Consider the following 124352-nt stretch of genomic DNA (forward strand, 5'->3'; position numbering starts at 1 on the left):
TGATGAAAAAGTCAAGCTGATAGCTCAACCGGTGTGGAGAATGGCATTTGGACTGTGGAAAAGTAGAAGCTAAAATCAGCCAGTTGATTGATCAGGACATTATTGAACCAGTTGAACATTCGACACCACGGGTGAGTCCAGTTGTGATTGTGCCGAAACCCAATGATGGCATCAGACTGTGCGTTGACATGAGGAAAGCTAATGAGGCAATAATCAGAGAAAGACACCCAATTCCTATGGTTGATGAGGTGTTACAAGAGTTATCAACCAGCAAAGTGTTTTCCAAAATTGATCTCGTGGGGATCACTAGGGGCGCTGCACTGGCAGCAGCCTCTACCTACAGCCTGTCTGTTATTTCTATCTTTTTTATTATTTTTAGTTAGTCTAAAGTCTTGTGTTGGGGAAACTTTTACTTTTCTATGTGGGGGAGGGGGGCAGGGTAAGGGGGAAACCGTTTCTCAGTCTCTTCCTGGCGGGGACGCGACTATTTCTCCGAGTCGTGTCCTCGCCCCCCCACCTCGCGGCCTACCAGCTGGAGCGGAGCGGCCTTTCCTGCCGGGGACCGGGAACCGGACCAGGGCTGCTACCGCGGCGGCGCAGCGCTGAAGTCTCCGCGGAGCGGGCAATACCTACCTGGGTCGCCGTTTGGAGCTCCGGACGTTGGGCCGTTGCTCCAACATCGTGGAGCTCTGGTGCGGAGAGCTTCCAACGCGGGCGGCGCTGAACGGCATCGTGGAGTCCTGGGGCGCCTTGCAGAGGGTCTCCAGCAGCAGTCTCCACCCGGCGCGGCCTGTGGACTTTGGAAGCCGCAGACTGCGGTAGGAGGGGGCCAACTCTGTGTCCACGCCGCTGAGGACGTCCCGCAGCCCCGACGTCGGACTTATAATACCCCGGTGAGCGGTCCTGGACATCGGGCCGCCCGTAGCGGCAATTTCGGAGGGCTTGGGGAGGCCCTGACCACGGGGAACAGTGGAGGAAGAAGACTGACTTTGGTGCCTTCCCACACAGTGGGGAACTTTGATTCTGCTGTGTGGGGATGTTTTATGTCAAACCCTATAGTGCGTTGTGTCCTGTTTATTTTTATTGTATGGCTGTATGGGAATTAATTTCACTGTGCCATCAGGCACATGTGACAATTAAAACTATCTTGAATCTTTTGAATCTTGAATATCATCAGTTGGAATTACATCCTGAGTCAAGAGTGGTGACGACATTCGTCACCCTCTGCGGATTATATCCATATAAAAGACTGATGTTTGGAATCAATGCTGCTCCCAAGATCTCTCAGTACGAAATCCACAGAGTGATTCAAGGTGTACCAGGAGTAGCAAACATATCAGTTGACATCATCGCCCATGCATCGTCAGGAAGAGCATGACAGGAGATTGAAGCTAGTGTTGACTAAACTTCAAGAAGCAGGTCTCCCTGTGAATGAAGACAAGTGTAAGTTTTGCGTCTCTGAGATGGATTTCATGGGACACAGACTCACAAGTGAAGGGCTGAACCCAGCCAAAACTAAAGTGAAAGCTGTTGCAGATGAACGTGAACCTCAGAATGCAACCGAGATGAGGAGTTTTCTAGGACTGTTCAATAATTGTGCAAAATGTATTCCAAATTTGCTACGCTGGCAGATCCGCTGAGAAAGTTGACCAGGAAAGACGTACCCTTCCAGTTTGGTAGTGAACAGAGACAGGCATTCAAATCACTGAAACAGAGTAATGAATGCAGAAACCCTTGGATATTATGATCTAGCTGCACCAACAAAAGTCATAGCAGATGCTAGTCCGGTCGGGTTAGGAGCAGTGTTGGTACAGACACATGCAGATAGACCAAGATTTGTTGCATATGCCAGTCGATCGTTAACCAGCATGGAGAGAAGGTATTTGCAAACAGAGAGAGAAGCACTGGGACTAGTGTGGGCCTGTGAAAGGTTCCATGCATACTTGTACGGCATTGAATTTGAACTTGTTACAGATCACAAGCCGCTGGAAATTACCTATTCAACAAGGTCTAAGCCATGTGCCAGAATAGAACGTTTGGTGCTGAGACTCCAACAGTGCAAGTACAAAGTAGTCCACATTGCCGGGAAAGCAAACATTGCAGACCCACTGTCGAAGGATGAACAGCTGGGAGAAACATCCACGCTAGAGATGATCACCCTGTTGAAGGATGAACAGCTGGGCAACATCCATGCTAGGGATGGAAGCAGAGAACTTTGTGAGATTCGTCACAATTCAGTCAATGCCAGGAGCCGTGACAACTAAGGAAATTGAAAGGGAATCAGAACATGATCCTGAACAAAGATATCAGAGAGCGTATTCACAGTGGACAATGGAATCAATGCCTTTACAAAGCATATGTTCCCATAAAAGATGAATTTTGTGTAATTGGTCAGTGTGGGCTGAGAGGAAGCAGATTGGTGATCCCGCATGCACTATGACCAAGGATCTTGTCATTAGCTCATGAAGGACATTTAGGCATCGTCTGTACTAAACAGAATTTACAGAGCAAAGAATGGTGGCAAGGTTGAAAGAAAGATGCTGGAAAATTTGTCAAGACATGTCACGGATGCCAAATCACAAGCAGGAGCAACCCACCAGAACCAATTAGAAGTACAAAGTTGCCAACAGGACCATGGGTTGACAGAGCTGTTGACTTTCTTGGACCACTTCCAACAGGTGAATCAATTATGGTGGTGGTAGACTACTATAGTAGGTACTATGAGTATCAGTGATGAAGTCAACTACAGTAGAAAAGACTGTACAGGCATTACAGAGATCTTCACCAGACACGGGTTGCCTGTTACATTGTATTCCGACAATGCACCACAGTTTGTTTCCGAGACGTTTGCTGAATACATGGGAATCACAGGTATCCATCATCACAAGGTAACTCCGAAATAGCATCAAGCTGATGGAGACTGGCAAAACCAGTCCATAGAGAAAAGAATACGAATCGCCCATGCCGAAGGGAAAAATTGGAAGGAGTCACTGTTAGCATACATAGCTGTATATTGGGTGAACACTCACTCAACGACAGGGAAATGTCCAGCAGAAGCTCGGAGACCACATCTTGAGAGCACAGAGAGATACGAGAATCAGATCACTTCCAAACTACCCACCGCAAGTTCTGTCAGCAACACTAAGTCCATCTATGGAAATGTCTACAGTTCCAACAGTGGCCGCATCATTGTGGCATCAGGCCATACTTGTTTGGGAGTAATTGTTAAAAATATGTGTATGCTCAGCCACAGCTGTAACCACACAATAGTTGTGCTCATCTCTTTCACTGATCGTGCTATGGGGTGCTTCAGTTCATGATAGCCACAGTAGAGGTGACCAATGCACCACCACATAATGTCAAAATCACTTCTTCACACGGAGGACACCTTCACATGTCCTCTTCACATGGAGGACACCTTCCATTGCATAGACTCCGAATGGATCTGACTGTTGAAAATTGGGCATCTATGAAGTGCCGAAGACTACTAACAGCAGAAATGTATACCATCGCAATTTGTAAGATTATCACCTGGTCAAGGACAATTAGGAGGGAAATAATTGCAGGCTTTGCAGGTGGCAACAATCCGAATAAATGAATAAAAATACATAATATCTTTTCCACTCAGCCCTCCCCCTCCCAAAACACCCTCAACATCTATTGCAACCCTCCAATCCCTGTCCCAAAAATGCCCTCTCCTCAATCTCAACCCTTGCCCCTCAAAACATCTTTTCAACTCCTCAAAATCAAATCCATACCACTCAAGACATCCTCCCCCTCAAAGCCCATTCCCCATCCCACAACACATCTTCACTACCTTCATCCCAAATTCCCACTGCTCAGTGCACATAACCGCTCAATATATCTTCTCCAGTCAAATTGTAAATTGCCCCTCAACAATTTCCTTCCAAAGCACAACTTTCTACACTTGATATACCCTCCCCATCCCAAATCTGTATCGACACCTCTAAACCATACCCAGGCTCAGCATGGGGACTGAAGTCTCCATGCTGCAGACTCTCACACCATGGGGTCTGACTGTGCTGGGTCCTGGTGCTCCCCCCCCCCAATCCCCAGCCCTGCACGGCCCGATTTTACCTTCTCCCCAAAATCCACATACCTGACTGTCCTGGCAGACCCATTGTTTCTGCTTGTTCTTGTCCCACCAAACTTATTTCCACATACCTCGACTCCATCCTATCCCTCCTGGTCAAATCCCTCCCTACCTATGTCCAAGACACCTCACACGCTCTTCGTCTCCTCCATGACTTCCATTTTCCAGGCCCCCACTCCCTTCACCATGGATGTCCAGTCATTCTACACCTCCATCCCCCACCAGGAGGGTCTTAAAGCCCTCCGTTTCTTTCTCGACCGCAGAACGAACCAATCCCCGTCTGCCCATACTCTCCTCCATCTAGCGGAGCTGATCCTTACCCTCAACAACTTTTCCTTTGACTCCTCCCATTTCCTCCAAATCCAAGGCGTAGCTATGGGCACGCGCATGGGCCCAGCTATGCCTGCCTGTTTGTAGGGTACGTTGAACAATCCTTGTTCGAGGGGTACCGAGAACCTATCCCCGAACTGTACCTCCACTACATTGACGACTGCATTGGTGCTACCTCCTGCACCCATGCAGAACTCACTGACCATACATTTCATCACTAACTTCCATCCGGCACTCAAATTCACCTGGATCATTTCCTACATCTCCCTACCATTTCTAGACCTCACTATCTCCATCGCAGGTAACAGACTACTGATCGACATCTACTACAAATCCACTGACTCCCATGGCTACCTGGCCAACACTTCTTCCCACCCTGCTTCCTGTGAGGACTCTATCCCCTACTCCCAATTCCTCCGTCTAAGCCGCATCTGCACCCATGACGAGGTGTTCCACACCAGGGCATTGGAGATGTCCTCATTCTTCAGTGAATGGGGGTTCCCCTCTTCAACTATAGATGAAGCTCACCAGGGTATCCTCTATATCCCGTAGCTCTGCTCTCACTCCCCATCCCCCACTCGTAACAAGAACAGAGTCTCCCTTGTCCTCACCTTCCACCCTACCAGCCATCACATACAACAGATAATCCTCCGACATTGACCCCACCACTTGCCACATCTTCCCATCTCCACCCCTGTCGGCTTTCCGCAAAGACCGCTCCCTCCGTAACTGCCTGGTCAATTTGTCCCTCTCCACCCAAACCATCCTCACCCCTGGCACTTTCCCTTGCAACCGCAGGAAATGCTACACTTGCTGCTTTACCTCCCCCCTCGACTCCATCCAAGGACCCAAGCAGTCTTTCCTGGTGAGGCAGAGGTTCACCTGCACCTCCTCCAACCTCATCTATTGCATTCTCCGTTCTAGGTGCCAACTGCTCTACATCAGTGAGACCAAGCGCAGGCTTGGCAATCGCTTCGCCCAACACCTCCGCTCAGTTTGCGTTAACCAACCTGATCTCCCGGTGGCTCAGGACTTGAACTCCCCCTCCCATTCTGAATCCAACCTTTCTGTCCAGGGCCTCCTCCATGGCCAGAGTGAGTCCCATCACAAATTGATTAAGCAGCACCTCATATTTTGCTTGGGTAGTTTACACCTCAGCGGTATGACCATTAACTTCTCCAATTTCAGGTAGTCCTTGCTTTCTCCTTCCTTCCCCTCACCTTCCCAGCTCTCCCACAGCCCACTGTCTCCACCTCTTCCTTTCTTCTTCCCGGCCCCCACACCAGTCTGAAGAAGGGACTCGACCCGAAATGTCACCTATTCCTTCGCTCCATAGATGCTGCCTCACCTGCTGAGTTTCTTCAGCATTTTTGTCTACCTTCTAAACCATCCTTACTCCTTGCCACACCTACCCCATCTCAAAGCCTCAAATCCACTCCATTTCTGAAAATAACCTGATTTCTCTTCAACACTAGACCATCCCCTGAATATGCTCATCCAACTCAAAACCCCCACTCTCCAATGTTCAATAAACCCCACTTTTCATCCTGTCCCATCTCCCTGAAATCCCATTCTTGATTCCTCAAAACCCGTTCACATCCTACCACTCAATACAAGCTCTCTATCTCCATAAAATAAATCTCTTACCCCAAAACTTGCCACATTTCAATACAACCACCCTGCTACAATGCAGCTCTCCACTGCAAAACCACAGTCTCTGTCCTAAACTGTCTCCCAAACCGTCAACACAGGCTCGCTTTTCCCATACATATCTTGCCATCCCCTTCATACCCACCTAATTCAAAAACATATCTTCCCCCCAACTCACCACCAAACCAGTAATATTCCATCCCCAACAAAGCCTCCAAACAGCCAACAGTACTCCTACACCCTCACCAGAGCTCATTACACCCACCTATCTCCTAAATCCTGTTCCCTGGACTTCCATATGCCATCTCGATTCCCCCCAAAAAACATTCCTTCACAGCACGTTCTATTTTCCCAAAGGCCATTCCCAATCTCCAAAGCCACAACCATTTTGCCAGTTCCTAAAACCCCCTAAACCCCACAATACAAATCAGCACTCATTAATTGCCCAAAATCCTCTTCTCCAACCTCAACACATTCTATGTGAATAAAAAAAACCACACCATTCTCATCTTCAATGCATGTCTCCTGTCCTTTAGTGCATTCTTTCTGACCACAAAACCCAATCCTATCCCCAGCTCTCAACACCTATTCCTCATTCCTCATCACAATATCCTGCCATGCTGGAGTCCATCTCCATACTGCTCAACACTACCTCCCCATACGAGATAAAAAATATTCCACTCCTAAGAAAATGCTACCCACTTCTCCAACAGGATCCACCTTACCTAAAAATAATTTTCACACCCTCTGTTGCAAGTATAGATTTCCCATATAGGGAGACAACATTCCAGGTGCAGTTTTACTAGGTTGCTTTGTTTTGCTTGCCAGCTTTTGGTGATGAATAAGTCACTGAATTTGTTCAAGGTAAGAATTATATATTTTGAAAATTAAAGTTATTGCAGGAATTATTGCAGTGCCATTTTCCTGCACTCTCCTTTATTTTGCTGAGATAAAGGATCAGCAATGATCTTCCTGAATGACCTGGCAACAGCAGTATTGTTGAAAAATAGCAGATATGGATCTGCCTTTTGTTAATGACTGCAAAGCAATTAGGAATGCAGTTGGTATCTTGACCTTTATTGAAAGAAGATTTGGGTACAAGAACCATAATAGAATTATTTGGGACCTGGTGAGACTGCTTCTGAAAAATGGTCACTCTACCCAAAGAAGGACACACTTGCAATAAAGGCAAGATTACCCACACCTATTCATGGGATGTTAAAAGTTACAAATGACTGAGGAGAGGAGTTTGTGCAGATTGTGCCAGTACTGCTGAGGATAAGAGGTGATCTCATTGAATCACATATAAATTCTTATGGGACTTGACATGACATTGTGGATGGTACACAAAATTGCTGGAGAAACTCAGCGGGTGCAGCAGCATCTATGGAGCAAAGGAAATAGGCGATGTTTCGGGCCGAAACCCTACTTCAGACTGATGGGGGGGTCCAGGTGCGACAAAGGTTCACCTGTATCTCCTCCAACCTCATCCACTGCATCAGCTGCTCTAGATGTCAGCTGATTTACATCGGGGAGACTAAGCGCAGGTTGGGCGATCGTTTCGCCGAACACCTCCGCTCAGTCCGCAATAACCTACCCGAACTCCCGGTGGCTCAGCACTTCAACTCCCCCTCCCATTCCCAATCCGACCTCTCTGTCCTGGGTCTCCTCCATTGCCAGAGTGAGCAACACCAGAAATTGGAGGAACAGCACCTCATATTCCGCCAGGGTAGCTTGCGTCCTGATGGCATGAACGTTGAATTCTCCCAATTTTGCTAGCCCTTGCTGTCTCCTCCCCTCCTTAACCTTCGAGCTGTCTCCTCCCATCCCCCCATCCTCGGGCTCCTCCTCCTCCCTTTTTCCTTCCTTCTCCCCCTAGTCTGAAGAAGGGGTTTGGCCCGAAACATCGCCTATTTCCTTCGCTCCATAGATGCTGCTGCACCCGCTGAGTTTCTCCAGCAATTTTGTGTACCTTCGATCTTCCAGCATCTGCAGTTCCTTCTTGATGACATTGTGAATGATGCTTCTCCTTTCTCTGATGTATGGATCCCTTTATATCATCACTGCAGTTTATTTCTATATACTTGCCTTAGGGTTTTCAAATGCAGAAGTACAACGATGCAAAAAGTAATCTTAATTAGAAACGTTTCATACCCCAAGTCAAACCAGTTTATGATACCTGAGGAAGCCCTTTTCAGGTGGTGGGATGTGGGACGTGAAAGAAGAGTAAGTAAGAAATATCCCACTGGTGTAAAACATATTCAATTTCTCTCATTGTCAAATTATATTACTTCTGCTTCTTGGATAGAAGGGTTGGAACAGAAGCAAGCATAACGCTTTGGCTAGGGACGTGGCCACAATGACTCAGGACTTATTAATCTATATAAAGATAATCTGTTTGTAAAAGGTGGTTGAGGCAGACTTTAAAAAAATTATGTCTGTTGGAGGAGAAATGCTATCCAAGCTCACAGAATCACACAATATCTCTTATCATGGTGTCACAGTCAATTTAACCGAAAGTGATACATACCGAGCAAGATGCTGGTAAATGTGTAAATGTTCTGCATCTCATGCGGTGGACTAAAATGCATGAAATTATTCAGCTGAATTCCACTATTATTCAGCCTATTCACTAAAGAAATCCTGAACCTACTTCAGATTAAATTATCCAGATTTGATCTGTAGTTTGTGGTATGTTAAATAATCTCACAATGTGGAGTGAACAAATATTTAGTGGCTTTTATTCAAACTATATTGGAACAATTGTTGAGAATAATAGTTTTTACTGTGAGATAAGAAGCACATATATAAAGCACGCCAGGAGTATTGTAAAAAAAAAATAATGACATTTAAAATTCAGACACAAGTAGATGAGGCACAAGAGTGGTCAATGCAGTAGGTTTTTAGCAGGTTTTCAAAGAAGGTCTTAAAGCATATTAATGTAGACAAATCCCTGAAACCCAACCAAGTGTATCCACCTAGAAAGGTATAATAAACTGGCTTGAGTTAGTGTTTGAAACTTCTCTAATTAATATTACTTTCTGCATCGTTGTACCACTACATTTGAAAAACCTAAGGCAAGTATATAGAAATAAATTGCAATGATTATATAAATGGAGATGTAAGAAGCTATGGAAGAATAGTTGCAGGAAGGAACTGCAGATGCTGGTTTAAAATAAAGATAGACACAAAATGCTGGAGTAACTCAGTGGGGAGGCAACATCTCAGGGTAGAAGGAATGGGTGACATTTCGGGTCGTGACAATTCTTCAGACTGAAAAGGGTTTTGACCAGAAACGTCACCCATTCCTTTCCAGAGATACTTCCTGTCCCGCTGAGTTACTCCAGCATGTTGTGTCAAAGCTAGGGAAGAAATTGGAAGACCCCTGGCAGAAACATTGACCTCATCTTTAGTCACAGGCAAGGTACCGGGAAACTGGAGGGTGGCTGATGTGCCTTTCTTTTAATAGGCTGTAGGTACTACCCAGGGGACTACAGTGAGATGAACATCAGTGGTGGGAAAGTTACTGCAGGGATTCTGAGGAATAGGATCTACCAACATTTGGTAGGCAAAGACTGATAAGAGATAGTCAGTATGGTTTTGTGCATCAGAATTGTGTTGCACAAATTTAGTTCCGTTTTTTGAAGGGATCTAGTTTAGTTTAGAGATAAAGCACGGAAACAGGCCCTTCAACCCATCGAGCCCACACCGACCAGCGATCCCTGCTGATGATGAAAAGATTTGAAGAAAGCAGGCCCTTTTGACCAGATAATAGACTAGTCTGTAAGTTTAGATCACATTGAATGTCGGGTGAGCTAGTCAATTGGATGCACAATTGACTTGGTGGAACTAGTCAGAGGGTGATAATGGGGGTTGTTTTTCTAATTGGAGGCCTATGACCAGTGAGACTTTTTCCATGGAATGTAGGAGGCTGAGAGGTGACTCTACATAAATTTCTAAAATAATGAGGGGCGCAGATAAGGTAAATAGTCACAGTATTTTTTCCTTGGGCAGAGAATCTAAAACCAGATGTTTCAATTCATGTGAAAAATCCAAAAGAAACCTGAGGGACAACAGTTATATTTAGGATGGTGGGAAAGTGTTGGAAGGAACTGCAGATGGTGGTTTATACCAAAGATAGACACAAAATGCTGGAGTAACTCAGTGGGACAGGCAGCATCTCTGGATAGAAGGAATGGGTGAGGTTTCCGGTTGTGACCCTTCTTCAGAAGAATCTCGACCCGAAACGTCAACATTCCTTCTATCCAGAGATACTACCTGCCCCGTTGATTTACTCCAGCATTTTGTGTCCATCTAGGATGGTGGGAATGTGGAACAAGCTGCGAGAGAGAGTGGTGTGGCAAGTACAATTACAATATTTAAAAGACATTTCACCAGATACATGGATAGAAAAAGTTTTAAATTAAAAGCAATTAAATTCGACCGGCTCAGATAGGCAGCTTGGTCGTCTTGAATACCATATTTCCACGGAAAGCCAAAAGTATTTATATTGATAAACAATAATCTGAAGAATGTATTAGGTAACCCAAGAATCATCATGCTACATCTATTAAATTCATTTTCACTTTGCAGTGATACAAATTTATTTTTAATATAATCTACCATTTCCCCTTAATCTGTGGGATAAAGTGCATTCATATTAGTGTTGTTAAAGTTTTCCTAGTCACAAAGCACATGAAGAATGGACAAGGACATGACTCCTTTATTTCTTATTTTATGCAGAAAACCAGTCGACTTCAACATTTAGATTGAAATCTGACTCAGTGGAACAAGGCAGAAAAGGAAATATTGTAAGTCTTAAAAAAAAGACTTTAAATTATTTTATGTTAAATGTATTTTTATGATGATGGCTGGACCTTTTATATAATGTTTGCCTTGATTAATTATTTATTGAAGAGAACATTCTATTTCTCTAAGATTATTTGGCTAATTTGGAATAGCATGATTTGCATCACATTCCAATAAATGATTATCATTAATATTAATTGGTTCAAATCAAATATCAGTTGTTACATCACATTTGTCACAATAGTTGAATCATTTCCATTTTACTCAATAGCTATTTTTTCTCTTCAGTGCTTCCCTAAAAATATTCTTAAAAGAATCCTTAAAGAAAAATACTAAATATCAATTGCCCAAGTTTTTAAAGTTCTGTTACACATTACATATGCTTTGGCTGCATAATTAAATTACCATAGACTTTGCAGGTACAGGTAGTTTAATTCAGCTGTAAACAAAAGTAACAGCTTCCACTTAGATTTCATTTTTGTTACAGTCAGATAACCCAGGATGCATCAGATGAGGATTTAAAAACACAAATTTGATTTGAAGGCACACATAAAATTAAATAATTAAAACAATAACTGGGCAGCATATTGGCACAGCTTGTGGAACTGCTGCATTCAAGTGACAAGTCAAGTCAAGTTTATTTGTCACATACACGTACGAGATGTGCAGTGAAATGAAAGTGGCAATGCTCGCGGACTTTTGTGCAAAAGACAAACAACAAAACAACCAAACAAATTATAAACACAATCATAACACACATATTCTTTTACATAATAAATAATGGAAGGAAAAACGTTCTGTAGAGTTAGTCCCTGGTGAGATAGGCGTTTACAGTCCGAATTGCCTCTGGGAAGAAACTCCTTCTCAACCTCTCCATTCTCACCGCATGGCAACGGAGGCGTTTGCCTGACCGTAGCAGCTGGAACAGTCCACAGTGGGTTCAGACGTGGGTTCAGATCTGACCTCCATTGCTGTGACTTGAGTGGGTTTCATTGAGATGCTCCACTTTCCTCCCACATCCAATGCCATGTGGGCTGGTAGATTAATCGATCACTGTAAGTTGCCTCCAGTGCATATGGATGGTAGAATGGATGGGAATGTGGTAGAATAGAGAAAGATACTTGGGGAATAGGACTGCTCTGAAACTTGATGGAGCTAATAACCTCCTCCTGTATTGTAAAGAAATATGGAAAAGGGACACTAAGGCAGGTGTTGCCGGGTTTTAATGAAAATGCTGTTGAATGAGAGAAAATGTGTAATGAAGGGAAATTTGGTGGAAATGTCTGTGTTCAGATACAAGGCAAAATAAGACTTGGTCTTTAATGGTGGAGTACTTAAAATCAGAAATGTGCCAGGGATTAGATGTAGCAGGAAGCAGGAATTCCAATGGTTGTAGAGCCAGTGGTAGCAAAGGGTGAGCCCAAAAAGAGAGTTAGAAACAGGATAAAAAAAGAACATTGAGGCATTGAAAGAGGATGGTGTGCAATCAAAAGCTGCAACAAGGGTGGCTAATTTACTAAGATTTGAATGTAATAGTTACTGTGCTAACATTTTGAACACATGAAATTTTAAATAAAATGGATGTCTGATATGCATCTTAACGACAAATGAATAAACCTGTTCCTGATCCAAAGTTTTCAGTAACGCATTTGAAAAAGCAAACGCACCCCCGAGCATAATTTCACAATGCATATAGATAGTTATAGATTAGAAAATCTGAAGCATGTTTGAAAGATCATAGTTTTTCAAAATTAGCTTTATGGAGGTAATAACGTCAGTCCAGTGGTTTTTTACTCTGTGCAATAAAGGTTGTAAGGAGACACTCATGTCTTATCATTATTAATAAAAACAAAATTCACATTTTGACTCAGCAAAAATAAACTTGTCCTTTCACCCATTATCAAGAAATGCCAAACCCAGGGTGTGAAGCAATTTGGCAAGAAGCCATTTCTTGTTAAACTGGAAACTTTTACAGAATCTTGGAAAGCATTTTTGGGTGTGTGCATATCTTGATGAATGTCATTCTGTTCTTGTTTAACGCTTGAAACAAGTTTGTTAGCAATTGAGTCATGAAGTCACGTAGCACAGAAGCAGACACATTTGGCCCATGAAACCCGCCCTACCGCCAAACACCCATTTACACTAAACCCACGTCAATCCCAGTTTTTTTGTTCTCCCCACATTTTCGTCAACTCTCCCAGATTCTACAGCTGACCTATATACTGGGGGCTCAGCGGACAGGCAGCATCTCTGGTGAGAAGGAATGCGTGACGTTTCGGGTCGAGACCCTTCTTCAGACTACCTTTGATTTCAACCAGCATCTGCACTTCTTTCCTACACATATATACTCGGGGCAATATGCTCACTGACATGTGATCATTTTCATGTCTTTCGAATGTGGCAAACCAGTGCATTTGGTGGAAATCCACATTGTTACAAAGCGAAAACACAAGCTCAACACATACAGAACCTGAGAACAGGATCGAACACATTTGCTGGATCTAGGTTGACACAAAATGCTGGAGTAACTCAGTGGGACAGGCAGCATCTCTGGAGAGAAGGAAAGGGTGACTTGTCATGTTGACACTCTTCTTCAGACTGATGTCAGGGGAAAGGGAGATACATAGATAAGGAAGTTTACGGTGAGAAAGCAGGACAAAGGGAATAGAGTTCAAGGAAAATGTAGAATAGATCATTGTTAGTTTGGAAAAGGTAACAACAAAGCAAACAGAGATAAAATGTTACACAAAAAAGCTGGAGAAACTCAGTGGGTGCAGCAGCATCTATGGAGTGAAGGAAATAGGCAACGTTTCGGGCCGAAACCCTTCTTCAGTCTGAAGAAGGGTTTCGGCCCGAAACGTTGCCTATTTCCTTCGCTCCATAGATGCTGCTGCACCTGCTGAGTTTCTCCAGCATTTTTGTGTAACCTTCGATTCTCCAGCATCTGCAGTTCCCTCTTAAACAGAGATAAAATGTAGTCAGAGACAATAAGGCTGGTTGGAGAACTGGGAAGGGGGGGGGATGGAAAGAGAGGGAAAGCAAGGATTACTTGAATTAGAGAAGTCAATGTTCATACCCAAGCTGCCCAAGCCAAATATGAGGTGCTGTTCCTCCAATTTGTGCTGGGCCTCACTCTGACAATGGAGGAGGCCCAGGACAGAAACGTCAGTGTGGGATTGGGAGGGGGGAGTTAAAGTGTTTAGGATCTAGATGGCAGTCTTCTTCTTCTTGCGTATGGCATGCACAGCCTAAAGTTGTAGGTCAACTTGTTCTATTTGATCTATTTGTTTGTGCACGTTGGGTTGATTGCATTAGTCAAACCAGGTTAGACAACATGAAGGTTGCAATCTCCCACCCCTAGATGGCAGTTGCTCTAGCAGATGTGCCCCTAAATTAAGGACACATTATAAATCAAGGATTATTATAAAATAATGATATTGGTGTTGAGGGTTATTGCAACAATGATATTGCAGCACCCCAGCGCTGATGAAAATAGCACCAGCGCCTCATGTTGGTGTTACTTGTAGCTTGCCTGCTCCCGCTGGTGGTGCCTGCAGCTTGCTGGCGCTGGACTGCAGGTGCAGTACCCCTCACTGCCGCTGGGGGGTGATCGTGCGGGCCGTCGGGCTGGAGCTGTCATTCCTTCCACAGCTCCGCCGCCCCACCGGAGGAAATCGGGAGCTGCCGGACTGACGTCATCGGCGCGCCTGCCGACGGCCAGCACGTTGACGTCATCAGGGTGCGTCGGCCTCAGCGCGGCCCCATCTCTGCTGACGGCCAGCACGCTGACGTCATCAGGGCACGCCATCCACAGCGCGTCGGCGCGCCTCCCGAGGGCCCTGAGGTCGGCAAACGAGGCGTCTGTGAGCTGCAGACAAATATAGGCCGGCAGCAGATGCAGGTAGGTGTACTCGAACAACAGGCACGGCGTGTGCCCATCCAGTAGAGCCACCATCTCCTTTAGGAGGCTAGATGGCCGTCGGTCGCCTAGGCCCTCCATATGCAGGATCCTAGCAGTACGCTCCATCCTGCTTAGGCCATAAATCTGGTTCAGGAGCTCCTTAAGGCCGAGATACTTATCAGTGTCTGGGGGGGGCTGCGAGGAAGTCCGTGACCTCTTCAACTGTGTCCTGGTCGAGGGCCCCCACCAGGTAATAGAAGCGGGTGGCATCGACCGTGATGCCCTGCAGGTTGAACTGGGCCTCTGCCTGCTGGAACCAGATGAGCGGCCAGGTGGTCCAGAAGTTGGGCAGTTTCACCGAAACCGCGTCCAGAGACAGGGCCGGGCCAGCCTGTGAGGAGGTAGGGCTTTCTCTTCTCTCCATCATGACGCCAATGGAGCGTCGGGGGTCACCAATGTAGTGCGTGGGTCTCAAAAGGAAGCACGAAGTCCAGTGTTTTGAGAGGCACCTTTTATTATGTTCCTCCCGGTTGTAGGGAAGACCAAACAAGAGAAAGATGGCACCCAAACCCCTGCCTTTAAACCCTCTGGCTAAGGGCCGCCTCCGGACTGAACCACTCCCATGCCGAGGGGTTCGACAGTATGATGGCACGACCCTTGGGAGCCGCCACAACATATTGATGAAAATCATATCTGCGAATAATTTTTTTAATGATTTAATTGTTTCTGCATATTACAGCTAACTCAGCCAGTAAGGCTTCTACTTGAGCCAAAATGTCTAATTACTGAGAGAGTAGAAACATAGAAAATAGGTGCAGGAGTAGGCCATTAGCCCTTTGAGCCAGCGCCACCATTTAATATGATCATGGCTGATCATCCAGATTTCTGCTTGCTCCCCATATCCCTTGATTCTGTTAGCCCTAAAAGCTACTGTATATGCAACTCTCTCATTAATACATACAGTGAATTGGCCTCCACTGCCTTCTGTTGCAGAGAATTCCACAGATTCACAACTCTCTGGGTGAAAATGTTTTTCCTCATCTCAGTCCTAAATGGCCTACACTTAACTATTCTTAAACTAGATAACCCCTGGTTCTGGATTCACCCAACATCCGAAACATTTTTCTTGCATCCAGTCTGCCCAATTCCTTAAGAATTGTATATGTTTCTATAAGATTCCCTCTCACCCTTCTAAGTTTCAGTGAATATGAGCCCAGTCGACCCATACTTTCATCATATGTCAGTCCCACCATCCTGGGAATTTACTTGGTGAACCTACGCTGCACTCCCTTATTTGTAAGAATGTCCTTCCTCAAATTAGGAGACCAAAATTGCACACACTCCAGCTGTGGTCTCACTAGGGCCCTGTACAACTGCAGTAGGACCATGCTCCTATACACAAATCCTCTTGCTATGAAGGCCAACATGCCATTTGCTTTCTGCACTGCCTGCTGTACCTGCATGCTTACTTCCAGTGACTGATGTACAATGACATCCAGGTTTTGTTGCACCTCCTCTTTTCCTAATCTGCTACCATTCAGATAATAATCTGCCTTCTTGTTCTTACCACCAAAGTGGATAACCTCACATTTATCCACATTGTACTGCATCTGCCATGCATCTGCCCACTCACCAACCTATCCTAATCACCCTGCAGCCTCATAGCATCCTCCTCGCAGCTCACACTACCACTCAGCTTTATGTCATCTGCAAACTTGGAGATGTTACATTTAATTCCTTTGTCTTAAGTCGTTAATATACAGTGTATTGTAAATGACTGGGGTCCCAGCACTGAGCCTTGTGGCACTCCACTAGTCACATCCTGCCATTCTGAAATGGACCCATTAATTCCTACTTTTTGCTTCCTGTCTGCCAACCAGTTCTCTACCCACGTCAATACCCTACCCCCAATACCATGTGCTCTCATTTTGCACACTAATCTCGTGTGTGGGACCTTGTCAAAGTCTCTTTGAAAGTCCAAATACACCACATCCACTGACTCTCTCTTATCCATTCTATTTGTTACATCCTCAAAAAAAATCCAGGAAATTAGTCAAGCATAAATCCATGCTGATCCTGTCACTGCCTTCCAAATGCACTGCTATTACATAATCATTGCTGAAGATATATACAAAGTCAGGGGTCAGGCTGTACCCTTGCATCCCCTCTCTCTCCGTCCATCCCCACCCTAGTCATACTAGTTTTACTGTTATCCTGTTGAGTTTCTGTCTGCATAACTTGTTATCACCTATCCCACAGCCAACAGTTGCCTATTATGCATTTACTTGATTTTCCATGATTTTCATTGCATTTGGCATGTCTTCCATTCATTTGTCCTAGGTGCTGTCTATATCTCTCGTTCCCCTTTCCTCTGACTCTCAGTCTGAAGAAGGGTCTTGACCCAAAACGTAACCTATTTCCTTATCTCCGGAGATGCTGCCTGACCTGCTGAGTGAAGGGCCTGTACCACTTTCACAACTTAATTCACAACCTTTTTTACTCGTGGACATTTTTCATCATGTTGAAAAAACGCCCCGACCTACTTGATGCCACGAGTACCTACGACTAACATCACGACCTGCTACGATCTACCTATGACCTCCTATGACCTACCTATGACCTCCTATGACCTTGTGACGACCAGTATACCCTTGTGGGTATGAGTCAAAGGCAAACTCAGCAGAGGTCGTGAGTTAGGTTGTGAAATTGGGACAGGCCCTTTACTCAAGTTTTTTGTGCCTGTCCTCAGTATCAGTATCATCTCTTACAGCAAAAGCAGTTAAAGGCCTATCAGGGCAATTCATTTTCACTCAGCTGTCTGTGATCTAGTTCTTGTTCCACTTCCTGGAACAACTGAGCTAACAACAACAAGAGCTTAGCAAATCACATGTCTGCAAAATGGTAATACAACCATGGTAGAGTGGAGGAAGAAAATGTTGACTGTTACCTGAGGGCCGGTTGAACATACTTTTGTTTATTGCACTCTGACCTTTTTATTAGTGCTACAGTTCCTTGGCGGTGGTGGTGGAGCCTCGCGGCGGTGAAGCCTCACGATCTGCGGTCGATGAGAGCTTGAGGGGTCCGCAGTGAGGGGGAGGGAAGAACAATGGACAAAGGAAGACCCGGCGTGGGGGGGCCGCAGTGTGAGGAGGGGGGGGGGGGGGGGGGGGGGGGGGGGGGGAGGGAGGTACAAAGGAGGAGCCAGCATACTTTGTAACTTTATCTGTGCCATAGGAGGCCGCTATTAATATACCTTAGGTATGCAAGCAACAAAGGTCACTGTGCCTTGTCACATGTGACAGTAAAGTATTCCATTCCATTCCATTCAAGGTGGAGATATAAAAAAGAAGAAAGATGCAATCACAGCACTAATTATAGGCATAATATTGCCTTCCTTGTTAAACCAATTTTTTAAGTGTCAGCAGTGAAAAAGCAGAAAAATGTATCGGCTGGAATTGTGATGCAGATTGTACAGCACAGAAATGGGCCTTTCAGCTGACCACATCCACCTGACGTTTTTGCCATTCTACATTAATTCTATTTGTCCACGAGATCCATACCCGTTTATGTTTTGCTTATTTGAGTGACTGTCCAAATAAAACACAGTGATTCTTTCTGATTCATAAGGTGCCCCATCTGAACTGGTCCCATTTGCCCATGTTTAGTGCATATCCTTCTAAACCTTTCCGCTCCATATACTTGTCCAAATATATTTTACATGTTGTTATTGTACCTGGCTCAACTACTTCATCTGGCAGCTTGTTCCATATGCCCAGCACCATCTGTGAAATAGTTACCCCTCAGACTCCTATTAAATCTTTTCCCTTTCACTTTAAACCTGTCCTCTCATTCCTAATTTCCCAACCCTGGGAAAAAGCCTCTGGGCATTTAATCCTTCTATCCCCCTCATGATTTTACACATCTCTAACATTACCCATATGCCTCCTACACTCCAAGGGAAAAAAAACAGCCTGCCAAACTCTCCCTTTATGTCAGGCCCTCAAGTCTTGGCAACATCCTCTTAAATCTTCACTGCAGTCTTTTCAGCTTAATGATATTTTTCCAATAGCAGGGTGACCAAAAACTGAACATAGTACTACAAGTTCAGCCTCACCAACGTCTTGTACAACTGTAACATAAGGTCCCAATTTCTATACTCAAATCCCTGAATGATGAAGCCCAGTGAGCCAAAACCCTTCGTCACCACCACCTGTACTGTCACTTTCAGGGATCTATGTACTCCTCTAATACTTATGTTCAACAACATTCCCCAGAGCTCTACCATTCCCTGTGAAGGTCCTGCTCTGGTTTGACTTCCCAAGACGCAACACCTTCTACCTATCTGCATTAAACTCCAATTGCCATTTAACGGCCCTGTTGGGCAGCTGAAGTTCTTGGTAACCAATCTTCACTATCTATGTTACAATCTATTTTAGGGTCATCTGCAAATGTTCTAAAGCTTTGTACATTCTCATCCAAATCCTTAATATACATGTCAAACACCTACAGGCCCAGCACCAAACCCTGAGGCACGCCTCTAGTCACAGGTCTCCAGTCTGAAAACAGCCTTTCACCACCACCCTCTGCATCCTATCATGAAGTCAATTATGCATCCAATTAGTTAGCTCTCCCTGTGACCCGTGTGATCTACCCTTCCAATTTTGTTTAGTTTGTTTTGTCACGTATACCAAGGTACAGTGAAAAGCTTCTCAAAAATGTTGGTGAAGTCCATACAGATTATGCTTATGGTCCCGCTCTCCTCATCCTCGTTGGTTACTTCTTCAAAGAACTATATCAGATTCATGAGGTCTCCCATGCACAAACCCCAGCTGACTATCCCTAATCAATCCTTGTATTTCCAAATGCATGTATATCTTATCCCTCACAATTCTCCCCGGTAACATTCCTACCACAGACATTAGGCTTATCAACCACTAGCCGTGTAAAGAATTTCCCCTCAAATCCCGTTTAAACTCCTTCTTCTCACTTTAAACTTGTAAACTCACAATTTGATACCTCTACCATAGAATAAAGACTATGACCACCTACTTATCTATTCCCCTTATAATTTTATATATCTCAAACCCTTGGCCTTAACTTCAGAGAAAACAAGCCCAGCCTATCCAACCCCAACTCATAACTAAAGTCTTTCAATCCAGGCAACATTCTGGTGAATCTCTTCTGCACTCTCTCCAGTGTATCCGTAGTCTATGCCAGTTACCATAGTGTGGCAACTGGGACCACACATAATACTCCAAGTATACTCACAAAATTCCAAGATGTCACCAACTTGAAACTTTTTAACTCTGTTTCTCACTCCACAATTCTGCTTAAACAACTGAACATTTCCATTTTATATTTATGATCATCAGGTTTATAGAAACATAGAAACATAGAAAATAGGTGCAGGAGTACGCCATTCGGCCCTTCAAGCCTGCACCGCCATTCAATATGATCATGGCTGATTATCCAACTCAGTTTATGGATGTTTAATGGGAATACAAGAAACATAAACTGCATCAATTTTCAGTGTTTAGGGATGGATTGTGCTTCTTGTACAATAATTATTTGAAGGTGTAATATGCTCAATAGGTGGGAATGGGTGTAGTGTTCCAGGTTCTTGGTTCTTCTTGGTTTCTTGGTCCTCCAAAAATATTCCAAATGGAATTTAAACTGGAGGTGGTGAAGGGAGGGCTTAAGCCAGAAAGGGTTATTGGGAAGAAAGAGCTACTTTAAATTTAGTTGCATCTGGTTGGGTAACTATAGTTGGGTGGAGATTATTCCATGCTTTAATTGTGTGGGGGAAGAACAAATTGCTGTATAAATCTGCCTTTGTAGCTGGGATCACAAATTGGATTGAATGCCCTTGTCTGCTCCTAATTGGTTTGGGTTTGGTGTAAGTCTTGTAATCTATGTCGAGCTGACCATTTAACATTTTGTAAAAACAGGTCAAACGGTGAGCTTCACGTCTGTCTTGGAGAGGGTTTCACCCCAGAGAATTCAGAAGTTTGGTGATACACTAATAGAAAAGCAGATCCTAACAAATATTAAAGGAATCCATCTAAGTTTATTTGAATGCTAAGAACAATGGGGAAAAAAAGCTACACTTGAGACCCTTGCAACACAGGTGAAGCATGATATGATGGGACCATCAGAAACATGGTTAAACCAGAGGATGGTCATTTACGTTTTGTGAAATTAGACATCAATGTCAGCTGAGGCTCGGTTGGTAGCAGTCTCAATTTGTTGTTAATGAGACCATGGAAAGCCATGGGCCACTTCCCATGCCTAGGTCCCACCTCTTGGTGCCAATGATTAATTTTACCACCACTGTCAATTCATCACACAGCATTCCACCAGGTAAAGCAGAATATAATTGATCATCAAAAGCTCAAACCTGGCACAAAATCCCATGGCCCACCAGGCAACAGAAATTCATCTACTCCAATAATCTTTGTCATAAAGTTTTACAGGGTGGAAACAGGCCCTTCGGCCCACTTGCCCACACTGGCCAACATGTCCCATCTACACTAGTCGCACCTGGCTGCATTGGGCCCATATCCCTCTAAACTTGGCCTATCCATGTACCTGTCTAAATGTTTTAAAGGTTGTGAAAGTACCTGCCTCAACTACCTCCTCCGGCAGCTCATTCCATACACCTACCACACGGGCTGCTCAACACCCGACTTAGGAGATCTAACTATTCCTTTGGTTTATTTATGTTTCATTCGCAAGAAGACTTTGTGTGAAAAGGTTACCCCTCAGGTTCCTATTAAATCTTTCCCCCCACACCTTGAACCTATGTCCTCTGATTCTCGATTATCCTACTCTGGGCAAGAGACTCTGTGCGTCTACCTGATCTACTTCTCTCATGACTTTGAACACCTCAATAAGATCACCACTCATCTTCTGAGATCTGTATTACCTACTGCAGTAACTCAATGTATTGGAAAAATGCTACCAATGCTGTTTCTGCAAAATCCTCCAAATCCACTGTAAATCAATACCTTGTACTCTCCAAGCTACACATCCACAACATCGAGGCACTAATTACAGATATTTGGCTCCCCTAGGAAGACACATCATTTGTTTGTCTGACATCAGACTCTGAGATATTATTCCTACCTCCGTCATAGCAAGAGATTATGAGGCAGACAGAGGAAAAGATTCAGGGTCGGTTTCAAAGTTTCCTTGAAAAAAAATGCATATGCCTGCTGATTCCTGTGAATTCCTGTGAATCTGCATAAAGGAACATTCAGTATGCCACGAGAGACATTAAGTTGATGAGTTGGAACACACAGAGACCCAATGTAAATACCACTTTGTAACTTACATGCTCGCCTGTACTACATAGAAAAAATCAAGGTTCCCGTATTGGTCTCATTAATCATGTTAGAATTCACAAAATTAGGCAAACTGCCTAAGACGGAAGCACATGCTAATCTTCAAACTAGGAATTTAGTGCTCAAGGCCCATTCCAGAGATTTGTACACAGCAATTTAGGCTTGCACTGGTGGAGACCCTCACTTTGTTGTCTTATGGATGAAATGTTTAATCATGGCTCCATCAGTCCCTTCAAAAGGGTCAAAACAGTAGCACTGAATGTTTTGAACTTTGGTTTAACGTGAAATTGTATTTTTATGCTGATCTTCGCGAATTTTCTGTGTTTACTTAAAATGTGCTGAGGAGATAATGTAAGTGCTGATGCCTTTTAGTTATATCCATCCTGACATTGCTACTTTAGCTGAGAACATTTTGAAGAACAGCAGGGAAGTTTTCTGCAGTGACCAAGTTAATCTTTACAGCCACTCCTTATAACTAAAACTGTATATCCTGACTCTCAGAATCCCCACCATTAACTTTCCCACCACCAGTCAGACTCACAGAGTTGCAGTTCCCAGTCTTTTCCTTGCAGCCTTTCTTAAATAGGGGCACAACATAAGCCCATGTTATGACTCCAGTCTTATGAAACCTTTCCTTTGACTGCTGATGATACAAATACCTCTGCCAGAGGCCTTGCAGTTTCTTCCCCAGCTTGCCACAATGTCAAAGGATATACGTGAGCAGTTCTCAGGGATTTATCCAACTTTAAGCATTGTAAACCTCCAGCACCTCCTCTCCTGTAATGCAGATTCTCTTCAAGACATCACTATTAACTTACCCAAGAGCCCCAGCATCCATATCTTTGTCCACGATAAATATAACTTTGAAATATTAATTTAACATTAATTTAAATATCCATCTCCTATAGTTCCTTAGTAACCTCTCTCACTTGCTCCCCTTCCTGCCTTCCTGGTCAACTTTCTAATTTCTCTCTGTACCTGTGGCCTGACCAGCTTGCTAAACATATGATCTCTGACATATTTCACATGTTTCATCTGGTACTTCCTTGTATCTCTGCAAACCTTTATATCTCTGCAAACCTTGCCCAGCTTACTTTATCACCCGGTTTTGAACCAGGAATGTGACAAAATAGAAAATGCTGGAAAAACTCAACAAACCAAGCAGCATCTGTGGAAAAAGAAACCATGTTTTGGAACTGTGACCTTTTGTCGGAGATGGGAAAAGAGTGAGTTGCAAGTAGGTTTTCAGTGGGAGGGAAGGTGGAGAACAAAGGAAGTGCCTGACAGGATGAATCTCAATGGCTTAATAGGCGTGGTTATCACTATATTGAGCTACTTGGCCTGTGTGTGATGTTGGGACTTGCTCATCAGGCTAGATTTATCCATGTAAAACATTTAAAAACACAAAAAACAAAAAACATCGGAAAAACGAAGCAGTTTGGTTCTTTTTATCTCAGTGATCATCATAAATTGAGAATAGCTGAGAACATAGGACATTTTCTCTGCCCTGTGACTTCTCATTACCTGCAACTCTGGAAAAAAAAAGGCTTGTTTACTCCTTTTCTCTGTTTGCTGACCTTATATCAATATCCTCCCCAAATTTTGTAGTTGCAGCCAAACTGTGAGACTTCATTTTATGCAAGATATTTACCGACTAGTTAATGTTGGGGAAACATCAACAGACTCCAGCAGAGTAGGTGCATTCATTTTGACAGATGAATAGACTTGTTTGTATTGGCCTCAGCAAAAAGAGACTGACTGGAAAAAAATGGGGGTATTTTTTATGAATATGCCTCAAACAGCAGGAAAATAATGAGCTTTGGCAAAATGTTCATCAAAAAGTGTTCAAATGCTTAATCTGCTATGTAATATTGAATGAGTAAATCAACAACAGATTAGTCTTATTGAATGCAGCATGTTCCACACTAGATATATGATCGATATGTAGGAACCACATGCCTCAAGGTAAGTTGAACATTTATAAGAATGTGAAGTGCAGAGTTGAATACAACTGGCAGCCACACCTTACACATATTTTAAGAGATGCTGACCATTCAATCCCGACTCCTAACCACTTGAAGTTTTAAATAGTAAATAATTTAAAAAGATAGATATGGTGATTTTTCTGTTTCTACATTTTGATAGTTATGAGTAATTAGTTTATGAGCAAGTTATAATGTTTCTACTCATGGTAATTTAATGTTAAGTGTACATCAATTTCTTATACCTGTGATTTAAATGTTGTAGATTTTGCTGTAAAGCATAAAAAGGAAAAAGGGTGCAAATCATGTTAATAATTTTTAAAGGTAAATTTGACCATTTTCATGATTATTTGCGCACTTCTTGATTCGATACACCAAAAAATGAGTGCATTCCAGTTTCTAGGCATTGATTTCTCAACATCAATTTTATCTTTTAAAGAATTATTATCAACCTTTTTAAAAAGCTGATTTTCACTTTGTATCCTCTCATCGAGCTTTCCTTTTCTATGACTCAATCTTGCTTAGCTCCTTGTACACCACATTTCCCTAATGATTTTAAATCGATTCTAGAGTCTGCACTTGAAGCTGTTTTAATGCTCTTACTTTCAGAGTTCCCTGGATTCTTCTTGTTGGATTAAATCGGAATCAGATGTAGAAAATATCGGGCCCACCTTTGTCAGATTACATGGGCTGAGATGATTCTAACTTTGGATTGTAGAAAAGAACAGTCACAGACAGGACATATTCCATTTAGAAGAATGATGTGTGTGAACTCATGAAAGTGAATACTTCCTTGGTGCAAATGAAATAGGTTTATCTTGGCTATTTCCATCGTGACAATGTTTCTAAAGTTATTTGAGCGTTAAAATAAATTCACATGTCCTCACATGCCTTCAATTTGGAACTGATTCTTTGTTAAAAAATGATAATACTTCAGTCTTCAATGACTAAAGATTTAATACTCTTCCAATCTTATCAAAATGTCTTTCAATGATATGTCCTTCACTTTCAGAGTTGAAAAGATTGCCGTTTCTCTCTTGCCCTTCCTGGTTTTGGACTATGTCATCAGAAACTCCATGTTTACAGCTGAAAAGAATTGCACCAATGTGTGCACCATACAAGCCATGTGCTTTCTGGCCTCCATACCATCCTTTCACAAAATCAATTCCAGACTCCAGGTAAAAATATTTTCTTCATATACTAAGTTTTCTCACCACAATTAAACTTCCCTTCAGCTTCTTCTGTCCCATAGAAGTTTGGTCTACACGTCCAAACTACTCCAATTTTCCAGTCCTGACAACATACTGTACTTGGTGACCGTTTGGCCAAACACTTGCGCTCTGCCAGCCAGGTCGTGCTGGAGTTCCTGGGTGCTAAACATTTTAGCCCACTTCCCATTCCGATATGAGCTTTTCATCACTGGACTCCTCCACTCCCTGAGTGAGACCACACATCCTTAAATTTATTACCTCGCGTTTCTCCAGGTTAAATTCACATTCCAGCCATTTGACTGAAAATATGTCCATTTATATGTCATCTGGAATTTTTCTCATCATGTCCCCTGGTTATATTAAATTACTAGACCAAGTGCAGACCCGTTGGGTCTGTTCCCCCAACGTGCGGTTGTTGGGGGGGGGGGAGGCGGCATGCACCCCCCTCCCCTCTCCCCCGCACTCACGGTAATTACCCCCTTGATATTATATTAATATTATTAATTTGCTCCTTTTACCCCATAACCACCCTATCTACTGACGCATAGCCCCCAACCCCCAACTCGCAGTCACATCTAGAGCGGGGGTGGGGGGGGGGGGGGGGGGGGGGGTGGGAGGGGGTAGAGAGGAGGGCAGAGAGAGAAGGGGCAGAGACAGAGAGAGAGAGACAGAGACACAGAGAGGGGCAGAGAGGGGGATAGGGGGGTGGAGGTGTGAGGGGGGGGGTGAGGAGGGGGAGGAGGGGAGGGAGGGGGTTAGGGGACAGGTTGAAAGGGGGGGGGTGGGGGATGAGAGGGGAGAGAGAGGGTGGGACAGGAGAGAAGGGGAGAGAGAGAGAGGGGGAGAGAGAGAGGGAGGGTGAGGGGGAGAGGTGGGGAGAGGGGGAGGGGAGGGTGGAGGGAGAGAGGGGAGGGGGTGTGAGAGGAGAGGGGGGGGGGGGGAGGAGGGAGGAGAGGGGGGTGGGGGAGGGGGAGAGGGGGGAGTGGAGGAGAGGAGGGGGGGGAGGAGGGGGGGGGGGGGGGGAGGGGGAGGGGGGGGGGGGGGGGGGGGGGGAGAGAGGGGAGAGGAGGGGGGGGGGGGGGAGGGGAGGAGGGGGGGGGGGAGAGGGGAGAGGAGAGGGGGGGAGAGGGGGAGGGGAGAGAGGGGAGGGGGAGAGGGAGGGGGAGAGAGGGGGAGGGAGGAGGAGGGGAGAGAGAGAGAGGTGGGGAGGGAGGAGAGGGGGGGAGGAGAGGAGAGGAGAGAGGGGGAGAGAGAGGGGTTGTGCTGAGAGGATGAGAGGAGGAATCATGTCAAAAGCCATAGAGATGGGCTGAGGATAGGGTGCCTTTTACTTTTTTCTAACCAAACAACCATTTGCAGGCAGTGCTTTGTGCTAACCATACAGGAACCACATTTGTTAATTCAGAGCTCTGATTGCACACCACTTACAGAGTGATTGAGGCACACCACTTTCAGAGACTGATTGAGGCACACCACTTCCAGGTTTTATAGTCCCTCCCCCTCCCTCCAGCAGGGGCAGCAGAGAGAATGGGGAATTTTGTAAAAACATTAATATCTCTGTCATTTTGCATCGACGGGAAAGATCCTCGGCACACGTGCGGTGGAGGGGGGCTCTGAGCGAGGTGGCCAAAAATGACGGCCGTAGATGGCGGCATTCTCTCGTAAATCGCAGCACAGAAGGCCAAAAGTGGTCAAGAACAGAGATTTAGTAATATAGATATTAATATAATTTATATGAATTATAAATGCTAGGTATAAAGTACTGAGCCAGATATAACTTCATTGGCAATAATCCAGTTATATAATTAGTCATCAACCATAATGTTTTGTTTCCTGCTACTGAGACAATGTTGGATCCAATTTTTTGTCAGTTTCTTTTGGATCCCATATTTCTTTGGACCAGCCTGCCTTGTGCGATCTAGTCAAAAGTCTTATAAATACCTTGTGGACAATGTGAAACGAACTGTTCAATGAAAAATTCAATCATCTTACCGGATACTATCTTCCCTTAGTAAAACGCTGTTTTTTGCCCGTAATAAATCTGTAACTTTCTAAATGAAACTGTATATTGCTGCTCAAATTTGATTCCAATAATTTACCTTCAGGGCAACTATATAACCTTCAGCCTGAAACCAATTTTGGGAAGGGAATGTACCACCATCAGGACAATGGCCCTTTATGGTCAAGTTCAGACTCCACCATTTTTTAACAATTCTGAACACGCAGGGTAAATGGCGGCGCAAAAAATGTGGCAACTCTTGCATACTGCCTCAGTGTAAAATAACTGTGTAATCTACCATTGTACTCTTGTACTCTTGTACTTAAGTATAATTTACCTATGTACAGTAAGATTTGTATTGAACTGCATACAAAAAAAATGTTGCTATGTAAGTCAATGGTAGAACCATAAGGGCCAGTGGAGAGAAGATGGGTCGTGATAATGCACATGCAGAAATGTGATCCATTTTATCAGCAACTCACAGCGAAGGTCAGCATGTATAAAATGGGATCCAATGGTATAATATGGGATCCAATGATAGATCCTTCCAAGTATGAAAATAGTAATATGGAAGCAGGAAAATGAGATTTTGATGGAGATATTCCAGCATCGGCCTAATAAGAAAGAATGAGAGTATGATATGCAAACTCGCTGTTTGACCAAGCAGTGAGATAAATAAGAATGGCTGAGGATAGCAACACTGGATGTTAATTTTCTGACTGCATTTGTGAAGGGTCTAATTTAAGCTTTGGTTTGAAATTTTAAATGCTGGTATGACCTCAACATTGACCTTGTTGTTGAAAGAAAACCATGTTTGCTCTGACTACATCACTATAAAAGGATGAGAAACAATGAAATAATTCTCCAGTGGATAACCATGTAAAATGGAGGGAGAACCTTCTTCTGGTTACTGCATCTGCCTTCTACTGACTGCTTGTCAGTAACATGAAGCAAGGATGTAACTAGAGCATATTTTGAACAGTAAAAGCCCTAAACGTTTTTAGCTTATTAGCAGTTGATACTGTTCAATGTCCCCAAGCAGTAGATAAATATTGCATGGAATGTTCTGAATGTAATCTGAAAGCTTTGTTTGTGCAGACATTGACTGTTGGAAAGAAAACAGGCTCTGACTCCAAGGTGAAGACATCACCTTGGTGCCACAGCCCACGTGACCTTAATCTCCAAAAAGTCAATGCTTATGTTTGACATAAGAACAAAAGAGTGGAATTGGTAGAAGTTTGAAATAAAATCAGAAGTGCAGAAATATCTAAAAGACCAATCCAATCCCAAAGATAGAAAAGCCAGAAGTTTTGCAGTTCAACCTGAATTAGTTTCAATCAGTCGTCGCGAAGAAATCACATAAGAAATCAGATCCTGTTTATTCATATTTTGGCTGGGTAGCTATGTAACAAGCCAGTTTGACGTATTTACAGTGTACTGGATTATTCACTGGAAAGCTGTGGCTTAAATCTAATTATCCATGCATTTAGCTTTGCAACTACAAACATGCAAGTACATCTAGCATTGAAAACAGAAAATGCTGGTAATACTCAACATTTGTGAGACGTTTCACTAGAACTTTGTATTGATGTAGAAGGTTACTTTTGTGGATGCCAGTGTCAAATTGACCCTCTTTTATCATGTGTTGGTGAAGGTAGAGACAGTATTAACCTAATTAAAAAGAAATTCAGCAGTTGTGCTCTATTTACGAATTAGTGGACAAAAACTCAATCAATATCAAAACCTATTCCTGTATCATGAAATCGTCTCTCCAGCCCTGTATGGCTGGGTTTTACCTTCTCCCCACAATCTATGAACACAATTGCTCTGGCAGACCCATTGTTACTGCTGGCTCCTGCCCCACTGAAATAATTTCCATGTACTGGTCCCCCCTGGTCCAGCCCTCCCGACCTATCTCCAAGATACCTCACACGCCCTTCGTCTCTTTAATGACTTCCGCTTTCTGAGCCCCCACTCCCTCATCTTTACTTTGGACTTCAGTCACTCTCCATCTCCACCCCCACTAGGAGAGCCTCAAAGCCCTCTGTTTCTTCCTCGATCACCGAACCACCTAACTTCACTCTGCAAACACTCTCCTCCACCTAGCGGAGCTGGTCCTCACTCTCAACAACTTTTCCTTCGACTCCTCCCCCTTACTCCAAATCAAGGTGTACCCATGGGCACTCGCATGAACCCTAGCTATACCTTCCCCTATAGGGTACGTCGAACAATCCCTGTTCCATGCGTTCACCAGCCCTATCCCCAAACTCTATATCCTCTACATTGGCGACTCCATCGGGGCTACCTCCTGCACCAATACAGAACTAATGGACTTCATTAACTTCACTACCAATTTCCAACCTGCACTCAAATTCATTTGGAATCTCCGATACCTCCCGCCCCTTTCTTGATCTCACCGTCTCCATCACAGGAGATAGACTATCGATTGGCATCTACCTACTGACTCCCACAACAATCTACACTACACTTCTTCCCACCCTATCTTCAGCAAGGACACTATCCCCTACTCTCAATCACTCCATCAACGCCGCATCAGCGCCCAAGATGAGGAGTTCCATACCAGGATATCCGAGATGTCCTCATTCTTTAGGGAATGGGGATTCTCCTCTTCTATGATAAAGGCCCTCACATGTGGCTCCTTTGGCACCACACAGCTCCACTCTTGCTCTTCCTCTCCCCAGTCGCAACAGAGACAGCGTCCCCCTAGTCCTCACCTTTCACCCCATCAACCGTCGCAAACAACATAATTTTCAGATATTTTCGCCAGCACCAATGGGATCCCACCACTTCCCATCTCCCATCTCCACTCTCCACTCCTTTCATCAGTATGAGTATATATGTGTGCGTGAGTGTGTATGCGTGTGTGTGTGTGTGTGTGTGTGAGTGTATGTGTGTGTGTGAGTGTATGTGTGTGTGAGTTTGTATGTGTGTGTGAGTGTATGTGTGTGTGTGTGTGAGTGTGTGTGTGTGTGTGTGTGTGAGTGTATGTGTGTGTGTGTGAGTGTGTGTGTGTCTGTGTGTGTGTGAGTGTGTGTGAGTCTGTGTGAGTGTGAGTATGAGTGTGTATGTGAGCATGAGTGTTTATGTGTGTGTGTGAGTGTATGTGTGAGTCTGTGTGTGAGTGTGTGTGAGTCTGTGTGTGTGTGTATGTGTGTGTGAGTATGTGTGTGTGTGAGCATGAGTGTGTATGTGAGCGTGAATGTGTATGTGAGTGTGTGCGTGTGTATGTACGTATATGTGTGTGTGAGGCTGTGTGTAAGTGTATATGTGTGTGTGAATGTATGTGTGTGTGAGTGTGTGTGTGTGAGTATGAGTGTGTATGTGAGCATGAGTGTATGTGTGAGTGTGTATGTGAGTGTGTGAGTGTGTTTGTGTGTGAGTGTATGTGCGTGTTTGTGTGTGTGTGAGTGTGTGTGTTAGTGTACGTGTGCGTGTGATTGTATGTGTGTGTGAGTCTGGGTATGTGTGTGAGTGTGTGTGAGTGTATGTGTGTGTGTGAGTGTGTGTATGTGTGTGTGTGTGAGTGTATGTGTGTGTGAGTTTGTGTGTGTGTGTGTGTGTGTGTGTGTGTGTGTGTGAGTGAGTGTGTGAATGGGTGTGTGAGTGTGTCTGAGTGTATGTGTGTGTGAGTTTTGTGTGTGTGTGAGTGTGCGTGCTTGTGAGTGTGTGTGTGTGAGTGTGTGTGAGTGTATGTGTGTGTGAGTTTGTGTGTGTGTAAGTGCATGTGTGTGTGAGTGTATGTGTGTGAGTGTGTGAATGTGTGTGAGTGGGTGTGTGAGTGTTTGAGTGTGTGTGTGTGTGAGTGTATGAGCCTGTGTGTGAGTGTGTGTGAGTGAGTGTGTGTGTGAGAGTATGTGTGAGTGTGTGAATGTGTGAGTGGGTGTGTGAGTGTTTGAGTGTGTGTATGTGTGAGTGTATGAGCCTGTGTGTGAGTGTGTGAGTGAGTGAGTGTGTGTGTGAGTGTATGTGTGAGTGTGAGTGTGAGTGTGGCTGTATGTATGTGTGTGAGTGTATGTGTCTGTGAGTTTGTGTGTGTGTGGGAGTGTATGTGTGTTTGTGAGTGTGTGTGGCTGTGAGTGAGTGTATGTGTGTGAGTGTGTGTGTGTGTGAGGTGGAGGGTGTGATTGTGAGTGTGTGTGTGTGTATGTGTGTGTGTCTGTGTGTCTGTGTGTGTGTGTATATTGGAATTGGTGGAGAGGTGGAATATTGCGTTGGGGGACCAGCCCCCCATGTGAAGCTGTGATTAAAAAATCTTTAATAGAATTGGAAAAAATTCAGATAAGATTTCAAAAGGAATGGAGCAAAGGCACACAGAATACTGAGAGATGACGGTTAAATGGGAAACAGAATATGTTTAATGCTGAGGTGCTGTATAAGAAGGGACAGAGCCGTCTGTGCTATTTGAGGAAGCTGCTCTTTCAACGTCTGAAGTAGGATGCTGCAGAAGTCCTATCAATCGGTGGTGGCCAGTGCCACCTTCTTCTTCGCTGTTGTGTGCTGGGGCAGCAGGGCGAAGGCCACGGACGTCAACAGAATTAACAAGCTCATCAGGAAGGCTGTCTCCATCCTCGGGGTGGAGTTGGATTCATTGGAGGTGGTCTTGGGGGGGAGGATGCGCCTCAAACTGCAGAGCATCTTGGACAATACAGCTCAACCCCTCCATGACACACTGGTCAACCTGAGGAGTACCTTCAGCAACAGTGGTTCCACCAAGATGCAGCACAGAACGCCACAGGAGATCCTTTTTCCCTGTGGCTATCAAACTGTACAACCCCTCCCCCTATCGTGGGGTAGACTGACTCACCTTCCCCCTCGCCCCCTCCCCTCCTCACCCCTCCCCAATCTTTGCACATCCCCAATCCCAGACTTTCCACTCTTCACTTTAAATTCATGTATCTTGTCGTGTTTTATGACTGTTGGCAGACCAATTTCCCTCCTGTGGTAAATAAAGTTCTATCTCATCGTATCGTATATGGTTGAAGTAAAAGAACAGAGGTTTCAGATGAATTCAAATGTTCAGCACCATGTGAAACATTGACTGGAATTGTATAAGGTAGCGTTACTTCTGAAATATAGTAGAATAGAATAAGCTCAGAGACTGTACAGCAAGGTTAATAATATTTTCAGCAATTTTTATTTTATCAGAAATATAATTGTATTTGTCATAGAGTTGGACAGCACAGAAACTGACCCTTTAGCCCACCACTTCCATGTCAATTCATGCTCATCATATCAGTTTGTCTGCATTAGGACCATATCCAACTATCCTTCACCTAAGTGCCTCTTAAATGTAGTAATTGTATTTGATTCCACCACTTCCTCTGGCAACATATTCCAGTTATCAAACACTCTCTGTAAAAACAAACCACTCAAATTTATTTTAAGATTCTTTCCTTTCAGATTCAACCATATAACAATTACAGCACGGAAACAGGCCATCTCGGCCCTACAAGTCCGTGCCGAACAATTATTTTCCCCTAGTCCCATCTACCTGCACTCAGACCATAACACTCCATTCCTTTCCCATCCATATACCTATCCACTTTATTTTTAAATGATAAAATCAAACTTGCCTCCACCACTTCCACTGGAAGCTCATTCCACACAGCTACCACTCTCTGAATAAAGAAGATCCCCCTCATGTTACCCCTAAATTTCTGTCCCTTAATTCTGAAGTCATGTCCTCTTGTTTGAATCTTCCCTACTCTCAATGGGAAAAGCTTGTCCACATCAACTCTGTCTATCCCTCTCATCATTTTAAAGACCTCTATCAAGTCCCCCCTTAACCTTCTGCGCTCCAGAGAATAAAGACCTAACTTATTCAACCTTTCTTTGTAACTTAGTTGCTGAAACCCAGGCAACATTCTAGTAAATCTCCTCTGTACTCTCTCTATTTTGTTGACATCTTTCCTATAATTGGGCAACCAAAATTGTACACCATACACCAGAATTGGTCTCACCAATGCCTTGCACAATTTTAACATTACATCCCAACTTCTATACTCAATGCTCTGATTTATAAAGGCTAGCATACCAAAAGCTTTCTTTACCACCCTATCTACATGAGATTCCACCTTCAGGGAACTATGCACAGTTATTCCTAGATCCCTCTGTTCAACTGCATTCCTCAATTCGCTACCATTTACCATGTACGTCCTATTTTGAGTTGTCCTGCCAAGATGTAGCACCTCACACTTATCAGCATTAAACTCCACCTGCCATCTTTCAGCCCAACCTTAAGCATCTTGTTTTTGATACCCCTACTATAGGAAATAGTTTGACCATATGGAGTTCAAACGTTTTCCCTGTGATCAAGTGGGTTTCCTTTGGATGCTCCAGTTTCCTCCTACATCCCAAAGATGTGTGGCTTTGTAGGGTAATTGACCTCTCTAAATATTTCCGAATGGGTAGGCAGTGGATGCAAATGTTGATAACAAATAACTGGCAAGAACAGGTGGTTGATGGTCAGTGTGGATTCAATTGGCCGAACGGCCTGTTTCCTTGCTCCATCTTTCCATAAATCAATCCTATCTATGCCTCTCATAATTTAATGTACATCCATCAGGTCATTTTGCAGCCTTCTTCACTTGATGGAAAACAAGCACAGCCTATCCAATCTCTCCTCATAACTAAAGTCCTCCAATCCAGCCAATATGTTGGTGAATCTTCTCGACATTCTCTCCAGTGGCAGTACATCCTTCCTGTAGTTTGTTGACCAAATTGCACAAAATACCCCAAGTACGGCCAATCAGTATTTTGTAAAGTTGTAGCATAATGTCCCAACTTTTATATTCTTGATCCCAACCTATGAAGGCATGCATGCCATATACCTCTTTCACCTTCCTATTAAACTGTGTTGTCACTTTCAAGGAACCATGGACTTGAACCCCCTATGTCTCTTTGTTCATTAACTTTCCTCAGTGCCTTTCCACATCCTATAAATGTCCTATTTCTATTTCATTTCTTGAAATGTGTCACCTTGCAATTGATGGCATTAAATTCTTAATTTCCAATGCTCTGCCCACCTTCCCATCTGGTATTCAACCAGTGGAAACTGATGGGCAGCCATAATGTACATCTCCTCTTTGCACATTGCTTTCTTTCTCCACGTAAAAATGTCAAGAACTTGAGAAATCATCAACTGAACATTTATCTTGTGTCGCTCTGAATGTGTTCCTCCCACAGACCACACACACACACATGCTCCCTAGTTCCCAAAGATTTAAGGACTGTAATTATCTGTCAATCTTGTTTTCGTGTACTGACCCCTACTTTAAATATGCACTGTAAGAGAAATTATCTGTACTTCAGGGAGAGCAATGGTCAGACATTTCCGCTGAAAATACCAGCTTCAGATTTTTTAATTAGGTAGCGAGCCTAAAATGATACCTTTTGATCTACTTTAGTTTAACTGATTTGTTACTTAACCTGTAGCATTTTTCTTGCTTAAAGCTCTGACCCACTGTACGAGTCCGTTCAAGAGCACTCCTGAGTAAAAAAAAATCAAACTCGTGGAAGCACGTAGAATGTACGTAGCGGATACGTCGGAGCGCGGGACTTCTCTTAGCGGCTCGTAACGCTAATGGCAGGTACTCGGGAAACCACTTTTATGTAGTTGTGTACTTTGTTGCTTTTTTTTAGTATGGCTGTATGGTAATTCGTATATCACTGTACCTTAATTGGTACACGTGACAATAAAAGTCCTTTGAAACCTTTGACTTACATTGATTACTGAGTACCTATTCGTTAAATTTGGTTTCAAATCCCTGAGTAGTTTCACCATCCTCATTTCTGTAATTTTTCAAAGTGATCTGAGTACCTCACTTATGACCTGTGTCTCACTTATGACCTCAGTCTGAAGAAGGGTCTCGACCCGAAACGTTGCCTAATTCCTTCATTCCATAGATGCTGCTCACCAGCATTTTTGTCTACCTTCACTTATGACATGCATTTAATGACTCCACTACTGGGGGCCCTACCTTCAACAGGTAAATCTACAAGTTGTGGAATTTATCCCTTAAATTCTTCAACTTTCTCTCTTTCTTTCTCTCCTTTTTTATGATTCTCCTTTCGCTCACCTCTTGGACCCATGTACAGGTCATGTACGTTAGTCTATGTCTTTCTATCACAATCTATGATAGAAGTGTGAAAACACGCACCATCAGATTCAGGGACAGTTTCTTCCAGCTATTATCAGGCAACTGAGCCATCCTACCACAACCAGAGAGCAGTGCTGAACTACTATCTGCCTCTCCCTATCGGGCTATCCTTGATCGGACTTTGCTGGCATTACCTTGGACTAAACGTTATTCCCTTATCATGTTATTCCCAACATACTGTAAACGGATTGATTGTAATCATGTATTGTCTTTCTGCTGACTGGATAGCACGCTACAAGCTTTTCACTGTCCCTCTGTACACATGACAATAAACTAAACTGAACTGAATTAGTATTTTAGTATTTAAGTTGTAGTCAAATTTTATGTGATAACATTGCTATATTATGAGAAGTTAAGTAAATAGAAATATTTTTTACTGCTGATATAAAATGTAATTGCTTTTAGGCTTCAACAGATTTTTAATCAGTTATGGGTGTTGTTTTCAAAATAAACTACTTCAGTTTAAACCAGCATCTGCAGTTCTTTCCTACACATTTTGTCCTATCCAAATGTTTAGTTTAGTTTTGAGATACAGAGTGGAAACAGGCCCTTTGGCCGACCGAGTCCACGCCGACCATCTATCACCCGTATTCAAGAAGGAACTGCAGATGCTGGAAGATCGAGGGTACACAAAAATGCTGGAGAAACTCAGCGGGTGCAGCAGCATCTATGGAGCGAAGGAAATAGGTGACGTTTCGGGCCGAAAATGGTCCGAAAACTGGTGATAGATTCTATGTAATCCCACTTTTGAATCCCACGCAGTAGGGGTGATTTACAGAGGCCAATTAACCAACAAATCCTTACGTCTTGGGAATATATATTTCGTATCTTTCCCTCTAATAGCACTAATTTCCCTCTAATAGCACTCATTGTCCTCATATTTTCCTTTCTGACTTCCTTGCTCTCCTTAGTCTCTTTTCGTCTCTGTCCAGTTTCCTTGCTAAGAGACTTACATTTTGAAAACCTACAAAGAGACATGGCAAGGTAGATAAAAATGCTGGAGAAATTCAGCGGGTGAGGCAGCATCTATGGAGCGAAGGAATAGGTGATGTTTTGGGTCAAGACCCCTCTTCAGACCTCTTCAGATTTTTCCAGCATCTACACCTTCTTAAACAAGAGACATGGCAATGTGCTTTCAGTAGGTTTTATGTTTTTTTTGGAGGTTTCATCATACAGTATATGTTTGACAAGGAAATCATGCCACATTCATAGCAGGAAGAGCCTGATCAAAATTCCAGGGTATTGTGAAATGTAGCAGGCGCCTTTTCAATTGCTTAATTGCATAAAGAAATAAACATTTGACAATTTAAGTAACCTAAGACAATAATTGTCTTAAACATCCCTTTGAATTTCTTTCCTGAATGTATTGTGAAACCTTGCCATGGAAGTCACCAGCCTTTTTACATCAAGGAAAGCTGGTCTGTTCACAATGTCTCAATTGAACTCAAGCATTGGACATTTGGGGTGTCATGATCAAACAAAGAGCTAAGGGTTTTCATGCAAATATTTTTATTACAATTGTTTGTGCAAATTAAATTATTTTTCCGAATAATCACATTTGGTAAACCTTGAAATGAACACATGGCGAGCATAATGAAGGACGACCAGGAGAATGCAATTAACTAAATGCCTCCGATGTTGTAATCCAAACAATTACTCTTGAAATAAATGATAGAGTAACTTCAGGCTCCGGAGTCTTTGGACTGTCTCCAATCACCTGCTTTTTGTTGCTGTTTAATTTTGACCCACATTGGTCACCTTGGGATCAATAAAGAGACAGTATTCTTTGCATTGGATATTCCCTCGTCAGGAAGACATGAAAGTCGCAGCAAATGGCAGGTGGGGCAATGAGGACCAGCATCGTCCTTACTCAAAACATTTGGCAGTCACTACAGAAAGCTTGAATATAATCTGGGTGTGCAACTGAATAAATAAAACTTGTAGATGCAAGAGAATAGAATCAATCCTGACTTACAGATTCAACATGCCCCATCCTGCACAAATTCCATTTAGACCAACCATTCCTGACAATTTATTTCAGTGTTTTTTAAAAAAAATCATCTGCAAAAAACAAAGTGCGAAAAGTCATCTGTCCATCTCTCTCCACAGATGCTGCCTGGCCCACAGATTCCGTCCAGCACTTTGTTGTTTGGTCAAGATTCCAACGTCAGCAGTTTGTTGTGCCTCTATTCTTTGGATCTCTTACCGTGTTTAAATAGGAACTGCAATAATTAATGGCCCTGTCCCACTGTATGAGTTCATTCAAGAGTTCTCCCGAGTTTGCCCTGATTCGAACTCGGAGATTTACGGTAATGGCCGCTCGTAGGTACTCGGGGCTCTGGTGGATATTTTTCAATATGTTGAAAAATCTTCACGAGTCTTCCAGAGCTTACCGTGTTCCATGAACATCCACAACAGCGGATTCCCCACATTCCTCACTGTGATCCAACCTTCTTCCTCTCTCCACGATCAAAGCTCCCGCAGCCAGCAGTCGAAGCCTCCGCGTCGGGGCGGTTGAAGCTTCTGTGGCTTGGAGCTCCCGAAGTCGGTCTCTAATCAGAGACTGCGAGCTCCACGATGGTAAAGTCCGCAGGCTCCTGCAGTTGGAGCTCCTGGTCGATCGCCAGTAGAGGACGCAAACTCCTTGATGTTAAGCCGCAGTACGGATGGTGATTCAATACAGCAAAAAAATCCACACCAGCAGATTCAGGGTCAGTGATCATCAGTGCTGAATAAGAATTGGTTTGGGACATGGGCAGTGGGATCTGGATGAATTTAGTTTTATGGCAGGTGGGAGATGTGAGATCCACCTGGAATATATTGCAGTGCCCAAGTTTAGGAGTGACAAAGCTGTGAATGAGGGTTTCAAATGAGATTGAACTGCACAGGAGCAGGAAGTTGGGTGATTTACAAGCGTGGAAATAGATGGTTGAGTGATTGCACAGATGCATGGACAAGAACTAATCTCAAAGTCAAAATGTCACTAAAGCATTAAATAAAACACCAAGTGCTGAGGAACTCAGCCAATAGGGCAGCATCTGTAATAGGAACTGGGCAAATGATGTTCAGGTTGGGATCCTTCTTCAGGCTGATGGCGATTCCTGACTCGAAGTGTTGTCTGTCAGTTCATTGACGCTGTCTAAACCGTTGAGTTCCATCAGCAGTTTGTATTTTGCTCAAGATTCCTGCATCTGCAGTCTCTTGTATGAACATTTTTAAACAGCTGCCAGAGAGAGAAATAGAATCGACATCGAGAGCAAGGGCTCCCAATCTGGGGTAAATTTACTCCCAGAGGGTAAAGTTTGCCTGCTCAGGGGGGGTAAATTTGTTGATCCTGGATTTGAACATATTTTTTCTCATTGACTGACTGTGTTTGGTTCTGGTTTACTGGTATCTGTTCATCATTAGTTGTTCATAAATAAGTGAAATAATATTGTTATGTGCTATTAAAGTTGCCGGGTAAACAGGACGAAAAAGGTTGGGAACTCCTGATCTAGAGAAAGGGGCACGTCACCGATGAAATTGACTTCAACTTGACCAATATTTAATCCAAAGAAATTTCTGCTCATTCAGTTCTGAATGGTGATTTAAACAGGAAATGTGGAGGCAAGGTGGAGTTGAGTGATGTCAGGAAATATATAAAACTTGAAGCTCTTGAACCACCTGCACACGCTTAATTCTAGAATACTACAGTCCACTTTTTGTTTTGTTTTTAAATTGCATTTTGCACCAATTTTTGTCAGTCTATTTGCCTGTGATACTGCTGCAACAAGATTTTCATTGTACATTTACATCACCATACTAGTGCATATGACAATTAACTAATAAACTCAACTTTTGATTTGACTTGACTTGGGTTTTCAGATGTATGGCAGCTTGCAGATGAAAAATAGCATGAAACCAAGGATATGCTATAGTAAGGGTAACATGTTTGCCAACAATAATCTATTTAAGGTGGGAACACCTTGTCAGAAAAATAGTGGACCTTGAGCAATAGTGAGAAAAGCAAATGGGAAGAAGTTGCTTGAAACAAGACAAAATAGTCTTCAGTAACTAGTAGTAGAAAACATACTTAAACCATTACCACAATGAACAACTACTGGAAAAGTCATGTAAATTAATATAATTGAATAATAAATTGAGGAATTCTCACAGGCATACAATTTAATCATATTTAAATGAATCATATTTAATGTGCCTTTGGATTTCAATAGCTCAGCTACAGGTCAATGGAAGTCTTTTGTGCTGTTTAATAAGAAACAATTATACATCTTGGAATCTGACTAACTTAAACCTTAAGCACTTTTTTGAATGCTGAGCATGAACAAGGAGCTATTAAGTCAACAAATTCCTCACAGATGAACAGAGAGAACTAGGAGACGTGTGCCAAGTTTATTTTGCATTAACTGAATACTAGAAACAAGTCTCTCACTCATGACACAGGTATAAGTGCTGATGTTTGCAAATTAGATTGTTAATATTTTCTTAAGAAGCTGGCAGGTCCACCTTAACATGAGCATTAAAGGTTTTCAAGAGTTCAAGCTGTTAGCTGATTATACAAGTGCACATGTAGCCCTTTTTGCCTTTGGTCCTCACACAGATTAAGCTTTGTTTTGTGCATTAATATACATCAGATTAACTAGCTACAATTTTGCACCATTGTTTGTATTTGTTAGGGGTAGGTGAATATGCAGCCTGGAAATTGCCTTTCAGTTTACAATTTAGTTTATTATCACATGTACCAAGGTACAGTGAAAAGCTTTTGTTGTGTGCTATCCAGTCAGCGGAAAGACAATAGAGAGTCATACAACCTAGCCATTTACAGTGTATTGATACATGATAAGTGAAGAATGTTTATGCAAGGTAAAGCCAGTAAAGTCCGATCAAGGGAGTTCCTGTTTCTATGCAACAAATTGAAAAGTAAAATTTAATAAATTGTTAAGTTGAGAGGACTTGTTGGAGGCTAATCTGGATAGTCCTGGGAAACAGGTAGTGCAATGATGATGATCGCCTTAGTCTGCGCTTGGTCTTGCCGGTATGCAGGAGTCCACAACTGGAACAGCGGATACAGTAGATGAGGTTGGAGGAGGTGCAAGTGAACCTCTGCCTCTCCTGAAAGGAGTCAAGAAAGGAAGTATAGGGAGGGACAAGTATTGCATCTCCTGCAGTTGCAAAAGAATGTACCTGGGGAAGAGGTGGTTTGGGTGGGAAGGGATGAGTTAAGGGGCTGTCCCATTTGGGCGACTTAATCCACGAGTTAAGAAGAGTGTCTTCGACCTTCAAGCTCGAGTGCACTCGCCTGGAAAGCCTCGAGCTGGATCGACCCTCCGCGTTGAAACTGCGAGCTGGATCGGCCGACCGCACACACACACATCGCAAAGGCGGGGGCCAGGGAAAGCAGGGGAGCACTGTCTGAAATTCACACCCACGATGAAGAGGAAGGTAAAAGATGACTGCAAGACGACGAATGGTAAGTCCTTTAGAGAGCGTGGGGGTGGGGGGGGGTGAAGGGGGGTGAAGAGGGGGAGAAGGGGAGAGAGGGGGGAGAGAAGGAGAGAGAAGAGAGAGAGAAGGGGGAGAGAAGGGGGGGGGGAGATGTGGGGGGAGAAGGAGTGGAGACAGTTTTTAAGAAGTACTAGACCAAGTGCAGATCCGTTGGGTCTGTTTCCCCAACGACGTTTGGGGGGGGGGGGGGGGGGGCGGGGGGGCTGCGGCATCACACTCACATTAACCACCCCCCAAACACACAGGTGGGGGGAGGGGGTGAGAAGAGGGGAGGGAGGGGAGAGGAGGAGCAGGAAATGGGACAAATTTGGAAAGGAAAGGAGAGCGGGGTAGGGGGTGAGAGGGGGGGGAGAGAGAGATGTGGGGAGGGGGAGGTTGGGGAGGAGGGAGGAAGGGGAGAGGGGGGGGGGAGAGGGGAAAGAGTGGGGAGGGAGAGTGGAGGGGGAAGGGCGAGAGGTGGAAGAGTGGGGGGGAGGAGGAGAGGGGTAGGGGGAGTGATGGAAGAGGGACAGAGGGGTAGGAGGAAGGGGGCGGGTGGAGAGAGGGAAGGGGGTGAGGGAGAGAGGGAAAGGGGTGAGGGAGAGAGGGAAAGGGGTGAGGAGAGGGAGCGGGGTGAGGAGAGGGAAACATAGAAATTAAGTGCAGGAGTAGGCCATTCGGCCCTTCGAGCCTGCACCACCATTCAATATGATCGTGGCTGATCATCCAACTCAGTATCCTGTACCTGCCTTCTCTCCATACCCGCTGATCCCTTTAGCCACAAGGGCCACATCTAACTCCCTCTTAAATATAGCCAATGAACTGGCATCAACTACCTTCTGTGGCAGAGAAATCCAGAGATTCACCACTCTGTGTGAAAAATGTTTTTCTCATCTCTGTCCTAAAGGATTTCCCCCTTATCTTTAAAATGTGACCCCTTGTTCTGGACTTCCCCAACATCTGGAACAATCTTCCTGCATTTAGCCTGTCCAACCCCTTAAGAATTTTGTACGTTTATATAAGATCCGCCCTCAATCTTCTAAATTCTAGCGTGTACATAGAAACATAGAAATTAGGTGCAGGAGTAGGCCATTCGGCCCTTTGAGCCTGCACCGCCATTCAATATGATCATGGCTGATCATCCAATTCAGTATCCCGTACCTGCCTTCTCTCCATACCCTCTGATCCCCTTAGCCACAAGGGCCACATCTAACTCCCTCTTAAATATAGCCAATGAACTGGCCTCGACTACCCTCTGTGGCAGAGAGTTCCAGAGATTCACCACTCTCTGTGTGAAAAAAGGTTCTTCTCATCTCGGTTTTAAAGGATTTCCCCCTTATCCTTAAGCTGTGACCCCTTGTCCTGGACTTCCCCAACATCGGGAGCATTCTTCCTGCATCTAGCCTGTCCAACCCCTTAAGAATTTTGTAAGTTTCTATAAGATCCCCTCTCAATCTCATAAATTTTAGAGAGTATAAAGCAAGTCTATCCAGTCTTTCTTCATAAGACAGTCCTGACATCCCAGGAATCAGTCTGGTGAACCTTCTCTGCACTCCCTCTATGGCAATGATGTCCTTCCTCAGATTTGGAGACCAAAACTGTACGCAATACTCCAGGTGTGGCCTCACCAAGACCCTGTACAACTGCAGTAGAACCTCCCTGCTCCTATACTCAAATCCTTTTGCTATGAAAGCTAACATACCATTCACTTTCTTCACTGCCTGCTGCACCTGCATGCCTACTTTCAATGACTGGTGTACCATGACACCCAGGTCTCGCTGTATCTCCCCTTTTCCTAGTCAGACACCATTTCGATAATAGTCTGCTTTCTGTTTTTGCCACCAAAATGGATAACCTCACATTTATCCACATTATACTGCATCTGCCAAACATTTGCCCACTCACCCAGCCTATCCAAGTCACCTTGCAGTCTCCTAGCATCCTCCTCACAGCTAACACTGCCCCCCAGCTTAGTGTCATCCGCAAACTTGGAGATATTGCCTTCAATTCCCTCATCCAGATCATTAATATATATTGTAAATAGCTGGAGTCCCAGCACTGAGCCTTGCGGTACCCCACTAGTCACTGCCTGCCATTGTGAAAAGGACCCGTTTACTCCTACTCTTTGCGACTTCACTGGCTTCCCATCTCCCACCGGATCACCTACAAAATCCTGGTCCTCACATACAAAGCCCTCCATCATCTGTCCCCCCCCCTTATCTCACTGACCTCCTCTCCCCTACCAACCCTCACGGTCCCTCAGATCCACATCAGCTGGTCACCTCTCCATCCACAAGTCCAACCTCCGCAGTTTTGGGGACAGAGCCTTCTCCAGGGCAGCTCCCAGGCTCTGGAACTCCCTCCCCCAACTGATCCGCAATTCAGTGTCCCTCACCATCTTCCAGTCCCACCTTAAGACCCATCTCTTCACCTCTGCCTATCCTTAGCCCCACGTCCCCCTCCCTTTTCATCTGTGCATGAATTGCCTCATATTGTGTTTTGAATTGAATTCTGTCTTTAATTTGTGTACTAGTCATGTCTCTACTATTTATTTCATTCCCCTTACATGTTTTTCCTCTACCTGCTAAATTTTTGTAAGGTGTCCTTGAGACTCTTGAAAGGCGCCCATAAATAAAATGTATTATTATTATTATTAGAGAGGGGGAGCGAGGGGGAGAGAGAGAGAGGGTGAGAGAGAGAAGAGGGGGAGAGAGAGAAGAAAGAGAGGGGGAGAGAGAGAGGGGGAGAGAGAGTTAGGGGAAAGAGAGGGGAGAGAGAGTTAGGGGAAAGAGAGGGGGGAGAGAGAGTTAGGGGAAAGAAGGGGGGAGAGAGAACAAGAGAGGGGGAGAGGAGGGAAGAGAGACAGGAGAGAGGGGACGAGATAGAGGGGGGAGAGTGAGGTGGGAGGGAGGGGGAAGAGTGGGAGAGAGTGGGGAGAGAGGGGAGAGAGGGGAAGAGAGAGAGAGAGAGAGAGAGAGAGAGGGGGAGAGAGAGAGAGGGGGGGAGGGGAGAGAGAGAGAGAGATAGAGAGAGAGAGAGCGGAGGGAGAGGGGGAGAGAGAGCAAGAGAGAGGAGAGAGAGAGAGATGAGAGAGAGAGGGGGAGGGAGAGAGGGAGGGGAGAGAAGAGAGAGGAAAGAGAGAGAGAGAGGGGAGAGAGAGAGGGGGAGAGAGAGGGACAGAGAGGGAGAGAGAGAGAGGGGGAGAGAGAGGGAGAGAGAGAGAGGGAAAGAGAGAGAGGGGGATAGAGAGGGGGATAGAGAGGCAGGGCTGCCAACTCCCATGCATTGAGTGTGAGAGTCATGCATTTTACTAAATTCTCATGCTGATCACAAATTTCTCTCGCTCTGTTGTGAAAAATTCTGTGATCAACGAAAATTTCAAAACGCATATCAACTGCATGGGCTGCGGGTGTTGGAAGCAGAAGCAGAGGCGGGGACAGATGCGGACGGGGAGCAGGGCTGGCGAGTGTTTGCCGGGCTGGCGAGTCGCTCACTGCAGTTCCGGCCATGGAGCAGCCTCAGTGCAAAAGTCCCGGGCCGTCGGAGGCGTCGAAGCGTTGCGCCGCTGCCGTGAGAGTATCTGTGCCAAATTCGCCCAGGTGACCGGCATGGATCAGACTGCGGCTCGGTGCATCCTAGAGGACAACCAGTGGCTGGTGGAAATAAGTACCAAGCACTGGGTAGAAACGGTGGAAGATAGTGGACTTCAAACGGGGGTGGTTGGAGAAAGCATCCTGATTGCCTTCTAGATTTTCACTTACTGTAACTGCAGGAAAAATGTTCCCGAAGTTGGGGGCGTTCAGAACCATGGGTCACTGTTTAAGAATAAAGGGGGGGCCAGTTAGGACTGAGATGAGAAAAAAAACTTTCTTCACGCAGAAAGTTGTGAATCTGTGGAATTCTCTGCCACAGAAGGCAGTGCAGGCCAATTCACTGAATGTTTTCAAGAAAGAGTTACATTTAGTTCTTGAGGCTAACGGCATCAAGGGATATGTGGAAAAAACAAAAGAGGTACTGATTTTAGATGAATAGCCATGATCATATTGAATGGCAGTGCTGGCTCAAAGGGCCGATGGCCTATTCCTGCACCTATTTTCTATGTTTCTATGCTTGAGTGTATGGCAATAAAACTCGATCACTTGATTTTGAAGCATTCATGCATGGTGGAGGTATAATGTAGTCATAGCGTGATACAGTGTGGAAACAGGCCCTTCGGCGCAACTTGCCCACACCTGCCAACATGTCCCAGCTACACTACCTGCTTTTGGTCCATACCTCCAAACCTGTCCTATCCATGTATCAGTCTACCTTTTTCTTAAATGTTGGGATGGTCCCTGCCTCAACTACCTCCTCTGGCAGCTTGTTCCGTACACCCATCACTCTTTGTGTAGATAAAGTTACCCCTTAAAAAGTTACCTCTTAAAAATACTTCATACAAAAAACATTGAAATCATACTTCTACAGTGCACTAAAACATGATGTTAATACATCAAATTTCAAAAAGTTCCTACCCTGGGAGGGGGGGCACCCTTCTTCCACACCCTCTCCCCACTCGGTTGCTCCACTCCCTCACCGGGTACCCCCAAGACCAGTGATCAGTGATCGCAAAGCGTCCCCCCTTTCAAAAACGCTCCAATCCAATTTAAAGCATATATATTGCATTCAAGTGTAGCGAGTTAAAAGACTCGCTACAGTATGCACCATATTGCACAATTTCAAGCTGTAAAATGCAAATGTTCCGTACCAATGGGAGGGGGGGGGACACCCTTCCCACCCCCCCCACCCCCTGCAGTGTGGAAACAGGCCCTTCAGCCCAACTTACCCACAACGACCAACATGTCCCATCTAAACTAGTCCCACTCACACGCGTTTGGTCTATAACATCTAAATCTATCCTATCCATGTACGTGTCCAAATGTCTCTTAAACATTAGGATAGTCCCAGTCTTAACTACCTCCTTTGGGAGCTCGTTCCATACACCCAGCACCCTTTGTGTGAAAAAGCTACCTCTCAGATTCCTGTTAATTTCTGAAATATTGGTCATAAATTTGGTGCAAAAATGCTTCAAAATAAGGCTCAGAATGCATCAGAGAGCATCTAAAACCCCAGAGCTTCCAGGGCCCTTAAGCGGGCCCTGGACCCTGGCATCGAGGGACTTCACACTTCGCCCTCTTGATGAGCACAGCACGTACATTATTTCACATTAACGATTCTGTAATCCCGTCATGTCACCCCCCTTTTTGGAAAGCTTCGTATGGGCCTGATAAAATACCTCCACAAACTCCATATTGCAGTAGGGTGCTGTAAATTGTGAAGCAAGATTAATGTCTCCTGCACCTGTCTGAGTAGACCTGTTGGCATAGAAGATGACAGCCATTGTCACCAATGGTAATATAGACCTTGCTTTGCTCTATTCTTGCCGCCTGTGTCATATTTTTGTCAGCGCTTTCTTGAAGAAGCGGTCCCACCTGAAGCATTGCTCATGACTGAAGCACATGGGTGGCATGTTGGCACAGCGGTAGAGCTACTGTCTTACAGCACCAGAGACCTGGGTTTGATCCTGATTACCGATGCTTGTCTGTACGGAGTTTGTACGTTCACTCCATGATCTGCGTGGGTTTTCTCAGAGATCTTCGGTTTCCTCCCACACTCCAAAGACGTACAGGTTTGTAGGTTAATTGGCTTGGTATAAATATTTTAAAAAAAGTCCCTAGTGTGTGTCTAGGTCAGTGTTAGCATGCGGGGATCGCTGGTCAGTGCAGATGCAGTGGTCCGAAGGGCCTGTTTCTATGCTGTATCTCTAAACTAAACTAAACTAAACTAAACTAAACTAAACGACATACCTGAACACCCTCTGAGAATGAGCTCCCTTGCAGAGCGCTCTCCTATCGTTCCTCCTCCTCCTCCTTCCTCCTCCTCCTCCTCCTCCTCCTCTCTCAGCAAGTAGCGCAGCGCTTTATGCTCTCCCTTCACTTTCCCTATTAATGTCAAAGATTGTGATGAATAACCTTTAACCTCTCACCTGATAACACAGAATCTGGCCAAAATTCTCGATACAATCCCAACTTTTCGCATACCATCCCTGTATCTTCATAAATGATGAAAATTCTCATTCAAATCAATCAAAAATTGATCTACAGATATGATTGATTCCTTTAACTAGCACATGTGTGCACAGTGGGGATGTGGATGAGAGGGATACATCACACCCGTTCTGAATGCAATATGTGTTGGGAACTACATACATTCAGTCTGAAGCAAGGAACTGACCCAAAACTTCACCTATCCTTTTTCTCCAGAGATGCTGAGTTACTCCAGCAGTTTGTGTCTATGCCAGCATTGGATGTCATGGGCCCTATTGTCCTAGATGGCCTATTCATTCTCAAGAAACTCCAACTGAATTGGCACTCATAACATCGATTCATCCAATTTCAGAATCCAGGTGTGGATTTCCACCCAGTGACAGGTTTGCAGACTGCTATAGAAACTATCTAATTTATTTTCTATTTAGAGTTATAGTCATAGTGCCATACAGCGCAGAAATAGGCTCTTCAGCCAAACTTGCCCATACTGACCAAGATACCCATATCCCTCTAAAACGTTCCTATCCATGTACCTGCCCAAATATTTGTTAAATCTTGTTGTAGTACCCACCAACAACCACCTCCTCTGGTAGCTCGTTCCATATATCTTCCACTATCTGGGTGAAAGAGTTGCCAGGTTGCTATTAAATTTTTCCCTTTCATCTTAAACTTATGTCCTCTGGTTCTTCTCCTAACCTGGGTAAAAGACTGTGCATTCATCTTCATGATCATATACACCTCTAAAACGTCACCCTTAAGAGTCTTGAAATAAAATCCCAGCCTGCCCAATCTCTCCCTATAATTCAAGTCATGCAACATCCTCTTAAATCTTCTCTGCACTCTTTCCAGCTCTATGATATCCTTCCCATAGCATGATGACCAAAACTGAACACAGTACTCCAAATGCAGCCTCACCAATATCTTGTGCAACTGTAACATAACAGCCCAACTTCTATACTCAATACCGTGACCAATGAAGGCCAATGTACCAGTCATTCCTGACCACCTTATCTACTTGTGACACCACTTTCACAGGGAACTAGGTACCTGCACTCCTAGATTACTGCTCTACAACACTCCCCAGGGCCCTGCCATTCACTTTGAAGTTATGAAAGTATAAATCCATCGTACTTATTTTAATGTAATGAATTTATAAACCAACTTTAGAATGTGTTGTGAATTTCTTGGAAGTCTTTTATCCCGAGAAAGAAAGCAGAGACCATGAGATGCATGCTCAGTCTGAAGAAGTGTCTCGACCCAAAACGTCACCCATCCCTTCTCTCCAGCGATGATGCCTGCCCCGCTGAGTTACTCCAGCTTTTTGTGTCTACTTTCATGAGATGCATGTGCTATATTTATTGTGAGGGTGCATTGGTTAAATTTGAAGAACAATCCAATCTGAGATGTATGCAAACAACAAAGCTGGAGTTTGATCTGGCTTCCCTGTCGTTAAAGGGTCATAACTAGCATATGTCATACCTTGTAGGGTATGGTTCTATATTTACATTATGTGGTAATGATGGAGTTAATGTAATAGTGCAGCAGATTTGCTTTCAAATTCCAGGTAGCTCAGAGACCAAGGCAATTATTAATGAATCCCGAGGGACATCGCATGAAGCATTTAACAAGGTCACCTTTGTTGTTCCTGCACTATGAATAGAGAAATTATTTTTCAGCATTGTAATATTGGTCTATTTATTTGACATTCTCATTTTGTGACATGCCTTTGACCTTTTTGATAAAAGATTGAACTTGCATTTATATAAAACCTTCTGACCTTCAAGTTGTTCGAATACTTAATATTTTTTGAAATACAGTCTTTTGTTGTTAAAGGGCCTGTCCCACTGTACGAGGTACTTCAAGAGTTCTCCCGAGTGTTCCCCTGATTCGAGCTCGTGTAATTTACATAGCGGGTACGTAGCGGCTCGTATGAGTAAAAAGTAACAATTTTTTTCATCGTGAGTATTTTTTTACTCGTGGACATTTTTCACAGTGTTGAAAAAACGTCATGAGTTTACCGGATTTCCCGAGTACCTACCGTTACTCGTACGAGTCGCTACGTGACATCCACGAGCTCCTATGTACCTGCTACGTACATTACACAAGCTTGAATCCGGGGAGAATTCGGGAGAACTCTTGAATTACCTCGTACAGTGGGACAGGCCCTTAAGTGGGTGAATGTTACAAATAACATGGGCCGGTTGAGGTCACACAGCTGCCACTGATACAGAAAAATACTTAATCTGCTGTTAATTTGTACTGTTTTGGCAGGTAATGTTGACCAGTGAACTAGGAGAACTATTCTACCTCAAATAGTGTCATTACAGACCTCACCTGAAAAGTCAGATGGGGTCATAGTTTACAATCTCATCTACGATACAGAACCATAAACAATATGGATCCCCATAAGTATGTAAGTTCTGTAATGAATTTCACTGCACAGAAATGAGAATATAATGACCTGTACTGAGCTATTCTGGAAATTAATTTCTGCAACAGATCTCTCAAACATCATTAAGAGGAGCTTAACTTTAATGTAACCAGCTTTTCTAGGGCTGCTGCCAGTCACTTAATGTTAAAGTGACCAAGCGAGAAAACGTCTGTGGAAATTCACCTTTAGTATCTCCCTGATAGATTGGATCACTGTCCATATGTGTATTGGCTTTCTTTTTGGCTGCATTGGGAATTAGATGTCATCATGCAATAAGAATAGCTCAAAATGGAAGGTGGAATTGTTATACAACTAAACTCTGTTAAGTTGCAACGTGATTTAATACTCACTATCCAATCAGCATTGATGAAATTAGGGGGTGGAACACTAATTGTCCTTTAAACTGTTCTCCAAGTTCATGCCTCTTTTGTGTGATTAGATTAGTTATAGTATTCTGGCATTCTAATTATTTGCAATTGCCTGAATGAACAGCTGAGTATGCGGAGAGCAATGTGATGATCTTTCTGCACAAAGACAGCAATATTTTGCCATAAATCACACATTACCTCTACGTGTGAATCTCCTGTCTGCACGAGCCATCAAATTTGTTCTGTATTTTTGATACTCACAGGTACACTGATTCCTTGTTTTATATTAAATAGCTCTCCCTGGATTTAGAAATTTGCTAGTTGGCCATGTATTACTGGGAATGCCAATAAATAAAAGCTAAAGAACATAAGAAAATAGGAGGAGTAGGGTCCTCACCTACACCACCATTCAATAGGATAATGGCTAACCTGTCCCACATCTCAGCACCTCTTCTGTGCCAGTTCCCGATAATCTTCCATTCCCTGTCCTTCCAAAATTGTATCTACATCCTCCTTAAGCCCTCCTGCTGACTGCTGCCCAATGATTCATGTTGTACATAAAACAGTGCAGGGCAATCCCTTTGACCCAAGATACCTGTGCCAAACATATTGCTAAAATGATAAAATCCCTTCTGCCTACACATGATCCATCTCCCCCCTGCCCCCCCTCATTCCCTGCATATCCATCTGCCTATCTAAAAGTCTCTTTCATGCCACTATTTGTATCTGCTCACAGAGCATCCCAGGTACCTTCTATTCTCTGTGTAATAAACTTACCTTGAACCTTTCCTGCAAACCCCACTCACTACCCCCCATCTCCACCCCCCCCCCACACCTCACATATGTCCGGATTAAACTCCATTTCACATTTCTCCACCTATATTTGTAACTGATCTATATTTTGGCACTTCCTTTGATATAGTTCGCTAGTCTTCACAACTCCACCAATTTTTGTGTTGAGATTCTCTCAAGACTTGGGGACTTATCTAACTTAATGCTCTTCAGGAGACCTAAATCCAACTCCATTTTGATTTGAACATGTCTTGGCTTACTAGTATACCCTACACTGATCTCACTATCACCCTCCATGTCCTTTCCTTGGTGAATACTGATGCAAATAACTTGTTTAGTACCTTGCCTGCATCCTCTGACACCAAGCATAAATTCCCTGCTTTATCCATGTGTGATCCTGCCCTCACTCTCGTATTTTTAATGTATGTATAAAAAACCTTAGGATTCTCTTTGCCAAATACACTTCTGATCTGATTTTCCAAACATTCTTCATGGCCCCTTCTGATTTCATCTTCTTAAACCTTACACACGCTTCTTTTTTGTTTTTGACCAAATTTACAACCTCTCTTGTCATTTAAAGCTCTCTTATTTTGGCATTCCTTACTGAAACATGCCGGTCCTGAACTCTGATCAGCAGGTCTTTAAGTGACTCCCACGTGTCAGATGTGGACTTACCCCAAAACAACTGCCTTCAAATTACTTTTCCCAGCTCTTGCATACGAATGTCATAATTTGTTTTCATCCATTTTTGTACTTTCCCCCAAGGTCCAGACAAACTTATTCATAACTATCTTAAAACCTAAGTTGTGATCACTATTCCAAACATGCTCTCCCATCGAAAATGCCAGTCACTTGGCCAAGCTTGTTTCCCTGTACAAAGTCCAGTATGGTCCCTCTTCTAGTTGGACTATCCACATATTGTGTCAAGAAATCCTCTTGGATAAAATTAACAAATTCTGCCCTTCTGTTATTGAGATATTTGCATTGAGGAAGTCCCATCAATATTGGGGGAGTTAAAGTCACCCACTATGACAACCATGTTGCATTTAAGCCTTTCCATAATCTGTCTTCATATCTGTTTTTCTATCTCTCACTAACTATTGGGAAATGAATAGTATAATCCCATCAGAGTAATTACAACTTTGATTTTATTTGAGCTCTGTCTATATGGGCGCAACGGATGATCCCTCTAGTATAACCTCTCTGAATGTAGCTGTGACATTGTCCCTGATTAGTAATACATTGCCACCATCTCATTTATATCCCTCTCAATCACATCTGAAATGGAAACGCGGGAATATCGAGTGTCCTGTCCTCTCCATGCTCTTGTAATGACCACAGTATTATAGTTCCATGTACTGTGCCAGGCTTTATCTGCTTTATCAAGATATTCCTTGTATTGAAATAAACACCCTTCATCCCATCCATCTCACTATGTTCATTAACCTGACCCTGCCCCTCCTTCCTTTCAGACTTGCGGGTCATAACCTCTACCTTCCCATCAGTCCCTCCACTTACTGACCTGACCTATCATCAGAGAGACAACACACCATCCTGGAGATTGACAAAAATGCTGGAGAAACTCAGTGGGTGAGGCAGCATCTATGGAGCGAAGGAAACAGGCGACCCTTCTTCAGTGGAGTGTCACTTGCCGCCACAGAAACTACCCCTGACAATTAAGATCCCTATAACTATTGCTTGCCTTGACTTAGCCGTACCCTGATGTTCATCAGAGGCAGACATGGTGCCACTGTTCCGGCTGCTGCTGCCACATGCTCCTTCCCAACGGTATACAAAATGGTATACTTGGTTGAGAGGGAGGTAGCTGCAGAAGACTTCTGCTCTACCTGCCTGCGTCTCCTGGCAATCACCCATCTATCAGACTGAACCTGTGGTGTGGTTGCCTCACTTGAAATTACCGTTTATAATGCTCTCTGTATTTTGTGTGTTCTAACTGCTGCTCCAACAGATGTATGTAGTTTGAGAGGAGCTACAGCTGGACGGACACACTTCCTGCAGGCATAGTCACCAGGGACATAGGACTGCTCCTTGGTTTCCCACATTTGACAGGAAATCCCATAACTGTTCATTGTATTGAACTTCATGTTCTTACGGAAACTGTTTGAATCTCTTGTGGCTTCACTCCCAGAGCCTGGAAATATTAGAAAATGTCTTGCATCGAAAAAAACAAATGTACTTTCACCTGTAGTATCTTTGAGTAGGAAGTCAATGACTCCTCTCAGATCTCCCTCTCTCTGAACTATAAAGTCACACATTCAAGTCCCACTCTGGAGACCTGTGCACATTATCTTGGTTAGCCCTTCAGTGTAATACTGAAATTCAGAGAAAATGTTTTCAAAAATACTTAATTCTAAACTGTTTTATAAAAGTAAAATGCTCTCTGATTCTTTATGTTCAAGAAGGAACTGCAGATGCTGGAAAATCGAAGGTAGACAAAATTGCTGGAGAAACTCAGCGGGTGCGGCAGCATCTATGCAGCGAAGGAAATAGGCAAAGTTTCGGGCTGCAGAGTTTCTCCAGCATTTTTGTCTATCTCTGATTCTCTAGGTCACTAATGCAGGAAGTACAAAGGAGCCATTCTAGTAATGGAAAGTTGCATAAATCTTACTGTGCCTCACAGGAACTATCCTTGACTTCACTAGAAGATTCTGCACAGGCGATAGCTAAATCCTTGTATATCTATAAAAAATAAAACTGTTTCAAGGTTTTAATAACAGACTAAATGGCGGTGATTCAAATAATATTTATTCCCTTTCATAAAATATAGAAGAAGCTAATAAAAAATAAATGTACATGTTTTATCAATTTATATTGCATTCAAAATCGCATGTGGTTCATTTTGTTCAATTGAAAATTGCATATGTCAAATTCCGATGATGAGTTCTATTTTGAAATCGAAGATCGACACTAAATGCTGGAGTAACTCAGCTGGGCAGGCAGCATCTCTGGAGAGACGGAATGGGTGAAGTTTCATGTCGAGATCCTAATTTGAAATTATCCTGTATGTGGCCATGTAATGGTGTTTCCAACAATAATTCAGTCATCCCGTTGCACAGCAAGAGCCAGGATTTGCAATGAGCTCACCATTATTAGAGACAAGGTGGAACCGTTGAACACAGAAGCCATAACACTGTTGCCAAAGTTTCTCTGTTCCAACAGTGTTTCACTAGATACCTCAATAGGAAAGGGGTGAATATACCCCACCGATATGATGCTAGAACTAGGTTCTAAAAGCCTGGAACAAAAATAGAATGTGTTCATATTTATATAAAGGGGCTGTCCCACTGCGGCGACCTAATCTGCGAGCTCAGAAGAGTGTCATCGACCTTCAAGGTCGAGGGTACTCGCCTGAAAAACCTCGAGCTGGATCGACTGTCAGCGATGAAACCGTGAGCTGGATCGGCCGACCGCACACACACACACACACACACACACACACACACACACACACACACACACACACACACACACACACACACACAGAAGAGAGAAGGGGAGAGAAGGTGGGAGAAGGTGGGGAGAAGGGGGTGAGAAGCAGTGAAGACACTTTTAAGAAGTATAATAAAGTTTACCGTGCATTTAACCTAACGGTCGGTTTTCCTTGTTTCTGAAAACTCCAATGAGCCAATCAAAATGCCCTGTCAGCGAAGGAGATTGCCTACGGCTGTCATCGACTGCCTGTAACTAAATAGCGACCCCACTCCACTGCACTACGAGTTCAAAAGAACCATGCCGACCAAATTTTAGTAGCGGAAAAATTTTCAACATGCTGAAAATCTTTCCGCAACCTAACTGAGGCCGCGAGTATGCTGGAACTTCCCTCAAGCATGAAGGAGAGTTCCAGTGACCTCATAGGACCGCCTAGGACCACGTGTTGACCATGCTGCGAGTTTGAGTCGAGGGCAAACTCTTCTAAACTCGCAGATTGGGTCGCCGCAGTGGGACAGCCCCTTAAGAAAAACCCTTCTATCCTGTGCACAATCCTTTCGTCCACATTCCCACTCACTCAGTTTCGTTCTCCTCCTCCTTCCACTCATCTCCTACCCCACCTTCCTCGGTTCCCTCCTTCTTCTCTTTATCCCTTTATTTCCATTCCTCCTGCTCCCTTCCACCCACCATCCCTCTGTTTTCCGTTTCACTCCTCCTCCTCCTTCCTTATCTGATTTCACATCTGCACTCTTTCGTTTCAACTCTACCTCTAACTTTTGTTACAATCTCCACCTATCACCCCTCCTCATCTACACTTGTCAGTTATTGCCCCCCTCTCCCTACCTCTTAGCTCTCTATACCAGCTTTGCCCCTGCTACACTATCAGTCTGAAGTATGCTCCCAACCTGAAACATGGTCCCTCCATTTCCCTCCACAGATGCTGCCTGACCCGCTGAATTCCTCCAACACTTTGTTTTTTTCTCAACGTTCCAGCATCTGCAGTGTATTTTGCCTCTAATTTATTCAGCGCCTCTGCCCGTACATGGTTGTGAAAGTTTCAACCTAGTCTTTAAAACTACTTGCATTGAAGATGCGGATATTTGATGGTGGTTCTCCTCCTCCTATTAGTTGTTTAATTAGTCACCACCATTCAACGTCAGATGGAGTTGGACTTCAGCCCTATCTGTTGACTCTGATTTTCTTTATCTCTTTTTAATGCATGCAGTTTTTTTGCTGTGTCAAGAGTGTATCGTGATAAGAAATGAACCTTTCCTTTCTGTACGGAGTTTGTATGTTCTCTGCGTGACTTGCATGCGTTTTCCCCCTCTACCCTCAAGCTCTATGCCGAAAAACTGGCACCAGTCTACACAGATATTTTCAACCAGTCCCTGCAAATCTGTACTATCCCTGCCTGCTTCAAAGTCTCCACTATTGTTCCCGTACCCAAAAAGCAAAGGATTACTGGTCTTAATGACTACAGGCCTAACGCACTGACCTCTGTAATCATGAAGACCCTTGAAAGACTTGTGCTGGCCGACGTGAAAAATATCACAAACCCCCTGCTGGACCCCCTGCAGTTTGCATACTGGGCAAATAGATCAGTGGAGGACGCAGTCATTCTACGCCTACACTTCATCCTGCAGCACCTCGACCGCCAGGGGACCTATGCAAGGATTTTCTTTATGGATTTTAGTTTTGCATTCAACACCATTGTGACAGAGTTACTACACTCCAAACTCTCCCAGTTGACTGTGCCTGAACCCATCTGTCAGTGGATCACCAACTTCCTGACAGACAGGAAGTAGCATGTGAGGCTGGAAAAGCACATCTCGGACCCGCAGACCCTCAGCATAGGATCACCGCAAGGCTGGGTACTCTCTCCTCTCCATTACTCTCTCTAGAACAATGACTTCACCTCCGCAGATTCCTCTGTCAAGCTCCTCAAGTTTGCGGATGACACAACCCTGATTGGACTGATCCAGGATGGGGAGGAATCTGGTAACAGGTAAGCTGATTCAGTGTGATGCTTGCAGGATGAGGGAGGTCATGGACACTGCTGGTGCCTCTGGCTGCTACAACTGTGGAAAGTGTATCCAGGTTCAGCTCCTGAAGGACCGTGTTGGGGCACTGGAGAGGCAACTGGATGACCTCAGGATCAACCGGGAAACGAGAGTTTCCTGGACAGGACCTACAGCGAGATTGTTACACCGAAGATACCGGAAGAGAGAAGGTGGGTGACGATGAGGAAGGGAAGGAAGCGTGGAGTACAGGAGACCCCAGGGGATGTACTTCTTGAAAACAGGTTCACCCTCTTGGAAGCTGTCGGGACAGAAGACACTGCTAGTCTGAGCGGCGGACAGGTCTGCGAGGCAAAACGTGGCGCTGAAGCAAAGCCGAAGAATCAGACATCAGGAAGAGTCGTGGTAGTCGGGGACCATTGTGAGAGGTACAGACAGGGGTTTCTGCGGGATTCAAGGATGGTGTGTTGCCTCTCTAGTGCCAGGATCCTGGACGTCACGGACCGATTGCAGGGCATCCTCAAGTGTGAAGGTTGACTGCTGGAAGTGGTCGTGCATGTTGGCACAAATGACATCGGGAAGAAGAGGAAAGAGATTCTGCAGCGTGACTTCAGAGAGCTCGGAAGGCGGCTGAAAAGCAGGACCTCCAGGGTGGTTATCTCATGCTGGTGAGGGCAGGAACAGGAAGATAGGGGATCTGAATGTGTGGCTGAGGAACTGGTGCAGGGGGCAAGGATTTAGATTCTCAGACCACTGGGATCTGTTTGGGGTAATAGTGAACTGTTGCTAAGGAATTAAATTCAGTCCCTTGCGAGGGGTGACATAGAATCAGAATATGTAGAGTCAATATCGATACAACTGAGGAATTGTAAGGGTAAAAAGATCCTAATGGGAGACCCGAATGCCCCCAAACAGTAGCCTGGATATAGGGTGCAAGTTGAATCAAAAGTTAAAATTGGCATGTCACAAAGGTAATGTCACAAATTTCAACATGCAGGTAGACTGGGAAAATCAGGCTGGTACTGGACCCCAAGAAAAGGAGTTTGTGGAGTGCCTCCAAGATGGATTCTTAGAGCAGCTTGTACTGGAGCCCACTAGGGAGAAGGCAATACTAGATTTAGTGTTGTGTAATGAACCCGATTTGATAACGGAACTCAAGGTAAAGGAGCTATTAGGAGGTAGTGACCATAATATGATGTTTTAATTTACAAATTGAGAGGGAGAAGGGACAATTGAGTGTTTCAGTATTACAGTTGGGCGAAGGGGACTGTGGAGCCATGAGGGAGGAGCTGGCCAAATGTGACTGGAAGGAGATCCTAGCTGTGATGACAGTGGAGCAACAATGGCAGGTATTTCTGGGAATAATACAGAAGGTGCAGGATCAGTTCATTCCAAAGAGGAAGAAAGATTCCAAGGGGAGTAAGGGGCGATAGTGGCTGACAATGGAAGTCAAGGACAGTATAAAAATAAAAGAGAAGAGGTATAACATAGCAAAGATGAGCAGGAAGCAAGAGGATTGGGAAACTTTTAAAGAGTAACAGAAGATAATTAAAAAAGGCAATGCGGGGAGAAAAGATGAGGTACGAAGGTAAACTAGCCAAGAATATAAAGGAGGATAGTAAAAGCTTCATTAGGTATGTGAAGAGGAAGAAATTAGTTAAGACCAAAGTTGGACCCTTGAAGACTGAAACAGGTGAATTTATTATGGTGAACCAGGAAATGGCAGATTAGTTGAACAGGTACTTTGGATCCGATCTCGCTAAGGAAAACAAAAACAATCTCCCAGATGTACCAGTGACAGAGGAACTGAAGGAAATCCACATTAGGCAGGAAATGATGGGACTGAAGGCTGATAAATCCCCAGGGCCTGGTGGTCTGCATCCCAGGGTAGTTAAGGAAGTGGCTCTAGAAATCGTGGACGCGTTGGTCATCATTTTCCAATGTTCTATAGATTCAGGATCAGTTCCTGTGAATTGGAGGGTAGCTAATGTTATCCCACTTTTTAAGAAAGGAGGGAGAGAGAAAACAGAATTATAGACTTGTTAGCTTCACATCGGTGGGGAGGAAGATGCTGGAGTCAATTATAAAAGATGAAATAGCGGCACGTTTGGATAGCAGTAACAGGATGGGTCCGAGTCAGCATGGATTTATGAAGGGGAAATCATGCTTGACTAATCTTCTGGAATTTTTTGAGGACGTAACTAGGAAAATGGACAAGGGAGAGCCAGTGGATGTGGTATACCTGGACTTTCAGAATGCCTTTGATAAGGTCTCACATAGGAGATTAGTAAGTAAAATTAGAGCACATGGTATTGGGGGGTGGAGTGCTGACATGGATAGAGAAGTGGTTGGCAGATAGGAAACAAAGAGTAGGGATTAACAGGTCCCTTTCACAATGGCAGGTAGTGAATAGTGGGGTACTGCAAGGCTCGGTGTTGGGACCGCAACTATTTACAATATACATTAATGGTTTAGATGAAGGGATTAAAGTAACATTAGCAAATTTGCAGATGACACAAAGCTGGGTGGCAGTGTGAACTGGAGGAGAATGTTATGAGGATGCAAGGTGACTTGGACAGGTTGGGTGAATGGGCAGATGCATGTCAGATGCAGTTTAATGTGGATAAATGTGAGGTTATCCACTTTGGTGGCAAGAACAGGAAGGCAGATTATTTTCTGAATCGTGTCAAGTTAGGAAAAGGGGAAGTACAACAAGATCTGGGTGTCCTTCTTCATCAGTTATTGAAAGTAAGCATGAGGGTACAGCAGGCTGTGAATAGAGCTAATGGCATGTTGGCCTTCATACAAGAGGAGTTGAGTATAGGAGCAGAGGTCCTTCTGCAGTTGTACAGAGCCCTAGTGAGACCACACCTGGGGCATTGTGTGCAGTAGAGGCAGGAAACATGTTCCCTGTGTTGGGGTAGTCCAGAACCAGGGGCCACAGTTTAAGAATGAGGAAAAACTTTTTCACCCAGAGAGTTGTGAATCTGTGCAATTCTCTGCCTCAGAAGGCAGTGGCGGCCAATTTTCTGGATGCTTTCAAGAGATAGTCAGAACTCTTAAAGATAGCAGAGTCAAGGGATATGGGGTGAAGGTAGGAACAGGGTACTGATTGTGGGATGAGCAGCCATGATCACAGTGAATGGCGGTGCTGGCTCGACTACTCCTGCTCCCGAGCGTGTGTAGGATAGTGTCAGTGTGCGGGGATTGCTGGTTGGAGTGGACTCAGTAGGCCAAAAGGCCTGTTTCCGCACTGTAGCTCTAAACTTAGAACTATATTGCCACGCAATACACAGGAAATATTAACAGATTGAAAATAGATTTTACTTTTAACAATGTCCTCAACAGTGTTCTCCAAATATGTAAATCAAACAATTTTGTTGTAAAATACTTTTTAAAAATTATGTTTATTCATTTATTGTCTAATGTACATCAAGAGAGGGTGTTATAATGCAAAACACATTTTCAGAGGTGGAAAGGTTTGTCAGTTTTACATAAGCTCAGTTATATATAACTTTACATTGAAAAAAAAAAATCAAATTGTATGCTTCAAGGAAACATCTGGAATATTTAAACAACCAAATGTCACCGAGAAGCATGTGTGTTTATGAGATACAAGGCATTTTTACTTTTAATTTTGCATCCAGGACTAATCACAGCTTGCATCGACCTATGCAGTTTCTATAACTACTAACAGAACTACTCTCAAACTGGATGGTGAGTCACAAAGTTGTTTGCATAATTTTAAAGAAATATTTAAAAAATAAATTCTGCCTGCAATTACTGATAAACAAAAATTACAACTTGTTTGTGTTCTGAGAGGTGGGAAGTCAGTAAAACCAAATACCACTTTAAGGCATGCAATCAGATTAATTTGTTTAAACGGTTGAAATTTATTCTGACGTTATTCACCTGAAGTTTGAGACACCTTTGGTTTGACTCAATTTGGTTGGAAAATATATATATTTTTAAATCTTCATTGGCAGAGATGATGGTTGACAAGTCAGAAATGGAGAGAATGCCAATGGTGAACATCATTTTGTTATCCATTGACCTCACCATCACGGTTCTTGGATAGAAACACATAAGATTGGCACTATCTGTACCTGCAACTAACCATCCGAGCAGAGTGGAACTGTTACCTCTGTCATTCCTAAACAGTCAGCATCACAGAAGTGGAGAATGATACAAAAATGACAAAAGATAGACCCAGGAGAAAGAAGAATAAAAATAATTCTATTCTTTATTTTCATTCCATAGTCACAGAGGCCCACTCTGAGAAATCACAACCAAAATCATTCACTCGTGATCTGCACTGAGAGAGGTAATAAATGGCAGACCTTGTTTCAGAGAGCTAGCCATGTACGCAGTGCAGTAACCTCTCGGTCCAAAGGGACAAGCAGAAAGTAGAGAACATAAAGCCAAGGTGATTACTTTCAATTTTTCAGTTCAGTGCGGCCAACTTTCTGTTTTAGTACCTGGAAAAAAATCAGTTTAAATCATGTCTTATTTTGCTACAACTATTCATTTTGGTCATTATTTTTAATTTGCACACCAAACTACTGATGGTGGTATTGCAATTCAATAAGTCATTGTGACTTGAAATATAAAAAACAAAGTAAAGGAAGATGCCATAATTTTAGTGTGTGTTTTAGTATATCTATATAATTCTAAAACTCTGATCTTGGATATGTGTGTGTGTCTGAAAGAACTTAGAAAAAAAACCGCCTTGCTTTTGCTGATGACGTGATGACGTCACAATGGATCTGCGTCGCACAGCCTGCGCTATGTTCCACGTGCTGCGAGTGACGTCAACCTCCCCCCGACCACTCCCCCCCCCCATGTACTCGGGCCCTGGAGCCTGAAGCCTGCAGCCAGGAACCGCGAGGGAGTATTGCGTTCGTGAACCAGCCCTCCCATGTGACGACCCCTCCCTCCCCGGGCTCTGGATTGAAGCCGCTGAACACGCAGTCCTTTGGTTAACGCGGGACCCGCTGCCTGCTCCCCACCCCTTCCTCCTCCTCTCCCCATCCTCCTCTCCCCCTTCCTCCTCTCCCCCCTCCTCCTCTCTCCCCTCCTCCTCTCCCCCCTCCTCCTCCTCCCTCCTCCTCCTCCTCCTCCTCCTCTCCCCCTCTTCCTCCCTCTTTCTCTCCCCCCCCCCCCATCCCCCCTTTTCCCCCCTCCCCCTCTTTCCGCCCTCTTCCCCCCCCCTCTCTTTCCCCCCTACTCTTTCCCCCCACTCTCTCTCCCCCCACTCTCTCCCCCCCCCATTTTCCCCCCCCATTTCCTCCCACCCCTGTGCCCCCCCCCCTTCCCTCTCCCCCTCTTTCCCCCCCCCCTCTCCCCCTCTCTGTGTCTCTGCCCCCTCTCTCTCTACCCCTCCCCTCTCTAGACACGCCTGGGGGGGGGGGGGGGGGTATGCGTCAGTGGATAGGGTGAGGATGGGGGTAAAAGGACTGAATGAATAATATTAATATAATATCAAGGGGGGTGGTTAGTGTGTGTGTGATGCTGCAACGCGCGTTCCCCCCGCAACTGTGCGTTGAAGGGACGGGACCCAACGGGTCCCCCTTGGTCTAGTGTAATATAAATCCACTGTACCTTTAATTATCTTTGCAGACGTTTTCTCTTTCTTTCCCTTCTTCCTCGTCACCTGATTTACAGATTCCATGTTAGCCCATGAATGAAACGAGGATGATAATTACCCATTTACCATGTCAATTCAGGGAGCAATAAAAATGTTGCTTCCTTTAACTTTTTAAAGGCCAATTCATGCTAATCCAATGGACTTACAGGGAAACATACAAACACTGCACAGACAACGCCCAAGTTCATAGAACAGAAAACAGTACAGCCCACAATGTTTGTGCCAAACACGATGCATAGCTGAACTGATCTCATCTGCCTGCAAGTGATCCATATCCTTCCATTCCCTGCATATCCCTGTGCCTATCTAAAAGCTTCTTAAACAACACTATTGCATCTGCCTCCACCACCATCCCTGACAAGCGTTCCAGGCCTCCACCACGCTCTGTGTATAAAACTTGCCCCGCACATCTCCATTATATTTCCCCCCTCTCATTTTATAGCTATGCCCTCTAATGTTGGACATTTCCAACCTGGGAAAAAGGGTCTGACTGTCTATCCCATCTATGCCTCATAATATAGACATCTATCCAGTCTCCCCGCAACCTCCGACCTACCAAACAATCCAAGTCTATTCGACCTCTCCCTGTAGCGGAAATCCTCTAATCCAGGCAACTTTCTGGTAATCCTCCTCTGCACTCTATGCACCCAAAGCTACCGTGTCTTTCCTGTAATGAGGCAACCAGAACTGCATGCAATACCCCAAATGTGGCCTAACCCCTGTAGGGCTGCATCAAGACTTCCTGACTCTTATATTCAATGCCCCCAGCAACGATCTTGGGCTCCAAGGTCCCTCTGCACATCAATGTTATCAAGGGTCTTGCCATTAACTGTATACACTCTCATTACATTCAACCTCCCAACATACAACACCTCAAGATCACACCTGATTCTTTGGAGCTGTGAGGCAGCTGCTCTACCTGTTGCACTGTGCCACCCCTGAAATTTCACAAGCATTGCGTGACATTGCATTGCTAAAGTTTAACGTTAATACCCAAATATTTCTCTGTAATCTCCTCTGACTATAACTCCTCTGAATTTAATTACTCATGGTTGATCATGTGTTCAGCTGTCAAAACACCAAGCTTTGAACTATTTTCCCAGATCTCGCAGCCTTTCTTCCTCACTTTCCTATTTAACAAAGCTTTTGGTAAGCTTGGTCATTCTCATCTACCCTGATGTTCATTTATTTTGTTTGATAACGAAGCACCTTTGTTACGTTTGCTAAATTTGAGTTGATATTTAAATGGAAGTTGCTTTTGTTTGTCACCACATGAATGATATTGTTCTTTCCTCCAAATGTTTTAGTAACTTTTTTTTAAAACATTTTGTCAATATTGCAGCAAAAAGGTTTGAAAAAGGGGCCAAGCTAATCAATGTGGTATTAAGTTTTAAAAGTTTTGGTTGCATATCTGCCAGAAACACGACCATAGCAGATGAGATAATTAGAGACAATAAAAGGATATGAGGATTTTCCACTGCATGGATAACAGCGAATATTCAGGGGAAAACCTTTATCATCTTTGCTGCCTGAGATTTCTATTTACAAGATGCAATCCTAACATAGTGTGCCTATTGACAGCACTGTGGCAAAGAGTTGCATGGAAGACAGGACTTAGGGCAAACTGATTAATATAGTTTACAGCAAACAAAGTGGGCAGCAAAACAAAATCAACTTACAAGCTTGCAGACTTCTATTTGCAAAGAACTTTGTGTATTGCTGCAAACGGAATTGATGTGTAAGCAAAATTGCAGTAACTGGAACAAGTGCATGAAAGACACAAAAAGCTGGAGTAACTCAGTGGGTCAGCCAGCATCTCTGGAGAAAAGGAATAGATGATGTTTTGGGTTAAGACCCTTCTCGACCCGAAATGTCACCTATTCCTTTTCTCCAGAGATGCTATCTGACCCGCTGAGTTACTCCAACTTTTTGTGTCTATCTTCAATTTAAACCAGCATCTGCAGTTCCTTGCTACACGTGGATGAAAGGTCCACACAGAGGTGAGGTGCATAACATCATTTATAACAGTCTTATCACCAGACAGGTTTGATGTACATTCCCTTCTTATCTGGATCCTGGTCTGGCTTGATGGTGTCATTTTATCCAATTATAAGAAACCATTGGGGCCTGCAAATACTAAAATTGAACCAATTTATCCTCTGTCAATTACACACGGCCTTTAAACCTGTGTAATCTCTTTAATTTAGTTCAGTTTAGTTTAGAAATACAGCATGGAAACAGGCCCATTGACCCACCAAGTTGACCATCAAACACCTGTACACTAGTTCTATGTTATCCAAATTTCACATCGTTCACACTAGGGACAATTTACAGAAACCAATTAACCTACAAACCTGTACATCTTTGGAATGTGAGAGAAAACCGGAGCACCTGGGGACAACCCACGTGGTCACAGAGAGAATGTACAAATTCCGTACAGAGAGTACCCCTAGTCAGAATCGAACACGGGTCTCTGGCACTGTATGTGAGCAACTCTACCACTGCGCCACTGTGCCACTGTTCTTATTAATGTGTGTGCATGCAATATACTTAAGTATGCATCAACATTAATTTTGTGGAAGTTCTGTATGTGTTTTCACTAACTTGTTTTGAATTTCTCTTCCATGAAGTTTTTCTTGAATCCAGTTTCTTGAGTGATCCAAGGTACCTGGAGGGTTAAACCAAACATTAAACTAATAAGTGACAGCTTTGTTAGCTTGGACCAGATTAGTACATCATCAGTACATTCCATAATGCCCTGTAAAGTTCACAACTTGAAAATTTGCCACTGAATTCCAGTTTGCCCGGCAAATCTGGTTCTGCTAGCACTGCTTTTTTGCAATTTCAGCACGCATATTGAAATTCCAAAATGTACGTCAGACCATACTGTATTTAGGCATTTATTTCATATTGATCTCAATATACAGCATTGCATTAATATTCAGAGGTTTATGGGTGTAAAAACGCAGGGATGATTCACCACACTGGGCTATATTTTGGGGGGAATGTTCAATGTTGGTATTTGTTGGAAAAATCAGGTAACATCTGTGAGATGTGAAACAGAGTCAGCGTTTCAGGCTGAAGACACTGATTCTCTTTCCACAGATGCTGCCTAGCCGGCTGAGTGTTTCCAATACTGTTTTTATTTCAGATATCATTCTGCTGCTGTTTAAAAAAAGAATATTCACAAACTTAGTCTTTGCATAAAAGGAGAAGAACAGACATAAAGGATTATGGTAAGTAATTTTAGAGTTTAAAAGATTATCTGCATTTATTTTGATGTTTTAAGGCTGCTTGGCTGTTCCTGAAAACCGATTGCCATCCCACTGATCCTGAATATAACAACATCTGGATGTGGAGAATTTTAAGGCCATTATCAGTGAACTAGTGGAAATAGAAAGTTAAGGACAAATTATGGAGCCCATGGAAGACCATGCATCATTTTGAATTTATCGCAAGTACATCTGTAAACTGAAAAGTTGGTCAATGGTCGGACAATGGTTTAAAACTTGCATCCCATGCTCTAAGGTACCGCCTAGAGGTTTCTTCCTTTATATAAATTATTGGATTATACCCAGACTAATTCATTTCACAGGAGACACTGTATCAACCACATTGTGCATTCCCCATCCATATTCTGATAGTCCTTAAACAGTTAAGGGTTTAAGATTGCTTTGATTATCATAAATGCTCCGTGGATGAAATAAGCTCCTGATTGTTTCCCTTTGACTTTTGTTCAGATGTGCATTGTATGGTCATGAATTAAGAAGCACTGTTTATTGTGCTCCAACATGTCAGTGCAAGCACTTTCTAAATCCACACAAGCATAGGATTTGAATGAAATACGTGAGAGCAAGTGATGCAGTTCTCACAGGAAAAGGGTAGACCTAAATATTTGACCAAAGAATACCTTCTATGAATACTTTAACTAGTATGCTCCACTTCACAACCTGCATGCTGATTAATGCATTACTTTCCTGAAATTACAATGATCACTTACAATTCTTACTTAAACAGAATGGAAGGTTTCATATGTTAAGTACAATTGTGGCTGACATTCTCACATATGTTTGATGCTGACAATCAACCCAAAGCCAACATTTCTCTCCATAAGGTTTTTCACATAGAAATAGATAACAAAAATGAAATTAGCCACTCATTATTAAATCATTCTTAAATCAGCTTCCACATTATTAAACCCACCTTGGAACAATGTGATCACAAAGCATGATGAAAATGTTTCTCTTCCAACCACGTGAGAAGGGGTTTGTTCTATCTTCTGTTTTATTGTACTATCAGAAAGAGGATTGAATTGAATTGAATTGAATCAAATTGAATTGAATTGAATTGAATCGAAAGACACAGCATAGAACCAGGCCCTTGGACCCACCAAATCCATGCCAATCATCCATTCACACCAGTTCTATGTTATTCCACTTTTGCATCCGCTCTCTACACACTAGTGGCAACTTACACCGTCCAATTAACCTACAAACCCACACACCTTTGGGCTGTGGGAGGAAACCAGAGCACCGGGAAGAAACCCGGGGAGAACGTGCAAACTCCAAACAGACAGCGCCTGAGGTCAGGATCACATGCAGGTCTCTGGTGCTGTGAGACTGCAGCTCTTAATATGTACCAGCTGCACCACTGTGTCACCCTGAGATATATTTGTCCTGTAAGATAGAATTAATTTACAATAAAATGTTCATGAAACCATTGGCTTTCTGGGTCACTGGTGTGCAGACACTTTCAAGATGTTTGCCCCATTGTCAGCTTGATTGTGGAGAATATATTGAGGAGATATTTATCCCAAATGCCCTTAGCAAACCATCTTTCACTGGTGAACGCAGCAGTTATGCCAACCACCCATGAAATTATTCCACTGCCAACATTCAATGCTAGAACTAGCAACAATTAAGATGCCTGTACCATCTAGGTAGCTCCCAACTGACTGAACTAAATTAATATGTCATTTATGGGATACTATAATTGAACTGTGAACAAAAATATCCATCGATATTTATAGTACAGGAGTATTTGTCCTGTTATACTGCTAGAATATTGAAACCCCACACAGTCCAGCACTCCCCTTCTATTCTGTATCCATAAGACAGCTTTGGATTTTTTTTCCAACTTTTACTTTCATTTGAGCAATGGCTTTATGTTATTTTTAGTTTGAGGCAAAATAACTATTTCAGCTTAGTTGCTAGAGGTTTAGAATGGATTTTATTTGCTCAAGTCAAGGGAATGGAAGACTGAGAAATATTTACTGACCTGCCATTTCAACTCCAGTACTCTGCAGTTCTACAATCCTCTGCATAAACACATTTCCTCTACTCTCCCCATCCTCATTGGCAGTTTTAAATTGCTCATTCATTAACATAAAATAAAACTAAATTCTGCTTACTCTATTAAAGCACTGGATAATTTGAAACTACTTAGTTTTGGTTCTTCGACATGATTAATGAAATGTGCTTTACATCACCAGCACTGTTTATCACCAATTTTACTTCGGAGTCACATGAGTGATTCCGTGAAGAAGTCCCGCCTGTGCGCATGTGCGTCATTACGTCTGACGCATTGGTGCACGGACCAGTAGGAGGACACAGCTCCTCCAGCGGTAAGTACTTTAAAACCCAGTTAAGTTGGAAAAACTTAGCTGGATGCTGGAGTCGTTTGCTGTGGTGCCGTGCTCTTTTCTGTTTTTCTAGGAAGCACCATGGAGAAAATGACCAAGGGGAGGAGACGAGCCGCAGGTAAATCTATGGAGAGCCGCGAGAGTGCGGTCATTGAGCGGCTGCCTGGTACCCCTGCACAGTCGCCGGCCGGGAGCGGGGTGACTGCAGACTTGGTGCTGGAAAGCACAGAGCCAACGCCAGTTGGGCGTAAGGCCACGGAGAAGTCTGCGAGGCCCTCGGACTCAATTGAGTCGGGCCGGGAGCAGTCCCTTATGAGGAGGGATACCGTTGCTGAACGGATATCCCAAATGGAGCACCTTATTCAGAGGTTGCTCCAGCAAGGCACACTCCGTGGGGAGGAGTTGTGTGGGCGCCAGGCTGCAGAAAATGCCATGCCGGCAGCACCTAGTAGAGGGCTGCTAAATAGCACCCTCATGGAAGAGGTGAGTGCAGAGGGTCAGCAGAATTCTAACCCTGACTATGACGGTTAATTCGACCCTAGCGAAGAACGGCCGTGTCAGAGATCCCATCTCTGGCAGCACGATTCGCTGTCCCGTCAGAGTCAGGAGAGCCACTGGGAGACGAGCTGGCCTCCACGATTAACTATTTGGTCTCCCATCAGCTGCAGGAGCTCACTATAGATAAGACCACAAACAGGCACGAGACCCCGGTGAACTGGGGGCTGCTGAAGGTACCAGCCGTGAACAGGGTAATATGGGGCCAGGTGGGCATGGGCATGCATGCCCAGGAGTTGAAGCTGCAGTGGATCCTGAAACTCCTTGGCTCGGGAATCACGGGGTTCGCGAGAATGCTGGATGGAGAGCATCTGTCGGATACGTAGCGCGAGGTGCAAGGGTTGCTTTGTAGCGCCCATTTTGAGATAAATTGTCTCAGAAAAAGAGCCATTCGGCCAACTATCATTCCGAAGTTTGCCGCCCTCTGCCAGCCCAGCAACATACAACCGGCCAATCTACTCTTCGGAGAGGACCTCGCCAAGCATATCAAGGAGATGGATGACGAGGCAAAGACTGTGGGCTTGATCAAGCAACCGGTGGTCGGCAAGTTCCCAAAGAGGAAGTACCCCTACAAACGAGGGACAGATTTTGGGTCTGGACCAGGGACAAGTCGGCAGCCAATGCAGATGCGTAGTTGGCGTTCTGCAGCGGGAACACGGTCAAACGTGGGGCTTCCCGCCGGGGGCCGGGTACAACAGGATCCACCAGGTACCAAGGAGGTAAGTGATCCTGGTTCTCATGTGCACATATCAAATGTGACACAACTAAGAGTTGGGGGTAGATTACATTTGTTCCTGGAGGAATGGAAGCAAATTATCTCAGATCTGTTTATACTGAGTGTTATTGAAGGGTATCGAATTGAGTTTAATCAGAATTGCGATTTGTCCATCCAGCATGTTCCTGGGAGAACTTTTCAGTTTTCATTAACAGAACAGATGGAGGTTCAGGCTGAGCTTGAAAGCTTATGTGATAAAGGTGTAATTGAAAAGTCGGTTCACCAACTCCATCAATTTGTGTCTAATATTTTTCCCAGGCTAAAAAAAGATGGGGGATGCAGAATTATTCTGGATCTGACAAGTCTTAACCCTTTTGTACAGTATAGATATTTTAAGATGGAAACGTTTGTCACTGCCAAGCAGCTGGTTTCCAGAGGATGCTATATGGCAACTATAGATCTTAAAGATGCGTATTACTCTGTGGCTGTTTATTTGCAGGATAGAAGATATTTGAAATTCACCTGGATGGATCAACTATGGCAATACAAGGCACTGCCTAATGATTTATCTTCAGCTCCTAGAGTATTTACAAAGTTGTTAAAACCTATACTAGGCATGCTGAGAGGCCAGGATCATGTGCTCATGGCTTTTCTCGATGATATCTTGATTGCAGGGCAGCTGAAGCATCGGTGGCAGTTGTTCAATCCACTTTTGAAAGATTGGGCTTTATTATCCATCCAGAGAAATCCAAATTGACACCTGTTACAATAATTGACTATTTGGGATTCACAATTGGTAGTGACTCTGCCGAGGGAGAAAAGGGTGCAGCTAGTTGACAGCTGCATCAAGCTAATTGACGAGCAACAGCCTTCAATTAGACAGGCAAATCTGCTTGGAAAATTAGTGGCAGCATTTCCGGCAGTCCGATATGGGCCTTTGCACTACCAACAGTTACAGAGGGCAAAGGAACAGGCACTCAGGATACATCCGGGTCATTATAATAGACCCATGCAGTTATAACCATATAACCATATAACAATTACAGCACGGAAACAAGCCACCTCGGCCCTTCTAGTCCGTGCCGAACACTTATTCTCCCCTAGTCCCATCTACCTGCACTCAGACCATAACCCTCCATTCCTTTGCCGTCCATATAACTAACCTTCTGCGCTCCAAAGAATAAAGACCTAACTTGTTCAACCTTTCTCTGTAACTTAGTTGCTGAAACCCAGCAGAGGCTGTTGCTGATTTGCAATGGTGGATTCAGCATGTGTCCAGTAGTTCGAGCAAAGTAGTGCTTGAGCAGCCTTCCATGATCTTGCAGACGGATGTCAGTGCACTCGGCTGGGGTGCCACAGATACGAATTCCAGCTGTGGAGGCCGATGGACTGAGCAAGAGACACCGCTTCTGCAGACATGGGGAATTAACTACTTAGAGCTTTTAGGAGCTTTTCATGGACTTAAGGCTTATTGCTCTAACAAAGGTAACCTGCATGTCCAGCTTCAGATTGACAACACTACGGCAGTGGTGTATATTAATCACATGGGTGGAATAGATTAGATTAGATTAGATTAGATTCGTTTATTGTCATTCAGACCATTCGGTCTGAACGAAATTCTGTTTCCCTGCAGTCATACATATAATTTTAAAAAAAAATGACAAAACACATAGTCAACACAAATTTAACATCCACCGCAGTGAGTTCACCAAACACCTCCTCACTGTGGTGGAAGGCAAAAACTTAAAGTTAACGTCTCTGGCTCTTCCCTCTATGTTCTCCCTCTGCGCCGAGGCGACGGTTCGAACTCCGCGGGTGGTCGCTGCCTCGCCACAGCCCAGAGGCCGAGCCAGGTCTCCGCTGCCGCCGGCGCCGCCAAAGCCTCGGTGCTGAGCCAGGTCTCCGCTGCTGCTGCCGCTGCCGCCGCGTGCACCACAGCTCCAGCCGGGTCAGGTCTCCGCCGCCGCTGCTGCTGCTGCCGCCACAGCTCCAACCGGGTCAGGTCTCCGCCGCCGCTGCCGCCGCCTGCACCACAGCTCCAGCCCGGTCAGGTCTCCAATTTGTCACAGGAATCAAGTTGGTATCCTGTGACAAATTGGCTAATCAAATTTGGGCCTGGTGTATTGATAAAGATATTGGATTTCAGCCATTTATCTACCAGGTAGATTCAACGTTGTAGCAGACGCCAGGTCACGAAAGTTCCAGGACAACATAGAATGGATGTTGAACCAGGAGGTATTCAATCATATAGTAGTTACATATGGAATGCCAGATATCAATTGGTTTGCATCCAGGCTTAACCACCAGCTGCCTAAATATGTTTCATGGGAACCAGACCCGGGCTCAGTTGCAGTTGATGCTTTCTCGATACATTGAAGTGGTATGTTTTTATATGTTTTTCCAACATTCTGCCTCATAGGTCGGTGTCTGCAAAAAATCAAGCAGGATGCTGCATCGGGGGTGCTGGTAATACCTAATTGGCCGACTCAAGCGTGGTTCCCTTTGATGTTACAGTTAGCGATCAAACCTCCTTTGGTGGTTCCCAAGCGAAGGAATCTACTGGTGCAACTGGTAACAGGGGAAAGTCATCCGTTATGTGACCGTATTGATTTGTTAATTTGCAGGGTTTAAGAAGGCCATACCTAGGGCGAGGACTGTCTGGGCGAACTGTGGGCATGCTCACTGCAGCCTGGAGAAAGAGTACTCAAAAGCAGTATATTACATATGTAAAAAATGGGAGCAATATTGTGTACAAAATAATATTGACTATTGTACTGCAGGTATTGTGGATGTTTTAGTGTTCCTGTCGACACTCTACTATGATGAGGGCCTCAGTTATAGTGCCATTAATACAGCTAGAAGTGCTTTGCCTCGTATCTTTTGGTGGGGTCAGGGAACGATCCTATTGGTTCTCATCCTCTCATAGCTCGATTGGTGTGAAAGGAATCCAACTCCAATCCTCCTAAACCCAGGTATATGGCGATCTGGGATGTAAGTGTAGTCCTCAAGATGCTTCGTCAGTGGGTTCATTTTACGTCTCTGACTTTGGCCAAACTCACCATGAAGTTGGTCATGATCATGGCATTGGTATCAGCACAGAGAGTGCAGACTTTGCAAAAGCTTCAGCTAGACAGGATGGAAGTGGCTGAAGAAAATGTTATCTTCTATATTTATGATCTGCTCAAACAGAGCAGGCCAGGTGTAACAATTTCGAAATTGTATTTTCAGCATATCCTACTGATCCATGTTTATGTGTAAGGACACATTTATTACATTATATTGAAGCTACAAGGGCCTTAAGAAATGTGGAAACAGGATTGTTTATCAGTTACAAGAAACCACACATGAGAGGTTCAGTGCAGACTATCTCAAGGTGGTTAAAGCAATTGTTGATTCAGGCAGGTATTAACACTGACGTGTTTACATCTCATTCCACTAGGGCAGCAGCAATGTCGGCGGCCAAGGCGATGGACGTTCCCATCGACCATATTCTCGCAGCCGCTGGATGGTCAAATGAATTGTTTTTTCAACATTTTTACCATCAGCCGATTGCCGATCGGGGGCTGTTTGCTAATTCTATATTAAGTTCTGTTTAAGTTTCCACCTGGGATAGAGGGGTTACTGTTTGTTTTTGATTATTCAAATAAATTGTTACTGCATTATATTCAATTTTGTGCTTACCGCATTATTGACATTTCTCATCTGGAGTCAATCCATGCAGTGAGAAGCCGAGATTTGAATCTGCGGCAAGAAATCACAGAGCTTTGAACTCTTCACAGAATCACTCACGTGACTCAGAAGTAAAATAGTAAGATTAAATGAGAACTTACCAGTTTGAAGTTTGATCTTTATTTTATGAGGAGTTACGTTGGTGATTACGTGCCCACCCCGCCCAACCCTCTCTTGCATAAAGGTCATATGGTAGTTCTCATGTTGCTGATCTTACTATGTTACTTCACACATTTTGTTATCTGTGATTTCATACCAGTGCTTTGAAGATTGACGCACATGCGCACAGGCAGGACTTCTTCACGTAATCACCAACGTAACTCCTCATAAAATAAAGATCAAACTTCAAACTGGTAAGTTCTCGTTTAATCTTACTATTATATTACCTTCAAGATGGCAGTGCTGGTGGGCTGAGGAGAGGGTTTGTGCTGGTGAGCAGGCTGTGGGCTTGCCTCCTGCACCCTCAGAGGCAATTTGGGGGTTCTGAGGTCAGCTGTGGGGGGCACCCCAGTACATGGAGGCTGAGCAGTGTCTGCAGGAAGCAATGGATGGTGCGTTTCACAGGTCGATGTACTGTTGGAGGCCTTGCAGCAGCTTGGGGATTACGTGAATCGAACGCCGCCTTCACCAGCGAAGAACGGTGGAGCAGTGGTGGAGGACATCAACAAAATCACCAGGGTAAACCGGCCCCTGCAAATCTGACCCAGTGTTGCCAACTAGCCTTTATGGCCAATATAAGGTTTTGTTTTAAGAACTTGAAACTTGAAGGGTACAAGACTGTGCTGGAACTATGGCAACTCTTTGCATACCGTGTCAATGAAGTCTACTATTCTTACACTACAGTTGTTGCACTTTTGTACATATTCATGTTTGTGCTTATGGATAGTATGATTTTACTGAGTTGTATATAAAATAACACCTTTGACAATACCAATAAAGTACCAGTGCACCATTGGTGAAAGACAGACGTCCATTGTAGCTCTTTGGAGGTAAAGACAACCTTCACCATCATGGGCACGCTCAGTAATGCTCAGGAACAGGAACACCATGTGTTTAATTGTTTGAATACAGCTATGATTTTGATGATTGATGAAGCAAGCTTCAAGAATCAGATGGATTGTTCTTGATATAAATAATCCCATTAGCAACTCCATCTCCAACTCCATATGCGCTGGCCTGGTTACAGGTTTACACATCATAGACTATCAACAAATTCCAGGCCCAAATAGTACCCATTTTATGTGGAATATATTTCAGAGGGTAATCTCATAATTAAAACAGGTCCAGTGCAGATTTTTCAAATAAAATACAAGTGAATAAAGTAGAAAATGTCACTTCATGGCCAGCTCTATATTACTTTTGTATAAATTATTTTGTTTCTATCATCTCTGGAAAAATGACACATTTTTATTTCAAGTTTTACCTGTTCAGACATAGTTACTCCCAAGACCATGTATTCAGTATGAGCTCCAAACAGGAAAAGCACTGGGAAGAGGAACATAGCAATCGGAGCCAGAACAATATAACTGAGAGATCATTTTAAGGAAAACATTAGATGGACAACACTTTAATCAATGGATGATGTTTTGCAGTATTGACCAGCATTGGTCTACCGGCCATTGTATACCCAAAATAACATTCTGTGTGCTTTGTTCAAATTACACCAAAGGTTCTCTATTTGTTTTGTGACTCAAAAATTGGAATAAAAATAATCTCCCAAAGAAACTGACTGAATTTCTATTCCTCCGTCTTGGGGTGGGATCGAGGATATGGAGCAATTCTTTCTGTTCATTCAGGGATCTGGATATTGCTGTCCATGCCAATATCTATTATCCATCCCAAGTTTCTCTGGAACGGCAGGAACAGTGTGGATCTGAAGTTATACACAGGTCAGTCTGGGTGAAGATGGCAGATTTCCATCTCTAAGGGTGGGTTTTGTAAAATAACTAATTTCACTACTACTGTTGCTGAGACAACGCCTATTAAAATCTAACATTTATTTAATTATTCAAATATAGTCAAGACATAAGGGCATCAGAGATTACGGAGAGAATGCATGAGAATAGGGTTGAGAGGGAAAAGTAGATCAGCCATGATCAAATGGCACAGCAGATGTGATGGGCCAGGTGGCCTAATTCTATTCCAGTGTCCTATGGTGATCTTGATGAATGGTGCTGCAGGCACAGAGTGCCAAATGTCCTCATTCTGCTCCTAATTCTCACACTATTTTGTTTATTTCTTTGACAGGGTTCAGCGAGAGTGAATATTTGGCAGTTTTATATTTGGCAAGATAATGGACAGCTATGACTTCATTTTAGTCTTATGCACTTGAAAAATGTCCTTTGTGTGACTGAGAAGATTCCCTTTTGTGACTTTGAGAAGAAACGTTTGCCGATTTCTTCAGTGACGCTGACCTTCCAGTGGGCAGCGATACTGTGCAAGGGGAATCATGCGAGAATCCCTCTTCTTTTCTCATCCTCTAACAAACCATAACAGTCCCAGCTCTGGGTCAGAAGGAAAGGATACGTAACACTCTTCTCCATCGTCATCGGCTCATTGTAGTTGATTATAAGGTACATGATACAGGAGCCCAAAATAGTCAACATGTAAACAGCAAGAAAGAAGACAAAGAAGAAAAAGAAGCGGTAATTCCTTCTCCCAACACAGTTATTCACCCATTTACAATGGTGGTCAAAATCCTGGAATAAGAAAGAGCATCTTTCAGCTTGGATTACTATGCTTTTCTTTATATGACATTAAGGTAGAAAGATCCACCACTGGTTATCTATAATAATATAGTTATCCAATTAGTTGCTCAAATCCTGGGATATGAATTCTAATCAGAGCAGAATGAGTGCATTGCATTCATCATGGTCTCGATGCATAGTGGAGCAGGCCTGAAATGAAGAATTAGCTCATTGCATCTGGGCCAACTAAATGGCACCGTTACTGGTTAAGGTTGAAGGATTGCTCCTGACTGTTGTACACTGATCTATGCTGAACATAGAACGCTACAAAACAGGAACAGGCCCTTTGGCCCACAGTGTCTGTGCCAAACATGATGCCAAATTGGCACATAGTCAATAATCCATTCCCTGCCTGTTTAACGGCCTGTATAAAAACCTCTTAAACCTAGTAATCATATCTGTGTCCACCACTGCCCTGTCAGTGTGATCCAACACTTACCCACTCCCTGCTTAAAGAAGTTGGCTCCAAAATTTCCGTTAAACTTTTCCCCTCTCACATTAAGGCTATGTCTGCTGGTATTTGACATCACCTCCCTCGGATGAAGACTATTTCTATCTTCCCTGTCCATCCCTCTGACTTTTATATATTTCTATCAGATTGCTTCTCCACCTCCGATGCTCCACAGAAAACAATCCAAGTTTGTCTTAACCTCTCGTTATTGCTACTACACTCTAATCCAGGCAACATCCCATAAACCTGCATTCTCTCCAAAGGTGCCCCATTCTTCCTGTAATTCGGCAACCAGAACCGCACACCATATTCCCAATGGTGCCTAAGATTAGATTAGATTAGATTAGATTCCTTTATTGTCATTCAGACCTTTCGGTCTGAACGAAATTATGTTGCCTGCAGTCATACACAGAACCAATAATAACAAAACATACAATAAACACAAATTAAACATCCACCACAGTGAGTTCACCAAGCACATCCTCATTGTGATGGAGGCAAAGTCTTTATATACCAGCAATATGACTTCCCTACATTTGTACTCAATGCCCAAAATGATGATGGCATGCATAACACATGCCCTTTTTCACTCTCTACCTACTAATGTTGCAGGGAGGTGCACCCCAAAATCCCTCTGCATATAAATGCTTCCAAGGGACCTAACATTAACTATATACTTTCCTCTTAAATTTGACCTCCCAAATGCAATATCACACAATTGCCCAAATTAAACATCATCTGCCATTTCTCCATCCATATTTCCAACAGATCTGTGCCCTGCAGTATCCTTTGACAATCTTCTGCATGATCTCGAACTCCACCAATTCTTGTGCTGTTTGCAAACCTTTTAATTAACCCACCTACTGTACATCTTTGTCCAAATTATATATTGTAACTCAGCGGGACAGGCAGCATCTCTGGGATAGACACAAAGTACTGGAGTAACTCAGTGGGACAGGCAGCATCTCTGGAGAGAGTAATGGTGATGTTTTGGGTCGAGACCCTTGTGTGTGTGTGTGTTCTTATGTGTGTGTGTGTGTGTGTGTGTGTGTGTGTGTGTACTATATATATATATATATATATATATATATATATATATATATATATCACAAACAATTGATATCCCAGCACTGACCTCTATAGAATACCACTAGTCACAGACCTCCAGTCAGAATAACACCCCTCCATCGCTACCCTCGGTCATCCTCAGCCAATCCGACTTTTCATCCAATCTACGCAATCACTGTAGATCCCATGTACCATAATCTTCTGGTGCAACCTAGCATAAGGGGCCTGGTCAATAGCTTTACTAAAGACATGTAGACAACATCCCCTGTCCTATTCTCATGAATCATACTTATCACCCCCTCAAGTAACTCAATCAGTTTTATAAAACATGACTTCCCCCGCGGAGTGTACAGTTGACTAACCTGGTTAAATCCATGCTTTTCCACATGCGAGTGAATCCTATGCCTTTGAATCTTCTCCAATAATTCCACTAACACCGAGGTAAGAGTAATTGGTTATAATTTACTGGATTATCCCATTTGCCCTTCTTAAATAAAGGAACAATATGGGTTATTTTCCAGTCCTCTGGGAGCTCATCTGGTGGTAAAGTGGACACAAGGACCTCTGTCAAGGCCCCAGTGATCTACTTTCTTGACTCCCTCAAGGGATCCAATCGGGCACTGTGGTCTTCTCTACCATAATGGTTTACAAGAGCCACAACATTACATCCTTCTTCATACCATCCTGGAATATCAACATTCCTCTTCCTGATCTCACTATCCTCTATGTTTCTTCTCCCTGAGCTCATTATACCGTAGGCTTGATGTGTCATTGGAGATTGTTGTGTGTGGGGGTAGTCTAAACTTGTGTGTGTGTTGGACCCTTTACTACATTAAAACATTGTTGTGTTTCACACGAATGTCAAATTAGAGCCCACACAAATAAAAATTACAAAATTGTACAGAAACAACTGTGCAAAAGCATTAGTGTGTTCTATGTGCAGATGGAAGGATTAAAATGCATTTACCTGAGTCTCCATGGAACCCAACTTAATTCAGCACAGTTACCGTGCAGTGCTTTAGAAAATATTGTCAGCTCTTAAAGCCACAATCTCCACCACATCCAGATGATAGCAACAAATAAGCTTCCTGAAGTGGAGGTCTTTCCAAATGTGTTTTAGTGTTCTGGAGAAACAGGCTCTTTAGCCCATCAATTCTACACTATCCATCAATTACCCATTCGCATTAATCCTACTTTTTCTCACCACATCTTAACTAAACCGACCGCACTCTAGCTGATTCCACCGTCACGTACAAGGGCAATATACAACGGCCCAATTTCCATTCCATGCTCCCATGTTTTTGGGACGTAGGAGGAAAATGGAGCCCCAGGAGGAAATTCACACAGTCACAGGGCGAATATACAAACTCCATACAGAATGCACCCAGGTTCAGGATCAAACCTATCTCTCTGGTTTTGAGTCATAGAGTCATTGAGTGATTCAGTGTGGGAACATGCTCTTCAGCCCAACTTGCCCACACCAGCCAACGTCCCAGCTACACTAGTCCCACTTGCCTGCGCTTAGTCCATATCCCACCAAACCTGTCCTATCCATGTACCTGTCTAACTGTTTCTTAAACATTGGGATAGTCCCAGCCTCAACTACCTCCTCTGGCAGCTTGTTCCATGCACCCACCACCCTTTGTGTGAAAAAGGTACCCCTCAGATTCCTCTTAAATCTTTTCCCCTTCACCTTAAACCTATGTCCTTGGGTTCTCGATTCACCTACTCTGGGCAAGAGACTCTGTGCATCTACCCAATCTATTCCTCTCATGATTTTATACACCTCTATGAGATCACCCCTCATCCTCCTGCGCTCCAAGGAATAGAGTCCTAGCCTACTCAAACTCTCCCTTTTGCTCAGACCCTCTAGTCCTGGCAACATCCTTGTAAATCTTCTCTTTACCCTTTCCAGCTTGAAAACATCTTTCTTATAAGAAAGATGAACACAACACAATCTGGCGCTGTGGTGCAGCAGGTCTACTCGCTTGTCTACTATACTGCCTCTGATGTGCCTCCTTTCCCAGGGAATCCCCTGAAGTTACCAGCCTCTCCGAGAGCCAGGCTTATGATGCCTCTGTGTCAAAGTCAAAGTCAAAGTCAATTTTATTTGTCACATACACCCGAAGGTGCAGTTAAATGAATTTGCCAGCAGCGATACAATTAAAAAGAACACACAATACACAATAAGATTTGACACAAACATCCACCACAGCATTCTTAGCTGTGGTGGAAGGCACAAAGTTCAGTCAGTCCTCCTCCTTGTTCACCCATGGTCGGGGTCATGAAACCTCCGTAGTCGAGGCTACCGACAGCCCTCTTGTTGAGATGATTGAAACGACAACGTCGGGACGGTCAAACACACACTGCAGCTCGGAAGTCCCAAATCGGTGCTTTCTTACCGGAGACCACGGCTTGAGGATGTTGTAGGCCGCAGGCCGGCGGTCGGAGCTCTTCTCCGGGGATCCCCGGCCAGGGATCCCAGGCTCCGGATGGTAAGTCCACGGCGCGCCCTGCGGCTAGAAGCTCCGCAGACCGAGGATTTAGGATGTAGCAGTCCGTGGGCCAGCAATTGGAGCACTCCTCTCTGGCAACCCCCGGCAAGGGTTGGCTTGCTCCATGATGGAAAAGTCCACGCTGCGCCCGCTGCTGAAACTCCGGGCCTGACTCCAGGAAAGGCCGCTCCAATCCATGGTGTTAGGCCGTGAGGGAGGCGACATGATATAAAGTTGCCTCTCTGACGAGGAGGCGACCAAAAACGGTTCCCCCCTTTCTGAAGAAGGGTTTCAGCCCGAAACGTTGCCTATTTCCTTCACTCCATAGAATCTGCCTCACCCGCTGAGTTTCTCCAGCATTTTTGTCTGCCACCCTTTCCCCTCCCCACCACCCCACACACAAGACAGACCAAGAGACACTACAACAACCGTTTGGACACACTAAAAAAAACAAAAAAAGTCGAAATAACGAACATGCTGCTGGCAGGACAGCCAACTCACCGACCTAAAATGTAATTGGGTGATGAGCATCAAGATAAACATGGGACCATATTAGCATTCATTACAGTCCCCAAAAAGCACTAGTTTGAGTGCAGGCTGTGCACTTTGGAATGTGAGTGAACAGTCTCAGTGATTTTTGGGTTTGCCGTGTCAAGTGCTCAATGCCACCAGTGACATTTTAAAAGGCACTATGATGAGGAAGGCAGCCCAGTGAGCTCTTTGTTGTTGGTAGCTGTTCAATGTGACACAGCCTCAACAGGTGGGAGTCCAATTTCTGTCACTAGGGATTGTAATATGTGTGGCACAACAAGGTGCATGACTGACATTAAGAAATTGTCTGACATGCTGATGTAGATAGAGTTCTTTGGGATAGCGGAATTAAGGGATATGGAGAGAAGGCAGGAACGGGCTACTGATTGTGGATGATCAGCCATGATCACATTGAGTGGCAGTGCTGGCTCGAAAGGCCGAATGGCCTACTCCTACAGCTATTGTCTATTGTCTACTGACTTTTGTCTACTGACTTTGAACATAAGAACTCTTTTCAATCTTGCAATTTGTTCAATTTGACATAAAAATAATCACTTTCAAGATTTAGTCAGGTAAGATCAAAATTGGCTCACATGATGTCTTTTTCAAGTGCTATACTAACCAATTTTAGTCACAGATTATTATTGCCATACACTCTCTTCTCCCTCCAACCAGTTTATCGAAGTTATACCAGGGTTTACATACTGGATTTTTCACATATAAAATCCTTCACCATTTCAGAAGGTGAACCCTTCTGGATCATGATATCATCAACACATACAACAGGGGTATCATTTCTGAACCCACTTGGTCAACAAACTTGGGGAATCGGATAGACTGACATTGTTACAGACAATACAATCTTGCTTTTTGTTCAAAGAAAATGGAGGAGGAATGAGCTGCATGAGGTGTAAAACTGTCAAGCTAATTAACAGAGTAAACACCCAAGGAAACTGTCCCACGGGGCTCAACCTGTATTAATTGGAACAGATGTGCCTCAGCTATGAAGATAGACACAAAATGCTGGAGTAACTCAGCAGGACAGGCAGCATCTCTGGAGTGAAGGAATGGGTGACGTCTTGCGTCGAGACCCTTCTTGGGATAGAGACAAGGCACAATAGGTTGACAGTTTTACACTTCACGCTGGCTTATTGTTGCTTTTCTTTAAACTAAAGTAAAATTGAGTGGCCGATAACAAAGTCAGTTTATCTGATTCCCTGGGTTTATTGCCTGGTGAGTTAAGACAATGTATCCTGTTGTTTATAGAACATAGCAGCACGTACAGAAAGGTTAATCCAATTAATTGATGTGATAGACATATAGCACCTCTCACATATGCTAGCTTATTAGGTCCTGCTATCAGGTGCTACATGTGCTTCTATTAGGGTCTGAAGAAGGGTCTCAACCCGAAACATCACCCTTCCTTCTCTCCAGAGATGCTGCCCGTCCCGCTGAGTTACTCCAGCTTTGTGTGTCTATCTACTATTAGTGCGTCTGGATTGACGTATTCACTTTTTTAAGTGTAAATTAGGTGTGGGAATTGGCCCCCACGATCACCTCTACCGTCGTTGTTTTTAGCAGCTAAATGGGTCACATATTTAGAATTTCCACTTACAGCAGTGGTATCAACTATGTCAGGAAGAAAAAAATAACAACAAAGATCGATCAATCACAATACCCCTGAGCAGTGCAATAAATGTTCATCGCAGGCAATGGCCTGTAATACTTACAGTTCCATTAGAAGATGAGAAAAAATAAATACAATAATTCCTAGTTTACCATGAAACGCAGTGAGTTAGGAACTAGGAAGTCAAGTGTAGTGTTGGTCCCCCTTTCTCGATTAATTTTAGGGATCTGTACACCACTGACAAGGCCAGCTTTATGGGCCATCCATAATTAACTCTGAAGGTAATAGTAAACCATGTTTCTGAGCTGCTGCAAACCTTTTGATGAAGGTAATTCCACAATGCTGTCGGGTGGTGAATTCCAGGAATTATGGCTAACCATGATGAGGATTATATTTGCAAATCAGGCTGGTGTGGATTTTGGAGGGGAAATTGCAGACAGCGGAGTTTCCCTTGAGGTTACAACATCTATCCTTCTTGGTGGTTGGCAGGTGGGTTTTGTAAGATGCTGTTGGAGTAGCCTGGATGAGTAACTGCAGTGTATTTAGTTGATGGAACATACTATGCAGTGGTGCCACCGTTCACTGCTGATAGAGGGAATGAATGTTCATGTGGACACGGGTTAAGAAGATTGACCTAGGTGTTGAGCTTCAAGTATTGTCGGCACTGTACACATCCCATCAAGAGGAGTATCTTCCTCAAACCACTGACATGTGCCTTGGACATTGTAGAAAGGCCTATGGGTATTCAGAGGTGGAGGATGCCCAGTTTCTGACCTGCTTTTGTAGCCAAGGTATCAATATGACTGATTCAGTTATGTTTCTGGTGAATGGTAACCCCCAGGATATCAATGAAGGGGATTTCAGAACCAATATCAGGCGGCAAGGTGACGCAGTGTTAGAGTTGCTGCTTTACAGTGCTGGCAGTGCCAGAGACCTGGGTTTGATCCCGACTACAGGTGCTGTTTGTACAAACAGTTTGTACATTCTACCCTTGACCGCGTGGGTTTTCTCCGAGATCTTCGGTTTCCTCCCATACTCCAAAGACTTACAGGTATGTAGGTTCATTGAAGGTAGACACAAAATGCTGGAGTAACTCAGCGGGACAGGCAGCATCTCTGGAGGGAAGGAATGGGTGACGTTACAGGTCGAGACCCTTCTTGAGACAGATGTCAGGGGAGTAGCTGGGACAGAGATAGAATGTAGTTGGATACAGTAAGACTAGTGGGAGAACTTGGATGGGGGAGGGGATGGAGATAGAGGGAAAGCAAGGGCATGGAGTAAATAAGGTGCTTGAGGAGTATAAAGAATTAAAAAAGAATCTTAAGAAAGAAATTAGAAAAACTAAAAGAAGATATGAGGTTGCTTTGGCAAGTAAGGTGAAAGTAAATCCAAAGGGTTTCTACAGCTATATTAATAGCAAAAGGATAACGAGGGATAAAATTTGTCCATTAGAGAGTCAGAGTGGACAGCTATCTGCAGAGCCAAAAGAGATGGGGAGATATTGAACAATTTATTTTCTTCGGTATTCACCAAGGAGAAGGATATTGAATTATGTGAGGTAAGGGAAACAAGTAGAGTAGCTATGGAAACTATGAGATTCAAAGAAGAGGAAGTACTGACACTTTTGAAAAATATAAAAGTGGATAAGTCTCCAGGTCCGGACAGGATATTCCCTAGGGCATTGAGAGAAGTTAGTGTGGAAATAGCAGGGGCTATGACAGAAATATTTTAAATGTCATTAGAAACAGGAATAGTGCCGGAGGATTGGTGTACTGCGCATGTTGTTCCATTGTTTAAAAAGGGTTCTAAGAGTAAACCTAGCAATTATAGACCTGTAGGTTTGACATCAGTGGTGGGCAAATTAATGGAAAGGATACTTAGAGATAATATATATAAGCATGTGGATAAACAGGATCTGATTAGAAACAGTCAACATGGATTTGTGCCTGGAAGGTCATGTTTGACTAATCTTCTTGAATTTTGTGAAGAGGTTACTCAGGAAATTGATGAGGGTAAAGCAGTGGATGTTGTATATATGGACTTCAGTAAGGCCTTTGACAAGGTTCCTCATGGAAGGTTGGTTAAGAAGGTTCAATTGTTGGGTATTAATGGTGGAGTAGCAAGATGGATTCAACAGTGGCTGAATGGGAGATGCCAGAGAGTAATGGTGGATGGATGTTTGTCAGGTTGGAGGCCAGTGACTAGTGGGGTGCCACAGGGATCTGTGTTGGGTCCACTGTTGTTTGTCATGTACATCAATGATCTGGATGATGGTGTGGTAAATTGGATTAGTAAGTATGCAGATGATACTAAGATAGGTGGTGTTGTGGATGTTGAAGTAGATTTTCAAAGTCTACAGAGAGATTTATGCCAGTTGGAAGAGTGGGCTGAAAGATGGCAGATGGAGTTTAATGCTGATAAGTGTGAGGTGCTACATGTTGGCAGGACAAATCAAAATAGGACGTACATGGTAAATGGTAGGGAATTGAGGAATGCAGTTGAACAGAGGGATCTAGGAATAACTGTGCACAGTTCCCTGAAGGTGGAATCTCATGTAGATAGGGTGGTAAAGAAACTTTTGGTGTGCTGGCCTTTATAAATCAGAGCATTGAGTATAGAAGTTGGGATGTAATGTTAAAATTGTACAAGGCATTGGTGAGGCCAATTCTGGAATATGGTGTACAATTTTGGTCGCCTAATTATAGGAAGAATGTCAACAAAATAGAGAGAGTACAGAGGAGAATGTTGCCTGGGTTTCAGCAACTAAGTTACAGAGAAAGGTTGAACAAGTTAGGTCTTTATTCTTTGGAGCGTGCAGGAGACCTGGACGGCGTATACAGTAGATAAGGTTGGAGGAGGTGCAAGTGAACCTCTGCCTCACCTGAAAAGACTGTTGGGGTCCTTGGATGGAGTCAAGGGGGGAGGTAAAGGGGCAGGTGTTGCATCTCCTGCGGTTGCAGGGGAAAGTACCTGGGATGGGGTGGCTTGGGTGGGAAGGGACGAGTTGAACAGGGAGTTGCGGAGGGAACGGTTTCTGCAGAATAGATGGGAAGATGTGGCCAGTCGTGGGATCCGTTGGAGGTGGCAAAAGTGTTGGAGGTTTATATGCTGTATGCGACAGCTTATGGGGTGGAAGGTGAGGACAAGGGGTACTCTGTCCTTGTTGCGAATGGGAGGAGGGGGAGCAAGAGCGGAGCTGCAGGATATTGAGGAGATCCTAGTGGGAGCCTTGGTTTATGTGTAAATTGTCCCTAGTGTGTGTAGGATAGTGTGAATGTGCGGGGATGGCTAGTCTGTGTGGACGTAGGGCCTGTTTCTGCACTGTATCTCTAAACTAAACTAAACAAATAGCACCTTTGAATGTTATGGTATGTGGCTGGATTCTTATTGCCGGCAATAAATGTTACTTCCTCGGGACAGCCCATGCCTGAATGTTCTCTTGCTCTAGTTGCTCACAGATGTTGAGTACCGAAGTGTGGATGGTTCACTGTGCTTGCCATGCAGGGACTGCAGAGAATGTTCATTAGAGACATGGGATGAAGAAAGACTGATGCTACATTCTGGACTTTGGGAGAGTCTATTAAATATATAATTTGGATAGTTTGATTATTTCATCACAAAGGATTGTTTAGCCAAGGCTAAGATAAGGACAATTTATTTTCCCTCAGAAGTTTGTAAACATTTGGAAAACTCTGCTCCAGGGAGCTTTGGATGTTAAACCATTAAGCATATTCAGGCTGATATCAATAGGTTTTGGATAACCAGGGAGTCCTTATTTTTTTTTTTTAGTTCTAGAAATAAAACAGGAAACAGGCCCTTCAGCCCATCGAATCTGCACCGACCAGCGATCCCCACACATTAACACCATCCTACTCTCACTAGGGCCAATTTTACATTTGTACCAAGCCAATTAACCAACAAACCTTTACGTCTTTGGAGTGTGGGAGGAAACCGTAGATCTCAGAGAAGACTCAAGCGGTCACGAGGAGAACGTGCAAACTCCGTGCAGACAGCAACCGTGGTCGCGAATGAACCCGGATCTCCAGTGGTGTAAGTGCCGTAAAGTAGCAACTCTACCGCTGTGCCACCGTGCTGCCCAAGTTACGGTGGTAAGGACCAAAGGTGATCAGGATCAGGTGGAAGAATAGAGGTAAGGTTAACCATCAGAAAAGCCATCAATTTATTGAATGGTGGAGAAGGTTTGAGGGACTTGCCAATTTCTTACACCCTTACATCCATTCCCTACACCAATAGCACTTTGACCTTCTTATGGACATTCAATCAGTCCTGTTTCTTATCTGAAATAATCAAGCATGATTATATTATCTGTCAAGTGAATATTTCAGCTGATTTTTCGGTAATAGCAAAATACATCTTTTGAATAAATTGAAAAATAAGTAACAAGGAGTTGAGTAAAAGAAGGAATATTATTTTCCAGGGTGTATTTCAAACTGTCTGTCTGACACAGTTGGCCTATTGTTGAGTTACTCACCTCTATACAAACATCGCAGAGTCTGCAGTGTGAGCAGCGGGGTGGTCGGTAGAACTGGCAGACTTGACACCACTTCAGATAATACACCTTGCCGCTAACTGTCACAACCTTAGGGTCAAAGCTCTGGCGTACTGATATTACTGAGCCTACCATTGAAAAGAGCAAATCTTTAGAATCACATCAGTTTTCAAATCTAAACAGTAGATAAATATTGGGAAGATATAGCTAGTGGCAGCATAAAATGGAAGGCCCCGAGTGAGATTCACAGACTGACCCTCGCGTTCATGTACAATTTGTGCCTGGTGAAGCTAATTCCATCAGGGTTGACGAGAAAATAATGTGAAACTTTTATCACTCTTCCTAGGTTCACTGACAAGAAACCCTTCCGACATCCATCTCATTCCACAACCTCATGCACTGCCTAATCATTCCCCTGTCACAGCTCCTCAGAAAGTGAAAACTCATTGGTGACAGTGTGCATGAAAATCACCATGACATGGGGTGGCGCAGTGCGGCCACTGCTAGAGCCCGTGCCTCACAACATCAGTGACCCTGGTTCGATCCTGACCAACGATGCCCTCAATGAGGAGTTTGTACATTTTCCCTGGACTGCGTAAATTTCTTTATGATGCTCCAGTTTTCTCCCTCATCCCAAAGGCATGCCAGTTGGTAGATTAATAGGCACACGGTGTGCAGTTGAGTGGTAGAATCTTGGGTGGGTTTGATGAGAATGGGGGGGGGGGGGGGGGGGGGGGGGGGGAATTAATAAATAAGATTAATGCAGGATTATTGAAATGGAACAGTTGATAGATGGACCTGGGGAGCATGTTTCTGTGCTGTTTTTTCTCGATGATTCTATGACAGCCAACCGTTCCAAAATCCAACAGCAGACAGTGAGAGGTGAGATGCAGGACCTGCATGTGGTTACTCATCAGGCTCAAGTACACATGAGGAGGGCAGGAGGATTGGAGTCTATCTCTGTCACCACATTGTCTAGTGAGGCTGCACACTGTGGAAGACTGAGGAAAACTCGTCGTTGGATGATCCAAATGAAGATGAACGGGAATTGTCCAGGAAATGCTCAATGCACTGGAGGTTCTGCCAGTGAGCATATGCATGATGTGCAGGAAAGAACTGCAGGTGCTGGTTTAAATCGAAGGTAGACACGAAGTGCTGGAGTAACTCAGTGGGTCAGGCAGCATCTCTGGAGAGAAGGGATGGGTGACATTGGAGGATATGCATGATGTTATGAAATATGGAGATATTATATGGGTAAAGGGAAAACACTTATTCGACAGTCGAAAGAGGGTACTTTGTGCATTGCCCAAGCAGTTGCCCACTTACAATGCAGCGGAAGCCACTTGCTGGGGACCAGCTGAGGAATCTCACAGCTGTCACATAGGCTGTCCCCTATGTCAGTGGCGAGATGGGCTTTTATGGTGTAATGCCCCTCCAGCACAGTGGGGGATAGATTTGGTGCTAAACTCAGGAGAATGGCCTTGCTCCCACCCGAGCGGAATTTGCCATCTGGTCTTAAAATAACAGTGTGCGAGTTCCCCAGCCACCCTCAATGCGTGGGCTGTTGCGGTCTTCAGCAGCGACACATAGCTGAAGCCAGGCAGAGGAAGTCACATCTGCAGCTGGTTCTCAAACTCAGAGCAAGGTCATTCTTCAACTTGACTTTGAGCACTTAGAACTCAACTTCACTAATCTCATCTCCTACCCCCTTCCCAGATTGTAGCCAAGCACCTGGTGGAAACACCAGCAAAGGCAACGTGCGACAGGATTTACATCAGTTCAACAGACATATTTTCCACACATGAGTACAAGTGCACTAGAAAATAGAATTAAAAACTTGCCAAGTCTTCCATTGCCATTCAAAATGATAATAGCTGACCTCAACGGTTCAATGGTTCTCTATGCCACACACTTCAATTTTGGTTCTGTGCAGTCCCACATAGCCTTCAATTACATGATCTTTCAAAACTTTATCTATCTCCTCTTTAAATATCTCCAGTTATCTTATCCCCATAGCCTGCAGTGTAGAGAATTCCAGAGCGTCACGTCCCTCTGTGAGAAGATGCATGGGATCCATGGTGACTTGAATGCCGATCTGTCTTACTCATAGAAGACAGAGGATAGTGGTATTCTGGCTAGAGGTCTGTGGCCACTGGAGTTCCACATGGATCTGTGCTAGGACCGCTGTTGTTTGTAGTATATGTGAAACATTTGGACATAAATGTATATGAGTTGGTTAGTAAATTTACAGACAACATGAACATTTGTAGAGACACAGAGTGTGGAAGGTTGTCAAAGTATACAATGCGATATAGATCAGCTATTGAAATGGCAGATGGAGTTTAATCCGAGCAAATGTGAGGTATTGCACTTTGGGAGTTGGAATGTAAGGGGAAAGATAGTAATAACTAAACTCATTAAAATTTAATGAATGGCAAGAACCTTAACAGAGAGATGTTGGGGTCAAAGTTCATAGCTCACTGAAAGTGACACCATAAGTAGATAGAGTGCTAAAGAAGACATTTAGTATGATAGATCAGGGCATTAATTGTAAGTCAGAAAGCCATGTGGCAGATATACAATACATTGCTTAGGCCACATTTGGTGTATTGTGTGCATTTCTGCTCGCCATATTACAGGAAGTATGTGGAGACTTTGCAGAGCATGCAGAAGAGATTTATCCGACGTTACCTGTATTAGAGAGTATTAGCAATACAGAGAGCTTGGATAAACTTGGATTATTTTCTCTGGGTGTCGGAGACTGAGGGGAGATCTAATAAAAGTAAATAAAATTATGAAAGGCATTCAACGGGTAGACTTCGGGTCCTCTGGTCCTAGACTGTCTCAATAATGGAAACATCCTATCCACATCTGCTCTATCCAGGCATTTCACTCTTCTGTAAATTTCAATGAGGTTCCCCTTCTTCCTTCTAAACTCGTGCAAGCACAGGCCCAGTGCCATCAAACACTCATCATTCACACCATAACCCAATCATTCCTGGTATCATTCTCGTAAACCTCCTCTGGACCCTCTCCAATGCCAGCACATCCTTCCTCAGATATATGGCCCAAACCTGTCCACAATACAACAAATGTCATCTGACTAGTGCCTTATAAAACTTCATCATTACATCCCTGTTTTTATATTCTAGGTCTCTCAAAATAAATGCTAGCATTGCATTTGCCCCCCTTACTACTGATTCGATTTGCAAATTATCTTTTTGGGAATCCTGCACCAGCACTCCCAAATCCCCTTGCACCTTTGATTTCTGAATTCTTTCCCCATTTAGAAAATAGTCAACATCATTATTCCTACTATCAAAATACTTTGCTGCGCTGTATTCCATCTGCCACTTCTTTATCTAATTGAGGAACCAGCAAAGGAAAATACTATTTTAGTACTGTGTATTGAGAAAGAACTAAGGGCGTGTTCAATATGTGGCATTTAGTGAAGAGTGATAGAATATAATGTCAAGATTAAGTGATTTTAGTTGAAACTCAAACCAGGGTCATCAATCTGAACAATGAAGACCATGTAGACATGAATTATGAGTTGATAGTAAATTTGGAAACTACATTAAAAAGTATGAAGTAAGCCGGGTAAGCCTGGATTCTTGCTTATTGAAACATAGAAACATAGAAAATAGGTGCAGGAATAGGCCTTTCGGCCCTTCGAGCCTGCACCGCCATTCAATATGATCATGGCTGATCATTCAACTCAGTATCCTGTTCCTGCCTTCTCTCCATACCCCCTGATCCCTTTAGCCACAAGGGCCACATCTAACTCCCTCTTAAATATAGCCAATGAACTGGCCTCAACTACCTTCTGCGGCAGAGAATTCCAGAGACTCACCATCTCTGTGTGAAAAAAGTTTTCCTCATCTCAGTCCTAAAAGATTTGCCCCTTATCCGTAAACTATGACCCCTTGTTCTGGACTTACCCAACATCGGGAACAATCTTCCTGCATCTAGCCTGTCCAACCCTTTAAGAATTTTGTAAGTTTCTATAAGGTCCCCCCTCAATCTTCTAAATTCTAGCGAGTACAAACCAAGTCTATCCAGTCTTTCTTCATATGAAAGTCCTGACATCCCAGGAATCAGTCTGGTGAACCTTCTCTGTACTCCCTCTATGACAAGAATGTCTTTCCTCAGATTAGGAGACCAAAACTGTACGCAATACTCCAGGTGTGGTCTCACCAAGACCCTGTACAACTGCAGTAGAACCTCCCTGCTCCGATTCTTGCTTATGAGAGCCAGTTTTGTCACACTGCATTAATTTAGGTCTGGAGGTCACCAAGGATTCTTTCTGAAAATGAATCAATTTTCCTATTAACAGTGAGATGCAGGAAAAATGAGTCCAAGATGGTGCTTGTGTGTCACTTACCAACTTGCAAAAAGTAATTGACTGATTATATTCCATTTGCCACGTCTTTACCCGTTTTACTCAACCAGTCTATTTCGCTGAAGACTCTTCCTAGCCTACTGAGTTTAGCACCATCACTATCACTCGGCTGAGTTATATTTAGATCCCTCATTCAGCTCATGAGTGAATATTGGGGCGCCCCAACACCAGTATGGGCAGTACCCCACCGATCTCTGTTTCGTAACCTGAAAGTAACGTGATTACTTCTACTATCTGTTTCTGTCCATTAACCAATTCCCACTCCAAGCAAATATGTAACTATCAATATGCATGCTCTAATCTTACGTTATAATCTCTTGTGGGGTTCCTAATCAAAAGCTTTCTGAAAGTCCAAATACACAACATCAGACTGTTTGTTCTTATCTATTCTACTACTTGGAACCTCAAAAATTCACAGGACAATTGTCAAATTTCATTTTCCTTTTTTTAATGCCTAATCCTTTTATAATTTTTCAAATGTCCCATTAACGCTTTCTGAATAATATATTTCAGCATTTTCCTTCCTGCCGATATCAGGCTAATAGTTGATCTTTAGTTCTCTATTCTCAGATGCTCTTTCCTGCTTCTTGCTATATAATGCTCTTGCATTTGTTACATTCCAATCCATGGGAACCATTACAGAACCTTCTATGGATAACCAGTATATCCACTCTCTCCTTAACCACTTCCTTCAACACATAAAATGAAGGTCTTTCACCTCCTAGGGATTAATCACTCTTCAATCCTAATAATTTCTCCAATAGTATTTTTTTAACCACAGCAAACGTCTTTGAGGTCCAGCAGTCCGCCATGGTTTCAGAAAGTTTCTCTGGTCCTATAGACTGTCTCAATAATGGAAACATCCTCTCCACATCTGCTCTATTCAAGCATTTCACTCTTCTGTAAATTTCAATGAGGTTCCCCTTCTTCCTTCTAAACTCGCGCAAGCACAGGCCCAGTGCCATCAAACACTCATGTTAACCCAATCATTCCTGGGATCATTCTCGTAAACCTCCTCTGGACCCTCTCCAATGCCAGCACATCCTTCCTCAGATACATGGCCCAAACCTGTCCACAATACAACAAATGTCATCTGACTAGTGCCTCATGAAGCTTCAGCATTACATCCCTGTTTTTATATTCTAGGTCTCTCAAAATAAATGCTAGCATTGCATTTGCCCCCCTTACTACTGATTCGACATGCAAATTAACTGTTTGGGAATCCTGCACCAGCACTCCCCAAATCCCCTTGCACCTTTGATTTCTGAATTCTTTCCCCATTTAGAAAATAGTCAACATCATTATTCCTACTATCAAAATACTTTGCTGCGCTGTATTCCATCTGCCACTTCTTTATCTAATTGAGGAACCAGCAAAGGAAAATACTATTTTAGTACTGTGTATTGAGAAAGAACTAAGGGCGTGTTCAATATGTGGCATTTAGTGAAGAGTGATAGAATATAATGTCAAGATTAAGTGATTTTAGTTGAAACTCAAACCAGGGTCATCAATCTGAACAATGAAGACCATGTAGACATGAATTATGAGTTGATAGTAAATTTGGAAACTACATTAAAAAGTATGAAGTAAGCCGGGTAAGCCTGGATTCTTGCTTATAGAAACATAGAAACATAGAAAATAGGTGCAGGAATAGGCCTTTCGGCCCTTCGAGCCTGCACCGCCATTCAATATGATCATGGCTGATCATTCAACTCAGTATCCTGTTCCTGCCTTCTCTCCATACCCCCTGATCCCTTTAGCCACAAGGGCCACATCTAACTCCCTCTTAAATATAGCCAATGAACTGGCCTCAACTACCTTCTGCGGCAGAGAATTCCAGAGACTCACCATCTCTGTGTGAAAAAAGTTTTCCTCATCTCAGTCCTAAAAGATTTGCCCCTTATCCGTAAACTATGACCCCTTGTTCTGGACTTACCCAACATCGGGAACAATCTTCCTGCATCTAGCCTGTCCAACCCTTTAAGAATTTTGTAAGTTTCTATAAGGTCCCCCCTCAATCTTCTAAATTCTAGCGAGTACAAACCAAGTCTATCCAGTCTTTCTTCATATGAAAGTCCTGACATCCCAGGAATCAGTCTGGTGAACCTTCTCTGTACTCCCTCTATGACAAGAATGTCTTTCCTCAGATTAGGAGACCAAAACTGTACGCAATACTCCAGGTGTGGTCTCACCAAGACCCTGTACAACTGCAGTAGAACCTCCCTGCTCCGATTCTTGCTTATGAGAGCCAGTTTTGTCACACTGCATTAATTTAGGTCTGGAGGTCACCAAGGATTCTTTCTGAAAATGAATCAATTTTCCTATTAACAGTGAGATGCAGGAAAAATGAGTCCAAGATGGTGCTTGTGTGTCACTTACCAACTTGCAAAAAGTAATTGACTGATTATATTCCATTTGCCACGTCTTTACCCGTTTTACTCAACCAGTCTATTTCGCTGAAGACTCTTCCTAGCCTACTGAGTTTAGCACCATCACTATCACTCGGCTGAGTTATATTTAGATCCCTCATTCAGCTCATGAGTGAATATTGGGGCGCCCCAACACCAGTATGGGCAGTACCCCACCGATCTCTGTTTCGTAACCTGAAAGTAACGTGATTACTTCTACTATCTGTTTCTGTCCATTAACCAATTCCCACTCCAAGCAAATATGTAACTATCAATATGCATGCTCTAATCTTACGTTATAATCTCTTGTGGGGTTCCTAATCAAAAGCTTTCTGAAAGTCCAAATACACAACATCAGACTGTTTGTTCTTATCTATTCTACTACTTGGAACCTCAAAAATTCACAGGACAATTGTCAAATTTCATTTTCCTTTTTTTAATGCCTAATCCTTTTATAATTTTTCAAATGTCCCATTAACGCTTTCTGAATAATATATTTCAGCATTTTCCTTCCTGCCGATATCAGGCTAATAGTTGATCTTTAGTTCTCTATTCTCAGATGCTCTTTCCTGCTTCTTGCTATATAATGCTCTTGCATTTGTTACATTCCAATCCATGGGAACCATTACAGAACCTTCTATGGATAACCAGTATATCCACTCTCTCCTTAACCACTTCCTTCAACACATAAAATGAAGGTCTTTCACCTCCTAGGGATTAATCACTCTTCAATCCTAATAATTTCTCCAATAGTATTTTTTTAACCACAGCAAACGTCTTTGAGGTCCAGCAGTCCGCCATGGTTTCAGAAAGTTTCTCTGGTCCTATAGACTGTCTCAATAATGGAAACATCCTCTCCACATCTGCTCTATTCAAGCATTTCACTCTTCTGTAAATTTCAATGAGGTTCCCCTTCTTCCTTCTAAACTCGCGCAAGCACAGGCCCAGTGCCATCAAACACTCATGTTAACCCAATCATTCCTGGGATCATTCTCGTAAACCTCCTCTGGACCCTCTCCAATGCCAGCACATCCTTCCTCAGATACATGGCCCAAACCTGTCCACAATACAACAAATGTCATCTGACTAGTGCCTCATGAAGCTTCAGCATTACATCCCTGTTTTTATATTCTAGGTCTCTCAAAATAAATGCTAGCATTGCATTTGCCCCCCTTACTACTGATTCGACATGCAAATTAACTGTTTGGGAATCCTGCACCAGCACTCCCAAATCCCCTTGCACCTTTGATTTCTGAATTCTTTCCCCATTTAGAAAATAGTCAACATCATTATTCCTACTATCAAAATACTTTGCTGCGCTGTATTCCATCTGCCACTTCTTTATCTAATTGAGGAACCAGCAAAGGAAAATACTATTTTAGTACTGTGTATTGAGAAAGAACTAAGGGCGTGTTCAATATGTGGCATTTAGTGAAGAGTGATAGAATATAATGTCAAGATTAAGTGATTTTAGTTGAAACTCAAACCAGGGTCATCAATCTGAACAATGAAGACCATGTAGACATGAATTATGAGTTGATAGTAAATTTGGAAACTACATTAAAAAGTATGAAGTAAGCCGGGTAAGCCTGGATTCTTGCTTATAGAAACATAGAAACATAGAAAATAGGTGCAGGAATAGGCCTTTCGGCCCTTCGAGCCTGCACCGCCATTCAATATGATCATGGCTGATCATTCAACTCAGTATCCTGTTCCTGCCTTCTCTCCATACCCCCTGATCCCTTTAGCCACATCTAACTCCCTCTTAAATATAGCCAATGAACTGGCCTCAACTACCTTCTGCGGCAGAGAATTCCAGAGATTCACCACTCTCTGTGTGAAAAAGGTTTTCCTCATCTCGGTCCTAAAAGATGTCCCCCTTATCCTTAAACTATGACCCCTTGTTCTGAACTTCCCCAACATCGGGAACAATCTTCCTGCATCTAGCCTGTCCAACCCCTTAAGAATTTTGTAAGTTTCTATAAGGTCCCCCCTCAATTTTCTAAATTCTAGCGAGTACAAACCGAGTCTATCCAGTCTTTCTTCATATGAAAGTCCTGACATCCCAGGAATCAGTCTGGTGAACCTTCTCTGTACTACCTCTATGGCAAGAATGTCTTTCCTCAGATTAGGAGACCAAAACTGTACGCAATACTCCAGGTGTGGTCTCACCAAGACCCTGTACAACTGCAGTAGAACCTCCCTGCTCCGATTCTTGCTTATGAGAGCCAGTTTTGTCACACTGCATTAATTTAGGTCTGGAGGTCACCAAGGATTCTTTCTGAAAATGAATCAATTTTCATATTAACAGTGAGATGCAGGAAAAATGAGCCCAAGATGGTGCTTGTGTGTCACTTACCAACTTGCAAAAAGTAATTGACTGATTATATTCCATTTGCCACGTCTTTACCCGTTTTACTCAACCAGTCTATTTCGCTGAAGACTCTTCCTAGCCTACTGAGTTTAGCACCATCACTATCACTCGGCTGAGTTATATTTAGATCCCTCATTCAGCTCATGAATGAATATTGGGGAGCCCCAACACCAGTATGGGCAGTACCCCACTGATCTCTGTTTCGTAACCTGAAAGTAACGTGATTACTTCTACTATCTGTTTCTGTCCATTAACCAATTCCCACTCCAAGCAAATATGTAACTATCAACATGCATGCTCTAATCTTACGTTATAATCTCTTGTGGGGTTCCTAATCAAAAGCTTTCTGAAAGTCCAAATACACAACATCAGGCTGTTTGTTCTTATCTATTCTACTACTTGGAACCTCAAAAATTCACATGACAATTGTCAAATTTCATTTTCCTTTTTTTAATGCCTAATCCTTTTATAATTTTTCAAATGCCCCATTAACGCTTTCTTAATAATATATTTCAGCATTTTCCTTCCTGCCGATATCAGGCTAATAGTTGATCTTTAGTTCTCTATTCTCAGATGCTCTTTCCTGCTTCTTGCTATATAATGCTCTTACATTTGTTACTTTCCAATCCATGGGAACCATTACAGAACCTTCTATGGATAACCAGTATATCCACTCTCTCCTGAACCACTTCCTTCAACACATAAAATGAAGGTCTTTCACTTCCTAGGGATTAATCACTCTTCAATCCTAATAATTTCTCCAATAGTATTTTTTTAACCACAGCAAACGTCTTTGAGGTCCAGCAGTTCGCCATGGTTTTAGAAAGTTTCCTGTTTCATCATCTGTGAGTACGTAGACAAATTATTTGTTTAGCTTCTCTAACATTTCATTATTCCCCATTATAATTTCTCCTGTCTCAGTAAGAAATCAAAATCTTACTTCATAGCAAAAGGATTTGAGTATAGGAGCAGGGAGGTTCTACTTCAGTTGTACAGGGTCTTGGTGAGACCACACCTGGAGTATTGCGTACAGTTTTGGTCTCCTAATCTAAGGAAAGATCATATTGAATGGCTGTGCAGGCTTGAAGGGCCAAATGGCCTACTCCTGCACCTATTTTCTATGTTTCTATGAATATCTTATTAATGTTGGGTGCAGTTGTAAGCAGACCGTGCAGTCAATAGTCTAAGAGAATGATCTGATAATAACAGCCGACAGAGCTCAGTATCAAGCTCCTTGATAAAGTAGTGATTATATTGGACACTTGTGAAGTTGAGGTCGGAGACTTGCCATCTGAAAATGCACAAAGGAATGGGTGACATTTTGCATCAAGATCTTTTTTCAGACTGAGAGTCAGGGGAGAGCGAGTCTAGAGATATGTAAGGGTAAGGTGTGTAAACACCAGATCAAAGCATATGATGATAAGGAAATGTAGAATGGTTCATTTTTAGCCGATGGGAAGGTGACAACGAGGCATATAATCAGTAAAATGAATCTAAGTGAAACTATTGAACTATTGACTAGTGAAACTAGTCGGAGAACTTGGGTGGGGGAAGGGAAAAAGCCACTAATTTTGCAAGCAGGGTATCCGCTCGGCAAACACTGAGAGCAAACCTCTCGTTACCCTGAGAAAGGTGAATCTGTATCTAGAACATGAAACTAACCTTCAAGTTCAGGACCTTTGAACATTGCTGGATGAAGGTCTTTCTTGATACATCATGTAATGTAGCAAAATCAACATGAGACCTCAAGTGTTACACAAAATAAACAACCCTCATCTGACTAAACTATCTTTTCATGTTAATTCTGCTGACATGCACTACGTTTTGTAAGTGAAGAAGCACAGGTGCATCTTGTGATCCTTCCATTTTGGATATCTGGGTCACCTTGTGTCTGGAAAACATGGGTTGTGAGAGACCATATATTTTGATGATTGGGATTTATAGGAATAATCTCATTCCAAATCAACTACATCTGCGTTTGTGAAAAAAAAAAAACATGTTACCTTGTAGGATTCCAGGATCCATGAAACTAGTGATAATGAAACTTGTAAAGCAGGATACGAACAAGATTCCAGCAGCGATAGGGAACAGCAGGGAAACATTAACCGCCAAGAAAGCACAACTGGAAAAGAGATGCAATCATTAGAAAAATGCACTTAAAAAGCTGTTGAAAAGACAGTATGTTAGTACAGGTGCACAACCTTTTATCCGACGATCCAAATAACGAAAACCTCCGAATAGCGACATTTTTTCGGTCCTTGAAGAAAGGTCCTTGAAAACGTTCACCGAGGGCGACCCGCAGAGGTGACAGCGGAACCTCCGGTCTGTCCTCGAAGAAAGGGGAACTAAATCCCCATTCATAAAAGAGGTGAGGGTATATTGCGCGGGAGGGTTAATAATTGACAATATGCTGCTGCCTGCCCGCTGGGTTAAAAAAGTTCCCACGGTAGATACGATACACAGTGTATCGTGAGTCTTGCATGGGAACTTTTAAACTCAGCGTGCAGGCAGCAGCAAATTGTCGCTCCCTTCAGTTTCACCCCACCTACACCCCTCTGCTTCCCGACCATGTGTGTGACCCCTTCCCTCCCCTCTCCAGCTCCCCGCTCATTGCACCGGCGCGGGGGCTTTGCACTGTCTTCACGTCGGCGATTCTAGCAGCATAGTGCAGTCACCGGAGACATCAGGACCAATTGGACGTTGACCACCAGGCCCACCGCAAGCACGGAGATCCCAGAGACCCACAGCCAGCAGCAGCCCAGCCCCGTTCCAACTTCTTCTGCCAGGATCAAGGCGCAAACTCGCAACCTTGCGGATATGAGCCGAGCACTCTACCACTGAGCCAGCCATTAAAATCTACGCAAAAACATTTCCATTCCGAAGACCGACAAATTCTGAATTACGAAAGGTGTCTGGTCCCAAGGCTTTCGGATAAAAGGTTGTGCACCTGTACAGTATATGTCTAATAATGACCCAGTTATCTGTTGACAAAAATAATTTTCAATGGCAGTAATCAAACTCCAAACAATCTACCGCCCTCTTTCATTCCATTGATATTCCCTGCCTTTCTCCCACTTGCTCCCTGCTCAGTCATCTTTGGACAGTTTCATGCATGACCCCAATTGATCTAACCCAAGCTCTGCAGTGTGAGAGGTACTAATCCAGTTAATTTCATGGATCGTAAGTGATCAAATGCACTATCAAAAAGTGTGCAACTTTAACAATTGTTGCTCCATCCTCTCAGTCACCAGTGAAAGGATACAAGGAGCCAATGGTAACATCATACAACACATGTTCAATGGTGATCGTTCCAGATAGAACATAGAACAGTACAGCACAAGAACAAGCCCTTTGGCCTACAATGTCTGTGTCGAACATAATGCCAAGGTAAACTAATCTCCATTCCTTGTATGTTCATGTGCCTATCCAAAAGCCTCTGAAACGTTTAGAGGCTTTATCTAACAGTTAATGTTTATTTAATGTAAATAAATATATTTATATTATATAATAATTATATTGTAGTATAATTTATATCGTTGTCGTATCTACCACCATCACCAACCGTGACAATGCGTTCCAGGCACCTCTGATCCTCTGCGTAAAATCCATGCCCTGCACATCTCCTTTAAACTTTGCCCCTCTCACTGTAAAGCTATTAATGTTGAATTTGCATTCTGTCAAAACCATTTCCCTTTGCACATTCTAATTAGCAATGCATGTAAGAGCAGAATATTAGTGGAAAACCAAGAGGAATCACTCTTAACATTATAGGGAGCATTTGAACAAGCACTGCATCACAATCTCTCACAAGTTTGAAGTCAGTGGTATGTTCATAGGAAAACCTACCGGTGTGATACCGAAGAGAAAGCAGCATGTTCCAACTTCTTGAAATTCAGTCATCAACAGGACAAGGATGACAGAAATCACAAGTAGTATAACAACCCTTCCTGGAGTCATATCCATTTCTGCTGCCCTGTGGCTGCAGTGTGAACGGTCTGATATAACTCACTGGTTAATTCATCAGTAGTTCACTCCTCTGCCCTCACTTCCATCAGGAAAGCCATCAGCAGCCTGTCCTACTTGACAAATTTTCCGGCGACCGTCGGCATCATTGACTGACGTATCAGGTCACCGAAAAAGTTGCGGCGTGTTGTGGCGTGATGACGTATGGACGCGTGGTGTTTCCTCAAGTGTCGCAACATTTTTGTAGGTACTCTATGTCTATATTGGATTTTAGGAAGGCCTTTCACAATGTCCCGCATAGTTGGCTAATCTAGCAGGGTAGATGACATGGAATCTAATGTGTACTTGATAATTAGATTCAAAATTTGCTTGGAGGTAAGAGTCAAAGGGTATTTATCGAGGATATGATTCTGATGGGAAACATGGTATGCAGTGGGCATTAGGGGGCTGGGTCCAGTGCTGTTTGTTATATCTATCTATATTACTAAAAGTCTGTTATTGACCGGTTTTGGCCATCTGTGCTGCGATTTCCAAGAGAATGCCGCCACCTATGGTCATCATTTTTGGCCACCTCACTTTTGGCCACCTCACATGTGTGCCGAGGATTTTTCCCGTCGATTAAAAATTACAGAGATATTAATGTTTTTACAAAATTCCCCATTCTCTCTGCTGCCCTCGCTGGCGGCAGGGGGGAGGGACTATAAAACCAGGAAGTGGTGTGCCACACAGTCTCTTCAAGATGGAGGAAGGCAGAGGGTCACGTTTCTCTGAGCTGTGAATAACACTGAACACATGTCTACTCAAATGTAAGTGTCCTTAGTGGTTCTAAAATGCTTGCATAATGTGTCTATTAGTTCTAAAATGTTTGCAAAAAGTATCTCTATTGGTTCTAAAGCTTGCAAAAAAGTGTCTCTATTGGTTCTAAATCTTGCAAAAAAATGTCTCTATTGGTTCTAAAGCTTGCAAAAGGTGTCTCTTATTGGTTCTAAAGCTTGCAAAAAAATATGTCTATTGGTTCTAAAGCTTGCAAAAAGTGTCTCTATTGGTTCTAAAGCTTGCAAAAAATGTCTATTGGTTCTAAAGCTTGCAAAAAATGTCTCTATTGGTTCTAAAGCTTGCAAAAAAATGTCTATTGGTTCTAAAGCTTGCAAAAAATGTCTATTGGTTCTAAAGCTTGCAAAAGTGTCTTTATTGGTTATAAAGCTTACAAAAAAATGTCTATTGGTTCTAAAGCTTGCAAAAAAAATGTCTATTGGTTCTAAAGCTTGCAAAAAAATCTCTATTGGTTCTAAAGCTTGCAAAAAAAATGTCTCTATTGGTTCTAAAGCTTGCAAAAATATGTCTATTGGTTCTAAAGCTTGCAAAAAAATGTCTATTGGTTCTAAATCTTGCAAAAAATGTCTATTGGTTCTAAATCTTGCAAAAAAAATGTCTATTGATTCTAAAGCTTGCAAAAAGTGTCTATATTGGTTCTAAAGCTTGCAAAAAAAATGTCTATTGGTTCTAAAGCTTGCAAAAAATGTCTATTGGTTCTAAAGCTTGCAAAAAATTGACTATTGGTTCTAAAGCTTGGGTGTGGCTTGAAGTTGAAAGGCACTACTTACTACAAATGGTGGCATGAAGTTGAAAGGCACTATTACTGCAAATGGTGGCTTGGTTGTGGCTTGGGTGTGGCTTGAAGTTGAAAGACACCACTTACTGCAAATGGTGGCTTGGGAGCTTTGAAGTTGAAAGGCACTGCTTACTGCAAATGATGGCTTGGGTGTTTAAAGTTGAAAGGCACTACTTACTGCAAATGGTGGCTTGGTTGCTTTGGCTTGAAGTTAAAAGGCATTACTTACTGCAAATGGTGGCTTGGGTGCATTGGCTTGAAGTTGAATGGCACCACTTACTGCAAATAGTGGCATGAAGTTGAAATGCATTACTTACTGCAAATGGTGGCGTGGGTGCATTGGCTTGAAGTTGAAAGGCACTACTGTAAATGCACTTACTTCCTGTTTGCACTGTATATTGATTTTAGATAAAACGCTACCACTTACGGCTGTGATTTTTGGCCATCTTACTCAGTCCCCCCTCCGCTGAGCAGGTGCAGAGAATTCTTCCCATCAATGAAAAGTAAAAGTGTTATTAGTTTTTAAAAAAATGTTGAGAATCTCTCTCCTGTCAATCACTCCATGAAAGCCACACCTTTTCCGGTGGGGTGGGGGGGAGGGGTTATAAAACCCGGAAATGTGGGTGTGGCTCAGTCTCTGCAAGATGGAGGAGGGAGAGGTCATGACTCGCTGTCTTTAGTGGCTTTGCACCCTACTTCAAATGGTATGAAACTGCACTTGAATTTGGTGGCCTTGCACCCTGCTAGAAGTGGTAAGAATCTGCACTTGAATTTGGTCGCCTTATACCCTGCTTGAAATAGAATTTCAAGGATTAGCCGTGAGTCAACTACCAGCCCACCAGTCGTGAGTGAGTTGCCAGCACAACACGCTTGGTTGACTGAGACGCCAGCCCCAGAATCCATTTGGCACACAATTTGCATACTAGCCCTCTGGAAACCAGTCCCTTCAGCCCACAACACCCATACTAGCGCTCCCCCCCCCCCCCCCCCCCCCCCCCCCCCCCCCCCAACTGGCCACCAATATTAGAATTGGTGGAGAGGTGGAATGTTGCGTTGGATGACCAGCCCTCCTGTGTGATGCTGGGACCCAACGGGTCCCACTTAGTCTAGTACATTATAGATTTGGATTACAATATTGTTAACATTGTTGGTAAATTTGCAGACGGTGGTAGTATGGTGGACAGTGAGAAAGGATATCTAAATTTACAGCAGGATCAGTTGTGAAGGTGGGCCAAGGAATGGCAAATGGAATTTAACTCTGACACATGTGAGGTATTGCACTTTGGTGGGCAGGCCCAGCATGGTAAATGGTAGAGTTCAGAGCAGAACTGAGAGAACTGGGAGTACAGGTGCATGTGTCCCTAATAGTGGCAAGTAACGTGGGCAGCATGGCAAAGAAAGCGTTTGGCACACTTGTCTTCATTGAAAATGGTATTGAGTACAAAATTGGCACACAATAATGCAGCATTATAAGTTGGTGAGACCACACTTGAAGGGTTGAGTGATAGTTCATAACCTTTTCCCCAGGTTAGAGGATTCTAGAACTAGAGGGTATAGGCTTACGGCGAGAAGGGAGATATTTAAGAGAGACCTCGGGGGCAACATTTTCACTCAATTGGTAGAGTTGAGTGACATTTCACTCAGCAGCCAGAGGAAGTTATAGAAGCAGATACAATTATGACCTTTGCTCAGATATATGCATATGAAAGTTCTAGAGAGCGATAGGCCAAATGCAAGCAAATGGGAGTAGCCCAGCACCCCAACATGGGCGGCATGGACAGGGTGGGCCGAAAGGCCTCTTTCTTTGCTGTATAGCTCTATGACTCTCAGGCTCTCTGGTCAAAGCCTCCTTGAAAAATATTACAACCTCAACAACTTCTGGGGACTTCTGGTCCATGGCTGCACAAAATACAGAAGCTTTAGTGGTGGCATTGAGAGCCTGAAGTACATGCATTGAACTCACACAGAAGCCCAGTACATGAAGGAAGGAATGTGCCACTTTATAAGCCATCCTTCCCTTTGTCCAATCCGGCATTGCATGCCTCATCTCTGGTAGAGTTTGTGGTTCCCACGTTGATCTTAAAAGCCACCTCTAAGCTCACAAAGTGGAAACAAGCAATCCTTGACCCTGAAGAACTGCCTAAGAAGAAGATCAGATGGAATGTGTTTAACATAGAACATGAAACAGCATCGCACAGGAACAGGCACTTCAGTTGTGCCGAACATGATACCAAGTTAAACTGAGCTCAGTTGCCTGCACATGATCCATATTCCTTTATGTCTTGCACTTCCACGTGCCTATCTTAAACACTACTATCGTATCTGCCACCACCACCACCTCCCCTGGCAATGTGTTCCAGGTACCCACTACTCTCTGTGTAAAAAAAAAAAGTGTCTCTTACATCTCCATTAAAATTTCCCCCTCCCACCTTATAGCTATGACCTCTAATGTTGGACATTTCCACACAGGGGGAAAAGGCTCTGACTGTCTACCATATCTATGTCTCTCGGACATATAGATTATGTCTCTCATTACATATAAAATATCCTAGCTGTTTATACCTGGATGATATAATGATGCACCCATTATTTGTAATCTGAACATCCTCGCCTCAGGCATTTTTGCACTGTCTGGCCTTCAATAATAATATCTTAAAACAGGTTAAAATATTAATATTGACCCATCACCAAAGTTGGAAAACATTATCACCTCAAACTGCAATGATTCAAAGAGAAAGCCAATTATGACCTTCTTGGGATGCCCAGAGATGGCTGGAACTGCAGAATTACAACAGACAATAGACAGTAGACAAAATACAATAGGTGCAGGAGTAGGCCATTCAGCCCTTCGAGCCATGACTGATCATCCCCAATCAGTACCCCATTCCTGCCTTTTCCCCATATCCCCTGACTCCGCTATCTTTAAGAGCCCTATTTAGCTCTCTCTTGAAAGCATCCAGAGAACCTGTCTCCACCGTTTTGGGCTATGCTAACAATATTAACATAGCCCAAAACTAATTTAAAAAACTTGGATTGATATACAGTGGCTCCTGCATCTAAAGAATCCTGCCAAGGTCTTCATTAAAATTAACTTTTCAAATAGGAACCCTCAAGGCAAAATAAAATCATACTGGATGACCAAAAACTTGGTGAAGGTCATCGAGTTAGACAACATTTGAGAAGTAAAAGTCATTCTGGAGGTATTATCAACTGAGGGATGAAGTAAGTCTCCATATCCATGGCTAAGGTTAACCACCATCAGCAAGACAAGGTCTAGTCATTAACTGCTGCAATGAAGGCATCATGCCCTCCAACATCACATTGAGCATATTATGTACAGGTTCCACTGCATGTGATCTAAACTCCTTCCCTACTTTAAGGCGATGAGAGTAACATCTGTGGAAGCTTTTAATGCAAAATGGGTCTCGTCAATCCAATCTCGGGGAAACCAAACAGTTCTGAGGAAGGGGATGCACTGCTTTCACAGCTGAGTTGATCTAACCTGCTCCCCACACTTTCTCTCACACTATTCATCTGGTCTTGCTGAACCTCTGCAACACAGTAGGATGGACTGACCTGGAGGCTTCCACTCTGCAGCCCTCCCACAAAGAGGAACAGGATGCAGGTGGCAACAAGGCAGCATAATTTGAGGCCTTATTCCACAAATTGTTCAGGCAGCCTTTTGACAAACACTGCTCTCAAAGTCATTTTTACAGTTTTTAAATGTCCCAGCAAAGGATTATTACTTCAACTTCAACTCACTCCTGGACTCAAAATGTAACCAAATCTTGGTCTTAAGTTATTAAATTGAGAGAAGCAAGAGGTAAGATAGGGTTCAATTCCTGCACTAACAACTACAATTCTAGGCCATTGACTCTGAGACATGAGTTCAAACCCCACTGTGACAGCTGGGGAGTTTAAATTCAAATAGACACACACATCTAGGAATTAAGCCCAGCTTCAGTAATGTTAACCGTGAAACTACTGGCATGCTGTGAAAACCTATCTTGTCCACTAATAAAGTTCAGTGAAGGAAATCTGCCATCCTGACCCAACCCAACTTACCTGTGACACTAGATCCATTATTGTTGTAACTCATGACATGTCCCTGCAGTTTAGGGGAAATTACAGGCGGACAATAAATGCTGGCATTACCTGTGATATCAATAACCAGTGAATGAATGAAAACAGGCTATGTTTAGTATATAAAAGTAGCAAACTGGGACTTGCATTGGCAAGGACTTTAAGACAGCAATTAAAACCTGAACCATCCGTCAAATGTGGCAGAGAAGAATCTGTGTTCAGGGAAACGGAAGTGTTTTGGAAGCTATGTTGCTGCCTTGATATTCCCAGTCGATAAGCCCACCTTCTCTCTTCTATGCAATAATAAAAATGGTCAAATCCACTTTTCTCTGGGGAAGATCTTTCTTGACTTGACTCTTGACTCTTTTCCCGCTTCTTTTCAAACATTCAAACATTCTCATTTCCTCCCTGTGTTTGCATCTTGTGCTAAATTGGTTCCTTTTGTGCTAAAGGTGACCCGGCAACAGCTTGTGGAGCTCCAAGAATGGCAGCTTGAAGATGGTGACCCTTTTGCTTAAGGAAATAATGGAGCGGTCTATAAGAGCCAACCACCGGCATACCAAAAGGTATTTACAATGGACTCGGTATTATAGCTAAATTACCTCATTACAACAAGATCTAGGAAAATTATTTAAACACAAGTGATGTATGAAGCTGAGAAACAGGATAATTCTCAATAGTTATTTTTCATTTCACATCTACATAATGTAGGTATGTTACAAAACCTACCTGAAGCGTCATTGAAAATCTGCCCCAGGCCGTGTGTGTGATTTTGGCGCTGTTTAGAGGGGGCGGGTTTAAAACGCGATTTTTACTAGGCTGTTGCAATCGAAAATGTTCAGCCTAGTAAATCATTAACGAAAAATCGCTGAAAGACCCCGTCGCAAAAGGTAATATTAGTTTTTATGGCCTTGTATAATAGTTATAGTAGTTTAAAAATCACTCTCTAAACCCGCGACCTCTCGCAGCCCCAGGGTTTTATAAAGCAAACAATTAAAGGTATGTAGCTTATTTTTACGTTAAAAAGGGCTTCTTAAGAACCCTTTATACAAAGTTTACTATAGCGAATAGCTCATTTTGGGCTCTTTATATCCCGCAGTATTTTTCTGGGCATTTGAGGGTACAAATCCAGCGCAATGTGAACGTTCTAAACCAGCGCGTTCACAGGATCCCACTAGAAAGCTGATTTAAAATGGACTTTAATTTGCAGCAATTGAACACTAAATTCCTTCCATTTGGCCTATAAATTAATGTAAATGAGATTTCAAAATCATGTTTTATTGTGAACTATTTATGAATATTATTGGGACACTTGGGCTATTTAAAAATGTTAATCATTTATTAAGAAATGGATAGATGTTTAAATCTAGTAATTGAAGTTTGAAATTTGCTACACTTGGGTAACTAACTAACTAATTAATTTAATTTCAGGTCATCCAAGTAAGATTATTTTATATTTGTTTCAGAATGCTTCAATCTACGATAACTGAAAATGTCATTCAGTTCTCTTAATTTTTAAGAAGGTTATGGGTTTTTGACTGCCCACGATCACAGCTTTTTTGTTATGTCCATAGAAAATCAATAGGGAACAAGATGCTAATTTCCGAGTATGAAAATGTCCATAACCTTTTAAATACTTGAGATATGAAAGTGAATTAGGTGTCAAATTAAACTTCTTTTTATGCTTTATCTGATGGGATAAATTACAGACTTGATTTTTTAAATCTCAAAATTTTGTAACATTGCTACATAATGAGTTCAATGTCTTCGAGGTTAACAAATTCCATAACTACCCTCTAAATTTATTTTTAAAACCAAGTTTTATGCACCTGGTTAATATAGTTAAGCCACGATAAGAATAGTTCTACCCACATGGTATAATTCAACCTCAGAGTTTCTTACGGGAAAGTGAAAAACAAGCCGCTACATCCCAGGATCAGGCAGGTGGTAAAACAAACCAGCAAGCTCCTCTGCAGAGAGATTCTCCACCATTTTTCATCATCCATTATCCATTGCTACGAAACAGACTGGAGTTTGAGGCCATGGATTGGGAGAAACACTATTTCTGTTCTTCCCCCATCTGCATTCAGATGAATTAAAATAGAAGGGATTGGCACCGCACACCAATACCGCATCACAATCACCATTGCCAAAGAGACTACCAGAGGCAACATCAGCGGAGAAGTGTGTCACAATCAGACATTATCAAACAACTAGGTCATAATGCCTCATTTCCACTGTGATTTTTCACTGAGTGCATTCTCATTAATGATAACCACTTAAATGTAGAACATGAATCAAAGTCCTTGACAGAATAGAAAACAGACACCAGAGCGCAATGGGAGCATTGGGAGAGGTAACCAAGGGGATTATCACAATCATCTCTACTGTAGCGATGTGCTGTCTGCTGACACCTATTACTCAAGAGATAGACGCAAAAATCTGGAGTAGCTCTGCGGGTCAGGCAGCGTCTCTGGAGAGAAAGAACAGGTGACATTTCGGGTCGCGACCCTTCTTCAGGGGAAAGGGAAACGCTCCTTCCTACGCAAGTGCAGCTTTAAGTTACGTAGATCTAAGGAAGTCTTCTGACAAAAACTGAAGCTGAGGCCACTCTAAAAACCAAACTCAATAGATAGAACAAGTCCAAAAAGATTAATATTTAAATTATTTACTTAATTTTCTTAAAGGCCAGGTTTTTCTGGTAGCTGAACTCTGAAGGAAAATGGTGGAAGGTGCAAGATTTCCAGTGAGTCAAGACAAGCCAGGTGAACTATTTTCCTTTAGATTTCTAATATTACTGTGGGTAAATAGGCCAACTGATCACTTACATAATGATACTCAACAACTCTTTGGACGTGTTATACAGAGTCATCCAACATTATGATATTGTAGTAAATCACTTAACTATATTAATATCTCTACTCATCTAATCACTTGTACATGTCGGTGGCTGTTGACAAGGCAATTGTACATTAAATTAATTTATATTAAAACGTAGCATTTTCACAATTTATATAAAGCAGAATTCTTAATGGAAAGAAACTGAATGATATTTCAGATGCTGATTACATTGAGCGTGGCAGGAGTTGGAATTGGATTATACAATGGGAAGTGTGGAGATGTCTCCAGTAATCATTGAGGACATTAGTATTTGGAAATTTGGGTATAACCTGTGTGTAACCACCGGGTGGCGCCGTACAATGGCAGCCTCACCAACAGTCTGTCTTGTCCTTTTCTTTCTTTGTTGTTTTTAGTTTGTGTTAAATGTATGTTTTAGTGGATCTTTAGCTTTAGTATTATGTGGGTGGAGGGGCGAGTGTTGGGGAAACGTTCAAAATTTTCTTTCCTCGACAGAGATATGATTTATTTCCGTGTCGTATTCCAATCCGCGCTGCCGCCTAACATCGAGGAGTTGACGGCCAGTTGCTGGAGATCGACTTTGGGAGCTCCAACCACAGGAGTCTGTGGTCTTAACATTGTGGAGCTCACGGTTCCTTGGTTAGGGACCAACTTCGGGAGCTCCAAGCCGCGGGAGCTTTGACCGCCTCGATCGCAGGAGCTTCAGTCGCCCCGACACGGGAGCTTCGGTCGTCGGCTGTGGGAGACTCGATCGCCCCAATTGTGGATGGTTCGACTGCCCCGTTCGTGGGGGGAATAAGGAGGAAAGAAGATAAGACTTTATTGCCTTCCATCACAGTGGGGGAGCCGAAGGTTACACAGAAAAGCTGGAGAAACTCAGCGGGTGCAGCAGCATCTATGGTACAGTTGGAGGGCAGGAGGGATCACAGATGGGGGACAGTTAGAGAGGAGGTTGTGAAACTGTCTCCGGAGAGAAGAGGAGAACTTCTTCAAGGTAGGCATATCTTGAAGAGATAACACAGTAGAGTGTACACAGTGTTTAAGAGGGAACTGCAGATGCTGGAGAATCGAAGGTTACACAGAAAAGCTGGAGAAACTCAGCGGGTGCAGCAGCATCTATGGCGAGCCACTGTGGTGGATGTTTATGTTAACTTTTATGTTACTTTTTTTCCGGTATGACTGTATGGTAAATCAAATTTCATTGTACCTTAAATGTTACACGTGACAATAAATGACCATTGAACCACTGAACCAATGAACTTGGTCTTCTAAAAATTGTTGATTTTAAATTCTGTACACAACTCTGGCTGTTGGTATGGAAATGTATCAGGATTCTTTTCCAGATTATCTTCTCTTCGTTCTCTTCTACTGCAGCCATTCCCTGTGGATATGGTTATTTAGAACTTTTAGTACTTCGTTTATTTATTTATTTATTTATTTTTAAAAAAAAAGTATTAGAAGTTAATACAGTACAAAACAGTACAGTGGAAACTAATTTTAGGTGCCAACTATGTAATACCGTAATCCATTCTATGTACAACCTCTAATTTTATGTTTTGAGAAGGGAGTAAGCAAGCCAAGAAAAAGAAAACAATAGAAAGGGGAAAAAGAGGAAAAACAGATGGTAGAGGATAGAAAAACGTGAAGTGTGTATATATAAAAAAAGAAAAAGTGGAAAGTAGAAATAGGAGAGAAGGCCCCTTAAAAGAGAAATTTTCAAATCTTTATTCGGAGATGTAGATCTATCCACTTCACACACCTGGATATCATTTTATGTCATGGAGTCATGGAGTCATACAGTACAGAAGCAGGTCCTTTGGCTCAACTTGTCCATGGTGACCAAGATGCCCCAGCGACGCCACTCCCACCTGCCCATGTGTGGCCGATATCCCTATAAACCTTTCCGATCCATGTGCCTGCCCAAATGTTGCTATGGTACCTGCATTAACTACTCCCACTTCCAGCTTGTTCCATATATCCACCACCATATTGGTGACTTTAAAGTAGCCTCTTAGATTACTATTAAATCTTTCTCCTCTCACCTTAAAACCTATGTCCTCTGGTTCTTGATTCCCATACTCTGGGTAAAAGATTCTGTGTATTCACTCAATCTATTTACCTCATAATCGTATATACCTCTATACGATCACCCCTCAGCCTCCAAGGAATAAAGTCACAGTTTATCCAACCCCTCCGTATAGCTGAGGGCCTCAAGTCCTGGCAATATCTTTGTAAATCTTCTCTGCATTCTTTTCAGCTTAACAACATCCATCCTATAACAGGGCGATCAAAACTGAACATAATACTCCAAATGTGGCTTTACCAATGTCTTGTGGAACTGTAACATAACATCCCAACTCCTATACAACATCCTGACTGATGAAGGCCAAATTGAGAGCCTTCTTCACCATCCCGTCTACCTGTAATGCCACTTTCAGGGAACTACAGTATGTACCTGTGTTCCTACATATATCTCTCTAAAACGTTTCCCGGGGCCCTGCCATTCACTGTGTAGGTCCCGCCTTGGTTTGACTTCCTAAAATGTAACACCTCGCACTTAATTGCATTAAATTCCATTAACCAAAACCCCAGCTCAATTGCCCAGCTGATCAAGATCCTGCTGTAATTTTGATAACCATATCAATTATCTGATACATCCCACTATACGGTGATCTGCAAACATACTAATTATGTCTTGTATGTTCTCATCCAAACCATTAATATAAACCACAACAGCAATGGTCTCAGCACCAAATCCTGAGGCACACCACTGGTCACCAGTCCAAAAATAAAACATCCTGTTTCTCCATGAAGTCATTTCTCTATCCAGTTGGCTAGCTCTCCCCTGGAGGTGTAAATGTAATTTTTCACCTACTTGGATTTGGAAGAGAATGGGCTATAGGGACAGTCAACATGGTTTTGAGTGGGACAGGTCATGCCTTACAGACTTGATTGAGATTTTTAAGGAGGTGACATGGAATTGATGAGGGTCGGGCAATGGAAGACTGAAGAATGGTCCCGACCCGAAATGTCACATATCCATGTTCTCCAGAAATGCTGCCTGATCTGCTGAGTTTCTCCAGCACTTTGTGTCCTTTTGTGGACTTTAGGAAGGTGTTGGACCAGGTCCCTCATGGTAGGCAAATTGAGCAGATTAAGATGCCTGGGATCCATAGTGACTTGGTAGTTTGGCTTCAGAACTGATTAATTCATAGAAGACAAGCGATAGTGATAGAATGTTTGTTTTCACAGGGATCAGTTCTGGGACTGTCCTTTATGATAATTCTAAAAGACCTGTCCAAAAATAGATGGGTTGGTTAGCAAGTTTGCTGATGACTAGAGCCAGGATGTTTAGGCCCTAAAATACACTAAAATAGGCAGGCAAAAAGGCATAATCAAATTACAAAAAAGGCATAAAAAGGCATTTATTTCCACCACCAAAATTTGGTTTAAAATGGTGATATGAAGGTTTTCTACATTAAATGACCAAAGTTGCCTGGTTGCACATAATTTCTAGCATTTTTTAAAATTAACTGGTGTTAAACTATGCTGTCTGTCAGACAGAATATGCTTCAGTTGTGAAAAACTTCTGTCTACCTCAGCTGAGGTCACTGGTGCAGAGCGAAACAAGCTACTGACTCGATAATTCATGTCGATATCTTGTGCATTATAACTACCTTTGAGAACTTTAGCTATGTTTTGTATTTCTTCAAGGTCTTTGTTAGCTAAAGTCGCTCTCACATTTTCCTTATATGTCTTTACCTACATTACCAGGAACTTTATGAATATCGTCAGTTACTTTGTTGAAAACCTGCAAGTTATTCACTAATGTTTCGCCACGTTCCTCAAGGGAAGTGATAGCTTGTGCGAAGTTTGCAAAATTCAAAGCAATAAACACAAGATCGCGGTGGAGGCACTTTTTTTTTTGCATGATTTCACTGACGATCCTGACTGCAGCAGATTCTTCTTCTTCAAAACAGTTGACGATTTATTTTATCTTTTCAAAATTTGCAGCATTGTAAAGTACAGCAGAGATTCATGTATTGCACTTAGTCAAAACGGGCTGACGAGGTAGTGAAATCTCGGGGGCCATTTCCTTGAGCAATTGCACATGTGACAGTGCTTTGAGGAAGATTTTCTTGACATTGGAAACTAGGCGATCAACATTTGGAAACAAGCTATGTATGTGCTTGGCAATTCTATGAAGTCCTTGAGCTAAGCATGTCAAATGCAACATTTTGTGGAATAAAACTTCAAGTCACAAATAGAAGAACATTCTTGTGTTTTATACCTTCTGGCCAAAGTACAGCAAGTGAAGATGTAAACAACTAAGCAATAGTTGAGCTGTTTAACTTCTCCAATACGTCCGATGTCAACAAATAGTCCTTTGATGGTTGACCTGCCTCCAGTGTACCGATGACCACATTGGCAACATATCTCCCCACAGCATTGGTTATCTCACCTATTGGGATCCGTATTTCTTTGCACACAACTTCATCCCTAATTTTCTGCACAACAATATTGAAGTTGCTGTCAACATAATTTTTCCGTAATGATGACTCGCTTGGTATATGTTCCTCTGTGTATTTCTCTGAAAGACCTCTGAGAGATTTGTTTTCCAATTTACACAGTGGAATTCCAGCATCAATGAATGCCTTGCACAGATCACTCGAAAACTCAGATTTGTGACTGGAGCCAGCAGTAAATGTAGTGAGGAGACAAGCTTGGGTATTTCGCTTGGGTATTCTACACCTCAGCGGTATCAACATTGACTTCTCTAATTTTAGATATCCCTTGTCTTCTCCCTCCTCCTCCTCTCCAACTTCCCAGCTCTCCTTCTAGTCCTACCGTCTCCGCATCTTCCTTTCTCTTTCCCGCCCCCCCCCCCCCCCCCCCCCCCCCCACATCAGTCTGAAGAAGGGTCTCAACACGAAACATTGCCTAATCCTTCTCTCCATAGATGCTACCTCACCCATTGAGTTTCTCCAACTTTTTTTGTCCACCTTCGATTTCTCCAGCACCTGCAGTTCTTTCTTAAATAGATCTTGGAGAAGACTGAACCAGCAGATGGCGGCACGAACAAATGAATGACCTACAGTGGTGCCCCCAGTTTCACCCCGGTGGTGGAAGTTATACTGTGTATAGTATATACTAAGTTGTACTATGTTAACACGTTAATAATTAACATTCATATTTACGTATTAGCTTAGAAAATGTCATTGTAATCACAATACAACTAGAGAAATTAGCACGACCTTTTAGCAAAACGGCAAAAAAAGGCTGATTTTGGCACTCGATCATGAAAAAGGCTTTATCCTGGTGAAATCATCAAAAAAGGCATAAATAAGCACATGGCATTTATGGCAAAATCCTGGCTCTACTGATGACACAAACATTGGTGAAATTATTGACAGTAAAGAAGGCCGTCAAAAATATAGCAGAGTATAGATTGGTTACAGATCTGGATGGAGAAATGGCAATGAAGTTTAATTGGAGCAAGTGTGAAGAGTTGCACTATGATTGCTGAATGTAAAGGGAATGTATAAAATCAATGTCAGGACTCTTAACAGCATTGATGTATGGAGGGACCTTGGGCTCCAAGTCCATAGCTCCCTGAAAATAGAGATACAAGTAGATAGAGGAGTAAAGAAGATGTGTTGTATGCTTGCTTCATCAGTCTAAGCATTGAGTATATGAGTCAGGAAGTGATGTTCTAGCTTTATAAGACTTTGTTAGGCTCCATTTGTAGTACTGTGTGCAAATCAGATCATCCTATTACAGGATGTGGAGATTTTGGAGAGGGTACAGAAAAAGGTCTCCAAAAATGTTGCCTGCATTAGAGGATAATAGCTATAAGGAGAGGATGGATTGTTTTACCTGGACTGTGGGAAGCTGAGATGAAACGTGATAGATATTAATAAAATTGAGAGAGGCAACAATAGGATAGAAAGCCAGAACGTTTCACCCAGGGTGGAAATGTCTAGGTCTACAGGGCATAGATTTAAGAGGATGGGGGGAAATGTTGAAAGGTAATATATGGGGCACATTTTTTACACAGAAAGTGGAGGGTGCCTGGAATACGTTGCCAGGGGTAGTGGTGGAAGCAGACATGATGGTGGTTTTTAAGAGGCTTTTAGATAGGGTCCTGAAAACACAGGGAATGAAGGAATGTGGATCACGTGCAGGATCATGTGCTGTAGGCCACACCGTGTGTGTGTGTGTGTGTGTGTGTGTGTGTGTGTGTGTGTGTGTGTGTGTTCATTTTCACACAATAGGTCATAACATGGGCAACTATAAATTGTGACCAAAACCAAAGTACAAATTATTCTTACTAATGACTATTTTGTTTATGATTAATAATGTGTTGCTATTAGTTAGAGACATTTTTGCAGGTTCTTTCAGCGGCACGTCTCATGTTGCATCTTCATAATGTAACTTGTTTGGCTTTTCGAGTGAAGCTTGTTTATTGTCACTGATGGGTAAAGGACAGTGTATTTTTAACATGATTGCTTAATTGCCAAGAACCAAGTTTTCCATCTTTAGAGTCATTGAGTGATACAGTGTGGAAACAGGCCCTTTCGCCCAACTTGCCCGCACTGGCCAACTTGTCCCAGCTACACGAGTCCCAGCTATCTGCGTTTGCTCCACATTTCTCCAAACCTGTCCTATCCATGTCCTTTCTAACTGTTTCTTAAACGTTGGGATAGTCCCAGCCTCAACTACCTCTTCTGGCAGCTTGTTCCACACACCCACCACCCTTTGTGCGAAAAGGTTACCCCTCAGATTTCTTGTGGCACCACCCGGTGGTTAGGCCACTTACTATGCGAACCCTTGGCATTCGGGGGTAGGTCACGTGACTGGGCAATGGCGGGAGGGAGTTGTTGCGAGGTTTAGGGGTATTCAGCCCCGGACCAGCCTTCCCCCATTCACGTGTGTGTGTCGCTCTCCTTACTACAGCAAGATCTCTTTGATTCACCATGCGTGGCTTGCTTATTCGCCTGCCATATCCTATTAAATCTTTTCCCCTTCACCTTGAACCTATGTCCTCGATTCCCCTACTCTGGGCAATTAATTATTTTGGGCAAGTAATTATTTAGACATTGTTAACCCAGCTGACTCTGTGACCTCACACACCATCCACCATCTCCCTTTCTCCACCCCAGGCAGCCAGGACTGAGCAAGAGGTTCTGGGGAAGGGCAAGATGTCGCTCAGGCAGAATCCTCTCAACATTTAATTAGCCGCTTGTGCCAATAAATCTTAGCAAAAACTGGATTGTCATGCTCAAGCCAAGACTTGGAGATTCCACTTTGCAGCAGTGGATGGAGTGATGGTCTCACAGGCAAGCAGGTGGTCTGAAGGTGAATTCCTCAGCGAAGGGAAAGCTGCTCCTTAACACGACCTAATCCACGAGTTTAGAAGACCTTAGACGAGTTGAAAAAAATGTCAAGGTCGTGTTGACTCGCCGAAGTAAAAGACCTTCTACGACATCCTACAACTATGTCTACGACCTCCTACGACCCCCTCGACCCCAGTCTTCCACCCCTAAGACCAACTACGATTAGCTACAAGTGGAAAATGATCCCATGATAAAATGATGTCATGTCTGCATTTTTTTTCTCGGGCCAGTTACCGACTTACGACTATCTACGACTATCTACGACTAACATCACGACCTACTACGACGTACCTACGACCAACGAATAAAAAAGTCAATTTTTTCAATGCCAACCTCGTGGACATTTTACTCGTGGACATTTTTTATCAGGCTGGAAAAACGGCGCGCCCTACTTGAAGCCACGAGTACGCGGAGACCACTCAAGAGCATGAGGAAGAGTTACGAAGACCTCCTACGACCTTGTGGCGACCACCCTGCGAGTATGAGTGAAGAGCAAACTCGGCAAAGGTCGCCAATTAGGTTGTGAAAGTGGGACAGGGGCTGAAGCTGGCCACCTACCGGCTGGAAGATCAGTCCTGGTACTTACCCTCGCTCGTGTCATTTCATGGGATAGCCCATTCATTCACAGCACAGTGATACATGGCTGTGACTTGTGTGAAATCAAAACCCAATCGAACTGCCTGCTACAACTTGTAAATCCCCTGGGTTTGTTACGATAACCTGAAGACTACATCTTCCTGCACCCATCATCAACCCTACCTCGGTGGTCCCAGTGCAATCTCACACACAACAAATGGTTTATACAGAAAACCATAAGGCGATGGAGTTACTCAGTGGGTCAGGCAGCATCTCTGTTGTCGAAGTGTTGACTACACATGTTCTTCAGAGATGCTGCCTGACCCGCTGAGTTACTCCAGCACTTTGTGTAACCTGAGTTTCTACTCTGGAACCACATCACAGGGAGTGTTAGATCAGAATCAATTCAAGAGTGTCGTATGTCCCAGGTAGAACAATGAAATTCTTACTTGCAGCAGCACGACAGATATGTAAACGCGTGCAAATCCTCCTGTCTCTGTAGGTAAGTGAACAAACAGACTTTCAATCTTACTAACGATTTATGAGCAATCCAAGTGGCAGAGGTGTGGGGAAACATTCCAGCTACGTATCATTTTAAATGACATCAATGGTCATCCAATGACTTATCAAACACAACAACAATTGACAATGATCATTATTAAAGCTTGAGCAATGAATGAATATTTTTCATTCCCACTTCAGCAATGAAGACAAGTGCCACAGACAAGGTCAGGCATGATAACATAGATGACTCCTTTCTGAAAACAGTTACTGGGGATCTGAAGGCCGCCTCAGACATTTGAGAATTTGGCCCCGGTTTTGCATTCAGTTGAAAAGGAATGACACTTATCATTTACCTCCGAGCTACAGCAGACTTTTCAGCAGGGATTTCTTTCAAACAATCTCCAGAGCATATGTGATATGTGACACAACAAAAGCTTTTCATTGTGTCTCGGTTTACATGACAATACAATAAACGGAACTAAACTTGTGACCTATCCAAGAACAAAAGATGCTTATGCTTACCGGTTTGAGTAAAGAATATCCTTACTGAGTCCTGATCTGAATCAAGGGACACTGAGAAATAAAACAATAAGATTTACGTGACGTGCTGAAACACAAAACAAAAGTTAGGAAAAGCAGAAATAGCCATGGAATGAAAGAGATGCTAAAGAGATATATTGGAAATGTTAAAACCATCAGTGCTATTTCAATATTTTGTTTTCATTTCGGACATGTTTCTTTTAATGAAATGTGACATGTAAAATTAACTTTTTTATGGTTAAGGAACCATTTTTTGCTACAATGGTCAAATTTTATACAAATTGAATTTGTAGTTGACAACATTAAAATAGGAAACAGGATTAGGCCACGTTCAGCCATTCATAGGATCATGGATGATCTGTTTGGCATCAGCTCCTTTTACCTGCCTGTCTCCTTGGCCCTTGACTCCCAAATATCATTTAATTACACTTGAATGCACTTCATAACTTATGGCATTTTTCTGTGCTGTACAGTTTTAATAACATAAAACATAAAATAGCACAGCAGGAAGAGAGATTTAACTGTACTGAACGATGCCAAGTTAAACTAATCCCTTCTGCCTGCATGTGATCCATATCTTTGCATTCCTTGCATGTTCAAGTGTTATCTTAAAGACTTTTAAACAACACTATTGTATCTGCTTCCCCCATCACCCCTGGCAACTCGATCCCAGCACGTAGCACTCTTTGTGTAAAAAAATATTTATCCCGCACATTTCCTTTAACCTTTCATGAAAGGACACAAAGTGCTGGAGTAACTCAGCAGTTGAGGCAACACATCTTGAGACCTTTTTTCAGACTGTGTATTAATCAGCATCTGCAGTTCTTTGTTTTGACTTCTTTAAACTTCCCCTCTCTTAACTTAAAGCTATGCCCTCTGGTCTTTGACATTTCCTTCCTGGGAAAATGATTCTGACTATTTACGCTATCTATAATTCTCATACTTCTCCGTGGATTGTCACCTTGTCGTGGTGGAGAAGCTTGTGTGGACCTGAGATCCTGAGAGCGATGTCGTCTGGAGCGATGCTCCTGGTAGGGCCACCCGTGGCGGTCAAGTCGAGGGGGAGGTCTCTGACAAAAAGCAATCCAACCAAGACCTCAATGGTGGAACAAGCAGAGGACGATGGCTGACCTTAGTGGAGTGTCACAACGGCTGGGAAGGCGGATGAAGGCTGCAGCAGAAAAGGGTCTCTGGTCGCCTTGGACTCCATGCCACTGGATCCTGATCCAGATCTGTCAAGGACCATGGTGTGGCTGTCTGTGCACCAGCCTCCCCATGTTAAACAAAGTCACACACAGGCGTCTCCATATGGGGAATAGCACCCCGGAGACACCCATGGTCAGCCATGACCGAAGGGGGCCTAAGAATTCTCATAACTTTATAAACTTTTACCAGGTCTTCCCTCATGTTCTGATGTTCCAGAGAAAACAATCCAAGTTTTCCTGGCCCACTAAAATTCCAAAGATTCAAGACACTCTTAAGAGAAGAAAATGTTGTTCATCTGTTTTAAAGATTGTGCATAGATTGGATTCCACCTCGAGGAGTAGCATATTCCCAACATTTACCCTCTGAGGCATAATCTGCATAATCTCCCCTCTGCAGAGACAATTCTTTCATCCAGAAACAAATGGACATGTGGTATCAATCCTGTTTGTGAAATCCTCTTCATTACTAAAGTGAAGGGTGTAATAATGCTCATTGTCACAAGATGGCACTATTGTATCATCATTAACAAAGCAGTGCAGTTCCATTAAACCACCAGGAAATCAACTACAGAGAACAGTGGCAATAACTTACCTGCTTTTGCACATCCAAATATGTTACCAGTTTGTTTTCAATGCTTAGCATGTATGCAGCCAATTTCACATTGTAGTTCACCAGTAATGCAAGTTGCTGTTTCCAGAATAATCTTTTACTTCTGTAGGAAGGAACTGCAGATGCTGGTTCACACCGAAGATAGATACAAAGTGCTGGAGTAATTCAGCGGGACAGGCAGCATCTCTGGAGAGAAGGCAGTCGGAGGTCGGGTCACGTGACTGGGCAATGGCGGGGAGGAGTTGTCACGGGGTATAGGAGTGTGGCCCTAGTATATAACGAACCCCAGGTCAACCATCCCTCTCTCTGCCTCTGCTTCTCTCTTCGCGTGCAAAATAACTTTTTGGGAATTCCACACCAGCACTCCCAAGTCTGTTTTTGCCTCTGATTTCTGAATTGGCTGGGCTGAGTCCACCACTCTAGCCTTCCTGTGCATCGGAATTGCCCAACCAGCCCATGAAGCGACCCGTATGGATACTTTCCACAGTTCATCTGTTGAAGTTTGCGAGAGTATTCAAAGGTGCAGAAGGGAGGTACCCCGCGAGGAGCTGCTGCATTACAGAAGGGAGGCTCCTGTGAAGCGCCGCGGAGTCGTGCAAGAGAAACTCCCGCGAGGAGCGGTACAAGGAACGATGCGGCAGATGCTGTGGGCAAGGACCCACCGTGGCGACCACCAAGGATAAAAACCTGGTGAGCCGGTGAAGCACCGAAGACCAGAGAGTCAATGAGGATGGAGCCACTGGTGACTAGGAACATGAGGAATGGGCTGGTAGGGGAAAGATCAGGGTATTATAGACAATAGACAATAGGCAAAAGGTGCAGGAGTAGGCCATTCGGCCCTTCGAGCCAGCACCACCATTCAATGTGATCATGGCTGATCATCCCCAATCAGTACCCCGTTCCTGCCTTCTCCCCATATCCTCTGACTCCGCTATCTTTAAGTATTGCCTTCAGGGGCTTTGAGGTCGCCACATGAGGTGCCCCCTAGACACAAAGGTGGTCGGGCAAGGAGAGGGAGGTCGGTTCGTGGGCCTACAGCTGGGGCTTACCTGGGCTTACCCGGGTCAGGCCACTCCAGTATTTCCACAATGTGGACCCGACTTTGGGCTTTGGGCTTTTTCCTTTGTAAACTGCACCAACATGTGGCTCCTGGGCATTTGTGGGTTGTGCAAAAGAATTTCACTGTGCTGTGCATACGTGACGATAAAGAACCATTGAACATACCGAATGTCTCCAAATATCTCACAAACCTCTTTGAACATCAATGAACATTGGCTCCAGACTTGGTCTCCAGACTTCTCCTTTCTGAGGTCAATGATTCGTTCCTTGGTCTTGTTGATGATGAGCAAGAGGCTGTTGTTGCAGGTGTACACTGACTCATCACCACCTGTGATTCAGTCATCAGCCAGTAAGTGTTGTTGGAGGATTAGTAGAGGGCAGTGAGGCTATGCATCGTCATATAGTCATGTGTGTAAAGAGAGTAGAGTTAATCTGGCAGCCCATGGTGCACCTCTATTAATGGCCAGTGAGGAGAAGGTGTTGCTGGTCTGCACATACGGAGATAATAGAGTCATTGAGTGATACAGCATGATAATAGGCACTTTGGCCAAACTTGCCCACACCGACCAACATGCCCTAACCGACTTACCTGCATTTGGCCCATATCCTTCTAAACCTATCATATCCATGTACGTGTCCAAATTTTTTTTAACATTGTGATTGGCCACACATGTTTGTTCCCACCCCGAGTTCCAGGTTTGATAAATTGAAAGATCCAGTTGCAAAAGAAGGTACAGAGGTGCAAGTCTTGGAGCCGGGTGGTGATTTTGGAGGGGATGATTCAGTTGATGCCGAACGTTTGCCGATGACCAGCAGCCTGACATATGTGTTCCTGCTATAAGATCATCTAGCACACAGTAGAAAACCAGTGGAATCGCATCTGGTGTTGATCTGTTGTGGCAAAAGGCAAATTGAAGTGGATCAGGAGTCAATTTGCACCATATCCAACCTCCCGCAACTTCCTTATGGTGGATGAAAGTGCCTCTGGATAGCCATGCTGACTTGGGTTGCAGTGTAATACATGCCCTTTTGAAACAGGTTGGAACCTCAGACCGCAGAAGCGGGAGGTAGAAGATGTTCTTTGAATACTTCTGCCACCAGTAATGTTTTGCACGTAAACCTGTGTTAGGTAAATTGTTGAGGAATGAGTGAGGTCAAGCAGATGATCACCTTGTGTTGGATTGTCTTTAAATGACCTGAACATTGACTACTCTTTCCACAGATGCTGGAAGATGTCAGTCAGTCCAGCAGAATTTCTGTTTGTGTTTCCATTTATTGCAAGAAAGAACTGCAGATGCTGGTTTAAAATGGAGGTAGACACAAAAGGTAGTTCCATCAGTCTGAAGAAGGATCTGGACCCGAAATGTCACCCATTCCTTCTCTCCAGAGATGCTGCCTGTCCCATTGAGTTACTCCAGCGTTTCGTGTCTATCTTCTACTTATGGTGAGTGAGTCCACATTGTTCCAGCACGGGCTGGCCATCTTGTGTCGTGATGGTGCAACATCGTTCCAGCATGGGCTGGCCATCTTGTGTCGCGATGGTGCAACAAAGCCACTCATTGTGAAGGACATTGTTTCTTCATCTTCATACTCTCTCTGCTTCTTCCATTTCTTCTTTAACATGGAAGAGAGGTGAGTTTTCAGCTAAGGGAATGATGGCAAGAGACAGTTTCCATTCCCAAATATGATTCCTTTTGGGATCTGGAGCCATTGGTGCAGACCCCTAGTGCTGCCTTCTTGTGACTAGACCACTGTGTTGTCACCTCTGGTGGATTTCTAAAGCCAGTGAAGCAGGGTGGACCCAGGAACAGTGTTGGATGAGCCTGGGACAGATTCAGTTGTTTAACTGTTCCATTGGATAGCTGTCAGCTTTAGCACATCCACAAAGGTTAGTGGGGAGAATTTGGCAGGACTATATGAACTGGTGAAGCTGAGGACATATCCAAATAAAATGCATGTTGGCCCACTTAAACCTTAAAATTGACAGTAGGAATCTCAATTTAATTCAGTGGAATTTACTTTGCACACCTGGCCTAATGTATGAGGGGGGGGGGGTGAGACTGCTTACCACGCAAATGTGCGCATTGTTTTTAGATTTTAGCAGTGAATCCACAAGCCAGTGTTCTGAGCTCCTACCTTTTCATTTGGCTGCAGATCATTGTTGCCACCAAGTGAATTATAGCTTTTTTTCCCTTCTGTTTAATAGGAAACTGAACAGCAAGCAAACATTTGCTGGGCAACCGGATTCAGCTTTTGTTTGTCCAGAGTCATGAGCAAATGTTAAAATAGATCATAAGTGGAGATATCAGGCACGGTCGCTTCATTAGTGTCTAAGCATGAATGAAATGGATTAAAATGTAACACTAACTGTCTTTGGAAAACCTAAGCATGTAAATAGTACATGTTGATATCTATTGTACTGTCACCTGTTTTCCCTGTGGTTGGATTTTTATGAAGTTTATTTTTGTTATCTGAAATATGAGTGATTTTAATCTCTTTCATCACTTGCACACTGTCATAGACTAAGGTCACTAGATCGGCCGAGCCGCCTGCCTGGCGCTTTTCCAGGGTTACGTCCATGCTGGGTGGTTCTTCTCCTTCCTCGTGTCCGGCCATCTTCTATATCACGTCTTTCCGGTCGGTCAGTGACGGTTGACGGTCGGTGGTTGCAGAATTAGTACTTCAGTCAGTCACTGTGGTACAGTTTCTGTGTCAGCATTGCCACGTGGAGGCTTCTGCTCGCATCCCCGGTGGTACATCCCGCTGTCCACGGGCGCCCTGCGGGGATTTCCGGGGTGGTTGGGCACCGCGTGGGGTAGAAGTCTTCCTCAAAGTGGATTGTAACATAGTTGTTGAGTGCTCAGTATATTTGATATTTAAGAATATTTGTTTTGCTTTGTACTATGGTGGTGGGTTCGTTTGGTATTGTTTTGTATTGTATATATTATTCTTGTAATAATTGATTGAATTATTTTTTGTAGTAAAAAAAAAGGTCACTAGATCTAGGTGCTGATTCCTGCGTTTAACTGCTTCACCTTCCAGGATGCAACTGTGGGACAACTCCATGACTTTACTCAGTATAACTAAACACAGCGTTCAACCACAAATCGTATTGACCTTATTGAGAGAGGAAGAGTAACGAAAGATCATCATCCACTGAATAGATAATTATATGGAATATCATGAATATAATCATTTGCATGTTCTAATGACATGTGAACACCAGCGCATGTTAATTATTACTTATAATTTTCAGGAGGAGTAAGTTCTTAGTTTTCTGGGAAGTGGGTGTTGTGATATGTAATTTATTTACAAGAATCATCATTAACGTGATTTGTTTTGCATTTAGTTGGAAGCCTTGTTCTGATAAACAAAACAGAGTAATGAATTATTTCCTCAGTTGTGTTCTGGTCTATTTTGTGAAAATGCAAACCGCGACCAAAATCAAACACTGATTTGATCTACAGGATTGATGGATATAATAATGTAAGGTCAGGACACAGAAGTGTTACTGATGTGTGTATTTTTGAACCATGTGTATTATTGTATTGTAACCATTCATTCCTACAGGTTTTCTTATGCTTAGCTAATATAAATTCATAGTGTGAGTGGTGCTTAAATGTCAAAGTGAATTGATAATTTTTGATATTGGGGTTCCTAATTAGGTACTAAATATTGTATCCTTCTTATTCCTTCTTCAACCTTAGTGCAATGGTGTAAATAGTGAATTGTGAATGATTAGTGAAATATTTCATGACATTTTACCTGAATGTAGGTGAAGTTATTGTGAGTGATCAGGACAACCTTGTCAAGGATTTGCAAGGCCCTGTAAAGCAAAATGAGAGGAATGTAATTCAGGAACAGAATAATGACAAATACCATTTCCCCCCTCACAAATCCAGTTTACATAAACACTTAAAAGCATGACAGAGGATAATCAGCTTCTGAAAACTCACTGACAAAGAATGCAACTTAATGGCGGTGCTGCAATTATCTTTAGTATACAACAACTCATTATTATTAAATAACTCCTCCTAAAAATTCCACTTGCTTACAGGGTTGACGAGGTTTCGAATTGACTCTGACAATTAAGACATAAAAAGCCTCCCATGCAACATTTAGATTATTGGCACGCATTAACTCGGATCACATTTGAGCAACAGACACTTAACTGGTGCATTACACCAACTTCTCTGGATTTCAGCGGTTCAGCAACATCTGTTGAGTCATAGAGATAGTGGACATTTTGGATGTAGACCCTGTATCAGGGCTTAGGGACTATCTTCCTCCAGCAGTTTGCTTTTTGCTTCAGTTTAAATTGAGATTTTACTGAATCTCAGTATAATCTCTGAGGCAGTCTGCTGGAGGCAGTCTCTTGTGCCTCCACTGAAATGGTGTATTGGATATTGCTGGTGTTTGAAGACATCAGGGCTGGATTTACGTATAAGCTAGACAAGCTTAAGTTTAGGGCCTCGAGATCCAGGGGGGCCTACTCACCTCGCTGTCTCACCGGACCCGTCGAACCTCGCCGCCCCACCAGCCATCCGCCCACCGGGACCTACTCTTTGCCCGCTGACCCTGGCCACTCCACCGCCCTCCAGCAGCCCGCAGCCCACAGCCGTCGCCTTACCTGCAGCCTGGACTCAGCACCGGGCCTGAAGTTTCCACGCTACAGACTACCACTCCCCCGGGTTTGACTGCGCTGGGTCCTAGTGCTAGTCCCCTAACCCTGGTAACCTCGGTGGCTGTTCCACTGGGTCTTCCCCATTCCCCTCAAACCATGTGACCCCAGCTCTTCCCCACCCACACTAGAGTCCTCATACCCCCCCTACCCCCTGACCACCCACCACCCCTCCACCAGACATCGCCTCGGCCCCAGTCCACTCACCTGCCTTCCTC

General features: G+C 43.4%; 1 protein-coding gene and 1 long non-coding RNA gene across 2 annotated transcripts; one reads left to right on the forward strand and one right to left on the reverse strand.

The window, feature by feature from the left end:
• Positions 1-40816: 40816 nt before the first annotated feature.
• On the forward strand, positions 40817-72602 carry LOC129703242 (uncharacterized). The gene is made up of 3 exons (XR_008724528.1): positions 40817-40989; positions 64944-65028; positions 72143-72602. It is a non-coding gene; the product is annotated as an uncharacterized LOC129703242 (long non-coding RNA).
• LOC129703241 (palmitoyltransferase ZDHHC5-A-like) lies at positions 60103-107373 on the reverse strand. Its single transcript, XM_055645552.1, has 9 exons — positions 106606-107373; positions 97049-97167; positions 85844-85989; positions 74959-75131; positions 73856-73958; positions 65996-66084; positions 64397-64460; positions 61747-61798; positions 60103-60623 (listed from the first exon to the last, which is right to left on the reverse strand). Exons 1-9 carry the CDS (start codon positions 106707-106709, stop codon positions 60595-60597), a joined length of 879 nt encoding a protein of 292 aa, XP_055501527.1. The 5' UTR covers positions 106710-107373; the 3' UTR covers positions 60103-60594.
• Positions 107374-124352: the final 16979 nt, after the last annotated feature.

Source organism: Leucoraja erinacea, chromosome 14 (assembly GCF_028641065.1).
Source record: "Leucoraja erinacea ecotype New England chromosome 14, Leri_hhj_1, whole genome shotgun sequence".
Classification (NCBI taxonomy): domain Eukaryota; kingdom Metazoa; phylum Chordata; class Chondrichthyes; order Rajiformes; family Rajidae; genus Leucoraja; species Leucoraja erinaceus.

Excerpts from the sequence above, each read along its gene's own strand:
- LOC129703241 (XM_055645552.1), bottom strand. The coding sequence starts at position 106,709 with ATGGATGATGAAAAATGGTGGAGAATCTCTCTGCAGAGGAGCTTGCTG. Across the intron at positions 85,990-97,048 it reads GGATCCTGGAATCCTACAAG|GCTCAGTAATATCAGTACGC; the intron begins GTAACATGTTTT and ends TTTCAATGGTAG. Across the intron at positions 75,132-85,843 it reads TCTGCGATGTTTGTATAGAG|GATTTTGACCACCATTGTAA; the intron begins GTGAGTAACTCA and ends TTCTTATTCCAG.